We start from the raw sequence: 113,448 nt of genomic DNA, 5'->3' as shown, positions 1-113,448 counted from the left end.
CTGGTCTCAAGCATACTCTGGGGAGCTGTGTGTGTGTGTGTGTGTGTCTGTGTGTGTGTGTGTGTGTGTGTGTATGTGTGTGTGCGCATGCGCATATGTGTGTGTGCGTGTGTGCATGTGGGTTTGTATTTCTGCGTGCACACACCTATTTGTGTGTGTGTGTCTGTCAAAGGCATTTTTTTCTCCGTCTCATAAACTATGGTTCGTCTATGGAATAGAATAGAATAGAATAGAATAGAATAGAATAGAATAGAATAGAATAGAATTTGCATGAGATGTGAGTTCTTGTGGTTCCAGAAGAATCATTGCACGTGGATTTATTCATTGGGAGAAAAGTTTTTCTTCAGAAGATCCTATAGATCACTGTGGAACATCAGATCCAGACCAGGGTTTTTACCCGATTCCACACTGAAATCCCAGCTTTGAGTCACGATGTGCAGAAAAAAGAGGACGGCAAATAAAGCCAGTATTTAAAGGTGTGAATGTGAGATGGTCTCTCGTGAGCCTCAACAGGTAGGTTTCCTCAGGTGTTGTGGGCATGCCCCGGACGACCAATCAGCGAACCCAAACATAAAACCGACAGTTTGGACTCTGCTACATAACCATATAATTGAAATACATTTACAAACCTGTGAGTGCCGTTGTGTTGCAAGTCAAAGAGGGGGATTGACAGAATCTTATTAAATGTCATTAAGCGAATCCAATATCTTCTCCTGTGCCGTGCACGTCCACCACAGCTTCAATGTACATTGAGTTTCACCCAGGCGGGGGTTTTCACTTCGGTCCCTTCCAGCAGACTCTGTTTTAATAGCCTCCAGTCTGTCGGACCATTTTTTCCATCCTCGGTTCTGTGAGGGGAACTCAAGAAGCACCGCAGATGAGGTCAGACCCCTGCAGCTCCAGAAAGTACAGGCCTTTCTTTGGCCCGCTGCTGTTTTTGTTTATTTGTTCGTTCATATATTTTCTTTTAATGATATTAACTGGTGGATGAGCTCAAGGGGCATCAGAGGTTAAACCTGAATTTATTGGGTCATTTCCTGCCGACAATGATTGTCCCCCACAGGCGGGAGATTAATTATTCTGTTTGTAGTCATGCAATTATAATATTTTTATTTTGTTATTATCATTAATATTATCATCCAATTGTTGTTGCCATATTATAATTATTGCTATTATTATCATTTTTATCACTATTTACACATATCATCATCTAATTTTTTTTATTTGTCTTGATTCATTTCAAAATTCAATTTTTCAGATATATTTACTTTGCTTCTTTTGATGCCAGGACTGCATAAATGAAGATTCTTTAAACTGTCTCTATTGCCTACATTTGCTTCAGTATTTAATTGTTTTCTCTACTTTTAGATTACTCATTTCCTCTTAGGGATGAGTTTTTCTCCTCAAACAAAAAAATTTAAAAAAAAACATCTCCCGTACTCCTATCCTTCCTTGGCCCACCGCGCCCTCTGTGCTCCTCGCCCGTCCAGATACCTTCGCCGCCCCTCGGCCAATCAGGGTACCGGTCCTTCTGCCCGCAAACAGGAAGCGAGGTCGAGCTCCCGGCGACACTGGGAGGACGGCCGTTCTGCTTTCACCCCGAACCTCGAGGAGGCAGGAACTGAATGAGGAAGCATAACCCTGAGAGGATGCAATAACATGGTTATTACCTGAACATGCAGGTTATTGAGAAGCACGTGAATCCAGGGGGATGGCGGTCGTGTCCACAAAGTGCTTGATTCGAATTCTCACCAGAGGACCGTCTGCCATGATGGTTTTTTGGTTCATTTTTCTCTCCCGCACGAATAATTCCAAACATTTACTTTCAAAATGGCCTCCAGATCGTAGCGGGATATTTCTAGCTGAGGTCAAATGTATCACATGATGCAAAAATGGAGAAAGGGGGCCAAGAGTCCTACAGCTCCCACGTTATTTTATTGGGAATAAATTTGAAAAGGGGCATGGATAAAGATGTTCCTCCTTCTTTGAATTCAAACCGAGCCAGAAGCCGCTGTTTGTGAGTAAACAAGGCGCCTCCTCTGTCCAGGAAGTTCGTCCGTCTGCAGGCAGGAATGCAAACGCTCTGCATCTCCTCGCTTCTTTTTTTTTCTCCTTTTTTTTTTTACAATTTCAGCAGGTCAAGCCGGGCCTCCCTCCTCCTGACCGCTCCCTCCAGCGTGGAGGAAAAAAAAAACAGCTTCGAAAAGAAAATCTCAAACTCTGGCTCGGAGAGGGGCGACAGAGCGGAGCGATCCCTCGCTCTAACTGCCTTCGAGACACGGTCGGATTTATCCCGATGGCTATCGGCGTCGTGACCTTCGACATCCGTTTAGCGGAGTGTGACCGTTCCTAGAGCCGAGCGTCCCAGACATTCATCGTTTATTCCTTCCTGCTTAATTTCTCTTGAATTTCTTGAAATCTACTTTCTAAACCCTACGAGTTTATTTTAGCGTGTCTTAATTCACTATGTAATCTATCCCAATTGTTCTTCAGAATGACCGCTGATGCTGTCATCGCCTGCTTTGGCGCGTTCCCGTTGGTCGACCACTTCTCCGAAACGAGCGCAACGTCTTCCGAGATCTTCTGCATCGGGGGGGTCCGGAACGTGGAACCGCAACCGCTCTTCTGGCCTCCATCTGTTGGGTTCTTTAACGCTGGTTCTGCTGGTTCTTTCCCAGGAGATCATCAGGACGTCATTCCTGTTGTTGAACGTGCTCAAAAAACGGTTTAAACTGAGATAACAAGACGAAGAAAGGATGATTTTGTCCTCAGAGATAAAGATTCCTTAAAGCTGAGATACTTTTTTGCATTTGCTCCTAAATTAATTAACCCTCATATTATGTTAAGGGTCAATTTGACCCTTTGGGTCAATGGGTGAAATGGGTGAAATGGGTCAAATTGACCCTTAACATAATATGAGGGTTAGGCGGGATTATGGGATTCAACTCCGAAGCAACTTCAGTGATAATTTCAGCTCCGTGAATTCATCCTTTTAAAAACGTGTTTTCTCCAGAAGGCGGTCAATTGACCAGTGATGAACACGTGACAGTAGCAAACAACAGAACGACCCCCAGCTTCAGATGTGAAAGTGAGGTGAGCCGGATAAGACAGAGTTCCATCAAACACCTGAGCGCGGGGATTGTAATTTCGGGCAGGATCCGGATTGGAAGCAGCAGAGGAGAGGAGCGGGAATGTATGACGATGAGAAAAAGACAACAGTCCAAGATGATATAGGCTCTCCTGGCTCCCCTGAAGCCCCCTCCCACAATTAAACTGCCACTGTGTGTGTGTGTGTGTGTGTGTGTGTGTGTGTGTGTGTGTGTGTGTGTGCGTGCCCGCACACTCTCTCCTCTGCTCTTGTAAAGATGTTTGTAGGAAAGAAAGGCCGTTCCGCCGAGTTGGTCACATGACTAGTAAGGTCAGGGGCCAGTGTATTTCTTCCTCCCCTCCTTCTGCGCGCACACACACACACACACATACACACACACACACACACATGCACACACTCCTCCCTGCTCTTAGATGTTCACATATAACCGAAAGGAGGCATTTAAAACTTATTTTAAACTTCAGCCGCTAAATTCCAAATGCACTCAAATCTTAAGAAAAAAATCAAGAATTAGATTAAATTTAAAAAATGTAATACAAATAATGATAATAACAATAATAAAAAAGAGTAAAAAATTCCAGTTGAAACTACAAGTTGCAGATGAAGGTTAATCTTGTGATTAATTGATGAAGATGAAATCCCTCCGCGTGTGAGAGTACAGATAACACCTTTGCATCGCGGGATTTTAATCCCAATTCCGAGACAGGGATTATATAACCGAAGAGGCCCCCAGGGAGCGGAATTAGACATAGATCAGGTGTGTGTGTGCGTGTGTGTGTTGTGTCGGCACACAGGCAGCGGATGTAGACACAGATCAGGTGGGTGTTTCTGTTGGAACAGATTTTATTGGTCATGCTGTGACGCGCGTCACGTTTTTTTTCTTCCCGGTATTAATAATGACCGACTACAAGGAACTTTTTTTTACTTTTTGGTTGACACATGCTTAACTCTGTGGGATTATTGCGATACCCCAGGGGGTGAGTCTTGATCCAAATATGAATCCACAGTCTCATGAACACTTGGAATGGACGTGGGGTGAAAGTGTCCGTCCCTCCGGTAAATACCGTCCGACATGTGGAACATCAAGCTTCTGCGTGATCCGGTAACGCGTGGAAAATAAAGAAGAGTTCATGGAAAACTTCAGATGGATTAAAAAAAAGGGGGGAGGGGGAGGTGATCGATACTAGGATTACGGGTTTATAAGGTTTGTTATACGAGCGCGTCCACGGCCACGAACACCGCGGACGCGCGTGAGAAGAGGAGACAGGAAGCAAACAGGAAGTAGCGCTATTTACAGGAAGCCGCTTCATTAACGGCATTTGAGATTGATTGATTATTTGGTTGTTTTATTTTTTTAATCGCGTAATCTGAATCGAGTCCGTTTGATTTCTCATCGATGGGATAATTATTATTATTATTATTATTTGGCTTCTTCTATTTATTTTTCTTTTTTTTGTTTTTTGTTTTTCTTTTTGGAGTGGCGGCTGTCGCCTACGGTGCGCTGTTCTTCACCTTGGCCACGAACTTCTTCTCCTTCACCCTACGGTTCTGGAACCAGATGGTGATCTGCCTCTCCGACAGGTTGGTGGCGGCCGAAATCTTCCTCCTCTTGTCCTTGGTGATGAACTTGTTGGCGGCGTACTCCTTCTCCAGCTCCTTCAGCTGCACCTTGGTGTACGGGATGCGCTTCTTCCGGCCGCGGCGGAACGGCGAACCGTCGTGCTGGTGCGCCACCACGTCTGCGTCAGAGGAGGGGGGGGGGGGTGTAATTTTAATCCCTTACAATTTAATCTGAGAGCTCATTTGAAGCAATACTCTAGTCGTAGAGGGAAAGCGCTAATTTAGCAAGAAAAAGCTAAAATAGTTGCATCCGGGTACCGGATTACATCATTACAATCCATTGGAATATAATCCGAGTGCTAATTAAAACAGTACTGTATTAGTTAGGAAAGTGCTACACTATTAACGAAAATGTAATAAATTATATCCAGGTACTGGATTACGTCATTATAATCCACTGTAATATAATCCGAGTGCTAATTTAAATCAATACTTTATTAGTCGGGAAAGTGCTACATTATTAACACAAACTGAATTAATTACAGTCGGATACCGGATTACGTCATCATAATCCATCGGAATATAATCCGAGTGCTAATATAAATCAATAGTTTATTAGGAAAGTGCTACATTATTAACAAAAATTAAATCAATTACATCTGGGCTCCGGTTGGCGCCATTCTAATCTAATGGAATATAATCTGAGTGCTAGTTTGAATCAATACTTTATTAGTTGGGAAAGTGCTACATTATTAACAAAAAATAAACCGATTACATCCAGGCATCGGGTGGCGCCATTATAATCCCGTGGAATATAATGTGGATGCTGATTTAAATCAATACTTTATTAGTTGGGAAAGTACTACTTTATTAACAAAGATTAAATCGATTACATCTGGGCGCCGGTTGGCGTCATTCTAATCCAGTGGAATATAATCTGACCATTTACTCAAAGCAAGACTTTATTAGAAGAGAAGGCGCTAAATTAACAAGAAGATACATTAGCTACATGGTGGCACCGGTTTACATAATTAAAATCCATGTGAATATAATACGAACACTAATTTATAGCGATACTTTATTAGTTGGGAAAGTACTTAATAATGAACTGAAATTTCTATTACTTACACTCGGGTGTGGATCATGTATTGATAATCCCTTGGAAAATGGAATATGAGTGCAAATTTAAATCAATACTTTATCAGATGGGGGAAAGTGCTCAATCATAAACTTTTTTTGCTATATCTGGTTTAACTGTTGACAGCAAAATAAGAATTTCATTGTACAGCGTAACAAGTTTCCAAACTGTACATATGACAATAAACACTTTGACACTATTTTAAAACTGTTTATGGGTAGGAGAAAACACTCAATTGGTAAGAAAAAGCCAAATTAGGTTATGCGAAGCAAATTCATTAATAATTATATAAATTCGATAATGTGTGCTTAGTTTAAATGCATAATTTATCATCTATATAAATTGTATGTATTAGATGCTTATTTAATTACAGTACATTTCATCTACACATGTTGCATCCTTTTGGCTGTAAGTGAAAAGAGGCTATAAGTCATTTTAACGTCTAAGTAAAAATGACATATAAGTAACCGCGCTGGTCGTCCGAAGGGGGACGTTTGTTAGAGAAGTAACAAAGCGACCCCGGCGTTTACACACCCGGTGTGTGTTCGTCTGTCGTGCAGACCGGACCCTCAACTACTGACTGGTCACGTGTTCACAGACAATGCTAAGATTATCACAAATTTACCCTCTGATTGAAGAGAATCTGCTGATACTCCGGAATTCTCTCAAAATAATTGATTCACTTTATTTTATTTTATTTTTTTATTTTATTTTTATTCTATTCTATTTTCCTATTTTATTTTGTTTTATTTTTTACGGAGGCGCACGTCCGCCATTATTTATCTACTAGGACTGATCGATAGGGGCATCTCGGTTTGTGTTAATCCCGTGGATCGAACGGCCGGATTATAGGACGTGACCCCCCTACAACCCTCAACACCACAAACTAAAAAAAGTGGGGTGAACTAAGGGAGAGATTGAAAGAGTAGATTCAAAATAGTCTCACCGGCGAGCGCGGACTTCCAGAGGTGTCCCGGCTGCCCCTGGTCCTTGGAGCAGTACATCTGGCCGCCCCAGCCGTTGGTGAGCGCCCAGGGCTGGTAGCCGTCCACAGGCAGCAGGGTGTCGTGGCGCGGCTCGCCGGCACCGAGCGTCTGCACCACGGACACGTCCAGGTAGCTGGCCATGGACTGGTAGGGGCTCGGGTAGCCGTGGTAGAAGGCGAACTCCTTGGCGCGGTGGTTGGAGTAGTCGTCGGAGCTCACCGTGGTGTCCATGTACTGCGAGCCGAGCGCGGCACCGGCCGCCTGCGTGCACGACTTGAGCGCGCCGCGGCCCATCCTGCACGGGTAGTACCCGTTACCGAAGTAGCCGTACGGTAAGGCGGTGGCGGCCGACGAGCTCTGGTGCGGGACGGCGGCCGCGGAGCACGGCCCGGCGGCGGCGGCGGCCGCTGCGCACTGCTTGGCCGAGGACACGGCGGTCTCGCCGGAGCCGGAGGGCGACACGTCCACGGCGGAATAGCCGGCGGAGGAGTGCATGAGGCCGGGCGGGTGTCCGCCCAGGGCCGCCGCAGCCGCCGCCGAGTGCGCCATGATGTTGCGGCACTGGCTCGCCGCCGCCGCCGTGGCGAAGTTCCCGCCGCCCACCAGCCCCTCCATGTTCTTGTTGAGCTCGTCCAGGTTGTTGTCGTACACGAACATCACCGTGTCCGCTGGCCAGCGTGGGTTGATGACCAGCGAGGCGGTCATAGGCGCTCCTCTCCGCGGTCAGACTCTGCTCCGGTTCGGGCGCGTCACGCAGCTACATCGGTCGAGCAGGAATCGGACCGGCGCGCATTCGATTAGTTTCCGATCGAGGGCCTCCCCGGCGCGCGTACACGCACACACACTGACACACACGCACGCACACACACACTCACACACACGGACAGGCACATGCACGCACACGCTTTTAGACAGGCGCCGGCATGGCACGCCGCGCGTCCAGGTGTCAGCGGTGGGTGGGAAGAGACTGCCGGTAACCGGGCCGGATCCCCGGTTTAACATCTCCGCTGCAGCCTTGACGCAAACAGCCCCCGGTGCGAGAGAGGGCGGGGAGGGCGCACGGCTATTGGACGAGTCCGGGCGGTCACGTGACTGGCGAGGGGGGGTGGGGGTTGGAGGGAGGCGGCTGTCAATCAAAGCGCAAGCAAGCTTTTTACGAGGCTGTAGCGGCGGCGCGAAGCGGAAGCACCGGCTCCGTGAGGCGGATCCGCGGGACCGGCGGGGACCGGGAGTGCCGGGGTCCCCGACGGGACCCGGAAACGGACCGTCATAAACACAACGGTGATTTTACGTCGTGTTACTGGAGCACCGTATGTTTTGGCGTAAAACGCACGGATGACGCGCAACTCAGCCACCGTCCGAGTTATGTCATCCAGTGGAGACGGATGAAAATATAAAGTTATTGAAGTATGAAAACTATAATCGCTAAAAACCTGTCAAAAGTCCCGTTAATTAATGTGTCATTACCTACAATTCCCTGATTTTTGGTGCTAAATTCTAGATATGACATAGATTTATGGACACGTTTTAAAGACATATTACCGGCTCTGCCAAACACGTTAAAAAAGTTTAACGTTGCCATAAAATTATCTTTTAAAAATATATATCATATCGCGTCAGGAATACTTCCGGCCGAGAGGGAGAAGTAACTGTATACACCTTGGAGGGAATTTATTTGTGAATTTAGATTTTAAGGAAAAGTCTTAACCGGGCTTTACGGGAGGGATAGTGGTGTGTGTGTGTGTGTGTGTGTGTGTGTGTGTGTGTGTGTGTGTGTGTGTGTGGAGGGGGGGGGCTGTTTTTAGAGTCACGTGTTCCCGAGAATTTCCACGGTTTCCACGGTGCGTTTGACCCGCGGGATGCGCGTAAAACATTTCACTACCCGATCACACTTTTATATTTATGATAAAGTCGGAAGGCCTAGAGATTGAGATTTGTAAGTAAAAAAAATCATACATCCTATGCTACTCACTTTTGAATGCGAACTGTGCGATTTAAGGTTTTTCTGTATTTATATTTCTGTATTCTATATTAAGAATTAAGTTTCCACTTCCGGGTTCACCCTCTTCCATGAAGGCTCGAATTGATCCTTTTGATAAAAGTGTCCCTAAACTCCCTGGAAGAATTACTTTTAAAGAGAAAAGAGAGCGCAGATTTCCAAGTACTTCTAGTACACAGCAGTACTTCTGAATAATTACAGAGTACTTTTCCATGACTTGTAGCATCTGGAAAATTCGATCCAATAATATGCATAATTTATAGGTTTTAAAAACCCTTACCATGAGTTCAATTATTATATTCCTTCAATGCAATTTATTGCCATGTTATGTAATCCAACTTTTTTATTTTATTTTCATTTATTTCATTTAACAATCACTAATGTATTTAAGGTGGTAGGTACCCTGTTCTGTCCCACACAAGGATGAGGACTTGAAATGGCCGCATGAGACGTTCACTTGAGACGTTTTAGTATTTGATTTTTGTCAAGATTAAAAAAAAAAAGAGCTGCGCGGTTGACTGGAGGGACGACACACACGCACCCATACACACACACCAACACATACACACACATTACTCCCAGCGATGCGGGAGGGATGGGGGGGTCAGATAGGTCTTAGGGGGTCAAGGTCAAGTTTAAAGATGGCGGGGTGTGGGGTGCGGGGTGGGGAGCGTCCAGAACAAGGAGACAGACAGATGCCTGGAGCTCAAGTTCAAGACCACCACACACCTCGAACACGTGTGTGTGTGTGTGTGTGTGTGTGTGTGTGTGTGTGTGTGTGTGTGTGTGTGTGTGTGTGCATGCGGAGACGCCATGGTGTCTCGGTAATGTACATGGCCATCTTATAGAGCCGGTTAAAGGATAAGCACAGGGACTTTTAACGGATCAAAAAACAAAATGAAACCGGGATTATTTTCCGATGAAAGGTGAGGGGGTGTCAGGTGACCCACTTTCTTGCCGTTTAATCCCGCACGGTGATAATCGTCGCAGTGAAAACAATTTTTGGATAGAAAAAAAAGAAAACAATATTGGTGCACATGAAACCCAATTATTCAGTAATCAGACTTATTATTATTCAGACTTAATCCGAATTATTACATTTTCTCACCCTTGAAAAGAGATTAAGATTCTATTTTAGATAGGAGTGAGAAATTGTGGATCTCCTCATCCCGTTACCAATTTACATTTTTCGCCCTTTCATTTCTTAGAATATTGTATTTACATATTAAATTATCTGCCGCAAAGGCGCGTTGCATAAAAATATCCCCTAAATTGTCATGTAAACACAATGATGCTTTATAGTCATGATTGTGGTGAGATTGTACACATTATTAGTTTTCAGTTCGTTATTTTTAAAACGAGGTACATATGATGGCGTTATTACACTACCAAATGATGCGTTATTATCTTGTTATCGTTTCAATCTGTGATAACGAGAAGATTTCGGTTTCGCAAAATTTTAAAGTACACAATCATCCAATTTCCAATAAGACCAAATTCGTTTGTGACTCAAGGGGGGAAAAACGCGCCTCGGCGTTGCAACGCAGGATTTCTCACCTGTGTGTTTTTCCACTGGAGAAGGAAACCCGGCGCGGCGGCATTTGGCGTCCACGCACACGGAGCCGATGGAGCCGTCAGTTTTTGAGGGTTGTTGGAGGGAGACATTTGCATCGATTCTCCGCCGATGAGCCTCAAAAATCACGCGGATATTAGTTTACGATATCCCTTCATGGATATAGACTGAATGGGCGCGCACACACGCGTATAAGGGCCTCCTGTGCATCTGAAACTTGGTAAAAATCTGCTCAGCCACCGCTCCCACATACCGCTGTGAAGGCATTTGTGTTTTTTTTTATATTTATCAATTTGAATAAATCTGTATGTACGTATAGGACTGCAGAGAAACGTCCCGTAAAGTAATAAAACCTTAAAAATGCGACGAAATTAACGTTTTAAATCCAGATTTCGGCCCTCTATTTTACAAAATCCCACAATTATTTGCTCCTGTGAAAACATAGTAAAACAAAAAGGCACTCAAACAAACTTCAGTGTATCATTAGATGATGAGCAAACTGACAAATGAAAGCATTTCTGTGATTTTGACGACCAAATACCCAATAGGAGAAATTTATTATAAGGCATGGCAGGATTATAAAGACTAGTTTGTTATCTTTTGAATTAAGATCATTTTCATTACATTGTGCTTCTTCTTTTTATTATTATTATATCATAATACTATTATCGTTGTTGTAATAATAATTGTTTTTATTACTAATATTATAATCGTTATAAGTTATATCATTATTATTTGTTTCGCATAAACAGAGCGTGGTGTTTTTCAGAGGATATTTTGTCGGCCTCATCCTGAGTTGCACGTGACACCCGCTACAATTTTAAAATTCAGAAGGATGGGGTGTAAGATGTGCGTCTTTCCTTAAAACAAAGCGGTTTAAGTTTGTGAACGTCTTCTGTCACAGTCTAAAGATACCTCCAACGCATTGTGTTCATCAACAACCTCATCACCCATTACTTGACTGGACCTCTCGGGTCGATCATGTCGCCACGTGGGCCTCGAAATCCTTCTCCTTTTCTGTAAGCCTAGAGAACGGATGCCGTTTAATAAGAGGGGCCAATAAGAATCCGGATTCTAGAATCCCGCCCGCGAAGGCCCCATAAGACAAGAAGCGTCTGTCAATATTTCAACTCCGGCTAATATTTTCAATTAATCCCCTTTTTTAAAATCCCTGCAAAAGGAGCTTGAAAGGGGATGTGGATGTGTGGCTGGGTTTGGAATCAAACCCGGAGCCAGAGGGCCCTCCGGAGAAAAAAAATCTAAAAAGGAGTTTGAAAAATGTGGGGAGGGGAACTTTATTAGAATGTGGCTACATCACAAATAAAAATACCAACATGTGGTTTCCATCAAGGAAGCGGCACACACTGCTTCGGAGGCCCAGTAGGGGGCGCTGAGATTGTGGTACAGTTACTTTAAAACCTAACACAGGAGTAAATGTAACTACAAAGTTGCTGCTACGTTTTTGTACTTTCGATATTTTCACGAGGCAACAGGAGCCGCAAACACCGGAGCGAACGTCCATGTAGCATGATGATGGGCGTTGCCATGGAAACGCCTGTTGCGCTCATGTCATGTGCTTGCAGTCACGTCTGCGTGAGCTATTAAATCAACATGGCCGGTTATTGGACTCAACGTATTTAATTTAATCCATGTGTTTAGTCAAAATATAACTTTTTTGGGAGTTCTTTTTTTCAAAATTCTTTTCCAAATCAGTGATTTTTTCCGCCGTATGAGCTTCACCCCAATATTATGTCAGTATAATTAGAAAACAAAAGGCACGAAAATACTTCAAACTTTCTGAACGTTCCAATGAAATCCCTGGTAAATGTATATTAAACTTGAAACAACGATATTATTGATAGAAACGTTTGATCAGTTTAAACTCGGAATTCCTCTGCAAACATCCTGAAAGACGAGGCGAGGCTTCCACAACATGCCACCCCATCATGGAGCTGCGCCTCCAACGGCTGCCACGGGCCGCCATGCAGCAGCTCCGCACTCATTAGCCTATAAGTCATTAAAACGGTTTCAGCAGGTCTGAGCTGTATCTGACACCTTTATAAAAACCAGGCCATGAAACTGTGGAAATTTAAGCTTTGCCTCCAAGGCTCAGCGTCGGTACCGACTGATTGAACCCACTTTCACCTCCCGCCAACCCCCTTCCTCTGCCTTTGTGGAAAACATGAAGGCCCAGACTTCGATGCAAACGTGAATTGTTTCCTACGGAAAGTAAACGAAGGCACTTCCAGTTTTAGCAGACGAAACCTTTCTGATATAATGTACAGCCATGTCAATCTGATGTTTATACTTAAGAAATAATACAATCTCAAATTAAGACTTAACCCTTATCCCAGCCTTTAGCACTCTTGTCTCAAATTAAGGAGGTGCAGAATGTATGTTCAGGGAACCTGGGACGCCTCGGCCTCTCCACTGGTGGAGCTGCGAGGAGCCACAGGTGGATTTTTAAAAAAAAATTGATTTTATTTACACAGAAAGCATTAAAAACACACACACACACACACACACACACACACACACACACACACACACACACACACACACACACACACACAACAAACCTAAAGCAGTGAGGTTCTGCACGGGGCCTGTAAAAGAGGCCCAATAACTGAAGTCTAGGCTGAAAAATAAACTGAACAAACCAGCTGGCCTTACAAAAGTCAACTAACCCTGACGACCACAAAACAGGGGGATGCGTTCTCGCTGATCGGCCTCGTTTACACATTAAAAGGAAAGAAAACACTGATATACAGACTCGGAGACGAAACAAGCCAAACAGGACGGCAATAAAAGGCGTAATTGAGATAAACATTCCATGAATCAAAGGGAAACGATTGGAGCAGCGCCGTCCCTGATGTGGTCAGACTTGGTGCTGTGACAGGAGGCTGGAGGGAAACAGGCCGGTTCTGAGAGTTAAACACTGTTTCTCATTAAAAAAAAAAGGGGTAACATACGCTGGAAACAATGCAGGCTGGGTAAAATATGTCGGCCTTTATCCGTGAAATGCTGCGGCACCCTGGGAATAAACAACCTCGCATCCAGCTGCAAACACCCATCATTGCTGCTTTTAAAGATGCCGTACGTTGCTGAGGGTTTTTCTTCACTTTTTCCTTCCGGAGAGATCTGTCCGATCACGATGTTGGTACTAATCTAACCGCGTACCTTTAAAACGACGTGACGAGATTGGAGTTTGGGAAAAAGTCATGTGATATCGAGAAGTATTTCTGTGTCTGAATGGCAATCTAATATTTCGTGTTTCTCGATGTTCCTGTCCATGCTTTCCGACCTCCACCTCCTGCAGGAGAAGATGGGGGGGGGGGGGGGGGGGGTGAAAGGAGCTGATGAGGCATCCAGGACTAGGGGGTGAAAAAGCTTCATTTTCAGCCAAAAACACAGCGGGCGTTTGATTTTTTTAGCAAAGTGGAGTTGAGGCATGAGGTGCACGGACAAAGGATGGGCAAGAGGGCGTGCACGGGCCTGAGGCTGGGGCACCGTGAACACGGTTTGCTCGCAAACACCCAAAGGTGGAAAAGGCAAAGATTGAAGATCTCTACGGCAGCGGGCTGAAAGCAAAAATAAAGAACGAGACTTATAATCAACCCCTTTCTTGACACCAGGCTCCGGGGGTCGGTCTAGAAGTGACCTGCAGGGGGCAGCAGTGAGCCTTTGTTGCCTTGTTTCTGCTGCAAATTCAGCAGAAGAAACGTCAAACACTCAGGTCTTAGTCTGTATCTTATATCACATTAAATGAATCGTAACATGGAAATATTTCCTTTTTCCTTAATTCTACTTGTTAATTTTTACTCTGTTCTGTCACTTTGATTGTTAATGTTCAGTATATCAATAGGCCTATGACACTTGACTAAGAAAATAAGACAGTTACAGAAACAATTCAAACACGCACACGAACACACACACACACACACACACGCCACATGGAGTATTGTTAGTTTGATATTAGTTCTCAAAATGTGTTTTCTACATTGTGATAATAGAAAGAGACAGAGAAACATGACTCAAATTATTGTTATTATTATAGGGCAAAACACAGAAGGTGGTGGATCTCGTGCGAAAGAGCAGTCTCAGACTAGATGTTGCAACTGATAGCTTAGCCCTCTTCCAGCGTGGCAGATAAAAAAGTACAAGAACACGGAACCTACAGGTTGATTCCTTCCTCTAAATAATTAGCAGAACAACATTTTCAACAAAACTATGACGTTCAACAAACCTATTGGTCAGGAAAGGGATGCTTCACTTATCAGTGATTGGTTTTGACCCCCAGCATCACAGATCATGAGACTGATGAGCTCTTACCAGATCAAGGAGTAAAAGCTGTTTGCAGCTGAAAGCATGAAAACTGAGGGAGTTCAAAAACTTCACTTCCTGTTGGCTTCACGTGGATCCCAGTTCATTCCTGTGCATCAAATTATATGTGAAAACACAATGTTAAAGAACATTGCGTAAATTAATTATCACATTTTTTTGATTTATAACTGAGGGCCTACTTAGCCTGATGAAGATGTACTTGCAGTATTTTAATGCTGTCTAATATATAAAAAGAAAAAAAAATATTAACAAGGACTGAAAGGAAATTGATGCTTGATGGGACTCTGCCAAGAGTGACGGCTGCAGCTTGGAGTAAATCTCCATGGTAATTGCTGTAGTCTTGTATCCTTGAAACCAGCTCTTTTCAGGATAAATCAGGATAAAGTCCAAAGTCAGGATAAATCTTGGAAATCCTGGATTTAGCTGCTGCCTTAGTTTAATAGAAAAAATACTTCTGTACTGGACAGTGAAGGCAAACCATACCTTGAGAACCAATTATGCGGTAAGGCAGCAAAACACACACACACTGACACGTGTGCACATACACTCATAGAGTGTCATATTAAATGTATAACAATAAAACACAGGTCACCGCTGCGAACATGCTCATTTTTAATAATATTACAGACTCCATATCTGAAGTTCGCTCTGATGACCAAAATGTTGCAGAGATATTTGGATGCCGTGTGTTTGTACAGGCTGTACACAGAGCTCATTGTGTCCTGCGCCCTTGAACTTGACCTTGTCGAGCAGTTAAGTATTTAACAAGGAGAGCAGCTGCGGGCTCCTTTGTGAATGAGAACCGTTAAAAGCAAGAGGACCCGCGTCTAACGGTAGAGATTATAAGTTACAGCACCCAAACAAACCATAGCTATTCTCCGGAAATGAAAACATTTACATACGTTATGGCTGTCAAACTTAACATGTTAGCCGATTTTAATCGGGCTTTACAAAGATGTGCATGTGGCGGGTTTTAAATAAGTAAAAGCATAAGTAAAGGTAAAAGTATAAGTTGAGAAATTGAGAGTTGTTTGCCGCTAACTTACAGTAGACTTCCCCGCCTTATGAGAGATTATGTGTGTGTGTGTGTGTGTGTGTACACACACACACACACACACACACACATATATATGCACACAAGTGCGTGTGTGTATGTGTATATATATATGCATACACATGTGTGTGTATATAAATGTATGTTTGTGTATATCATATATATATATATATATATGTTTTACACACACACACATATCCATACATATATCTATCTACACACACACATGCATATACATGTATACACACAGTACATATGTATGTGTGATATATGTGTGTGTATACACATTGTGTATCATACATACAGTACATATATGTGTGTATGTATAAACACTGCCAGTGTATATACATACTCACATATATGTACTATGTGTATGCATGTGTGTGTGTGTAAATATATATGTGTATGTATGTGCGTGAAAATTATATATAATATTAGTAAAACAGACAGATATATATACATACTTATACATGTACACATATATAAACTGTATACGGTGTATCTGTAATGAAGAGCCTTAAATTTGCATAAGATCCACCTCTAGCTCCGCCTGCAGAAGATGATGCAAAACAGTGTTTATCCTTTCATTCCCTGTGTTTGGCATATTGAGGTCAGGGGTCATGAATTTTAAGCCGCAGTTCCGTAAACGCAGTGTGACTAAGTTGGGCGACGCAGTAAAGATGGCAGCCACCTCCTCCTGCAAAATGCCCGAGACCTTTGTAGATGGACACACACCCTGGGAGAGACGCATTGGCTCCCTGGGATGATCAGTTACTGCAGCCACGAGATTTATGGCCCGCGCAGCTCTGGGCTCCGAGTTACGAGCCGCTACTGTGGACTCCTGACAGCTGTGCTCTGAGGCATGGAGGATGCTCTGACATCCCCAGCAGCCCTGTGGCTGCCACAGTTAAGAAGATGGCTGAATTAGATATGATTATTCCAGGAAGTGGACAACACCGTGCAGGGTTCAGGGCCCGCTATGTTCAGTTTCCGTATGTGGAGTCACCGTATCCCCCCTGTGCCTTCTCTGGCCTCCTCCAAAAAACATTGAGTAGTGGGTGCACGTGATAGGGAATGCTCTGAAGTTACGATAGTTGAACGTGCGATTGATTGACAGTCAGCCTATGTTAAAACCCACCTCTTAAAAGTTCACCATAACTGGCATTTTACCCATGACATTCAAACACTCTTTATTTCTTCATTTGTTTATTTATAAGTTGCTTCAGTTGAATTCTCCTCATCACAAGTATTTAAGCTGATGGTGTTTGAACATTGATATGACCACATTAAAGATGAAGCGGGTTGTTATTATGTAATAGTAATAATTCTACCCGCCACGGCCCATTTAGCGCCGTTGAGCCCCTAATGATTTATTTCCAGACCCGTGAACATCAAACAGCAGAGAACGATGAGGGTCCGACCGCTCCTCCGCCTCCCTTCTTTTAATACTCCACAACACAAGTACAAAGGCCCGGCAGCGAGACCAAAGGCTTCGTCCCCAAATGCCGCTAACACCTCTGTGGGCCGCGGCGCCGCACAGGGCCCACGCCTACACCTGAACCTGTCTGAACAAACCAGAGCAGGGGGGGCAGACGCAATGTTGGAGAAGGTGAAAGAAGAGGCGGAGGAAGGACAGAGGCACCCCACTGGCATCCTGGCTGACAAAACACAACTGCATGAACTGGGACGGACGGCCACTGGGCGACCCTGTTGTTGTGTGACCAGACGGAGAACTGGATTTGAAATCCTACCACTCAGACAAGAAGGAACCCCCATGTGTAAGTAGCCTGAAGGGACACAGAAACAGAAAGGAAAGAACAAATAGCTGAGATTGTACCGGAGACACTCACATTTTCGAATTAACTTTCATTTTCTTTCATTTTTTTTCATTTTATGCAAATAGGAAACATTTTAAGATGCAGCATCATCTTTGAAATAGCAGCACTTTCATCAGAAAGAATTAGTAAATGGGATATACAGCAATATTTACCAACACCTCATTGGTTTAATGTCCTATATGATGCTACTTTAAAGACAACTACCTCAATAGCAATGTTTTCAAAATATTTTAAAGATGTAATAAATATATAAACCACCCTCAGCAACAGCAAGACTAGTTTCATCATAATAAAATGTCAGAAAGTTTATAGTTTTAGACCTGTTTTAATAATGCTCAATCATTCACAATATTAATAATAATAGGGAAAGAACATGAGTACCGATAACAATTGTAACAGCTATATTTTCTAAACAAATTAAGATACAGAGATCTTGAAATGTCCAAAGTCCAGACAAAACACCCAGCTAATCTGCTCTCCGACACTGGACTCAAATTGAGGGAAAGAGCCGTGATATCAGAACCAGTAGTCATGTTCTACAGCTGGTCCTCTGACCTCTGAGCAGAATCAACCCTGTGATTATTCGTCTGTCAGGGACTCACACTCAGGCAGGTGTATGAAGGTGATGAGGAAGATGCTGATGATGATGATAATTATTATTACTATATAATTGTTGTTGTTGTGCAGTCTGGTTACTTTAACACTATGTTAACATGTTCTTTTAAGTGGCAGGAGGTGGACAAACGCCGGAGGCGGACGCAGGCGAACAAAAGCAGCCAGTTGTGTGCGCCCGTGGCGCCGCGAACGAACAGAACCGGCGGCACCGGACGGCGTTCACCCGCGAGCAGCTGTCGAGACTGGAGGAGGAGTACGGTAGAGAGAGCTACCTGTCCAGACCGAGGAGGTGCGAGGTGGCCGCCGCTCTAGGTCTCCCGGAGACCACCGTCAAGGTGAGCTGTCTATCAAACCCACGTGACCCACGCCACGGGTGTCAAGGTGTGGATGTTGTGATTGGTTCATAGTTTGGATCAACTGCAGGTTGAGGAACTTTTACCAGAGGTATCACTTTGTGCGCTCGATAAAAAGTAAACCCTAGAGGTTCCACCAGCTGCGGTCGCTGACGACACAGATGAAATGACGTCCGACCTCCCTGCATTGCATCTTTATGGCAAATCAGATGTGTTGTGATGTCTCCGCCCTTCTGGGGTTTCATCCTGCTGCTTTTATTTTGCGATAATGTTTTGGCGGAGGAGATTCCAGGTGTAAACGCATATTGATGTGGTTTATTATTTATTATTGGTGATCAGAAGGAACACAGCTCATTGTCCAACGAGGGCTGGGCAGCTAATGGTGGTCAAGATGCAACGGTGCAGTCGATCCTTCGAACCACGTGGAACCAAACAGTACGTAGATAGACGGCGTAATTCTCTGGTCCTGAGAGATAATCCTGGGCAGAACATAGGTTGACAAGTCCAGGATGTCGTGAGGGAACCAGGTCCCGCCTTCCCATCCAGAGCCTTATGAAAAAGCAGGAATGCGAAGCCAAGCCCTTGTAAACACTGCCCCCTGACGCTTCAGAAGCATGGCTCTCCGGGAGATTGTGCAAGCCATAGACATACAGGAGGATTAGAATTAACCTGGCTAGGCTTTGAAATTTTGAAAAGAAAGGTGTGTAAACACTGCACGATGGAAAGAAAGATGTATTTCTGTGAACATACCTCTTACTGCAACCGCTAAAATAGAAAATGCAGAAAAAAAACTGAACCTTAACTGTCATGCCCTTCTCATTTCCTTTAATTCCCATCTTTCTTCCTTGTTTCCTTCTTCTTCCGTCCCTCCCTCCTTCCTTCCCTGTCTCCAGGTGTGGTTCCAGAACAGGAGGATGAAGGACAAACGCCACCGACACCCAGTCCCTTGGCTTCATCCTCTAATGGACCCCCTCGGGTCATTCGTAATGAGCCGAACCTCCTCACCCTCCACTCTGCCGTACCCCTTCGCCCCAACCCACCTTCCCCTCCATCACTACTCCCCCTTGGCTCTCCCCCTGCCCGGGTCGTCCGCTCACTCCCAACACAGGGCATTCTCGCAGTATCACCCCACGCTGGGGGTACCCCCAACCACGGGGGGGTTTTACCCCTCTCTCCGGATCCTGCGCCACCTGGCCTCGTGCCCCTGCCCCTTCTGCCTGCGCTGGCCTCCGGAGCAGCTCCTCGAAGCCCCGGAGGAGACGCCTGGGCCGAGACGGCCGCTCAGCCCGGAGAGCGACCCCCGTCCCACCTGACTGGAGGTCAGACGGTGCCGAGACAGCTGGACTGTTTAAAAAAGAAACAACAGTGATATAGTCCAAGGAAAGGAGGGAAAATATTTTTAGCTAAAGTGATACTTTCAGACGTCTCTCCTGATTGTTTTGAAATATCGCTACCTTGATTTTTCTACAATTTGAAATTACTGTGTTAACAAATTGCCAGTTTGCTTTCATTTCTACAGGGAACACTAGTTCTCGTGCACTATTTTCACCTCGGCGTATCTTTGCCCCCCGGGGAGGGGGGGCACTTCACTTTCAGGCTTCACAACCGTCTGTCCCACCTCCCATCGGCTCTGATTTTTGCAAGTCTCAACCAGTCTCCGGGGTTTATTGTAAAGACAAGATGGCCGCCCCCGCTGAATCACCACATGCGACACAAACGTGCAGGGTTCTCTGCGAGGAAAGATCCGTCAGGGGTAAATAAACCAAGTTAAACCTGTCAAGAACTGTAAATGTTAATGTTGTTGTTGGGTTCTATAAAGAGGAGAGGTTATGCATATCTTGGCAAGCGTCTGTTCCATAAACATTAATTTTATTTATTACTTTCCAGTGACATTGAATACAAATATTTATAACCAACTGGGTTTGCTTTTAAGGAGGCGGGGTTGTCACCATACCATAATTTAGAAATTCAATACAATGCTAGCACTAATAAAATGATACTGCTTTCGGTACTGCAGCAGAGAGGGGGAAAGGACATTACATTACAAAGAGGATTTCCTGTATTTTTAATTCAGTCACTGTAAAACAAATGGAAATCACTGTGGATCTGAAAAAATGCGAAAAACCCAGTAAAACAAAGTGGAGGAAGTTCGGAGTAAATACAGCACCCTTCTGCTTTTTGTCTTTGATGGGAAACAGCGATAAAAGACGTTTGACAAAAGAGCAGGTTCAAATCAACACCTTCGAAAATTATACAGAAATTATTTCACATGAAAGCACTAATTTTCAACAAGCAGCAAATAAAGAACACAAAACTTGATATAGTGAGATAATTGTTTGGATTTTATTTTCAATTTTTAATCATCAGCGCCAGACTAGTGAACCAGAAACCCTAACCACTTACTTGTCTTTAAATGTAATCATCTTTATTTAATCAAGGAACTTTACATTAGAATATATGAAATGTGAAGCATAAACGCTGCAACATATTGGCTTATTACCAAAGACATGTCAACAGTATATAAACATATTTTTTAACATATGACATGTTTATGTTTGTGAGCCTCTAATTTCTTAATTTAAACAATTGAAAAGATGATCAGCGACTGTGGCCTTCTCTCCACCCAGGACTGTCCAACCTAAAATTAGTATTAGATTTACCTGTAAACTGAAATATACATTTTAAACCCAAAATCGTGGTTATGGTAATTATAGAAATGAAGCAACTCGTAATTAAAACAACAACCGAGGGTTTCTAAGTGTGTGTGTGTGTGTGTGTGTGTGTGTGTGTGTGTGTTTCTGTTTTTTTTCAAGAGCAAGACAAGCCGAGAGAGAAGATAAAGAATGTCATTAAAATGCACAAAATAATCCCATGTGAAGAAACTTGCTCACACACACACACACACACACACACACACACACGCACACACACACACGCACACACACACACGCACACACGCACACACACACACACACACATAGAACAAACAGAGAAAGATAAAGACACACAAACGCCTCTTAAACATGGCACACTGTAATGCATGTGAGAAGGTACTGCATATATGGGCCTAATAAATCATATTTTATTGTGTTTGAAGGCCTGAGCATTGCCACGCATGTGCATGTGTGTTTGTAACCGACAAATGTATGCATATGAGTGAGCAAGAGGGAGAAATAGACAGGACATTGATTTCTACAGAAAATGAAAATGTTACTATTTTTATTTTGAGTTACACACGCTCCCTAAAAGCGGCGCTGGTCTTTATATTCTTCCACGTGGGGAGAAAAAGTAAAAAGGAACTGCCGGAGTTCATGACACTTATTTAACATGGAAAAATAATCAAAATATGTAAACAACAAAAGACTCAAATGGTTCAGGGGGGTTCCAATCTCTGCTCTCTCTGCCTCACCCTCCACTGGGTGGGGGAACATCATCATCCTTGAGTGGGGGCTAAATATTTGCACAGCTGTGGGTCTCTGTTAATTTCATAATGCTGGCCTGCAGCGCCAGCCAAAGATCTTTACAGGAAAAAAAAGTGACATTTGTTTGACTCGTTCCAGAAGTGTTGCTCTCTGAAAGTTGGATGAAAAGCTGTCCATCCATCTTCTATTTGGTGGTTCTCTTGAGCATTCGTCTGCATCAGCAGCAAGGCTCTGCCTACGCCCCGTGTGATTGACATTCCTCTATAAGGACAGAGATAGAATTTTTCTCCTTATAATTCCAGATTTACTTTATACACGCATGCCTTCGGGCTTTTCATCTCATGGATGTGTTCACAACTACCTTCAAATTAGGAAATGGTTTAAGATCACGGGATGGCAATCCTTGAAAAAAATATCACATCTAAAATGCACCAAGTAAACAACTTCCCTGCAGCCTAAACCATACTATTAAACTGATAATAGCAATGTACTACTGTCCGTCTACGTACTGTGTTCTTTCTTTACTTGGTATATATCATCAAGAAGTGCAGATTTTAAGGCATGCAAAGCTAGATAAACACTTCTCTGGTGTGAACTAGAAAAACAGTGAAGTAATATACAAGCAAAGAAGGAAAGAAGGTAATTTGGAAGGGGGTTAAGACCATAGGGGCTGAGAGGAGGATAGAACTAGAAAATGACTCCATGCAACGCCTGATCTAAAATGGTGAGAAAAACCATTGAAAATGTAAATTTTCAAAATGACAAGAAACTGATTTTTATAATACTTAGACAGGGAGAGAGAAAATGTTTCATCTAAATTGAGTCGAGTCTTTCAGAGAAGAAAATGGGTTTATTATGGCATGTCTATTTTCATAATTTACTTTTTGTTTTTAAATATTTGCACACTCCGTAGTCAGCTAGGCGTTTTCTGCTTGTCTTAATACTATCAGAATCACTGATATATAATTGAATTTTCTTTTTTCTATTCATATGTATTAAATTAGTCCCATGTCTCTTCCGTTTATTTCACGGCTTTTCTCTTCGACGCACTGCTTCCAGCGGTGTGTGTTCGTGTTAGAGTTTTTATCCAATCAGAGTTCAGCCATCATGTGTTACCAGGGTAAAAGGCGCTTGACTCGAGGCTTTCAGTTTAAAATGAATCACAATGAAACCATTGCTTAAACAAATCAGAATTGGCGGTACTGTGTCCATCTAACGTCGGCTATTTCACGTCTTTTGATTGGTTGGCCAAAGAGCGGTCTAGCCAAGGCCAGTTAACTGTATCTGAATCCACCATCCCTCACTATAATGTTTTTGTATAGTTTTAGTGCCGTTTCTAAGCCCACAATAGCAGGAGAAGTAGAAGAACTTGATATGGCCGCATATATACTAACAAAACCGTTTGAAAGATGGTCATTTCAAGAAACGGTGGAAAATTGTGAGGAAAGACTAGCGAAGCCCGAAGCTAGCGAGTCCGTCAGCCGGGAAAGGGGTTTGTCCGCCATTTTCCGTTCACTAACTATGGACGGCCTTGGCTCACAGCCTCAGTAATTGAACTCTTCTTGAGGTAAGAGATGATGGATGTCGTTTTCAAATAATTAAGTTTCAATGAATACGGTGGGTTTTATTGACATTTCTGTGTATAGTTTTGCCGTTTTATTGGGTTAATGTAGACGCCTCTGCTGATTCGATGCATGTATCATAGCTGGTTTTAGTGAGAGGAGTCTCGATTGACAGTCGGATTTCTTGCTAAAGCTATGACATACATTCTTGCTACATGAGATACCCATTTGTGATGCAATGCTTTGTTTAATTGGGATATTGTATAATATTTATGGTTTCAATAAATGGAGGATCATGGTTTTGGTATTAGGTGGTTCTCGATCCGAGGTGGTCACCACTGATGGCTGAATTGTTAAATGCCACTGCATGGAATAAATTATTAGATCTGCAACAGTGAGCGATGCTAAGCAGTTATCTGGAGGGTGACTCACTTTGGGGCCCACTACCCTCCAAGATTAATACCTCAGCCTTTCATCATCAACTTCGAAGTTGTGATTTATGTGTCGTGGCATATTTAAAATGGATGTAGCTTTGCAAATTAATTTTATATTTCCAACAATGCATCCTACAAATGCTGCACGAGAAAATTAATTCATATTTCTGAGACAAATCGCTTTATGGCAGTAAAAGTTGACGCATAAAGAAAGTGCAAGGGCTTTACAATGCGAAATATGTTTCATTGACAAATCAATAAGAGTTTTATAGAATCCAGACAGAGCAATAACCCAACCTGATGTCTTGTGGGGTCATTGATTCATTCAGGGGAACAAGTTTCAGAACCCTCTGAGACTCAGAAACATCAGCGTGAGAACATGGTGGCTATAACTGTTCAGGTGTGTGCATGTGAGAGCGACAGACACAGCAGTCCTGACTCCAGACCTGCAGGTGTGGCTTTTAAAGCTCAGACAACCTTCGCTGGTCTCGAACTCACCTGGACAGGTGCTGGCCGAGGCAGACCCTAGGCTTTGGTGTGTGTAATAATCCAGGGGGGGAAAACAAAAGGGGTTAATTACACAGAGCATCGGATCATAACGTGGTATCATTATCTCAGACCAGAAGACAAGGCAACCTTCCTCCAACCGGTGGTCAGGGCGAGAATAAAACCACGCATTGTGTTTTTGTGTGTGCAGACCTGTAACCATGTGGAGGTCCCTGAGAGCAACACGCTGCCTCCACCCTAAACTATCAGCAGTGCTCAAAGGAAGATTAAACCTTCCTCTGCCTTGCCTGTTGATACCGTACTCACTAAAATGATCAAGAACAAAAATAGTTGCCCCTCATTATGTTCACAGGATTTTACTTTGAAATACCGATTTCCAACTCCGATGGAAAATATTGAAAAATCTTTATTGTTTGGTGTTTTCCGGCTCTCTAAGTTTCCATCTGCGGTGCCAAAACATGCAGCCGTGTATTACAATCCACCAAGCAGTGTGCATGTTTTTATAGATCCAATTTTCTTACGTGCTGTGCAAATCCCTTTGACCTTCCCTATCAGACCGGGAATAGGACAGCAGTGATTCACGGGTTTTATAAGGTCTTATTTTGTGACCGTTCAGCCCAAAACATCAATGAGTGTTCACATTATTTACCATGAGTGTTAATTTTTCTACCAATTTCAACCAATGTAATGTTTTAAATTCAGATATGTGGTAAAATGAATAAATGACAGTGAGTCAGCTTAATTAAGCATCATAATTTTCTTCCTGTTTTGGCAACTCCTAACACCTTGATCAATCATATCTGCTTTGCTACATTGATTAATAGCAACTAGTAGTATCTGAAACAGCTTGCACTTTGACGCTCCTCAGCTACCGCTGTTTGTTACATTTTCATCACTAGATGATGAAGGCGTGACCTGATGCTATTTACTGTTAGTTGTGCTGACTTGTCGCCCTGCCATCCACTCTGCCATTTCTTACCTCTTTTAGCCAAAACCACAAGGAAAACCAAGTTTCCAAAAAAGCTTCTGTCCTGGAGATTAAATGTTATTATCTGGGTAGAGTATGATGCAATGTGAATACAGTCACACACTGGGATCTGCCTTGAGTCAGAGACCCTGACTACAATTAAACTAATGTCTCCATCTCCACGCCCTCCTCCTCCCTCCACCCCCCCATACAGCCTCCTCATAAAGTGAACTGAGAAGAACTCAATACCATACCAATCAGCCCGTATCATTCACATGGCGCTTAGACCAGCCTCTGTGTGTGTGTGTGTGTGTGTGTGTGTGTGTGTGTGTGTGTGTGTGTGTGTGTGTGTGTGTGTGTGTGTGTGTGTGTGTGTGTGTTTGTGTGTGTGTGTGTGTGTGTGTGTGTGTGTGTGTCCTGTCCTGGTTCCATTGTGGTAAGGTAGTAAAAATGGGAGTGCACCACACAAAGTAGTAATGAGATTGCTTGTAAAGTCTTCCATTGCCAAAACGCACACACACATACACAATCACGCACACACTGTGTAAAATGAACACATGTACGCACACACACGCTAGAATATTGGAAATATCTGCCAAAATGAAAATGTCTGCAGAGCCTGTAATGACCAACACTCCTTGCGGGTAGAGGGAAGGTGTGTGTGTGTGTGTGTGTGTGTGTGTGTGTGTGTGTGTGTGTGTGTGTGTGTGTGTGTGTGTGTGAGAGAGAGAGATCATGAAAAAAGATTATGAAGAGTATATTTTGTTTTGTTTTTTTTTGTCAAAATTGTTCTCTGTCCGCCACGTTGTTTTGTTTTTGTGGCCCTTGATGTTATTTTTGCTGAATTCTCATTGACTGCAGTGAACTTTCAACCAACATCGATGAAAGGTAATATAAGTGTGGTTGTATGAATAGATTGTGTTTAGATTATTGCTGGTTGGTTTATTTTCTTTTGAAAAAAGCATCAAAACCAGCCATCTAAATAGAATAATTATATTACCAAACACACCGATAATTAGCCTCTAACATTTTGTTGTACAACTGAAATCAAGGTTTCCCGGCTATTATTTTTCTATCTTTGTACTTAGAAATTCACTGTCAGTGTAGAGATTCAGAGACTAGTTTCAACCATGCTGGAGGAGGTGTGCTACTAGGGACTCACAGCTCCAACAGGACCCTCGGAAGGAGCGAGAGGAGAGCCATGAGCAACAGAAGGCAGCAAAGGCCGCGTCAAAGCGGCTGTGTTTCACAGCAGGTGACAGCTGGGAGGACGAGAAAGCTGCCTTGTCACCGTCAGGTGAGACAGTCCAGGACTCCATTGATGACGTGCAAAGCTTTGTGCACAAGTATTACAGGAAAGATAATGATTCTTGTCCTTAAACACTTTTAAAAGTAGCCAGTAATGTAATAGAACATTAAAGAAATAATTTGAAGATTGTGATCTAATGATCTAAAAATCATTCAAATATTTAAAGTGAAATTTTAGAAATTCTTCACTGAGCCGCTTATATAATTATGCAAGTGAAATTTATAACAGGACGGTCCTACACTCTGGGGCATGTTTACAGGCCTCCAGAGGCCGGTGTACTCCCGTCCTTCCCCTAAGGCTTAAGTGTCTCGCAGGGACACAGACTCACAGGCTTTTATAACTAATGCCACTCACTGAAGGTTAGACAAGCGTGTTTACATTTGTAGGCCTGTCTGCAGTACAGCCATGTGTTTGGATTATATTTAGAAATGGGGACATCCCGGATGGAATCATCAGTAAAACACAGCCCTGTGTCACACAGTTACCTGTTAAAAGTTTCTTTGAAATCTGAGAAAAAAGATGGAAAACAGGACGGTATTTTGAGGTATGAAGTCACCCTTCAAAATGAAAAATCTTATAATAACAGCAACAGAGATTTGAAAGCTTTAGGGTTTTCAAACAACTGGAATGATCAGAAAAGTAACAACAAATTAGTGAAATGCATTTATTTAAAAACAATCTGAAAACCAGCAACAGATTAATAAACAGTTGGGTAAAAAAAACACCCAAATTAAGAAATTGAAATTTAGGGATAAAACATCATTTAAAACAAAATGGTGAGAAGTTTTGTGGATGAATGGGAAAATGGACAATGTCTGTGAAAAGGCTGTTGAATAACAATTTAAACTTAAACTTGGCAAATATTTCAGGGCATCCATATTTAGGAGTGAGTGTGACGATCTGGATGAGAGAGTTCATAGACTTCACGTCTGGCTTCTGTTAATGAATTAGTCAATTTTCTGACTTTACAAATCACTGAAAATAATCACAAAACAACTTGTTAGAAGTTTGTGAGAAAGATGTTGCGTTGATTGGGCTGGATCGTGTGTCAACAATCAGAATAATATACTTTAAAGTATAAATAGAACTAACAGTTGATTTTTTTTTCTGTTTGACTGGCTACTTCAGGAGTCTTTTTCTTTTTGGTCTTTGAGGTTTTCTGCTGTTCTGTTTTTTCGAACATGTAAGTAACACATTTTCTCATCAAACAGATGCAAGAATAAATCAGACTATATTTCCCTCCTTTAGCTGCTGGACTCTTAATACTTCGCTCTTAAATGCCGAACACCTGAATGTTCAGTATTTAAACAGCAATATTTTGAGTGTAACTGTTGCCAGTAATTAGAGCTTCCTTCAAATTTCACGAGTATCGTGTGTTTATATCGTATTTTGTTCTTTACAACTCTTCATTGGCAGTAATGTATTTATGTAGGAATTTGTTATCAAATATATTGAGAATGGCATTGCAAAAAACTCCTGTAGCAGTGATCAAGTGTATTTTATCAATTTAATTTGAAAGTACTATTGAACAATGTTGTTATCGTTACATTTTATACCATGTTCTGTAAGCATATCGGGCCGACATTTTAAATCTGCTAAGTGGCTGCAACAGTTTTATATTCGATCTGTTCACAGTCGACACTGTTGTCAAGGTGCGAGGGAGACACCTAGTGGCCAACTGGAGTTGTACTTGGCTGCAACAGAGGATGGAAAGGGGGCGTTTAGACTCGATCACGAGTGAACATGACGTCAAACCATTTATCAAACCATTCAATATCCCTCCACAACTTGCCTCTTTATCCTCCTGTTCTGAAATAATCCTGGCCTTCAGGTGAATTTGCTGAAACTGTATTTCCTGATGTCTGCAGACAGTCAGCTAGCCCTGCAGACGCTTTAAACCCCGAGAAAACTGATCCTGCATCGCTCAGCTAGCCCTCAAACATGCACTATCTGCTAATAAGATCACATAATGGGATGGTTATTCAAACAAGGTTTGCTTTCTCACAAACATAAAAAAAAAACATTTCTTTTCAAATGAAAAAAGCTGTATCTACAACGACATAAATAATGCCTGTGCAGCTCAGTGATGCTGAATTAAGATTTATTAATTTTTCGTGGACAATAAATTGAAGAAATTAAGCCAACCGGATGCTGACGTATCAAAATATTGGCATAATAAATAAGAATGAATATCTGCGAGTGTATTCAACATCATCTATCAAAAACAAAGTGCTTGAGCAAAGTGCCTGGGACATCCAGGAGAGGGATATGATGGTAAGATCAATAAGTAGACTGCTGTAAATCTGCACTCAGTGCAGACAAGTAATTGCTGTGACCATCATTGATCTTCTTTTAAAACCTGGAGGCAAGAAATCTCATGGCAGTGCTTCACAAACGCTATCCTATGTTTTCCTGTGACATTTACATCAAGCGGCTGTGGTCCAAGTCAGCACCCTGTTATTCGATCAACTTTGTGGTATTTTGCTTTATCAGCTGTAGATTTGAGCCCTTGGCCTTGAAACATGGACTTCCTGAACACAAAGGCAAATGCAAAGAAAGGAGGATTCCTTTTAATGACCAAGCTTTCTAGACACTGCCTGTTGTCTCATCAAACAGAAAAAGTATCAATATCAGTATCTAGTTTTTGGTCATCTAGCTGATTTTGGCTAACAACCTGTGCAGTTTGTACTGACAGTACCAATGAGCTATTAAGCTATAAGTCGACCATGTTTTTTTTTCATCACAAACCCAATAAATATTCATACAGAATAAGCCCACATTTTTAATTGATAGCTTAAAGCTTTGACTAGAAGTTGAATTGAAAATGTTTAAATATCTAAATATCCAGCCGTCATGGTAGAGTCTTATTCCCACACAGAATATGTTGAATATTTATGAGCTGAATCCAGTCAGCAGACAGCTTAACTGTTAATTGGGGGCAATAAATGGCAGTTAATTACTTGCATTTACAATGTTCACATGAGGGACGGGTCAGAGATCCCAATGCATTCATTATTGAAGATGTCAAACTCCTGATCTTTACATTTGATGTAAACAAGCAATAAAAGTAAAAATAAAAAATCTATACTCAACTTCTATTCCTGTGTTAGACCTTTCTTGAAGATTGATACTGCCATAATTAGGTTTAATAAACAATGACATTGACCTTTATGATGTAATATAACCATCACATTCATAATATTAAAAAAAATATATAGTGTCCTATAATATGCATTTATTTTTTTAGACTAATTTAGAATACAGACTTGTATATGAGTGAAGTTTTTCATGATTTTCATTTCATTACAAATAAAAGGGGTCATTAACTTTTTTAAGGCCAACAAGTTAGATATCAAATACGTCAAACAAAATTCATAAATTTTTGGTTGTTAGGCATACAATTAACTATTTTTCTCTCACTTTGTTCACGTGTTTCATTCGTTTTTTACGGGATAAATTTAAGTGTTCCTCTATTTCATTTTACATATTAACTAACCTCTTGAGGCTAGTGCATTACAACCTGCATTATAAAAACATTATTTTTCCCTTGGTTCCACTTTATTTGGGTGACAGTAATGCCACAATGCACGAGCATATAGCAGTAAAACTCGATTACTTAGGGAGTTATTTACACATAAAATCATAATTTAACTGGCTCGAGGTAAAAGACAAAAACAACTGAAGGGGAGGGCGTGTACTACCTAAAATTTCAAATACGAGAATTCAGAATTTTTCAAAACTGAGGAGTTTAGAGTAAAACAACAAAGATGTTTGTTGAGGAATCCAACTTGTGAATGTGATGTTTGTCCAAAAAGGCACCTCAGCTTTTTTTAAGTCGCCAACCTGTGCTGTCACATTAAACTATACAATAGTTTCTTCCCATTAAGGCGGGACTTCCTACAGATAAGCCAATAGTAGCAGAGGACACTGGATGTGCTTTGAAAGGTCGCCCCTCGTAAATTCGGTGTTCCCGGCAATACTAACCAATAAAATTAATGAAAGTTCCCTTAGTCCCACCTTTTAAAACGAGTAGCCTGTAGAAATATTTGTAGTTCAAGAACGATGTATATGATTGGTTAATTTCACGTACGAACCCGGAAAACGTACCAAGCCACCGAGAGAGTGGGGGCTGACTATGACCAATGAGCGTTTAGGACGTAGATGGTGAGCTTATAAATGACAAGGTGACAGAACAGCGATTCCTACATTCATTGACTACCGCCGTGTGCGAGAGCAACTAACCTCGGACCCTCGGGACGAACAAACTGGTAAAACTACCAATTTGTAGTGCACACACTTCGTTCATCTTGACATTGTGTTTTAATGTACTCGTTTTCGACCGTGAAACCGATTTGTACGAGCTAATAGGAAGATCGTCTCCCTGCTAGCTTACATGCTAGGTCGGCCATTCAGTGACTTAGTGCCGCAGAAGGACTTCGTTTCTAATCGGCCCAGGACATGCAGTCTCCTTGTGTGAAACCGATGTATCGCGATCCGGAACATTGGCTGTCTCCCTCCCGGTGTCACCGGGTTAATCCTGTGCACGGTGCGGTCAAGCTACGTTGACAGATAGACGAATCCAAAATGTCTGACGGTCTGGGCCTACATGCCGTACACTGATTCATTTTACAGCTGCAAGGACACCCCTGTTCGGGGCAATCGCACAGCCATTTTGTCCATTCCCTGTGCTCTACTTTAGGTTTTATGCGTAATTTAACCGTAAATACATCATGCCGAATTTCTCGGCCTCGGATGACCGTTCAGAATTCGATTTTGACCTTCAAGTCTAAGGGCTTGTTAGCATGTTTATCGTTAGCCTAGCGATAGATCCAAAGTGTCCTTTTATGTCAGGACGGCCAAGCAAACCTGAGACACAATCATCCGACCAGACGTCTGCCGTGGAATCGGGGTGACAACTCTGACACAGACCTGTCCTCCAGGTTGTAGCTAATGGCGTCAGGAAATGGGATTAGCATCCTCGACTGCGCCGTGTGTGGACAGAAAGCGGCTAATCTCGACTTGATCGTTGCAGCCAGAGATCCGGGGGGCTGCTTTCCTCTGAGCCGCTCTCGACCTCCGCCTTATCGCGGTTATCCTGCAGGGACCAGCTACATGTTACCTGTCTGGGAAGTGACTTTGTGTTGGTTGTACTTCACTGCACATTCAGGCATGCCAGAATACTGTGATCGTTAGCTGGATAAGCAAAGGGACCAAGACTGTCTGCTAGCAAATAGAGATTTTTAAACTGGTCTCATGTGTTTTTTTTTTTGTTTTTTTTTTTTTGGCACCGCCTCATTCTTCCATGCAACATGTGGCAATGAGAAATGGATATTTAGGGCAAAGTGGCTGAATGTAACAAATGTTTTCTCTCTGTCTCTCTCTCCCATAGGTTTCAACCATGTATGCCTGTGCTAAGTTTGTCACTTCTCCTGCTGTGGTACGTGGACTGCTCCTGTGAGAGTGTAATTTCTGGGGGGAAAATGTGATTGTTTTTGGGGGTGATCGGCATGACCAAATGTGTGTGAAAGTTCAAGGTTGCACTTCCGTGTATCCTCACCAGTGTTCAAGGACAATTGTATCTGTTGCTGCAGTTAGTAGTATTTGTATGTCAGCCCTGCAGTATGTTGGGCATCTCAGTCATGAAGGTACTGTAGAGGGCGAAGTGCTGTATTCATGTCAAGACAATTAGGGATCAGAAGTACTATTTGTTTACATTTAACAGTAAAACAGTACTAAAATGTTATTGTAGCTGATGTAGATTTAAATGAATTGCCAGTATTTATCATTCCTCTACCATTTAGTTGGACTTTACATTGTGACATCTCTAAGTAGCAGTCCCTGAAAGGGATTTAACAATGGGTTTAACAATGTCCCAAGGTAAGGACAAGGTGATGCATGGTCAGGCTCAGGGCCCAAGGCCTGAAGCATGTAGTCTCCTTACTGCCCGTCTCTGTCATTATCATTGCTTTAGCTGTTGATTCCTTGCATCCATTCCCCCTGGATGATTGTCCTCCATTGTTGTGATTGTTTCTCACTGAAGGGGGATCCAAAACATGAAAGCTTTTTAATTGCAGTTATTTAGACAGTAAGAATTGCAATGAGAGCAGCATAATTAATTTGATGATTTGAAAGTAATTCCTCTGAGTCGTCTTTAATGCAGGAAATGTTTAAGGAGGACCTGCTTGCACTGGGAGGTTTTCTGATGCCTGTAATTCTTGATTTTTGGTTAACATGGGAAAAGGATTTCATGCTGTGGTAATCTTAAATTTCATTCTATCTTTTTAAAAGTCTCCTGTGCACCCTATCTGCCTTGTCCTCCACTCACATCTTCCTCGCTGTCCCCAGTTTTTCTGAATGATACTTTGACCATTTCAAGTTGTAATATTCCACATTCTTCATTGGCATACTTGTTGTGTTTAGCTTTATTTAATTTTCACAAACTTTTTTTTTTTTTTTTTTTCCAATTGCAAAGCCTTGCTCAAATTAGGTGTGTCTGCCATGCTCTTTCACCCCGCGGCTATTAAACTTTCATATTTTTTTTTAAGTTTTTTGGCACGCTCCTTGTCATTTTGAAATGAAGCAAATCAAGTTTTTTTTTTTCCCCGCTTGTTACTTGTACATCCAACCTGTAGACTCAGTGGCAGAGCTGCTTTACTTTCAGAAAGCACAAAGATACATGGACATTAGAGATTACGTAGGTTGTTAATGCCTGACGACCTCTCAATGAATACTGTCGTGCCCTGCTTATCTGCTGAGCCATTTCTACGTAAAAGTGTGCATCTGTCATTTGAAATCCCATGGTTCAGCGTGCAGGCTGTTTGCTTCACACTCAACAGGTAGTGTTTCTACCTTCTCTCAAGATTAGCAATAGTTTTTCCTGGCTTTTAGGCAGCAAAATGTCCACCTTTGCTTTGCCGACCCCACTTAAATGCCCTGAGCGTGTCGCTGGCCTCTCCAGGAACATTCATTGTAACTTAATTTTGTTTGACATTGACAAACACACAACTACTACTACCCCCCACCCCACCCTCACCCCCCGTCAGCAGCTCCTTCCATCAATACGGAGGTGCATCTGTTCTACCACAACCTCACTACCTCGCCCTCACTCTTGTCTTATATTTATCCTTGTTTGTCACTCTATGTTGTTTTTTAGTTTTGGTTGTCTATTTTCATCCTTAGTGCCATCCTCCCTCCCCCCAATTCTGTTGATTCTTATCCTTGATGTTGTTGCTGTTCTCTCTGTTTATTTATTTGTGGATGTCTTTTGCTTTTTCTAATTGCTTGTCTATTAATATCCATATTTATTGAGACTTATAACTGTTACACTGCTGTGACAAAAGAATTTTACCCTATTGGGATCAATTAAGTTTATCTTTGTCATAAAATCAACTGAAAAGACATTTTGGGGTTGAGGTTCTTGGACAGTCATGACCGTAATGCCTGTAAAAATGTTTATTTTACTGAATGCAGTTGAATGAATCTTATGATGCTCTAGGATTAGACCAATGGGATTTACTGCCCTGTGGATGAAATAGGCCCCTGAACATTTAGATGTGTATTCACTATCCCTGGGACTGAAGGTGCCGCTGTTAATCTTTGCCCGCAACTGAACTATAGCAAAGTCTAATTTCTTAGTTGAGTTTTCCTTCATGTTTTGTGGTTTGAGACAGAAATGAATGACTCTGCATATTTGTTTACCGTGAATTTATTCTAGTATTACAATACAGCTATCCCGATACCCACAGAAGAGTAATATTTAGTCCTACATTTAACAGACATGTGAATGTCTGTTCACATAGCTGTAAAACTCACTGCAGTCAGTGAACAGAAAGGTATGTATGAGAGCTAACTAGAACATCTCACCGATCCAAGAGACCTACATTACAGGTGGTCCTCACTTCACGACGTGCTCTGTTAATGACGACTTAGTTACGACGGACTTTGCAATTAATATTCAGCGGAGTTTTATCTATTGTACATGCTTACCTGCGATTATAATTGGCCTATAATCATGCAAATATAAACATTTAAAGGGGAAAAAAATGTAAAATTTGCACGGTAAAAATGGCAGATATGTATCTAAATACTGTATGGTAGAGATGGCGTTTCGCTTAACGTCAGACCCCTCGGAATGTAACCTCGTCGTTTAGGGAAGTACATCTTATACTGTCACATCACCTTTGCATGGTATTAATTTTGGGTTAAATTGAATTATGATGACAATGTGAATTTTGTTCTGTTCTTTTTCATGAAGTAGCGCCGAAACGCCATCTGTGACTCAGGGAAGAATCTTTTAATGTTTGAATCTGTTTCCGCAGCTGCGAGGAGGGTCCAGAGTCCTCGCCCGGCCAGTCTCAGTCTCCCTCTTCAACAGACCTGAAGCCTCAGTGGAGCAGCAGGTGTGTCCTCTTCATCACTCTTGGCTGACCAATAACTGAACTCAGCAGTTTTGCTTTCCACTGGATCATATCTATGGGAAACTCCGCACAGTTTGGCCTTTTTAAAAGCCACACGTTCTGTGTCGGGACTTGGTTGTAAATAACCTTCCGACTGCGTGTAGTAACGTTTCTTTCGCTTTCCATCTTCTACCCAGGCCCTGTTGCCGGTCAGCCAGTCTGCGCTACTGACCCGCTCCTTCCAGACTAGCGCCGTCTCCCGGGACATTGACACCGCAGCCAAGTTCATCGGTGCCGGTGCTGCCACGGTGGGCGTGGCCGGCTCAGGGGCTGGAATTGGAACAGTTTTCGGCAGCCTCATTATTGGCTATGCCAGGTAACGTTGGGTGGTCACATTCGGTCTGTCAGGTGTGCAGATTTGTTTTTTTTTTTCTTCTAACTGAACAGGGTGAAAAGTCTTCCTTTACATTAACATCCTAAGAATGTAACTGCTATATAAGCCGCTCTGCCTCCCCACAGGAACCCCTCCCTGAAGCAGCAGCTGTTCTCCTACGCCATCCTGGGCTTTGCTCTGTCTGAGGCCATGGGTCTGTTCTGTCTGATGGTGGCATTCCTCATCCTGTTCGCCATGTAAACTCCCTGGAAACACGCCCACGTTGTCTTCCCCTCCACTTCCGTACCGTTCTCCTCCCCTCCTTCCATTTCATCTGCAGGGGGGAGGGTTCCGAAACGGGAACTGTGAAGGAGCGGACGGGCCATTCCAACGAATGGAAGAAAATACTAAAATATTTTACTTCTGAGGTTAGCAAACACCAGAATGGCATTTTTATGTTCCTACACCTGTTTTTCTGGAGATTTATGTAAAGTTACACATGGTTCGAAATCTGTCCAAAATAAATGGTTGAGATAACTAAACTGCCTAGTTTCTTTTTTTTTTTTTAAATCACATCACATGGTACACATTACACCTTCAGTCATTCAGTACTGTGAACACCTCTAAAGAATAGGTGTTTTATGCTACAACCTTGTAGCATAAAATTAAGGGATCCCATCGTCTACAAAGGTAAGTCAAGTATTTATTGTGAATGAAGTGCTTTAGTTGAGGTCCCTGAACAGATGAAAACTGAATTAAGTCACGGAAGTTGATCTCACATCTGCCGGAGAAACCACTTTCGCCTCAGCTTGAACCCTTCTTTCCTCAGTGACCAGGCTGTTCTGGAAGACAAAATTGCGTTGCCAAAAATGATTTATAGAATTTAAAGAAGATAACTAAAACAATGTGGACTGACATTGTTTGTGCGTGCATGTGTGTGTGAGCGCATGTGCGCACTACTGCATAGGAAATCAGTTCCTCACCTGTTGATCCTGTTATCTCCCATCTTTTCTTTTTGTTACTTTTGCTGTATAGCTCAGGAGGGGAATTTTGATGAACAACCACCTTTCGCTGCTCCTGCCACAGCTCTGAACCCTTGTCTTTTCTCTCCGATGCCCAAGCCTGGTAGCTCCTACCATCCAGTGAAACTAAACCCGCTGACGAGCTTCACTGATGGGGTTTTTGAGCATCTCAAACACATGGTGCCAGAGCCCTGTCTGCCTCTTTATCTGGGGCGAGTTTTCTCAAGCCTGCCTGTTTCGGCCGAGGCTGCATAATGCCAACCAGGAGCGTTCAACACCCCAGACAACATATGCCGGTGGATCTCCTCGGGGGGAAGTCGGTGATGTGCAGCTCCATGGAAGCCAAAAGAGAATCCTCAAATAAGGTACAGTTGTCTTTCATTGCAATCTGGAATATCATTTCCGGAGTCTCGAACTTCCTCAGGAGGTCATCGATAACTGAGGTGTAAACATGTTTCACCTGCCCCGTCTGTATGGAGATCTCAAGGATGGGGGGGTCTCTCTTCGCCCTGTTTTCCACATTTTCAATAATTGTCACTAAATCTGTAAAATCCATGGAGATCTTTTTGTCCTGGGGGAGGACGGAGAACAGTGTTATGATCAGAGCAGAGATGAAGATGCTGAACTGACAGTTGACGGGGTTGTTTTCTTTCTGATGCCGCAGACCGATGGCTGTCTGGGAATCGATCGGGGGCTGCCGTCTGATGTGATTGGGCGGGTCCCTTTTCGTAACCGGGGGACTTTTTGGATATTTTAACTGTGGTTGCTTATCTTGAGGTGACCTGCTGGTCGGTGGATCTGTCGTTTCTTTGTCGCCCCATTGGCTGGTCTTTGTTAAACCGGGGGGCCAGTTAAACACCAGCAGCGGCGGACCGTGCGGATACTTTGCAATATATCGAAATATTTCTTTAGATAATCCATTCGTCTTAGGGATGACCGTACCTGTACCCCACCTGGGCTCTTGCAGGGTGTGCACGTTGGGTCTGGGGTTGGGGGGTTCCAAAAGGTATTTAAAACGATACGTCATGGGATCACTGGTGTCCCCACTTCAGTATGCTACTGCGGTAAACGCTGCACACTAGGTGGGGGACTGATCCTCTGAGGTCTCCACGGCCCTCAATTCCACTTACAAACTCCCACACTCGCTTGACCTGAATGAGGAAGCTGTGATGTTACGGGGAGCGTGCGCTATCTGTGATGTCCCTGTGAACATGACAGAACACCTCGGTAATTTTCTCCACCTAAACCGCAGATGTGAGCTATGATGTCACAAACAGGAAGCGCATTATACCATCCACTCTACCATTAGACGTCCCCTTATTAAAGCTCGCTTGATTTCCAAGAGTTTGGTCCAAAGATGGTGTGACCTGCACAACCTGCTTTTACAAGCCTGCTTATTTTTCCTGCAAACACATCAATGAGGTGTAAATCTTAAACTCTGTGTGATGTGTCTAATACTGTTACTTCGTATGAAATAAATGTAGGTTTAATTTTGTAACCTTGAGCCTGTTACAGTCCAGGTGGAGCAGATTTTTATGCATTTCTTCAACTGTGCGTACTATTACTATGCATGTACTACCATATTCAAATCTTGCATGTGTCTTTAAATCATGCCACTTCTGAGCTCATACGCCTCTCAAATCCCTTTTTCTTTTTCAGTTTTTAATTGTTTACGTGCAAAGCACTTCATCTGTGACTCCTGGGTTGCAGGCATTTCTGCTTCATGCTGGGAGCTGCTCCTCTTCCCAGGAGTCATTTGTGCGTTAACTGGCTGATAACCGCCCCCTCCCAGTGACATCACAGTGTTTTCTCCCCTTACTGTTACAACGCATTGGTTTTCATGACCTTCAGTTCTTTTCTGTGACATCACAACCTGCCCTACGACAGCGCCGGCAGCCCGGGCAGACACACAGCCTATCGAGGTGTCTGGTCAGTATCCCACCAAAACCGAGGCGCCTCCAACTTTCATTTTATCCATTTGACCAGTTCTTAATTTTTTTTAGAAAAAACAAGCAGGTATGTGACCCCTAAAATCAGATGCTTTTGCTGAGAAATTATGAAAAGCTATGTCATTTCTTTTCAGGCCTTTCATTCCTTCCAGTCTTTTGTCTTCTGAGTGCTGGAAACTAGAAATTCATATGGAAATATTGTTAGATTTGATTGTTGTGGCATGCAGAAATACTTCTCATAGCAAAGTAACAGGCTTTGGAGAGCTGTTATCAAACGCCGACTGTGTGCCAAAATGTCCCCTGCTGTGATCTGATAGTATGATTTGATAGATTCACGCAGTGATGAACAATCGGAGGTTGTAAATGTTACTTCATTTTGAAACCAACAGGGAGTCTCAGCGGCTTGTGGAACCCCGAGCCCTGCATCACCAAATGAACCCAGAACTGGCCAAACTAAGGGCTTTGAAGATGACTTTTTATATATCCAGGCTTTCGCTCGACGACTTCATGAAGCTTTCTTTCAGCGAGCTCATGGGACACACCACCCCCAGGCCCGACACGAACACCCCGGTGGGGCTGAAAGAGACCGTAGAGGACTACTTACCAGGGTGGAGTGGCTACCTGCTGCACGGAAACAACAGCAACTCAGAGACTGAAACTGCTATGGATTGCACGTCTTCCAGAAGGAGCCATCTCAGAAGAGTGCAGTTCTGTAATCAGAGCCTCCCGGAAACGCAGCGTCCTGCAGCGGGCCGGGGGGAACCGGCCCCGGTGTCTCAGAGGCTATCGTGGCAAACGCTTCCTCTAAAGGGAAGCACCCTGTGCGGCTCCGTGCACAGGACATTCCCTGAAACCTACAATCCGAAGGGAAGAGTTCTGCCTAGTTAGTGTGCAGCATCTGGCCCCGGCCCCCCCCCCCCCGTGCCATCACAGCTGATGACCTCGTCTGTATGTCATGTCTTTCTGCCGGATCAGAAGACTGAAAAAGATTTGGAAAAGACTCGTGGAAAACTCATCTCACATGTGCGGTTTTAAGTCTCCACCTAGAGTCAGACAGATTTTACAAAGACCCTGAATCTCACAAGGTCACTAATTACAAGACAGCAACTAGATTATTTCAGCAATTTTTCCCACCATGCAATGTTTTCAACGGGTACTTGCAGAGCCTCTGCTATTTCAGTCCGTCGCTTTTCCTTCTCCAGTGGGTCATGATACGTTGAAGAGTTGACATCGTACGAGCTGGGCTGTTCTGCTCACAGCTCCACCATCCGCTCCTCTTTCTGGACCGTCCAGAAAGATCGGGGTCGTCCTTCGCCGTTCTTGTTCGTCCATACCGCCAACAAACCATCTCTGGCAACTATTTGTCTCCCAGGTTTCCCTTTTCTGGTTTTGTTGGAGCTCATCTATTGGTTGTTGATTGTGTTATGTCACTGTAAAGACTGAAAGACTTGTAATATCAAACAAAAAAAACAAATTTTGGGCTTGGAAAGAGCCCAAGACTTGGAAAAAGACTGATCAGATTGCCATCTTATATTCAAAGACCGAGATGATTGCAACTCCAGCAAAACTAAAATTTCCTTCCGACTTTCAGTTTTTATTCTTTGTCCGTGAAAATAATTTTGTATAAGCCCAGGATTGGTTACAGCACAGCTGCCGGTGTCCTGAGTTTGAAAACTAGCACTGCCTGAGAGCCCTTTCAGGACTGGAGTAGCTAGAGATCCTGCGTTTCACACCGGTGGGCTGGCCTGCGGTGACCAACCCGTTTCAATAGGCCCCGATCGCCAGTGACGTCAACATGACAGCTGAGTGCAAACGTTCATTTTCAACCTGTGTCCTCGTGTCACCGGGAACAGGAAAACATTTTGGAACAGCAATTTTCATGCCTTACATTAAAGTTGCACTTGAACATTATTTTGACTGAGCTGGATTTATAGGGTTTGAAAGAGAGACCAAAGTTGTGTCACTAGCCAATAAGCTGCTTTCTGTCCACTTCCTGGTTTCCTGCTGTGTTTACAAATACAAATATGTAGATTGTAGAATACAAAAACAGTGTCTTGAGATGGCATCAGATCTGTCTGCGGGGAAAAATTGCATTTTCAACAATGAATTGGCTGAAAATACCTTGATTCAAATATTCTGCAATATATGTGAATAATGGACACACTGACACACACAGATCTGACTAGATTCACAGTAGGACGAGTCTTCCGTGCATCCTGGAAGCCACCTGGCTGTGTGACATCGCGCCCCATTCCCCACCCCACCCCATGTTAACCCATCTCTTGTGACACAAACATTGTAAAAGAGCAACCCCATTGCTCTGCCCAACACCTACATTCTGCACGCCATCATCATCTGTTTGATTCCACCACAGCCACTGCTTGCTGTAACATCACATCTCTGCACAGCCTGGGCTCTGCCTCTGACCCGGGTTTAAAATGTGATAAATACATATAATAATCCACTCAGATTCCATCCAATGCATCTTTTAGGGGCTGGACTCAAATCGCAGGAACCCTGAAGAACTCAGACTGAGGAATGGCAGAACGAAGCCCACGAAAGGTAAACGAACCCAACCTAGTCCTTGTCCCTTGAACAGACACTGCACTAGGGTTTCCTTCAAGGTTTCCTTATGCTTACAGTTTAATTCTGCAGAAAGTTCATTTTTCTCCTGTAATTTTTCAGGTGTTTTGACTAAACTTCCCTTTCAGCGATAGATCCCGATGCCATATTGTAATATTTGGCTTTTCTGGGGGGGCTGTTATCAGACCTCACTCTGGGCCGGCGCTGTTATCAGCGTGTATAACCTGGTTTATACGGGCAACACAGCACAGTAGGAGTTTATAAAAGGATTGGACTTCATTATTGAGCACACACAGGTTCCAAAATAATCTCCGGAGTGTGGACGTACACGCACACACACAAAAGGTTTGTGTTCACACAAAACGAGTAAACCTAAGAGTGAAACATGCCTCACAGCATATCAAGGCTCCCTTTGGAGGACTTTCTGAAGCTCACCTTTGAGGAGGTAATGGGACAGCCAGGCAGAAGGCCCAATATACACACACCGCAGGGGCTCAAGCAAACCGTTGAGGAGTATTTACCGGGATGGAGCGGCTACCTTTTGCCAAAGATCAGCGGCTTCTGCGACGTAGAGGTGGCCGTGCTCGACATACCCAGAGTATGTAAGCCCTCAAGCAGGGCTGAGCACCACAGCCCCAGATCCCCAGAGCCCCTGCTGACCATCCCTCGCTGGGCAGAGACCCTCCAGACACCGACCCCCCAGGGAGAGCCCCCACAGGGAGAGACGCCCCAGGGAGAGACCACCCAGGAAGAGACCCCCAAGCCAGAGACCCTGCCGGACACCGAGGAGGCAGAAAAACCCCCTGAGGTGATTCCCAAAAGTCCATCTCCAAAGAAACGTCCTCCCCAACTGCTGTACAACAGCCAGGTCAACAACCAGATCTGCATGCTGATGACAGATCTGATCAACATGCTGATCCGAAGACTCCCGCGCTCAAGCAGGAGGGCGGTGGATTCAAGAGACATCATAAACATCATTGACCGCGTGAGCATACGGGCGATGGAAAAATTGAAGTTACCTGATGTTTCCCTGTTGAACTGCATTGGGAAATATGTCTTCAAGGCGGTGGTAAAGGACCTCCTGAGGAAGTTTGACACGCCAGGGAAGCTGGTCAGGGCTGCGAACAACAGCGACGATTTTTTGTTTGAAGATTCTCTTTTAGCATCCCTGAAACTGCACATCACAGACTCGCCTCCGAAAAGATCCAAAATCTGCGGTTTCTTTTCGGATAGGGATTCCTAGCGGTGTGGGGGAAATTCGAGATTTAAAAGTCTACTTGGAAATTATAGTTTCTAAAATCTGTCATTATTACAGCTCCCCCATATGTGCTTTTACATGTATGTCAAAAACGTATGTCAGTGAGAGTATCCAGAAAAAAAAAGCTCACCTCGGTCGTTTCTCCGATGATGCCAAAGCCCCGTGAACAGAGCTCTGCTCCAAGTCCACGCAGCTGAGCACATTCACATTTGGACTGTTGGAGAGGATGTTGATTAAACAGCCATCGGAGGTCAGGCTTGTTAAAATACACATTTTAAACAGGCCCACAAACACTTTCTAGGACTTTTTAGAACCAGCCTATCTTGAATTTAGTGAATATAGCATTTTCACTTTATCACTTTCTTTTTGGAAACTTAGATTCTGGACATTTTGAGTAAAAGAACAAAAGGAACGGTGTCCTTTGAATCTTGTCCATAACTTGATTCACAGGAGGAGGCTGTTGGAAAGGACCAGTGAGCTGATACACGTCGGCACTGGTTCACCCAATAAGGATCTGGTACTGTTCACACACACACACACACACACATACACTTGGACAGTTGTAGGCAGTGTGTATCATTGTATCACACTGCGAGCCATGCAGCCTACAGATGCAGCTTGGAGTTACAATCAGGAGATGAGCCCTAACTTTCTCTGCGTTCAAGCAGAACCTGTGAAACTTGTTCAGTTGCTCGGCTGCAGTCCCCGCTGTCGCCAGTAGGTGGCGCCAGAATGCCTCATGGGCAGATTTGTTATACAGGATAAGAACACAGAGGGAGTGATGGTGGTAGATTTTGCAAAAAGGATGGAAATGGCTGTAGTGAACACTTTTCCAGAAAAGACAGGAACATAGGGTAATTTAGAGCGGCGGTAGGAGCACGCAGGTAGACTACATCTTGTATAGATGTGGGAACCTGAAAGACATCGGTGACTGCAAAGTAGTTGTAGGTGAGAGAAGCCAGACAGCATAGGATTGTGGTTTGTAGGAAGACTTGTGACAAGGAAGATCCAAGAGGACAAAGTGGTGGAAGCTGAAAAGGGAGGAGTGTTGTATGGATTTCAGGGAGGGGTTGAGAAAGGCTCTGGGTGGTCAGGGTGAGCTTCCAGATGATGGACAACTACAGCTAGTGTTATCAGGGAGACAGGTAGGAGAGTACTTGGTGTGTCATCTGGAAGGAAAGTAGATAAGGAGACTTGGTGGTGGAATGAGAAAGTGCAGAAAGGCCCTTCCAACAAAGAGCATTCGATCACCTGTATGCTCGGTTGGCCAGTAAGGTGGGAGAGAATGATATATACAGGCTGGCGAAACAGAAAAAGATGGAAAGGATATACAACAGTTCCAGGTGATTGAGGATAGAGAGGGAAATGCATTGACAGATGCTAGAAGAGTGATGGAAAGAGTATTTTGAAGAGCTGATGAATGTGGAAAATGAAAGAGAGGCAAGGGTAGAAGAGGGGACTGTAGTTGGCTACAAAGTAGCACAGATTAGTAAAAGTGAAGTGAGGGAGGCATTGAAGAGGATGAAGAGTGGCAGTGGGTCCTGATGATATACTTGTGGAATTGTGGAAGTGTCTAAGAGAGGCAGCGGTAGAGTTTCTAACCAGATTATTCAACAGGATCTTAGAGAGTGAGAAGATGCCTGAAGAATGGAGACAAAGTGTGATGGTGCCTGTTTTTAAGAATAAAGGGAATGTGCAGAATTGTGGCAACTATAGAGGGATAAAGTTGATGAGCCATACAATGAAGTTATGGGAAAGAATAGTGGAAAGTAGACTGAGAGCAGAAGTCAGCATGTGTAAACAGCAGTATGGCTTCATGCCTAGAAAGAGTACTACAGATGCAGTATTTTCTTTGAGAATGCTGATATAGAAGTAAAGAGAAGGCCAGAGGGAGCTGCATTGTGTTTTTGTAGACCTAGAAAAAGCATATGATTGGGTGCCAAGAGAGGAGCTCTGGTATTGTATGAGGAAATCTTGAGTGGCAGAGAAGTATGTTAGACTGGTGCAGGACATGTATGCTAGCTGTGAGACAGTGGTGCGGTGAGCTGTAGGGGTAACAGTGAAGTTCAAGGTGGAGGTGGGACTCCATCAGGGATTAGCTCTGAGCCCCTTCTTGTTTACAATGGTGATGGACAGGCTGACAGATGAGGTCAATTGGGGTCAACAGTCCAGAGCGTAGGAGAGTGTGGAAAAGAGGGGAAGAGACGGGTCCAAGCAGGTTGGAATGGGTGGAGAAAAGTGTCAGGGGTACTATGTGATAGAATACTATCAGCCAGAATGAAAGGAAAGGTGTGCAAGAAAGTGGTGAGACCAGCGACACTGTATGGACTGGAAACAGTTACGATGATGGAAAGACAGGAGGCAGAGCTAGAGGTCGCAGAGATGAAGATGCTAAGGTTCTCTTTGGGAGTGACCAGGATGGATAGGATCAGGAATGAGTCTATCAAGGAACAGTTCATGTTAGATGTTTTGGAGAGAAGGTCAGAGAAGCCAGACTGAGATGGTTGGGTCATGTACAGAGGAGGGAGAGTGACAATACTGGTAGACGGATGCTGGAATTGGAGCTGCTGAGCAGGAAGTCTTGAGGAAGACCAAAGAAGATTTATGGACGTAGTAAGAGAGGATATGAAGGTAGTTGGTGTGAGAGAGGAGGATACAGAGAATAGGGTTAGATGGAGAAAGTTGATTCGCTGTGGCGACCCTTGAAGGGAAAAGCCAGAAGAAGAAGAAGAAGAAGAGACAGTTTTCAACACCATATTTGAAAGAAATCCTGTTTTGGTATTGCTGGTGCTTATTTTCAGATTTTCCATGACTTTTGTGATCAAAGGTTGCAAAGAAGAGCGGTGGGAGGTGTATGTTAATGAGGGCAACATTGGCTCTACATTTCTCAGCAAATATGTTCAAAACAGCACCTTGTGTGGCTGCAATGGGCATAATACATATTGAAAGAAAAGAAAAAAAAAAATCACAGTGTGGGGAAGAGTCACAAATCAAACGCAAATCAGAAAACATCACCTTTTCCTTCTGCGGGTGCTTCTATTCCGTACATCTCAGACAGGAGGAGAGTTTGAAGTAACGGCGGTGCATGGAGGCCAAAGACGGAGATTGCATCTCGGTCAGACCGGTCCTTCCACATATCAGCTGACACGGCGCGATAAGGTCGTCCAGTTCTGCTAAAGCTCTCTTTAGGCAGTAGATCCTGACCGCCGCTGCCTGCGATGTATCTGCTGCGCTCCCTCTGCCTCGCCTGGACTCTGCTTTCCACAGGTAACCCCTGCACCCTCATGACCACATCACTCAGCAGTCCTCCGACAAAGTCCAGAAAGGTCTTGAATTTCTTGCGGTTTTGACTGTCACGGATATTTTGTTCACTTGTCGTGTACTTGCTTCAAAATCTGGAAAAGTTGAATAACCGCAATAGGAGGTGTACAGTCAGAGTTTATGTAAATTATATCAAATGTTTTGTCAGCATATGTTCTCATTGGAAATGAATTAGACATTTTGACACTGGAAAACCTAAGTGTGGAAATGTTCACACTTAAACACACTTTACACAAACACAATATTTTATCGAAGCCCTGAGTGGGCTTTAGCATCACCTGCCTCATGGTTATTTTAGCAGATGCTAACACATTACTCAGTAATACTAAACACTGATTCAGTGGGTTATATATTGTGCACAGTTTGAAGTTCAGGTATTTCTCCAGATGCTTTTTTTTCCATAAAATTATGTATTTTGTCCTCTTAACCCTCATATTATGTTAAGGGTCAATTTCACCCATTGACCCAATGGGTCAAATTGACCCTTAACATAATATGAGGGTTAAGATCTCTAAAAACCAGACACTGGAAAATGATGAAAGTTGAAATACCATTTTGCAGCTGTCATTTAGTGGCTACGTGCTGCTGCCAGCTCCTTATAGAAATGATAGAAGAGAATCCTGACAAATGATTTCAAACTTCACCAATCTGTATTTGACTCCTTACTTCAAGTGTTGCGGCTCGATTGGGAATCGATAGAATTATCTTTATTCATCAGTACTTGAGCTATTTGTTTTTGGTTTTTTTTTCCAACGTTTTTTCGCACATCTTTCACATCCTCTAAAATTGACACTAAGTTTTTTGCATACTAAAACCTCTTTTTACCAGGTTTTGGAATATTTTCATTTTCATTGTCATTATTAGAGCAGCAATGATGTCAAGGGCATGTGATTAACATTTGTAATGGTGTTTGAGCTCAAAAAACCGGTCCGATTTTTGAGTCTAGTGGGCCTGGAGGCTTCTCCTCAGGGGAAGGTTAGCTTTCTCCACCATTCTTTGGTTTCTATAAATATCACAAAGAGCGGGTTGTGGACCTGCTCCTTCAGGAAATGTCTTTCATTCTTTTGAATCATTTGAATGAAAATGTGCATTCATGTTGTACAACGGCGATGACACATCCATCTATTCTCTGTGGAAAAAGTTGAATCTCTGTCTGTGATGACCTTAACGTTTAGGTCCAGCGAAGAGCCGTCCTTCCATATGGATATGATTGATATGTCCACGAGAGAGCGGCAGAAAAACGCAGAAGCGGATGTTACCGAATGTTTTATTATTGTCGTTTGCTCTCCAGCCGACTCGCTGCTGTGTCATGGGTGCGCCAGTGAATCCTGTTTCAACACAACCTCCGTGGAATGTTCTGCCCTTGGTTCTCGATGCATGACCATCACGTCAGGTTGGTGTGAGCCGTTACTTGCAGAAAAGTAACCAAATCAGGCGATTTTATATCGTCAGTGTTTGCAAATGTCATGTTAAGGGATTTCTCTCCCCTGCGGCCAGCGATCGGGACCGAAATCGGCAGCATCGCGACAGTGACGAAGACTTGTTCGTCCCTGCTGACTTGTGTCACTCCTCTGAACATCGTGACCGAATGGGCCGTGAACAAAGGCTTCTCCAGGCAGGCCCACACCCAGCTCTGCTGCGACAGCGACCACTGCAACTTCCAGAGCCTGGCCGGTAAGAAGCGTCGCTTTTAGCAGCGGCACCAGTCATGTGTGAAGAGAGAGACCGAACATGATCGGGTCAGTTTAACATCAAGACCTCCATCTTTCTTTGTGTCCATACAGATATCTGTGAGTATGCACGGTATAATCTGTCTCCCTCGTCATTGTTTCTTCTCTTTTCTAATGAAAGACATCGCATCCCAGCAGATGAGTCTGTCCTCTCACCCTACACTTCTGTCTCCAGTTCCCAATTTGTCTGTCAATGGGATGAAGTGTCCCTCCTGTGCCAGTTTGGAGGACAGCCTGGCCGGGACCTGCAACGCCACTGTGTCCTGCGCAGGAGCAGAGGACAGCTGTTTCAATGGCACCTGTGAGTTCCTGGAATGAGGTTTTTGTTCCTATTTTTCCCTTTTTTTTGTTTAGAATTTCACGCTTTTGTGTTTAGAAACATGCCCTTTTATCACCGATCCTGCACGCTTGTTTCCCGTGCGTTGCATACGCATGGCGTGGGCGCTGTCGAATGGCTACCACGACCTGCTCGGTTGAAGAGTTCCAACTTCCACATGTTGAAAAGCAACCCCTGATGTTATTAAAACAAGATCGTCTCTTCCAAGCCTCACCGGACAAATTGAAATGTGTATCATATGAACTGTGTTTGTTTGTTTGTCGATTTCCTCTTTTTCCAGCTACATTTAACTCGACCCAGGCGCTGCAGATGGGCTGTATGACCAGGAACCTGTGCAGCAATCCCATCGTGCATGCCGTCCTGTTCGGCACCGACGCCCGGATTTCCTGTCGATCCCCATTGAGCGTCGGCGTCAGCTTGGTGCTGCTACCTCTGGCGCTCACAGCCAGCCGGATCCTCGTCTAGCCACAAAAGGTTAATACTGAATAGATATGAAAAATAACACTCACACACACACACATTCAAGGGATGCCATATAGATGTAATCACAGAAACTCAGACATGCAAGAAGATGTAGCCGTGAGATTTCTTCCAGTTCACCAATCACACACCGGCAATAACGTCGCTTTGCATCGACATTTGGTTATCTGTCACAGAGAGAGCGAGATAAACACCCTGTGCCGTGGGAGAAGAAAATGGCAATGACCTGTCAACACCATCTCACGTGTCGCTGGCCAGACGTCTGCGGTGTAATCATGAGAGATAACAAGGGAGGCATGCTGTAGGGGAATAATTGCGAGGCACAGAGGGCTTTTATTAAGGTGGGAGAGCGGTCTGATAAAGTGAAAAAAGTGTCTTAATATTATTCCAAGGGCGGGTTTTTAGCAACACATCAGTAACCAGTTCAAAGTTGGCTCAAGTTGCAGATGATCCAGTGACCTTCAGTAGTGATGTGACCGGGTGGAGCACACAAGTATCTCTGACACCTCTGCTTGATGTTTGTTCAGTCAGATCAGTATCAAAAAGAAAATTTAAAATGCAAGAATATAAAAACGTTAATCACAAGCCATTGACTTGATTCAGACCTGGTTTAGGCTGAAATGGGGGCAGGGTTTTTTTTTTTCCGCTCGTAGTAATAAGTTATACACCGAATGACCGTGCTAAATGCTAAAGATCTGAACTAATAATGCAAAGTGCACTTTCTGATTGGCTGCCAACTCTGGGCCAGAAAAAGAGCTCAGTGTTTTGGATGACAGATTTTTGGATGTTGTGTTTATTACATAATAATAAAGGCTCACTGTATAGAAACATATTTATGGTAATATGATATTTTAGTCACTCCCATATAAAATGTCACAAAATAAAAGAAAAGAATAGTTTATAATCTTGAAAATGGATGAACACCTGTTTCACACATAAGCACTTGTTTATTTTTTTCTATATACTACAAACAAATAAACCATAAATATTTATGCTGTTCCATCATAACTTTGACTAACACTAAAATAAAGTATAATAACAATAATCACATTTGTATTTTCTGTCTTAAAATTATGCATGTTCCCAAAATAGTATAAATGTGATTGAATAGATCACTAATATATTTTGTTCAACCAATGAAACATCAGTAAATAAATGTAAACAAATATTTTTTTCAAGTATAAAAGTCCTGGAGTTGAAAGGATATTACATGATGTTACCAGGTGAAGTTGGTTCAAAATTTCATTTTAAAAGATTTAATAATAAGATATGGAAGAATGGCAGCCTTTAAAACACTTCTTCTGGCTGTGCATCATAGTAATTCATTATCTATAAAGCGGAAGCTTAACGAAATTATTGTTTTATTGCCACCCCCCCACCTTAGCTGTAACTATGGCAACATCTTCTGTTCCCAGGGTGTCCTTTTACTGCAAAAGTATATATGTTTATATATTAATTAAAATCTTTTTCAAAGAAAGCATTGCAAAATATAAGCCAATATCCATAGAGCATGTCATTTTTCTTCATGTGCACATTTAGTATCTGCACACTTTAACTTGTTTATATATTCTTCACACATTCATCCATTCCCGATGCCACTCTCCCTGCACACATGGGTCGAGAAGAGGCTTAACTTGTGCATTGTATGATGTGTGTGTGTGTGTGTGTGTGTGTGTGTGTGTGTATGTGTGTGTGTGTGTGTGTGTGTGTGTGTGTGTGTGTGTGTGTGTTTGTGTGTTTGTGTGTTTGTGTGTTTGTGTGTGTGTGTGTGTGTGTGTGTGTGTGTGTGTGTGTTTGTGTGTGTGTGTGTGTGTGTGTGGTGTATATATATATTCACATAAGTATTTTATATACATATGGATCAGGAATATGTATATATATATATATATACAGACAGACAGTGAGAGAGTGTATTTTTTTAGATATATAGACACACATATTTTACATGTACTTCCATATAAGATTGTGTTTTAATTGTGGTAAAACGCTTTTAATTTACTGCAGTACATGTTCCTTGGGCTTTTTGGGTAAGTGTATTGTGTGTGTTTGTATGTGTGTGTTTGTTTGCGTGTGTGTGTACAGAATATTGGACAAAAGTACCTTTTTAAATGATGATAAGCTGTTATGTGTTGATTAGATAATAGGGTACAGATATCAGCCCCCCCCCACACACACACACACACGCAAACGCAAACACACACACACACACACACACACACACACACACACACACACCTCCAAGTACTGCATGACTTTGGAGTACAATTGATACAGTGTTCCAGAGTACAACCTTGTATTGCAGTATCTTCAAAATCTCCCTCTGGGCCTTTTCTCTTACCCTTCCCTTCTCTCGTGGCGTGGGGAGGGGGATGCGCGTGAGCACACACACAAACAGACACACACACACGCACACACACGCACGCACGCACTCACGCACACGCATCCAGTGCTGATGTCAGACTCCAGTCATGTCGACCCTCCTCAGCACCATCATCTTCCAGGCTCGTCTTCACGCACGTAAGTAACCACCCGACCGCGCCGCCCTGCGTGTCAGCACGGTTTATGTTCTTTGCTCCCCTCCACGCTCCGTGGAATCCTGCGTGGAACCCGGCGGGAAGAAAAAGCCCCGGTGTCGCTGCGGCTCCGCTGCTGCGGGCCGGGCTCGGAGGTTTCGGTTGCGCAGCTGCGGACGCGGCGGCCGGAGAGATCCAGCGGTGACGCTCCGGAGACCGGAGACCGGAGACCGGAGACCGCGGATCTCAGGACGGTTGAAACCGGGTCCCGATGTGGATCTCAATGCGATCCATTCCCACCGATCAGAAAGATCCCGCGAATAGTGCCAAATCAGCATAACAACAGTGGGATAAACACCGTTCTGAGAATATGTGCGCTACTTCAACATGCAAATGATTCATATTCGCACAACAATATTACATTTCTAAACAGCGCATTGTTCGACATTTGAAGGCAAGAGTAGGATTTTTTTTCCTCTGGTTTTGCAACAGACGCTGTAATTACATCGTCTCTTTGCAGAGGGCACGTCTCTCAGTAATTACTCGTGTGTGTGTGTGTGTGTGTGTGTGTCTCAATGCTTCAACATCGCATCTGGGTCAGGGGACTGACACATTTACGTCATTCCCTGAGGAACACACGGGATCTGATTGCACTCGTGTGATTTGCATCCATGAATTGTTGTGATCCAAGAGCGGAATGAGAGGAAAATCCTTGTATTTCATTGCAGGTAGTTTCTATTCTGCCTGAAACCAAACTGACAGTCAGTATATTCTCATCAGATTATAACTCTCAGATCGATAGATCTGCTTTTCCTCCGGTGCAATGCACGTTCATGTCAATTATATTTATCCAGCTTTATCAAAAGGACAAACGCAGGCCGACGATTCGGCCCAAACATATTAAACTGTTTAAAACAGGGGAGACAACGTTTGTTTACATTTTCACAAACTTTGGGAGGATCTTGATGTTTTATTCGTGTTGTTATTCCATCTCTACTGACTATGATAGTCAGGGTTTTTGAAAATGTTTATACGTGTGTCTTTGCAGCGACGGATAAAATCAAAAATCTCAACAAAAACGCACAAAGAAGCTACAATTGCATAATCGGAGGAGCGGTTGCGTTATACGATGAACATTTAGTATCTGCTCCACTGAGGCGCTCGATGCGAGTCAGCCGGCGACAGAAAATGAGAAAAAATAAATAATTGAACTTTCTCACGCACCAATCTGCACACCAGAGTGCAGAAACTGTGGAGTACACATTACAAAACCGTTAGAAATACTTTATATTTATTATATGGTGAATATTCATTATATACACTGCCAGAATGAATCAGGTTTTAGTTTGAGCAGCAGCATCGCCATGGACTCAGCCTGTCCCCCATCTGTCCCCCCATCTGCCCTATCGTCCACGTTCAGCCTGACTGGATGGAGCTCATGTGGCCTCCACGCCGCTGACAACTCCCGAGTCGTACGTAACTCGCTTTTCATCCCTTCAACCCGCTTCCATTTCACCTCTTTGTGCTGGGAAATAAATTGGGAAAAAAAAAAGGATGTTCTCGGAGCAGCTGGATGGAGTCCAACAGGGCAAAGAGTGGAGGAACACTTTGTTCGGCGGAGTGTGTATAGGTGTAGGAGGAGAGCCGGGACCTCCTCCTCACTTTTTATTCCTGTTCTCCCTTCATCTGCCTCGGCTTCGCCGCGTCCACCTGTCCTCCCCGCCTTGTCTCCATTGCACCCTATTTGAAGCCTCTCTCCTCAGAGATGCTCCCGAGCGCTGACTCAAACACACGCGCTTCAGACCTACTTCTCGTTGCGTTTAAGCTGTATAATCCAAAAAATTCAAAACAATAAAAACTATGAATATCCCAAATATCTGGCAGGGATCATGCAGTCAGACCGCGATTTAGATTTTTTTTTTTTTATGTATTAAATTAAATGACATAAAAAATATTAGCAAGGAGAGTAAGGGTGATAATTGTGCACAGTGGGTTTTGCGGTGTCCTTTCTCTGCAGGAAATCATTCCCTGGGATTGCTCCACTCCAGCCATGATTTATTATCCTGACTGATGTAAGAGCTGTAATTCTCCTCGGGCTTTTCTTCAAATATCAGCATGCTTTGAGCGGTCAGGACAGGTGGAGGGAAGCTCAGGCAGCAGCCTGGATGCTCGAGGACAGAGACGGTGCCTGGACACAACTGGGACTAGCAGTCTGAGCGCCAGCTGGGCAGGTTAAAGTGACAGGGCTTAGTGTTCCAGGAACGAGCTGGTTGGGGGATTGTTGCAGGGGCTTGCTAGCTGAGGGCTAGCTGTCTGGTGCTAGCTTGCTGAGGGCTAGCTGGCTGGAGCTAGCATGCTAAGGGCTATCAGGTTGAGGGCTAGCTGGCTGGAGCTAGCATGCTAAGGGCTATCAGGCTGAGGGCTACCTGGCTGGGGCCAGCTGGGTGAGTTCAGCTGACAGAGGTTGGCATCAGAACTAGCTGACTTGAGGATAGCTGCTGGGGCTAGCTGGCTGGAGCTAGCTTGCTAAAGGCTAGCTGGCAGGGGCCAGCTGGGTGAGCATCGGAACTAGCTGGCTTTGGGATAGCTGCTGGGGCTTGCTGGCTGGGGCTAGCTTGCTAAAGGCTAGTACGCTGAGGGGTTGCTTGCTGAGGGCTAGCAGCCTGGGGCCAGCTGGGTGAGTCCAGCTGACACAAGCTCGCACACTACAAACTTCTTGGCTTGGAGATAGCTGCTGGGGCTTGTCAGTTGGAGCTAGCTGGCTGGGTCTGGCTACCTGAGGGCTAGCTTGCTGAGGGCTAGCTTGCTGAGGGCTAGCATGCTGAGGCTAGCATGCCGAGGACGAGCTGGCTGAGGGCTAGCTAATTGGGTCTAGCTCACGTGGTGCTAGCTGGCCAGTAGGTTATTATTTGTATGAGTCATTCTCTGTGCCAGAATTCATAACCCACTCTCTATATTATCAACTAAACTAAACACCAAATTGGAAACAGACCTAGAAGTCAGACAGCACATAATCTTCTTTTTTTCTTTGTTTTCAACATTCACTTGTATTCAAGAAGTTTCCCGCTCAGAATCTTCATCTGCTCAGCCTCCAGCATATCCTGTCCTCCTCCTCCTGTAAGCCTGATTTTCTGCTTTTTTTCCCATCATGCCCTTTTTCTCCGGAAACAAGAGCCGTCTCCTTGACATCCGGCTGTTTCTGACAAGATGAATTGAGGATGAAGAATCGCAAAAACCTTGAAAGTTGCAGTGAAGGCCAGTCAGGGACAGTCAGACCATACACAAATGGACGTAACATTCGCGGAGCCTGTTCCTATTGTGCCCCTTTCCCCACGTCACCACATTCAGGAAAGGCCCAGGGCTCTGGGCGATGCTGGGATGCCGGGCGAGAAGCATGTGACCTCTCTTTCTTTGCAGAGTTACTTTAGCAAGATTTCAGGGCTGCTGGGAAATAAATGTCTCATCCAATTTGGAAACAGTCATCAGACGCCATTAATGCAGCTAAAGGCTCAGCAAGATGATTCGCTATCTACTATTAAAACCTATTTAGTTGAATCGCCCTCCCAATGTCTCTGTCCCTGCAGCAGCTCAGCGCTCGGCCTCTGGACGAGCAGCCGACGCCTCACTCAGACCAGATTTATCTGACGGCAAATAGAGTCATTCGACAAAGCTGTGGATTGGTCAGATAGACTTTTACCCAAGGTTTTACCCAAGGCGGCAGGAAATATTTTTTAATTGAGGTTGACTTGTAGTTTATAGTTGAAACAGGGTGGGATTTTGTATTTGGTCATCTTAAGTGATACCTACTTGTTTTACACATTTCTGAAGATGAGAGGTGAAATGGATTCAGTGTCTGCACCGTTCCTGGCTGGAGCCCAGTATTTCTTCACGTCCTAGACAACTACACTCTTTGACTCCATACATTTCAATACACTAAGTGATGCAGGCTCAGACAGTGAACGTTTCATTAGCATAACTTGTACCGACTGTGAGTCTTTAGATTTCAAAATAATAAGGGTCAAGGTTTTACACAGACCTAAAAAGAGGACAACTGTTCAAAATAATTGGAGTTGGAATAAGACTGTATATATTTCCATATCTCAAGTGGTACAGACTTGCAGTTGATGCATGGAGAAAATAATGAAGAATTTGGCCTGGAATTGAGACCTTTCAAATAAGAGTGTTATGTTGCAAACAGTGGCAGCCAGGTCATGAAGAAATGAAACCATTTAGCTTTAGTTATTCGGTAACATCACCACGATATGATGTCAGGGTCTCGTGTGTTGTTGTCTCAGAGTCGTGGATGTTTTCTGCATTCAGACGCGGCAACGGCATGTGCCGCCAGAAGCCGGCTCGCATAGGATGGCATTTAGCAGTGCTGCTAGGCTGCCCGTCGGCCCGCGGGGGATCGCTGGCATACAGGATTAGTCCATTAATTAATAAAGCAACCATGTGACGAGGACATATGGCCTTGCTTGTGGCTCGATCTATGTGTGTGTGTGTGCATGTGTGTATATGTCTATACGAGTTGAAAACCGAGGTTAAGTTACAGAGAAAAAGGCAACAGATCCCTGTGTGTGTGTGTGTGTGTGTGTGTGTGTGTGTGTGTGTGTGTGTGTGTGTGCGTGCTTGGTGGGTATGGGGGGGCTTGTTGGTATGGTGTGTGGCTTGGTTTGTGTGTGGGTGGTTGTGTGTGGGCTTAGTGTGTGTGTGTGTGTGTGTGTGTGTGTGTGTGTGTGTGTGTGTGTATGTGTGTGTGGCCTTGGTATGTATGTGTGTGTGAGTGTGTGGGCTGTGTGAGTGGGAGCTATCTGTGAGCTCTCCATCTTTGTGACTGCAGCTGTGTTGGGCTGCTTCCTCTTGCTGGATTCACACAGAACATCCTGCTTCACCGTGCTCTGCTGTGGTCATGTGAGCGGCTCTGACTGACCAGGACTGGACCAGAACCTGATCATGTGTCCACAGCAACATCATAAAGTACCTCTGATCTGATCCTTAAATATATTTTGTTTTGACAAAAACTAGGTCATTTATTTTTTTACTTTTTCCTTTCAATTGCTCCCCCAGCCACAGCAAATCAGCCCCCTCCATTCCGCTCTATTCTCTTCCCTATCAAATATCTTGAAAGGTTGACAGTCCTTTTAAATTTAATTTTTTTGGGGGAAAAAATCTGTCTAAGTTCAACCAAAACTAATTGAGCAGGGAATTAAAACTTAAATTCTTAAAGCTATTTTCTTCTATTGATTTAAAATCATTTTGGCCTTGCAGATCTGTATTAATTCTGTTTCTTCAAAAGAGAGACAGGTAATGTGTGCTGATACAACTTGACATTTTTTGCATTGTCAGAGGAGACACAAAGTAGTAGGCACAGTGCATAAAACAACCCAAAGAGCAGTCAAAGGAAAAGTTGGCTGCCAACACTGTGCATGGAGTCCGTTCTTTCAGAGCAGCTGAACAGTCCCATGACTGTTCACACCCCGTGGGGTTTTCAGCTCTCGCTTAAAGCCTGGCAGGAAACAGCGCGCACAAATAACGTCCAGTTAATTGGGACGTCGAGACTACTTTTGAAATAAAACAATGTGTTTTGTGTCCCGGTGCAAGTAACTGCATCTTCCTCTCCCCCCCCCCCCCCCCCCCCCCCCCGTCCAACAGCTAACTGATGATGGATCTGTTCGGCAGCGGAGAGCTCGGCTTGCTGGGAGGCAGGGAGAGGCTGAGGGACGACATGGACATATCCGGGATCTGCTGGTCGGCCACTCAGCTGCCGGACGACATGTACCCGGCGTCCGGGTTGGCCCTGGCCGCCGCGTACCACGACATCAAAACCCGGCTGGCCAGCCTAGAGAGGGAGAACAGCAGCATCAAGAGGAAGCTGAAAAAATATGAGTTCAAGGTGGAGCATCCACACACACACACACACACACTTACAAATGATTCTTGAATGCATTCATTTATCCTAATGTAATTACTCTTCTCCTGTCCTCTTCTCCAGTTCCCCATGATCAATAAATTTGGAGAGAAGTCCCTGTGCTGCTCCTGTGAGCCCATCATGAAGGACAGCAGCCTCATCCAATCAGAAACGACCAACCTACAACAGCGGGTCAACTGCCTCACGCAGGAGGTCAGTATCGTAGCCTTATCGTAGTAGAACCACCGTTCCAGATGTCTACACTACCTTAGTTGGCCAATCCAACTCATGAAGTATCTCTTTGGAAACAACTGCACCTGATCTGTGCTGACAGCTGTCGTATCGTTTGAAATCACCAGGTTCTCGTTGCCGTTTTCCCATGAAAAAGAGACTCTTTGACAGACTTTTTTATCTTTTACATTACATTACATTACATTGCATTTGGCAGACGCTTTTATCCAAAGCGACTTACAATAGAGGACATAGGGACTGCAAATACACCTGCAAATACACGATGCACAGGAAATATACAGAACAGTAAGCTTGGGTTAGTGAGGGTTTTTTTTTTTTTGTTTGTTTTTTTGGACATAGACACACAAGCATACACACACACACACACACTGCATAGCCTAACTTGCTGCCAACCTGATCTGGGGCATCAGCGCAGTAAAAAGTCCTGAAAGAGAACAGTTTTTACCTTTTACCTTTTATCTTCAGCTTCAGAAGAGTAAGGAGAGAGAGGAGCAGTTGGAGGAGGTCATCCAGGCCTACGAGAAGATTCATCTGGAGAAGAGCAACATCCAGAGGGATCTGGACAAGATGGTTAACACACACACACACACACACACACACACCTCTATTTATGCCTCAGCTGGAAATTCAGACGTCGGCTCATGCCTGTATGTGTGTGTGTTTTTTGTGTGTGCGCGTGTGTGTCAGACCACGCTGGCCGAGCAGCACGTGGAGCAGATCTGCAGCCTGGAATCGGCTCTCAGACAGAGAGAAACTTCCCTCAAGAAACTCAGCGCTCAGCTCTGCAGCAAAGATGCATACCAGCCTCAAGCCCACGCCAGCCTGCACGTGCCCAGAGGTCAGTTCTGTCACCGCGTCGACGTGGCTCAAACGATCCGTCTTATCTCACTATTTTTTTTACGGAGCCATTTGAATCAGACACAATGTGCATCCCGGCTCGAGGCGGTGACACACAATATGCACAATATCAGTGCGAGCGGTGTAGTGAACCATGAGTGGCGACTGGAAAGTAGATGATAATGAAGCTCTATTGTCACAGTTTTCAGGTTCCTGCAGTACTGCAGAACGCTGTTTGTTACTGATTTCTCGTCCTCATTTATGTTGTCCTGGCAACCGGACCGTTCCACAGAGCTCCAGGTTTTATTGTTCTCCGCCGATCCATCTGGCCTCCTTTGAACAGCCATGCCAGTCAAAATAACTGGACTAGGTTTGCAGCGAGGATTAGCCCGTAGCCTCCGAGGACCGGCAGTCCTTGGCGCCGCCGAGGCTGAGCCTTTGTCTTCATCACGGGTTCCGATTCTCCGATTGGTCGTAAGACAGGTCTGGAGGGTGTGGGCGGTCACCGCTGTGAAAATATGGAATTATCTAAAGGGGGATTCAGATGCTTCGGGTGATCTGGAGAAGTTTGTAGCTGACAGGGAAACTTCACGGGACAATTTGAGGCGAGCGGGGAAGCAGAGGCGTGTATGTGACGCTCAGGCGATCCGTGTGCTCCCGCCAGAGGGCCGAGGCCCCACGCTGCAAAGCTCCCGCAGTCTGGACGCCCTGTCGGATCTGAAGCTCCAGCGGCTGGAGGCCGAGCTGGAGGGGGCGCGGCACCAGGCCGAGGGGGCTTGTCAGAGGGAGAAGGAGCTGAAGGTGGAGCTCCAGAGGCTGCAGCAGGAGGTGGCTCAGCTCCAGGACGCTCAGAGACAGGTAGGACCGCTCTCTGCGGAGCCCTTCGCTTTGTGTCAGGAACTGACATCCGGCTAAATCACGAACAGAAAAGAACCCGTTTCTGCTTCTTTCACTGGCCCTTCAAAGCACCGTGACACACACATCCTTTCATTCATACACACCCTCAGCTTCTCCTGCTCGTCTCCTGCTCAGCCCTCTGGTTCCTTGACAGTTAATCTTAGAACGAAGCCACGCTGCCCTGGTGGAAGGAGACAAGTAAATAGTGGTAAAATTCATCATATTAGTGGCAGAAATTTTTAGTAGCTTACCAATAACTGGTAAGGACCTTTTGGATGATAACAATAATAACAGTAAAAATAAATATTATTAATATCTATCATATAGTATTAATATATATTATATATAATGTATTGTTAATTATTATTGATAATAAATTATTATTATTATTAGTAGTAGTAGTAGTATCATTAGTAGTTTTTAGTATCATTATTGTTAAATGACAACAATAATGATAATAATAGTGGAAAAAATAGTCATTGAATACATTATTATTATTATTAGAAGTAGTAGTAGTATCATTTTTTTTAGTATTATTACTATTTAATGACAATAATAATAATAATAATAATGACTGAAATTGGTTTATTGCAGACCCGAGTTGCCCAGACACGTGAATGGTTGAATGTCTCTATATGTGTGTTGTAATCAACTGGCAACCGGTTCAGTGTAGGGATACTGAATGAATAAATGAATGAATGAACGAACTACTGTAGGATTTTCCAAAAGTAATTACAAACAATCATTCTTTTACCAGCAAACTGTTGTATTTTACCAGATTAAAAACAATAGTGATGTTGGGATTATTCACCATCATCCCACGTATCCAAGTCCCAAACGTCTGCCTTGAAGGTCGCGGAAAATGAGGAAGCAGACCTTTAAATCTCAAAGAGATATCAGCTGACAGCAGGTTTGGGGGTTGATAATGGGAGTCATCTGCAATGAGTATTATTGAGATTTATATCCGTCCAGTGTTATAAGAGCGTGTTCGGGTTTGGGTTTAGGTTCGGGTTTGGATTAGGCTTTGGGCAATCCAGCAAATTCCAAAATTATCTTATGTAATAAGACTTTATGAAACTCAAAGGCTTAGACTTTGACGCCATCTTGTAAAGGATCCTCCTGATGCCTGGTCAATATGACAGACAGCTGGTTTCTGCCGCTATGATATCTTCATTCACCAGCATTGTTTCCCGGTTGGGTTCACTCTCTCCCGCCCAATCCCTCGCTCCGGAGCAACCCATGCTTGCGCTTGGATTCTCTCCGCTCGCACTCCGAGTGGTTGCTTGCGCTCGGAATCTCAACACTCGCAAACATTTCTGCCGCCTCATTGAGGGGTCATTTGCTTAGCTTCCCTGAGCAGACAGGCATTGGTTGGTCTTCCATTGCTTTCTTTACGACTTATACGTAAATTTAAAAAAAACAAGAACGCACTATTTCTACAGAGCAGAATTGATATTCCTAAATATATTAACCACGTGATAGCAGCTGTCTAGAGCACCAATGGGATGCAGTTGTGCAGCATTGCCGCCGTCGCGAGCGGAGTCCGGAGGATCACTGGCCAAAATGAACTTCTGTCAAAATCAAGAGCCTCAAGTAAGTTTTTCCAACTCCAACAGAACATAGAGGTTCTTTGTTTTACAAGATTTCTTTCACCGGCAAGGATATTGTCAATCAACCAGGTTGGCTGATGTGTAGTTAACACTCATGCTTGGCAGATAAGGCTCATGTCTGAGGCCTGCTGGCATATAGTCGATCACAGGGCCACATATAGAAATGTACAACTATTCGCTCGGTGCAATTTAGGCTCCAATGAACCTCTTGCATGTTCTGGGCAGAGGGTGGAAACCACAGAACCAGCGAGAAACCCAAGCAGACACGGGGGGGGCATGAAAACTCCACACAGAAAGGCCCCCTGCAGGAATCCAACCAGCTGTGAAGTGGAAGCCCTGAACCACTGTCACCAACATTTCATTCGGTCTGATTAAAACAGATCATTCATTCGAGCAGAGCCTATACTTACCTTCAGTCACGCAAATAGGAACAAAGGGAGCATACAGAAGCGAGAATATTCCCAGAAGCCAAGAGAGAGGACTGACAGGATGCGACGGTTACAGAAGGATGGAGGGCTTTGACGTGGACCAAATGGATGTGTGAAATCAGTATTTTTAGACAACATGAGGATGAAGGACTCCTACCTCTGATGACTCCTCAGGCAGGAGGAGGGTGTCATCAGAAAAATGAGCTCTCAAGTCTTTTTTTGTTTTTAAACCCCACCGGCTAGCAGAGCGTTCTGACGGCGGTGCACATACGGCGTGGTTTCATTCTAAAAATGGGGGTGAAAGAAAAGGAATCACAAGGCCGGGCAGAAATATGAGCACGAGCAGAGAGAATCCAAGACGTGAATTTGAACGGACAATCTCAGAACAGGCTGTTAGTCTCCGTCATCCATGGCACCAACGTTTCTCGACCCTCTCTGAGGCCGTCTTACTAACCAGAGTTAACATGCTAACCAGCTGACGCGGAAATAAATCCAATCTAAACCGGACGACCAAGACGGTCGACCGCTCACTTCTCCTATCGTCCGTTGGCAGTAGGCGTCCGATCTGCTGCTCCAACCTTCATTCAAACCGTGACCCTGGAAACGGTGCTGATCATTACGCTCATCCGACTGATCAATAAACTAGCGGTTTATTTGCTGTATAAGATTAATAGCTTGTAACTGCTCTGGGTTAAGAAATGTGGAGACTTCCTTTTCAGGGGGCCATAATATTACTTGTCTGACATTCACTGGAAGACTATTAAAATGATTACCGGGCTGCTTGTTTCTGATCGGGTGACACGAAGGCATGTTTTCTTTTTTATCCATTTTTGACCATTCATCTTCCATTAGGTGGCAATGGCAGGTATGATAAAGTTTATTTTTTAGCAGCTTTTTTCAAAATTGAATATAAGGAATGGAAGCTGGACGCTGCGGATATTCCCCTTCCCGGCCCCTCACACCTTGTGCTCTCAGTGTGTGTGAAATATTTCCGGCCTTACCTCCCTTCTCCATCCATCCCAGGATTTACCCCCGCACTGCGAGAACTGTGACGTGGAGTGGATAAAGAAAGCTGGAGACGAACAGTAAGTCTGCAGTCCAGAGGAGGCCACCCTCATCAAACCCTGAATCCGTCTGTTATCAGTTTATGTCCACGCCTCTCTGCATTTTTAGGGTGAATCTCGCATTAGCCTACACCGAGCTAACAGAGGAGCTGGGCCGCATTCGCAGTCTGACCGCCAAACAGAGCGAACTCCTGCAACAGGCATCGCGGGAGCCGGGTAGGTCGCCTGCAGAAAAGCAAGAGATCAATTTGGGAGCGTTTGATATCTGTGCAATTACAACTTGTCTGCAAATTTCATAATAGAGGCCTATCAATGCATATTTTCAGCTGGAAAGGAGCTTAAAAAAGCTGTCATTGATTCTTTATTTGTGATTCCCTTCCTCCTTGTTTCTCCCTGTCCAGTCACGCTGCCAAACCTGGCTCCGCAGCGTTTCTCACCCAACTCCCCTCAGTGCACCTCCCTGGCCCCGGAGAGACTTCTCCCCGAACCCTCTCCTCCTCTGTCGCCGAGCAACGGACCCGCCTCCTACTCCCATCAACCAACCAGCAGCCTCCTTCGAGCAAAGTTCCAGGGTCGGCGTAGTTACTCCGAGGTAACGACGGTACATTACATTACATTACATTGCATTTGGCAGACGCTTTTATCCAAAGCGACTTACAATAGAGGACATAGGGACTGCAAATACACTTGCAAATACACGATGCACAGGGAATGTACGGAACAGTAAGCTTGGGTTAGTGAGGGTTTTTTTTTTTTTTTTTTTTTTTTTTTTTTTGACAGAGACACACAAACGTACACACACATACTGCATAGCCTAACTTGCTGCCAACCTGATCTGGGGCATCAGCGCAGTAAAAAGTCCTGAAAGAGAAACATTTTTACTTGTTTCTTGAAGGTTGAGAGAGATGATGCTAGTCTTGTTGCTTCTGGGAGTTTGTTCCGCCACTGAGGTAGTAGAACTGAGAACAGTTTTGCCTGAGATCGCTTAGAGCGAGCAAAAGGTACTGCTAGTAGGTTTGTATTAGAGGAACGCAGCTCTCTGCCGGGAACATAAGGTCTTATCACTTCGGTCAGATATGCTGGACCTGTTCCTGAGGTGCTCAAACGAACTGCCGCCTCGCTCTGCATCTTTTGACCTTCGGCCTTTGCGCGTTTCCTGTATTCCCAGGTGTCGGACCCCTCTGCCATCCAGAGACCCCCGGCCCGAATGATGAGAGATCCCATATCCACGCTCCCCAAACCCAAGCCCCTCCTGGGGGAGACTTATGGCAAAGCGAACTCCTCGCTCCGTGCAAACCTGGTGGGCATGGTCCGGCCGGCGTCGGCTCACGGAGCGGGAGGAGAGCGAGGAGGAAACGTGGGAGAGAGGGGGGGAGGCAGCAGTCTGAGCAGCAGCCCTCGGCACCGCGCTCTGGACCTGGGCTTTCCTCTGGCCTCTGAGGTGCGGCGGAGAACTTTTTATCACATGTGATGCGACGAATAATCTTCCTGGCTTAATCACACCCATCCGTCTAATCCAGGTGCATCATTTCTGTCGCCTTGACGACGGCCCCGAGCCCGCCCCACTGGTGACCCCTCCGCAGTCGTCCGACGACGAAGAGGTGAGGACATCCACGGTCCCATACGTGTTTGCTCACTTGCCCGCGACGGTGTGTTTTCCATTCCATGAGTGTGTGTGTGTGTTTGTGTGTGTGTGGCAGGACGTGTGTGCGTATCTGTCGCCGGCCGCCAGCCCTCCACGGACGCTGGGTGCCGCTGGAATCGGTTCGGCGTCGCTGCGAGAGCAAGTCCTGCACCCCGCCTTCTCATCTCCGAGGAAAGTGTCCCACCCCCCCTCCTTCTCGGCCCCCGAGGGCCCCTCGGCCGTCTCCTGCCATCTGCCTCCCTACATGAACACTGAGCACGCTCAGTCATGGCCCTCCATCAACGTGAGTTGCAGCCAGGGTGGAGTGTGACACACAAACACACACACACACACACACTCCTGACAGGCTGGGGAACTGCAAGATAGCCGTCTTTTTGCTGTTGCTTAGTTTCATCCACACTGGAATGGCTTCCCGGCAGGGTTCCATTCTTCTTACACCCATCTCTGTCTGTCTGCAGTTATGGATGGAGTCGGAGGAGAGCGCGGCGCGCAGCTGTCCTCTATGTCAGCTGACTTTCCCCACCGGTTACCCTGACGACGCCCTCATTAAACACATCGACTCCCACTTGGAAAACAGCAAGATCTGACGTCTTCATCCGGCTCTTTGAAGCCGTTCCAAGGAAATGTTGCCCCCCCACCCCCCCACCACCCCACCACCACCAACACCACCACGCCCCGACTAGATTTTCAGGTGTATTTGGTTATTTATCTCTGGTGTGGGTGTCTGTCGACACACGCGGCCTCCTGGTTGCTTTTCTCCTAGCTCTAACATCCACGGTTGCCACCCCTTTTTTCTCACCGGGATTGGGCTAGGGGTATTTCTTTCTGTCCTCCAGGGTGTTTTAATCCCATCTGGTTGTACAGTCAATGTAATATAAAGGAAATGCATGACTTGGATAAAGTGACAAAGGATGCGCTGAGGTGCCAGAGACTTTTTAACCCCTGCGGTGCTGAAACGGCCCGCGTCCTCTCATCGCCGTCCGTCCGATCACCTCCGAGCTGTCGTCTTTCCGCGGAGGACAACGTCGCTTATCTACAAAACAGCTCGGTGTGAGCTGTTTGAAATCTTATTTCGAACCTAAGAACAGGGAGGGAGAGTGTTGACGGTTCATTAGCATGTGGAGTTCCAAGGCAAAGTTCACGTAACTCAATACCTGCATCAGGATTAAATGTAGAAATCTGATGAAAAAAAAAATCTAAAAAATAACTCCAGCTGCCATCTTCTGTGTGCTGATGAAAGTGCCTTGGTGAAACCAAAACCTCCTGTGAAAGCCACTTTTTGCCACTTGAAAAAAATAAAAGTAAATGACAGCATGTATTAAGCCCCCCCTTTTTTATGCCCCCCCACTCAAAGCATTTTTTTAAGCCCATCACATTCACCTATTCACACACGCATTGATTGACAAGTAACAGAGAAAGCTGTCCAAGCTGCCAGATCTTTTATTGACACGCTCATTCACGGTCTGTGGGTGAGACGTGAGACGAGATGCAGCTGAAGGACAGCGGATCAGGAGACAGCCCCCACTGCTACCCCCACCCTCTGAGCTACGCATACACGAAATTATGTGAAATTAAAGCTCAAAATAGAGTCAGCGTCCTAAAATGATGATCAGATGTCTCTGAATATAATCATACCCTTGACAAAGCTATTAGAATAAAGGTATTTGAAACAAGGAACTGAGAACAGTTGAAATTAAACTTCATGTAAAATTTGAATTATACAATAATACTTGTAGTATTATACACTGCTCAAAAAAATAAAGGGAGCACTTAAAAAACACATCCTAGATCTAAATGAATGAAATATTCTGATGAAATACTTTGCTCTTTACACAGTTGAATGTGCTGACAACAAAATCACACAAAAATGATCAATGGAAATCAATTGTATCAACCATGGAGGTCTGGATTAGGAATCACACTCAAAATTAAAGTGTAAAAACAAACTCCAGGCTGATCCAACTTTGATGTAATGTCTTTAAAACAAGTCAAAATGAATCTGTGTTGCTTCCTGAGTGGACACTTTGATTTCACAGAAGTGTGATTGACTTGGAGTTACATTGTGTTATTCAAGTGTTCCCTTTATTTTTTTGAGCAGTATATAAGTGTTATATGATACATACAAGTGTTATATGATATAATGTATTAATACACTCAAATGATTTTAGTCCTATCAAAAGTAACCACACATGCTTTTAATGTATAAAGAAATGAGGTTGGTGTGTTTAAAAAGGGGCTTGAGAGTTGGGAGACCCGGTGTCATTTTTCAGTTTTCACTCTTGAATCATTCACTCGAGGTTTGCATGGTTGTTCCAGTCTGACACAACGGCGGTGTTTGGGTTGAAGACGCTGTGTGATTCTTGGCTTTTAGCATCTTGTCATTCATCCATTAACTTTGACAGCCTCTGGTATGTAGAAAACACCATTTTATGCTTCTGGCTCTCATTAAGAAAACTGCTGTGTAAAGACGAACTGCCGATGCGCTCTCAGCGAACTCCCATTTATCCTACAACAGACAAACTGCATCACCTTTGACCCCCAGGGGACGTTTCATTGCAGATGGACATGTCGACGATGCAGACATTGTTTTAACGTCACTCCTGCAATGAACAACCTTGTCTATGCTCAGGAGGCAAGTTGTCTTTGTTTTGACAGAGTCCCCTCTGTCCGGCAAAGTTTTCGGCCCAGTTTGTTGAATGTCTGTGGATAGTGTGTGTCTGTATGTGTGTGTTTGTGTGTGTCCTGTGCACCCTGGGTTCGTGGTTGTAGACCCAGAGGGCTGACAGTGATGAAGATCACACACCTGACGGGAGGTGAGGCTGCCATGTTCTCTTTGCAAGTTAATATTTGAATTCCATCAGGAACATCTTTTTGTCTCGACTGAGAACTTATTTACAGTTGTCTCTTATGCTCAGTTTTTTTTTTCCTAAACTACATTTATTTACTCAGATTATACTCTTAACTTTTAATAAAAGATTGCAATAGGTCCAGCAGAGGGCGCACTCCGCCTGTCTGACTACCTCACTGTTAGCAGCAGAGCAGTGAACACTTTCAATAAACACATCAGTAGTCTGGCAACAGTGTGTGATGGTCATTCTAAAACACAGCGGGTAAACTGTCACTCACATACATGCATTCAAACTAAAAAATTGTCAGCCAGGTGTACTATTTGGAGAATAGTCAATTCAGTTGAAATCTACAGACTCTGGTTATGATGTGCAAGATTCTTCTTACAGTGGAAACTTCAGTTTTTGAAAGAAATAAATAACAGCAAAGTTTCTCATATCACAAGCAGTGGTATTCAAGGAAAATGCTCCATCACTCTGGTTTAAGTGTTGAAAATCAAGTGAAGAAGACAGGATAGTATTAATTAGTCTTTTATTCAAAATAAAACTTAAGAAAACACATATTTGTTTTCTCATTAAAAATCAACTGGGCGAACATTAATAAAAAATAATTAATGGCATCAACTGAAAGCAACAATTTCAAAGAGGCAATTGTCTTCTGTGGAGTGATTATGGACAAATACATGCAGAGGAGAGGACAGCAGCTAGGCTAACCATGAGTGCTAGGTTTATCCAGGACATGTGAATCACAGGTTTTCCCAAATCCACCCATAACACTCACTGACAACCAAAAAAAAAAAAAAAAAAAAAAAAAAAATAGTAGGACCCAAATGGGAAAGAGACCAGGTCGGCACCAGTTCACCTATAAAACAACCCACAATCACCCATCAAGCTTCAGTGAGGCTACCTTGTTCTGAGGTCATCTGCGGCGAGCCAGCCCTTTGGCATGTTTTTTCCATACAAAGCTATTATATTAAATAAGGCACATTTTTAGTCCCACAAATTAAAAGTCACATTCAGCCTGTTAAAAGAAGATATATGACAAAGCCTCCTAGCTGGTGAAAATCTCCAGGTTCTTTTTTTCCCCCCCACATAGAATTTTCTCAGAGCTCTGCTAAGGCTTTTAAAAATGGTCGTGATTGACTCGGCAGTGAGGAGGACCGTTCAGTAGTCGGAGGTGGGCGACGGGTCCGAAGACATCCGGCCACCTCCGTCTTCATTTGCTCTGTCTTGGCACCTCACCTCAAAAGTAGCAATTAAAAATCACGGCGAGGTTCATTTGTGCTTCCAGGTCCCTGGAGCCTCTGCATCCTGGCATCGGCGGCAGCAGGAGAGTCATCATCAATGCTTGATGCTAAAAGACGTATACCTTGTTCATAATGTGAGGGGACAGCGGCAAACATTCCTCTGACGTGTCCGTTCCCCCCCCGGGCTGATGTCTCGAGGCAACATCATGAAGACGGACCAGGCATTCTACCACAAGTCCAGGTTTTCAGTTTTGGCAAAGCCTGGCTCTTTGCGGGTATTCCAGTAGTTTCCTTTGTACAACCAAACCTCTCCTCCGGCCTCATCCAGAGATTTCCTGTGAACACACATGCAAGTTTCTCACATTGACTTTTAGCGAAAAACACTGTGTTGAATTAAAGCTAAACAGTGACACTTGTTTTTGCGAAAAAGGGGTCCCCACCTGAAGAACCTGGGAACGTGCTCCTCCCCTCGCTTCGCCATCTCCTTCCTTCTCTCCCTCTGCTTCTCCTCCACTTCATCCTTCTTTTTGTTGGCCTCGGCTACCTTCCCCTCCTCCAGGATTCTGAAAGGACAGGAGTGACAGCGTTTAAACTCGTCGCTCAGCGTTTTGTCACATTAGCCTCGGCGGTCGTGTGGCACCTCTGGTCGGGTCTGAAACGGGTGTCGGTGGGTGGCAGGACGTCCCTCAACTCGGCCGTCAGTTCATTGAGTTCTCTGGCGTAACGCGAGAAGCCATAGAACTGGAAGTGGTCATCCGGCTGCACATCTGGACAGGGCAGTCGGTCAGGGCGATCTTACAGAGACTTGTGTTGGTGTCGGTAATCCGCAGTACTCACTTGGCTTCCAGATGCACTTGGGGTTGGGAAACGTGTCGCAGACGATACCCTCGTGCCACAGCCCTCCAAAACGATGGACCACCTCCCCCTTCTGGTCCAGCACCACACCCTGGATCTCATTCTTACTGTTATCGGAGCTCCAGTACCGAGACTGGAATACAACAAGAATCCACACACGTTAGCACCCCAGCGCGGCTCCTGTTTAGAGCGGTGTGTGTTTTCCCATTGAGTCCGAACCTTCACAAAAGTGATCTTGCAGGTGCAGACGTCGCTCGCTTTGTTTTTGATCACCACCTCGCCGTAGTGCTCCAACCAGCGCTGCTGACTCAGCACGTTGTGGATACACGTCACCGCCTTGTTCCACTCGTAGTGATCGCCGTACCTGCAGGATGTTCGAGAAAAGACACTTCGTGACTGCAGAGCGTTCGCAGACCCCCCTGATTTTACACTCCATATTGTGGGGGAATATTATCAGAGCCACGTTGAAGCATCCTCAAATAGAATATCCTTTTGTTGCTCCTGACGATATGAGCTGCATGTGAACATGTATGAAAGCGTGAATTGAGGAGAACTTTTCTAATGCGCTGACAAATTAATTTACTGATGTTGAAAATGTGATACCAAACATGCTTTGCCATCATGTAGATGATGTTATAGTGCTTTGTAATTTTCTTCCTTTGCAGGAAGTGAAGAGCAGAGGTGGGAAGTGTTGTGTGTTTACATAGAGACATGAGGATCAGCGCAGGACCAAAAGGCCAGACATTCAGAGGCGTCAATCGGGAAGTACCGCAGAATGTTGTTTCTCTTAAAGATGCGGTCACTGAGTCACAGCATAACTATGCAGGCAGATCAATGATTAAGCATCCAGGAATATCTTAAACCTCCACTGCATTTTTTCGCACAGAGTCTGCTGATGTGAAGTAGCCATGGTGAAGGTGTGTCTCTCACTAGAACGGGTGTCAAACTCATTTTCTCTGAGGGCCACATCAACATAATAGTTGCCCTCAAAGGGACGTGACAGTATCAGTACAAATGTAACTAAAGGTATTCAAATTTAATGGAGAATAACTCTAACTACTCCTTCATGTTAAATAACTAAATGCATTACGCATTCAAATCCAAAATGTTACATATGCATTTCCATCTTTCTTAAAACAGCCTTCCATCTACATCAACTTTCCTCTTCCTGGATATTTAAGGATCATTTGTATTTTTCAATTCAACTTGTTGAAAATTGCATTAATATGGATATACTGCAATCTAATGGCAGTATGCAGTCACTTTGTGGGTAACATGATCAGCATGAATTGTGGGAAATGCAGTTTATGGTCAATGGACGCATTTGACTTGTTTATTTATTTGAAGAAAATCAGACCTTTTAAGATGTTCTCACGGGCCACATAAAATGACATGGCGGGCCACATTTGGCCAGCGGGCCTCGAGCTTGACACACGTGCACTAGAAGGTCTTAGTTGTGATTATTTGACATGTTTGTGATAATGTGTCCATTAAATAGTAGAAAAGGGTTTGTGGACTGTGTTTAGATGGTAAATAATCTAAGTTGTATCTAGACTGGGATGACTGGATACCGAGCCTGACCCTCTGTTCCCCTCTTCTAGGTTACCACCAGAAAATGGATGCAGGTGCAATTGCTATTTAACAAAGTGGGGGGATAAAACAGCATCTTCATTGGCAGATGGCCCGAGTTATTAAAGCCACGGTCGAGATTTTTTAGACCATGGAGTTGAAACGTTATCAGCTAGTGAATTCATTAATAACTAAATTGCAAGTTTGATTGAAATTTTAAGCTAGCAGTTTTTATATCCTTTGGACTCCAAACTCACTTTGGCAAGGTTACATTGACCGGTCCACTAGAGAGGATCTCCACTGACTTTCCCCAAAATTTGTTCTTCCATCTCTGATCTGAAGGACAACAGACAGAAACCACCATGTTGGATCGATCGGATTAATAGATCGCTTGAACGGTCATCACACTGAGATCCTACCTTGCCAGAAGGTGAAGTTTTCAGACTCTGCATGGCAGGCAGATATGGGTGGGTGATGACTAACCTGAGAAAACAGCACCGCATTAACTTTTGTCTCAGATTTATAGACCCTCACCTGCGAAGTCCCGGGTATCACCTGCTCGCTGACGAAACGGAAGCCTCGGTCTTCTCTGTGGTTCTCGTAAGTCTCTCCCAGAACCGGATTGAACGGTTTGTAGCGATACCTCCAAGATGCCCACGCATAACCGGAAATGGAGAACGCTGCAACGTAAACCTAAAAAAACCGAAACGTTTATTCAGTTTATACGGCAAAAAAAATTGCAGAAGATGATTCGACTAATTTCCCTACAACTGCCTTTCCATGTTCACCACCTCAAACTTAAGAAAAAAAGACCCGCCACCATCGGAGAGCAAACAGGATTACCAAGCTTGTGCAAAACTGATGAATGAATTAGATCTTCTTGCAACTCGGAAACTGCAAAATTGCACCCAAACTCACCATTCTCTCGTAGGGGTCGTCAGTGCGGTTAGCGATGTCCAGCAGTTCAGAATACTCCAGCTCCTCGCTCAGCCTCTGCAGCAGTGACACCGGCTCGTTGAGCTCCACCGGCATGGACACTCGAGACAGGTCCTTGCCGATGTTGTTGTACAGGATGGTCATGATGCCGATGTGGCTATTGTCTGTTCCCGGGGCCGGAAGGACGGTGCGACGACCTGGACCGCAGTGACCAGAGGTATTTCAGCACTTGACCACAGGTGACGGACCCTCTACTAGTGGCCTTGGTTTAGAAAGCGCACACTAAGTCAGTGTCATTCTGTCAAAAGCAGCAGCTTGTGCAAATAAGTAGTGGTCAGACTTTGCACTAATGTGCTTTCCAATCACAAGGGGGCAGCTTTGAGTGGGTGTGTCCACCCACATGCTTCCCAGCATAGATTTTAAATTGGATCATTCATCCCCATCTAAGTAGTTCTGTTTATAAAGACCAATGTTGGTAACCAGCTTAGTTACCTGCAGCAATTCGTATGTGTAAAATGGACATTCTTATCGGAATGGGTTTTATATTGCTATTTTAAGCACATAAAACTAGTATTTTCTTTCTGCTTGCCATCAGATGCAATCAGTGGATTATGGGTCGTTTAAAGATGCTCAGGGAGCATTTCGACACACACACACACACACTTTACCGGTGTCAGCTGGTACAGGTCTGGGTTTGTCAGCAGAGCTGCTCAGACTGGCGCGGTATTTGAGGGTGGCGCTGGCTGAGAAGGAGAAAGACCAAGGTCCGTCAGTATTTCTTTCATCTTGACGTTTTTCCACTATTGTGGATCAGCAGCACAGCAAACAGTAAATCAAGGTGTGTGTTTTCTCGTTTATTTTCAATTGAAATTAAATGAACATGCGATGAAAGACCCTTGAATCAGTCAATTCTGCAAATGCAAACATTAAACTTTTTTCCTTTTATTCTAGTCAGAGAATGTTGAAGCTCAATGGCATATTGACACCAACCGTGTCCCTCCTCAGGCTCCGAGGTGCTGGTGGTGGTGATGTCGCTCAGTCCGGACTCATCGGAAGCCTCGGCCTCTGAGGAGCTCTCGCACACAATCACCTCACTGGCGTCAAAATACTCCGCCATGGAGTCTGCGACCGAGGGCGCACGGTGACTGTGGCGATTCAAAGATGGCGTCCTCTGTGCCGGAGAGGAGAAAGTGGCGACGGCGGGCGAAGGGTTTTCAGGTTAGTGGTTCAAGCTTTCACAAAAAACCTTAACAAACTCAGGATAGTCAAACCACTGTGCACACTCAACTTTGGGAAAGAAAAAAATGTTAAAACTATAAAAACGCACCACGCTGCATCAGACACCACCACCATGATGGAAATAAGAGAAGAAGCATCCATGGACGAGACATAAACACACTGATCTTGACTCTCTTGCTAACTTCTGCCACCTATTTCAACAAGCAAATGCCTCAATGATCTGATGGCACGTTTCTTTTTGGAGTCTGCGTCAAATCATTTGTCAATTTATAAACTTGTACATTTTCAAATGTTAATGAATTTAAGAGAATCAAGACACTTGTGCGTGTTTGCGTGCGCGATCAACAGGTAGAAATGAGTCTTTAAAGAGACCACAGCAGAGACTACACACCTGGTCCGCTCGGACAGTGCAGAAGGATTCTTCGGTAGAGTCAGTGGACAGGGAGAGCGAGTGGATTTTGGTCAGGTGAGACTGCATGTCAAGCTAAAGACATATGCACAGAAACACACACCAGTCAGAAAAGGCGAAATGCAGACCACGCTCCAAGGGAGGGACAATGAGGGAGCAATGCAGAGGACAGGGCGTCAGTGAAGCTTGCACAGGTACCCAAACAATTTTATGCTGGAATAGTAAAATTTGCTGCATTATGCCTGTCCTGTCTCATACACATCAGGTATTTCACAAGTAGCACACAGCTAAGACTAGAAACCTAACATCAAGATCAGGAGTTAGAAGCTATGTCCCAGGGTTTGGGCTCAGTGCTGGGTGAATCACAACCGGGAGAGGTCTACAGAGACCTACTATTCCTTGTTATTTCTTCTTGTTTATGAGTACAACAAGAAAATCAGGGGCCACACAGCTCTCCAAAAATAACAAATACTACTTAGCCATTAGCAGTTCCACTACTGAAAACGCATCTTTTGACATTTTCCTCCTTTTCCAAATGACAGGTGATTTAAGTGTAGGGCCGTCATTCAATGAAGAAACGGCAGCGCAGACTTTTTCTGCTGAATGACGTCCGTTAAGAAAAAAAAAAAGGTTCAGGTTTTATAATTTGGGATTGAGCTAATATAATGCAGCACCCCTAATCCAGACTGTTAGCTCTGCTGCATCCACTTGTGTTAGCTGCTGATTCTGTGGATTACCCCCCATCACTACCTGCCAGGCAACCATGGAGCTGCACTTTACAGGCATGGTTTCATGCAAATTGCTTGGCACATATTTCTATCTTTCATCTGCCCCAGCTCCTCTTCTCGCAAGGCTTGTGAAAAATGCACATCCATGTTCCAAGCACAAACCTAACACAAAAGGCAAACCAACTATTGAAAACATTACATTGCTGAGGACTGATTTTTGGACGCAGCCAAAGTGGTGAGGCTGGGACGATCAGGTTATGCTCTGTCAACACAGGTCTTAACATTTACACGTATGATAAATGTTACAGCATTTTTGAGGATTAAGGAGGAAGTGATTCAGGTGTTGCTGGAATGATTGAAAAGTCAAAATTAAGAGCAAAGTAGATGGAACATGCTGACCTTTACATGCTTAGATGTGGCAGCTCCAAAAAGACTACACCTCCAAAAATCATTATTGCTCTTTATTAAACTAATTAGCTGATGTTGGGGTTTTTGCTGCCCTCCCCCCTTCTCAAAGCCTCAGAGACATAACACGCAATTGTTCTCACGATCAGAGCAGGACTTCTCAGAGAAAATTAAGAGAACTTTGAGAGCTGGGGGTTCACACACCATCTTATTTCAAAGGAATTTGGAAATTAATGATTTATCACACTGAACAAATTGGAAACTGTCTGTTAAAACAGATGTAATGTACACAGAAGTAAGACGTGAATATTTTCTTGAATCCTCGATAGTAGAAAGGAGGACAAGTAGTAATAAATGCTCCTTTCGTGGGTGGTTTTCAGGCATTTTCTGCAAGCCGCAAAGGATATAGTTTCAATTGCGTAGATGCAACTCTTTTATTTGAATTAATTATTTTTAAATTTGCTCCCAGCAGGAAATCCCAGGGAAAACACACAAGTTATCACGAGGGAAAAAAATAAAAAACAGAAAAGCCAAGCGTCAAACAGAGTTAATGTACAGTGTAGGATCGTAATTAGACTTGACATGTTGGGGTGTGGAAGGATGGAACCTGCACAGTGACTCAGCAGGAAAAACATCATGAAACTTCCAACTGGCTTCCTTGTGCCTCAAGTGATTTTAGGAGCGTCTAGAATCAGAATACAATGAAGTTGCAATGGACTTTACATTCTGCTGGTGGAAGCAGGAGCAGGTGTTCAGGAAGCGAGCATGCAGGAACAGACAACTACTAATGCTTAGAACAGACATTTAAATTCAGCACAGGTAGGTGAACAGACCCAAGAAAAAACAGCGGGCAAGAAAGGAATCGGCTGAACGGCTCGGTCTCGCGGTCTGAGGTTGTTTGCGTGATACAAGGAACAGAGGAACATGCTGAGACAATGCGAGTCTGTCCTTTCCAATAAAAAACAGCCCAAACCTGCTAGACTGTTTCAAGCAGCGTTTCGCCGAGATACCAGGGCTTGGTCTCTATTTTCTTTTTTTTCTTTTTTTTTTTGCGGGGCGTATCTTGTATTTTGTACTAATAATCAGTGTATTAACCCATGAAGAGAGTAAAGGACAGAGAGCGACATGGCCAGACAGGGTCAGTGTGGATGACCAGAGGTTAAATTTTTGCAGTTGCCTCACGTGGCCCATCTCGAGCAGCTGTAAGGGGACCAGTACCTCTGACAGTGTGCTGCACAGAGTAGCCAGCTGGTGGGAGGTGTTCTGCCTCAGGTCAGGGCTGGTCCAGGCCTGCCTCAGGCGCTCTCTCTCCAAGGTCAAAACCTCATGGACGGATTTGAGGGAGGCGTAAACTGCAATTCAGCGCAGAGACATAATGTGATAAAAATACGTCCTGAAGGAGTTCGGTTTCTAATCAATTTGTGTCCCTATTTCTCATATATTCAGATCTGTACCTAAAAATGCTAACTGTCAGCTCCTGGCAAAAAAAAAAACAAACATGATGCTATCTAGGGGGCCAGTAGTTAAAACAGATTATTCAAGCTTTAATCTCAAAACAAAGTTGATGTATCAAAAATAAATCCATTGGATATAACTTTATTTCAACCCTCCATTTTAAGATTTTAAATCTATTTTATGATATTCAAGGTCATTCTCTTTCAGTTGTAGATTTTACCCTTTTCCATTAAGTTTTGAGTACAGCTTGTCTGAATATAGCACCTGACAAATGATGAATGAAATATTTTTGGTGCGAGAGCCGTACCTTTCTGAGAAACCATGCAGATGTCCTGCTGGAGCTTCTTGGCCTCAGGTGAGGTGACCTGAGGGTTGGACAGCTGCGAGTACACGTGGTCGGGGATAGACTGAACAGAGCTGAAGTTGGAACTCAGGTGGCTGGAAGTGAACTGGTGAGAAACAGAGAGTAAACTCCTCAACGATTTCAGTCTCTGCGATAAGAATGAGACTCACGCAGAGCACAGACATTCAAAAGCTGTTCTCGCAGGAGGTGCGGTTAAAAAACTGGCAAACAGCTACTGAGGAATGGAAACACGACAACATGTCGTGCACTTCTAAAGACAATTATGTAAACATGAGATGCCTGCCGCTGCTGAAATGGACTGTTTGACAAGGGCTTCTTGTTTATCTTTCAAGCTGAACATTTCAATCTTTTATGAAGAGTAAATCTATTTGCTGGATTTTTGACAGCATTCCTTTATTCTAATTGGTCACAGGTCTAGACACTTGCCTTAACAGTGGAAAATCTAAAATACCAGACAAAAAATGTGGTCTACAGGCGCAGCAATAGGGAACTCGTTCTGCAAAGTTTGTCCACCCACAGAGAAGTATTACAGTTAGTCATACCACAGTTCCCATGGCTTCGACACGCGACATGGTCCTGGCGTGACCAACTCCTTTCACCGTCTTCTTCTTGGGTTTTTCCAAGGAAAGGTTCTTAAAAACAAGACCGGATCAAAAGTTAAAGCTTATGAAAAAGTGCTGTGGCAATTTGAGGTTTAATGGGAGTATTCTGACACTTCACACTTGTTCCCTGTCAGGAACATACTCACCTGCATGCTGATACGCATCTCAAGGTCTGAGTCTGTGACCGGTAGGCCTCCCTCCAGCCAGTGGAGGCGCTGGATGAGCTGAGCCAGCTCTGCCAGCTCGCCCTGACAGCGAGCGAGGTCTGCCGGATAAATCCCTGTTACCTCCCTGCTTCTACCGTCTCATTCCAACTTGATCTTGTTGCGTTTCAGCTGACACTCACCATTGGAGGTTACGTCGATGTCGTGGGTCTGCTCCAGCCAGGCCGACACCTTGCTGGTTACACCTGGATGAGCCCTGGCGGCCGGGGCGGGGCTTCCCATTTCTGGGTGCAACATGGACATTGTGCTGCTATAGTGAGGGAGCTGAAGCGGTGAAAGTGAAAGATTTCAGGACTCGAGCATGAAGCATTCCAAAAAACAGATCTGACACATCGCCTGTACTGACTCATCACGGGAATGGAATGAAGAACTCATCACAATTTGTTCTCAGGTGAGAAGAGATTTCAATGACCAGAATTAAACTTCAAGATGGACACCTTGCAATTCATAGGTCAAAATCAAAACAATGAAGGGACATTAGTGGTTACTATAAATAGAAACTGCCCGACTGTGTGCAGAACATTTCTGTCAACCGCAGTTGTCCACGCCATATATTCATCATCAGCTTGATCTCCTTTATCTTTTATAATAAGGTTATAAAACCATATTGCAAACCTATTTTTCTCTTATTTGGTACAAAACACACAATTTGTTGGCTAATGCCATGTATTTCAAATGAAAAGATTTTTTTCTCTTAAAGCCACCATCATCATGATGTATTGTACATAGAAATTAAGCTCATGTTTAAAGAGCTGATGTTTAACTGACAGTTCCAAACTTCTTGATGCTGCTGCGTCTTTATCATTGATGCAAACGTAGCACAGATTCACATTTTACATTTCAAGGATGGAAATCTCTGAAAGAATGAAGGAAACTGTGGTCGTTTCATTCCTTCAGATATCTGAAATTCTAATGATCTATGTTGAATGTCTGCACTGACTGTAGTTCTGTGTTTCTGGGCAAGACTCGTCATGGTCGGCAAGCTGGTCTGGCCGAAAGAGAGCGCTTGAAGGACGCTTTGATGGACACTCATCGCCTCGTTCTTCCGGAACACACGATGTGCGCACAGCTTGGTCAACCAGATATAGAAGATATCGTGGCTTTTAGCCTTGCAGAGGGATGGGAGACAAACAGAACCAGACAGGTAATTAGAATTTTAGAGGATGAGAATTGGGTCTTTTGAGTAGCAAAGAGTCGCTGTGCCGGCTACCATGAGGTGGTAGAGGTTGTCTCCTGCGTCCAGGTCTATACGTTTAGACTTCTTATTGATGGACACAACAGCCATGCTGATGTCCAAGGAGCCATGAAGCTTCCCCTTTTGAATCTAAAACACAAAAATTCAAAAGTGGGTTTTTGATCCTTTGTGTCTCAGTGTGAAAACAAAAAGCCTCCATGACTTACATCCTGCTGTGTCTTTGAATACTTCAGGATTCCCTTCTCCAACACAAAGTACCTCTGAAAAGAACAAACCGTGTTCAAGCTTGAGAAACAAAACGTATCAATGTGAAAAACTAATATGGCCATCGTAATCTGTATCTACATGTGGAACATCTACAACTAATTTGTTGTCACACCTTGTGCCAGCCTTTCAGCGGGTATTTCCTCCTCTTCATCAAATAGCCCTCGCAGATACCCGGGATGGTCAAGTCCAGAGACGAACCAGGCATCGAGGACTGGTCCATCTGGTGAGAGTCATCCATCACCTCCCAGTTACGAGACTGAAAGGAAAACATTTGTAAGTCTCTGCAAACTTCTTCTATTGTTTTTGCTGGTATTACAGAAACACGGTGTAAAAAGCTTCAGTAATCAGGAAGTTATTCGCCCAGAAGTTTCCATGATTTTCCAGTGCTCTGTTTTTTTTCTTATTTCTCTCGTGCTGGCCGGGCTGTTTTTTAATACGGAGATGTTTTGTGTGTCAGCAGTTTGCAACTGCTTACATGCCAACATTTCACTAGCTGAACGTGATGCATCCCGTTTTGTGATAAACCCATGACAGGGGCGAATCAAGATTTGAGAGCCTGGCAGGCACAATGCCGACAGTGAAGCAGACCAAATTAATAAACAACTTGTTCATAAAAATTGAATTTAATAGTCGCTCAAAATGGCAGACTAGGACCATTGATTACATACAAACTTAAGACTGATATTATTAGGCAACTGATTGTAATTGCAATAATTAAGGACAAGACTTGGTCCAGCCTACAGGATCTTGGAGAACTCTGTTTTGTCCAGAGAGAGAACAACGGGTGTTGTAAGAAATCTCATAATATCCTGGTGAAGGGCTCATTGGATAGAATTGTGTCAGCACACAATCTCAAGTTAAATATAAAATAATCTGAAAAGTCAAAAATAACTGACATAACCAATAACCTCAGGACACCGAGAAAAAAACAATCACACGTACACCGTAGCCTGATGTGACTACCAGCATCCCATAAAGGCCATCAACAACAGCTTTCCTTTCAAGTGAAAACAGAATTTATCTTGGGGTTTTCAGTGCCTTCGAACCACAGTTTGAATAAAAAAAAATAAGAAACTCGACTTACCTGCTTAGACTGTTTGGAGGAGCCAGTGCTGTTACTCCGTGAGTGGCTCGGTTTGAAACCGCTGCTTGGGGATTTGTCCAGGATGGATATTAACGACTGGCTGCTGTTAAGCGGGGGTGGGCACACCTGGGGGTCCATTAATTCAGTTGGTTGAGAGAAGTATCGCATGGAGTTCCAGGACCGTCAAAGTTGGTCATGTGTCATCGCACAGTAAACAGCACTGCAGAGGACAGCATCATGTTAGAGCAAAGATGGACATTTAGAAGTACTTCACAATAAAGACAGAAAGACAAGTAACTTTGCACACCTTATAGGAAAGTTTGTACACGGTTAAAGCATTCACTTTAAAACACTACAATATTCATTGGGTGCACTTGTAGACTTGGCGTGGGCGAGTCTGAGTCAAAATAAACTTCTAGTGTCACGCCACTGGAGAAAGAGCACGACAACAGGCGGTGTTCAGAGGTTAAATACTTATTTTAGAAAACTACTTCATTCAGTCCTCATTTAACAGTCCGAAAGCACGGATACACTTTTCAAACATCATTGGATTAATCCCTCATCCATTAATCTGTCCGCATGTCTAATTCTGATTGGTTCTGTGGAAATAATACCCCCCATACTGTTTCTAAATATTTTCTCTTCTGCCCCGGTGACTGAAGGGAATGTTCGGCAAACAAACAGCTATGAAAGAAATGGATGAGTCGTTTATTGATGGAGTCACAGCCTGTGCACAAGCAGATCACAATCACTGAAAAAAAAAAAGACTTGCAGCAGCAGGAACTCTTTTGGACTGATAGATTAACTTCATTGCATCTATTATTGTGAAATTCAACTCAATTGTTAGAGTGAAAGATAAAACCAGGTGTTTGGAAGACTAACTCAAACCAAGAGTTCACAATAGTTGTTATGGCTACATCTTAGCAGAAAAAATACGACTTAATTATATATGCTCAAATGTTGTAATCTATTTATCTATGGTTTAAATGTCTATAAATAGAAAAGGATCACGCATGGGGAGTTATTCAAATTCAAACCCATGTTATAACTGAAAATGCTCACGAATTTATCAAATTCTGCAGCTCTAGGTGTAACACACACACACACACACACACACACACACACACACACACACACACACACACACACACACACACACACACACACACACACACACACACACACACACACACACACACACACACACACACACACACACACACACACACACACACACACACACACACACACACACACACACACACCTGTGTGAGCCCGCTGTCTTCACGCTGTCCAAAAGGTGTTTATATGTCCATGGAGTAATTTAGTCAAAAAAAAAAATCTATTCCCAGTATGAAAATGCTCTTTCCTATCAAGATATCCCTCAGCGCCCACTCAAACTGCAGGAAACGCTCTGCTGTTACACCTAGAGTGACACCACACCTGATAGAGCGCCTGCTCGTCTGACAGGGCATATGAAAGAGAAGCAGTATCTGGGTGGGGCTGAAAGTGTACCAACACTCTTGACCTGACCCAACAGGCCTGCCAGCTCTGTCACTGTGATGGAGCAAAGCACCAAGGGAAGATTACAAACCCTGCTCTGTATGAATCCTGGTCAAGTAAACAGAAGTATAACATTTTACACACTGACACCGGTGTCTGCATTTGTTTACACAGCTCTCATTTTGGTTGCTCAACTGCAGACAGAGTGAACGTGCTGATTTATTGATCATGTGTTAAAACACCTTTTGTTATTGAAAGAAGTCTTTATTGGTCAGTAAATGCTGATTACCATTCAGGCAGCCCACATGGTAAGAAAATACAATTCCTATGTTTCTATGTATTCTTAGTAAAATGCTATACATTTGACGGAAAAACCATGAATACTGTTTTATTGCTCCAGAATTAAGCACGATATTCATATTTCGATTGTTCAGTTGATATCATTCCAAGAAAATTGCTGATATTAAATTTCAATGTCTATATAATTATTCATCATTTTTCCAGTGACACTGATCATCCAGTAAAGTAGTAAGGCCCTTGAAGGACTGCCCCTGCTTGCTGGAACCAAAGACACACCTGCTGTACAGAACGACTCCTACCATACTTTGCATGCTTTGTTTACATAAATCAAAACAACAAACACACATTGCACTGTTGACAAGCACTCTCAGCTTCACATAACATCCATACCAGCAGGGTTTATGAATGACTCACAAATTTTCTTGCTGGCCTGACAGTTTCAACTTGTTCTAACTTTCAAGATAGACAGAATCAGTGCTCAATCTCCACTCATGTATTCTCTTTACCACTTATTAGCCACAGGACTAATTCCACCTGACACTGGTAAGGCACTCGGGGTTCAACCTGGACAGGTCACTTGTCAATCACAGGGTCACATTAAGAGACATCCAAACATTCACTCTGTCATTCACACTTACAGACAATTTGACCTACTTGTCAAACAATCTGACTGTTTTTGGACTGTGGACGTAAGACAGAGAACCTGGAGACAACAAAGGAAGAACCCAGATGGAATAAAACCGGGAACCCTCTTGCTGTGAGGTGAAGGAATCGACCACAGCACCACTCACAAACCAAATACTTGAACACCAGCTAGAACTGACAGGATTCTTCTGACAACACCAACTTCACTTCTTTGCTCTAGTGCCCTTTTTAACGTTCCAGTGGGTCACAAATGACCAGATAACATCGGTCACTAACAAGTCAAACTCACAGTGCTTGTCATATGCAACTGACAGCAGGTTTTAGTGTACAATGAAGGCCATACTTTACCAACCACTCTGGATGCCTTTGCACAGTATGGAAATATGTGTAGCACAACAATGGAGATATTCAGAATGCAAAGACACCTAAGAATAGATATTTCACAATACAAAACTAGAAAAATGAAATTACCGTGGCAAACAAAAGACTACGTTGCAAACCAATTCCCAAACACATGCCACATTTAGAAATTAGGATTGTGTGTTGACACTGTATTCCTTCTTTTCCATGCCGTGCAAGTTCAGCTCTCATACCTTGCTTTCATAGGAAGAAACTCTTCAAACTTGTGGAATGACAGCCTGACACCTCACAGCATATCATTGGATGGAAAATATAGGAAAACAAATGGATAATAGGTAAGGATGAAAAGCTGCTATGTACAGTGAATTTTATAATACTACAGGAGAATTTCAATGAAAAAATTAGGCTTGCAATTTAAAACGGATTAGACAAATTATTTCATGCTTTTAAAAAGTGATTCAAGTTTCATAGTTTCTCACATGTGTTCTTCTCAACAATACCTTTTGTCCATATTTATTTTCTTATAGGATTTGTCATTTTTAGCACACCATTTTGACCACAGAGGGAAACTTGGTTCATCAGCAGAGCAGTCTCTGATTATCCAGGAGAGTACAAGCCATCTCAAAATCACTTCTCAGGAATGAGAAACACATATCTGAGGCAAAACAAACAAAATGGAGGTGCACATTCTGAACAGCAACTCTTAGCATGTGGTCCGACAGGTGCGGGGCCAGATACCACGGGTTACTGAAACGTCTCACTTGTAGGTTTGTCTGGATCAGATCTCACTTAAGTGTTCAAGGTGCTTTCATTGCAACATCCTCAGCCCCAACATCCTACAGTGTGTGACTCTGCCGAACACTCACAGCAGAGATATGAAAATTATTTGATAATCCTTTCTTTTTCCTATTTACGTTGAAACTGAATCCAGCTTTACAGAAATTGAACATAGGGCTTAATTTATTTGACATTCAAATCAGGAGCTTAAATACCTGCCTCAAAAAGTAAGTGAAAATACACTTAAGTGAGTATAAAACTGTTAGATTTGGCTTCTGTACAGATTAGAATTTCAGATTCAACATTAATATATCAGTGACATTAATCTCTTGCCTGTTAATCTCCAAAACCATAAATGGGAACAATCTGAAGGCTCACATCCGCATTTATGTGGCGTCACATCTAATGGGGATGCTACCTCGTCCGACCGGTTCGTCATCTATTTTTCTACCCGCTATCTTTCCCTCCCTCCAGGAATGTGACGGAGCAACATGCAGAGGTTTCACCACGATTTACTCATCTGAATTATCTCCAGGTGCAAAGTAGTGTTTAACAGGTATGTAACGGCACACTTGGATCAGGCAACTGCTGTCCCAACTTCCACCAACACCCCACAACACAAAAAAATTTTAAAAAATGTAGACACTGTAGTCTACTGTTGAAGAGCCCAGTGTGTGTGTTACGAGGAAAACTTGTAATATTTTGAAGAATCCTTTGTATAACCCCCTGCCTGTGCACCAAACGTCATAGACAACACATTTTAAAATAGAAAAGACAAAAAAAACTAACAAAAAAAAAAGAAAAATAGCCACTGATCTTGATTGACAGAAAATGAACACAACCCCAAGTTGCTTTAAAAAAAAAAAGATAAAAAGGCCAAAAATGAATTTTAATTGAACATGAGAAACAAATGTAAAATGGGGTCATTTGTGCCTGGAAATATAAAACTAGTCCTGCTTGGCAGCCCAGCATTAAAAATGCTAGTGACTGAGCAGCAAGACATTGAAAGCAACTGGTGACAGAAACAAAAGGCTAAATATTCTGTCTTTTTATTACAGAATTAATTCACAAACGAACTCTAGGTGTGGAAAAGAAACCGACATCCGGGTCATCGAGGAAACACGACTTTTTTTCTAAAAGTAGTGAGGCGGACCGGAAACGCCAACAAGTGATATTTATTGAAGCAGTACATTAAAAAAACACCACCAACTTTTGAAAATAAGTGCCGAATAAAAAATTACGTGTAAAAGAGAGAAGAATTATTTTGATATATATCTAAAAATTTAACACGTTTAACCGACAATCAGCCATGAAAACTCACCTGTGGTCTTGCGCACACCGGATGCAGCTGCTGCTACACGCGCTGCTTTCTAATTGCACGTGCGATGCGGCCGGAAGTTGTGCATCATGGGAGTCCACCTATTCTTTATCCGATTTTGTTCTTATTTTTATTATTATTTCTTAGCATAATAGTCCGTTAAAACAAAAAATAAAGAATACATTATCACGCCACAGTCATTTAATAATCAAATAAATAAGTAATATCATTCAAAAACAAAGATAAAACTTACATATATTGGAACCTGTGCTTGCTGTCTAATTTCATTATTGCAAATGGTTTTCAAACAGAAAAAAAGAGTTATTGTTTTTTTGTTTTTTTTTGATCAGCATTATATTACTGTGTCTTTTATATGTTTTCTCAAACAATTAAAAAATATCATACATACATGATCACTTTATTTTTCCAGTCTGTGAATACTTCCAAAACAACTGCTGGCAACTGACTATCAAATGGGAACAATATTCATTTTGAATTACATAGGATTATTTCTACCAAATCATTATCTTTTCTTTTTTCCTCATGGAGAAACAGAAAACATAAGAATCCTAGCTTTGGCTTGGAATCGGGAATCATTGTTTACACAAAAACAGGGAAATCTGCTACCTCTCATCTCCAGCTACATGGGAACTACCTGGGGTTTGTTCAGCCCTAACGAAACAAAACAAAACAAAATATGTATCCAAATAGAAACCTGATGCTCTCTGAGTTACCTTTATGGAGAAGGAGCAGCTTTGCAGGCCACCAAGGCCGTTGTTTTAATCCTCTAAAATCAAATGCTGTTTCCATCCAGAACAGCAGTATTTTATCAAACACAGGACGCTGAAAACTGTGAGTCCAAGCTGTCACAGGCAAACACCTCACACACTTCTAAATTAGATTATTTTAATGCATAGATACCCAGATACACCGATGCTTTTGTAATCAACAACAACATCAATGGCACATTTAAAATATGTACAGACACCCACTTTGCATGTTCAGCTAGTTGCTATGCTTACTTCCTCCTGCCTCCCTCCTGTAATTTTACGTTGATATTTCAGCGATGCAGGATTTCCCAACGCGGGAGATTCATGTCAAGTGGTCAGTAAGGAAGCCTGAAAGGTGGATGTGAAAGGTAAGAGAATCATTCCTGCAGGTCACCACTTTTGCAATCAGAAGTTTGTTTCATAACTTAGTTGGATAAATAAATACCACAGATGCATTGTTGGATTAGGGTTTTAAAATGCTGAGACATGACAGCAGCGTTATGTAAGTGAGATGAGTGTAACTGAATGGAATGGGGACTGTTAAAGTGTGTGATGAGTGTATTCTGTGTGACGTTTATGACAGCATTCTTTATTTATAGTGTTTAAAACTGCCAAGCTTATTGTGGTATGTACATTTGTGTGTGTGTGTGAGAGAGAGAGAGAAAGAGAGAGAGAGAGAGCAAGAACCTTGAGAACCTTTTTGGTTATTCTCCTGTCAATATTTCAATATATAGTGTGGAAGTTTCCCGGTGGATCAATACACCAACGATGAATGTTCCAGAATATTATACGTTGCTGTCCCCCTTAGCAAATGAATGTTGCGTTACAGTGACTCAGCAAGATTTATTGTTAACATTTTGAAATGTGAATTAATACGTCGGGAATATTATGAAGGGAAATGTTTTCCTGCTACAAACAGTAAGAGTTATAGCACCCGGCAAAAAGCCATAACTGTTCCCGAGGCGCTTCTTGTCGAATTCTGTTTTCTCCTCGATGTTTCCCCAGCTGATAGATTTAAGTTTCCACTTTTTTTTTTCAGATTATGTTAGTGTGTGGCTATGGTTGCATTGAGTAAAGATGTTCTAACTGGTTTGGGGTAAAGTTGGGGTCAGCTTAGCTCTATATAAGAGTATTGCATCTGTAAATGCAGCAAATCTGTAAGATTTATTGTTTGCCCATTGGAATATGTTACATTTTTTCATTCCTATCAAATAAATGAGCAAAAACCCGAACTTGATTGGTGGGAAACAGACTGACGTAATATTATGGTTGAGGAAACGCATTCCAATGAGGAAATGATGCTGAACCACACAGAACCACACAGTTGAATTCTAGGTTTGAACGTTTGTGGCTGCAAACTCGCTGTGTGTGAACATGGAATTGGTCCGGACTAACACACTATTGCATTGTCTGTGGTTCGTGCTGGAGAGCAGCTTATTTTGGGTTAGGGTTACAGCACAATGTGAAAAATATGCTGCATGAGGAGCCGGATGTTTTCACCAGGAATGATAATAACACAGGGTGTGTTCCAAGCCCCCAAACAAACATAACTCTGAAAGATAACATACCAGTGAAGCGATCCTATTCAGTAGTCCCCGAGCCCCTGTACAATGAAGTCAAAGAGAATATCCCAGAATTATTGGGCAGGAAGTGGATTGTAAAACCTAAGTCTCCGTAAGTGGTGCCCTGTGGTTTTTGTTCGTAAAAAGGAAAAAAAAACAACTCGAGACCCTGTATCGATTAAATGACCTTGAAGTAAATGGCAGTCCCAGACGGACATCCCCTGCCTGGTATTAAACATCTCATTGACACACTTGGTAGATACAGCTGGGTCTCAGCTTTGGAAAGTCCATCCATTATTGCTGAGGGTCAGTGACATGTGACAGCGCTCATAACTCACGGGGCTGGTATGAATGGCTGCACATCCCATTTGGGATTTTAAATACACCAGTCACCTCTCAGAGGATCATGGACATAATGCTCAAGTCCTTGAGGGAGTAGTGAAGCTTATACTTAAACAATGTTTTCTGCTATGCAAATACATTTTGAGTAGTGTGTCTAAATACTGAGGTGTGTCCCGAAAGCCCTCCAAGGCTGCGGTGTAAAGCCGGAGCCAAGAAAATGTGAGCGTTTCAGAATAGAATTATGTTATATAGGAAGGCTGGTTTTTGATGAAGGACTTCGGACTGACCCAAAAGATCTGGAGTCGGTCACTTAGATTCCTCAGCTCATTGGGCATACATAGGGGGCGTTTACAGAATTGTCAGTCTGCCGTATGAGCCCTTGCATGAGAAAAATGCCGCAGTTGTTGTTCCCAAGTCCTGTCAGGAAAAAGAAAATCTTGCATCCATTGTATATTGTATGTTGAAGTGTGTACAGAGGACCTGTATAGAGACAGACACAACTGCTGCATCTACAAAGGTAGCAGAGGTGGTTAGCAACCAAAGGTTACTAAAGAACAACTTTTCTCACAGTGGTAGCTACTTCCACCTGTAAGCGCATGAATCCTGTAAAATTGACAAAAACAAGGAATAAGCAGTGATATGACAAATGGAGTTTGAGGCTTTACCTGGAAAAATCTGAATGAGACTTAATTTTAAAGCTTGCTGGACCATTATTGCCCTGTGGCCCTCAAACGCCTCCGTAATAACAGTTGTCACTTGGGGGCTGAATGAGTTCTGGGCCTTGTTCCACATTTGCCATTTAATAAAAAAGGGAAATTGAGGTAGTGTTGTTTCATCATGCAGAAGACACCTGTTTAAAAAATGACTGCTATTATCACCTACACACTCGAAGTTGTGTTTTTTGGTTACCTTCATACAAACGCAAGCAGGGGGGCTTAAAATGGACCCCAGTTTTTGAGGGCTAATTTATGTGCTTCTAGAAACAAATCTGAAAAACTGCCGCAGAGAAATTCTTTGATGAGTTCATTCTAAGGTTTGGCTTCTTTGCAGAATATAGAGGTTGCAACAAGGAGGCTCTGGGGATGGAGGAGCAAATGACGCGGAGGTGCTATCAGCAGGTGGCAGCATGTGATTAAAAAGAGAGATTTCTTTATTGACTTCCTGAGCTCGAGTGGTCGATTTCACGCTGACTCTTTGGGGAGGTCCTGGTAAACCCAAACACCTAGTGAAAGTAGAAAAAAAAAAAGCTGTACATCTGAAAGGTCTTTACACATCCAGAGGAATTTTTGAGGTAATCTAGAAGCTCATCAGTGGTTCTGGGTGAGATGCATCCTGAGATGTGCTTGACATTGTAGAGTTTATATGGAAATTACTGGCAGTGTAAATGGTGTAGTAACTGTTCGTTCCCTTCAGTTTTTTTTTAGGGGAGGGTTTGGAATATCTGTTCATCGTATATGTTTTGATGGTGATTGAAGTTTCTATTTAAAGAAATAAACTCATGTTGTCTTAAATTGACAACACTGAAATTATAAACCTAATAAAATAAATATACCATTTAATGCACACCTTTGCTTCCATCTAGTGGGCAAACAGTGAAACTCCTCCACTGAACCTATCTCTGAGAAGTGGACCTTTAAGTTCAGCACAAGTTCTGCACTTGCACCCACAGAAAAATTGACAGTGAAAAGATTCTGGACTGAACACCAATTTATTCTGAGCTTTTCCATTACTTCTGTACAATACCAACAGTTTCAAGACCTGGAAATGATCACGTGATACAGCCACAGACGGAACCCTGCTTGAAGCACAACACAAAACGACAGGGATACAATCTCTTCATTTCTACTTCAGGTATGTGCTGCAATCTGTGTTTTGGCAATCATATGTATCCTGATATAGAAGCAGCTTTTCAAAACCGTTCTATTACATGACAAGAGAAAAAAAATAAAAAGGAAAAGCCCTGGAGCAGGATTCCCAGCGTAATTGTCAAGTCTGACCTGAGCGCTGAACGCTGGCAGTAAAAACTGCTCTTTTTAACACTAAAGGCAGACACTGGAGGATGGTCAAGGCAGAAAGGACAAAACAAGCACAAGCAACCAACAGACTCAATCAGTTTGTTTTGCTCTGGTAAAAAAAAATTAAATAAACATCCAGAAAGTTAATATTCCTGGTCCATTTTTGGTCTTTAAAGAGTTATACAAGACTTCCATGTTTACAACGGGAGTGAATTTTCAAATGCGTGATTGTCAGAAATTGATTAGTTGTGTTGCCATCAGTCCAAAAATGTCATGAAACTTCTTGCTTAGAATGAGTCCTGGACATCTAAGTAACAGTGACATTATTTGTAGTAGTATTATTATAACTACTTTTCCAATGTGATTGAAAAAAATTGGCCAGCCAATTACTTTCCCTGGGGGGAGCAGCAAAGGTCTTCTCCAAGCATGGATGCTGCTTTGTTGTGAAAAAGTCAAAACTCTAAAATTGAATGAACTGATGTGACTTACCTTACTGGCTTGGAAAAAACAGAATCAAGCCAGGAGCTATAATCACACAAAAGAGAACTTTGTCTTGAAACCAAACTAAGTTGGCTGTTTGAATAAGACCAAGAAATGGGAATTTCATAAGAAAAAAACTTCCAAATGGGATTCAGGGCATCTTTTGCATGAAAGAAGGTCAGTGCACAAGACAGTGTGATGGGACTTTTTTTTAAAGCAGTAAATTATACTGTAACATATAGGATTTCAGAGGTTTAATTAAGGGCTGTGAATTTCTCACTGAAATACACTTGTTCAAGAGGAAATTAACACTGAAAATCAACCAGGGGTCCTCTGGAAGTGTTTGCTTCCATAAAATGATTCCGGATTGAATAGCAGCATGGCAGCTAGACCTTGTTTTGAAAATGCTCAAAGAGCTTTGGGTCCTAACCTCAAAACTCATTCATCAGCATCGGCACATAAACCTCCATCTGATCTTTCCTCCCTTTGTTTGCTCAGGCCTGTGTGTCCAATAAAAGCACTGGATGGTTTCATTCATCTTAACAGGTTCTTACTCAATAATAGAAAGCTCTTCTCAGCATAGCATATAATTAAACTGCAGAACTAAAGAGTCTCCATCAATCCTTTTTTTCCCACCCAATTATGTAGTGTCTCCAAAATGATCACCAGAATATGGTACATGTAGTGTGTTCATGTTAAATGGAGCTAAAAGCACAACCTCGATTAGCCTCTCTAGCTCACTTAGATGATACAAAGTGTAGCCGGGCAATTGACCCGACGTGTCGATGGCTAACATTCACACGCTCTAACTGCTTCTTGCTTATGCGAATCAATACGGTTAAGACTTTTTCGAACGCGTGCAATCCTGAAACCTCATAAGTTTTCATCCAATGTTAAGTCACATGCCTCCTTCGTAACTGATCCACATCAGGTTCTTGAAGCAAACCCAGGTGGATGATAGACAGACAGGACAGGAAAAAGAACGAGCAGCTTACCCCTAAAACGATGCCGTATCCAAAGATTAAAAACATTCCAGCTTCAGAGAGGATGTCACTGACAAAGATTTTAACATTAGGTCCAGCTCAGCAAACGCATACAGCTTCGTAACACTTTCCATGGGGATAGATTCTGCACTCATTATGTCTGGATTTTTATTATTATAGATTTAATATTTGTAAATTATTTTGCTGATATTCAGGTCACTTATTTCAATCTGAGGATTTGCCAATGAAGTTTGGGGGTAAAAAAAAAAAGTTTGGGGCTACTAGAGGATAATCTGGTGGAGATCATTGTATAAGGATTTTGATTGCAATGAATGCCCATCAGCAGAAGAAATAACCAAGTACATCAATTGTTTACAAGTGATGTCAAGGGGTCACAGCAAACAAGCATACACAGATCCATTAGTATTTGGACAATGACAACTTTAGAAGCTACGCTTCAGACGAGACGCGGACTGGAAACACCTAAAAAGTCCTCTCCAGTTACAGGACAAGACTGCTTGACAGATATAACCAAGGATATCTTGCACCAGGGTGATGGGGAGAGCAAATTACAAAGCGGGAAAGGAATGGCTTATGATCCAAAGAGTATTACATCATGAATGAAACATGGCAAAGTGTAATACATGGTCCTGTATGGCTGCAGAGGGAACTGGGTCACCGTTGTTTCATGATGATGCGACTGCTGACAGAAGCAGCAGGGTGCATTCTGGGCTTTACGGATCTCGGCTCTGTATAGATCAGCACCCCCGTGTGAAAAGGGATAATCACCCAAAACCTATTGTGAAAGCAACTCAAGAGGCTCTTGAGGTAAAGCAATGGGATGAATTCTTCAAAGGTCATTCACCAGATCTCAACCGGACAGAACATGTTTGTCTGTTAGTGAAGACCAAACCAAGGGAACTAGAAACCTGAAACAGTAACCCAAACCCTCAACACTAAGGGTCTGGCGAAGTGTCTCAGTGGAGAAGACCCAGAGTTTAGTGTTGACCATGAGTATAGAAGGAGATTTATCAAAGTATAAAAAACAATCTTCATATTTACAACTAGTTTCTGTTTTCCAGTTACTTTTGAGCTGCTGAAAATGATCAGCTATGTATAGAGATGGCCCATTTTGTTTAACTCTTTGAATTAGGGGTTGAACTGTACATTGGAACATTCATTGGTGGGTGTGCAGATGAGAAACAATGAAAAAAAATGTAGCACTGGCCAAATACTTATGGACCTGGTGGAAGTTACCTTTCTGTGCAAAAATGGGGAAACGCAATAGTTAGGAGAACGGCGCACACAGCACCTACTACTCCCACATTCAAGACAAAGATAACGTATGGCTTGAGATGGCTGGGACATCAAGAATATGCTAAGGTGGCTGACACCCACATGCTAACAGCTAGCCACCAGTGTTAGAGTCAACCCTGTAATTTATTTAGTTTTCCGTAGCAAACGTCAGCGTAGGAGACAATCTGTCTCGTTTAGTGCGTGGGCTAGGAACCGCTTTAGAAGAAAAGTTCTTTTGTTTTTGGATAAAAATGCAAAGCAGGCGTCCTGAAGATTTGTACCGGACCTGGTGTGCATAGTCGCCCTGCTAATATCCACTCATTGCGGGCACTGCATTTTCACATTGCATCTTCAGCTCATTTGCATGGCTTTTAAGAGGGTAGGCAGATATGACTTGTTACCATTTACATTGTTACTGCTAAATTTACCATGAGATATCATGATACGCTTTGAAACTTTTAACTAACCCCCTTGAGAGGACATTTAACAGTAATAGCTTTTGGGGTGGGGGGCGTCTATCATTCAACATAGCAGACTTTGGCAGGGGAGCAGTTTTGCTGTACGTCAAACGTTCGAAATGTTAGTGTGTACACAAATCAATGTGACATTAACTAACTGTCTATTCCGGTTATCTCGCACACCAGCTCTTGGGGGCCTGGAGCCAATCTCAGCTGTCACTGGTCGAGGGGGCAGGCTTCACCCTGGATTGGTCACCAGCCCATCACAGGGTGGGTACACATGTTGTTTTCACAAAAGAAGTGGGTTGTATGAATGATGTTTTTTTTTTTTTTTTGTCAAAAAGGCTCCTCTTGCAACAGACTTACTGAAGCAGGATTTCTTTAGTTATAAACAGGAATTCGAGTATTTAGAGGTGCTGATGGTTTTATCAGGCCCCGGGTGCGGGTGCAGCTGAGGTCAAGGCAGACAGAACAGGATCACCCGGCGGGGGCAGCAGTGACCAGTCGCAAGATTTGCAAGTCTTCTTCAAAACCGCAAAGCACCAATTGCCTCCAATTTGAAAAGGTTGCTGTGGTTAACAGGTGCACATGGATTCTCTGTTTCTCAGTCACTTGGAAGAAGACTACTTTGGAAAGGCGCACCAGACACCAACTGGTCTATTCAAGGCTTTCCCAACTCTGCGGCTACCTTGTCCTTGCATCTGGCCCCAACTAGCATTGACTCAATGCCTGTAAAATACTCCGCCAGTTCTTCATTGAGGAGTGAGTATCAAGCATTTTTGAGCCTTTAAGAGGACATTTTTGTTTAGACTTGTGGGTTGAACTGGAGCAACTACTTTAAAAGGTTGGCAGTGTCTGTCCATTGCCATTTCGATGCATTTGATGATGCAAATTGACCTTTTTTGTCCACAAGCAGCATGACAGCTTAATCACTAATTCTTAGTCCCCGTCAATTTGAAAATAGAACAGGAATGCAAAGTTATAGCTGGTTAGCAAAAAGAAAACTCAGCTATACCCTCAACCAAGCGTGGTCGCTGTCAAGAGACCAACTTTCTCTGCACAACCCATGTAATAGAGGCTTGGATCCAGACCTTAAACCCTGAAACATACTGTTTCTGAACTGTAAGCAAACAAAAAAAGGGTTCTTTGTCTCTAGTTCTTGGCCCTGGTTTTGGGGAGTCAGGGTTGCGAGCTGCCCTGGCTGTCAGGGTCCGTCTCTGATGAGCTGGTGTCTGAGTCAGAGGCGTCATTGTTGTGGTCGTCTTCTGCCTGTCTTTTTTCTCTGACTCGCCTGTGAGTGCTTCGGAGGCGAGCCAACAAACCCTGGTAGTCGAAGCAGCCACGCTTCTCCCCAAATGGGTCCTGAGAAGACATGGAGAGGTGAGCTAAGTTTGACATGAGCGGCACATTTCTCACAAGCACCACTGCAACTGCATGCATTTCCAGAGAACCCTTAATGTGTTCAAAATACCACAAAGTGAGGCATTACAAGGTTTTTGAGAAGTATAAATTCTAAGACATTATAATGATTTCCTAATGAGTTTCGAGCGGATTCTTTTAATTCGGTTTCTTAAATTCACCAAAGAAGTGAGCTCTCTTGTCATGGCTAATCCAAGCTCAGATAGTGTGGAGCAAAATTCTGGTTTTGTTATCCCAAGTAAAACATACATGTTTTATTTTAACTTAACTTGAACCTAATGTAACTGAACATGGCATTCCCTTCATAAAACTGCATTACATAAAATATGCAATATATGCTCAAGGGACAAAGGGAGCAAATGCAGTTCTTTTCGCAAAATTTCCCCCATGAATTACTTAAAAAAAAAAGGGAAGGAAGCTGTGAACACTTCTCCCACTGCTTTCTCATAAATATCGCAGTCACCAAAACAGACCACTTAACAGCTATGCTGCTCTTCATTTGAAACTGATTTCTCATTCAAAATACACTGTGAGGCCCAAACGGCTGCATGGACTCCTTTCTTCTCAGATTCAAGATGCAAGATGAGTTGAGGAAAGTAATTTAGGAAGAACAAACAGTAAGTAAGGTATGCCTTCATTATCTGTCAAATCGTCGCAGATTTTCCTCACTGAACCGACGCAGAGAAGAACAGACCATTAGTATTTCTGAGCGATGGTTTAAAACAAGCTACGTGTGAATAGTCACCTGCATGTTCTGTCCCTGGAGATGCAGCCTTTCTTTGCAAACGCCCTCGTAGAAATCGTAGTATTCCAGGAACGACTTTTCCATCACACTCCTAGAAACACACACACGGGTGGGGAAGAGATGTGAAAAGCAGTGTTTGCACGCAAACTTTCTGTCTTACATATTCAATTTGCATGCTTTATGCTCCTCACACTGGACAATACAGGAAAGGCATCTATTTGAGGCAAAAATCTATCTATTGTTTATAATGCTCTTTCCGTTTTCCTGGCAGGTCTTCCATTGTTCGAGCTTGCTTTGAGGAGAGGTGAAGTATGACCTGCAATCCTGCTGAATTCTTACTAATCAGGTATTTTTGCATTTAATCCAAATTGTTCTCAGCTCAGATGAACTACATCCTCGTGGTGGGTATGAAAAGGAAATCAGGTCATTCTTACCACAGAGCTTCAGGACAAGGAATGTTGCCCTCCAGCATGTCACACACAGCCACCCTCAGGGTTTCATGGCGGATACACTCATTGTAGTTCTTACTGTCCCCCGGATGCCTCTCCTGCCAAACAAGCATGAAACCAATAAAAAACATATTCAGTGACAGACTTGAGCAACTTATTCACAAAGTAGTCAATAGAAACTTCAAATGACAAATGCATTCTAATCACATCTCAAATGTTACTTTTCTGGAACAGTCAGTTCGTGAGGTGATGGTTGAAATCCACAACAGGATGTTTTACACTGGGACCTGCACAGTCTTACATCAACCTAACTGATAAATATGTATACCTGCAGAAATATATTTGTTTGATAAATAACCAGGAGTAAAGTTCTTTATCTATCCGAGCCTTTGCCTGGTTTTATCCTATGCATTGAAATCTGAAACCTATTGTGAGAGACAACTTTCAAAGTTCTGATGTTTCAGGCTGGAAGATGCATGTACTATGCATGTTTTCTGTGCCCCTTGATGACTCTGCAAAAAGATTAGACTGTAAAAGGGGAGCAGCAGAAGGGAAGCTGTGTTGCTCAAGAGGCTGTTGCAGATTTAAAGCTTTTTGCCTTTTCTGCTTCTTATTATGTTATCTTATTATTATGTTTGGATGCATTATCTAATTTGTGTAAACCGATATCCCAAGTGCATTTTTTAAAACATTTACCTCTCCAGAGCTGCTATAATATTTTTTATTTGAACAGGCGTTTTCTTTTCTAAAGTATATGTGACAGTTTCACATAGTTTATTCAGAGACTCTCTCCCTGCAAAGAAGCTTTCCTGGCAAAATATAAATTTGCTGTTGTCGATCACATGAAAATGTATGTCATGTAAGCAGAGAGAGGCCACAAATATGCAGAGGCGAGCAAATCTCTTTGTTGCGTGGAGCTCTTGGGGTTTTTATGGCAGCCTCTTCCCATTCAAACCACATAGAAAGCCACAAGCAGGAAATACAGACACACAGCCCCATTTGTTAACTTGCTAATTAAATCTCCACTATTTAGCTTGAAATGGTTGCTGATGCTTTCACTGACAAAAAAAAATTATAACTTTTTGTCAGAGAAGTCGATTTTTGATAACAGTATTGGATGTTACATGGGCTGAGAAACAAAAAAACAGGTACCTGCTCAAAGCCAGGTTCATTGTGATAGGGTTTCTCTGTCATCAGAGACTGGATGGAAATTAGGACCGAAGAGATACTCTGGGCTGGACTCCATGACGGGCCCGTCCATGTCCTACACACAACATACACACAGCTGTAGTCTGATGATGATGTAAGCCTTAGGGGCGATTTCATATGCTAGTAGTCAAAACTTCATGACAATATGGCTTTGAAATGTCTTTGTGGAAGAAGAAAAAAGCCAAGAGTAAAGTCAGCCAAAGCTATGACATTTGTGTAGCTTAACAACTGTCAATGTGCTGTAAAATTTCAAACTAATTGGCCGGACAATTCGCCTCAGTCTCTGAAGTCAAAGCAACCTACATTGGGGAGACTGGGCTTGTCTGGCCATTATTTCTTTCTGCCATTAAAAGACAGCGACTTTATGTTTTATTTTATATGTGTATTCCAATAATGGAGGGGACGATAGGGGGAACTCATAATTCCAGCATCACGCAACTTTTTCTGGTAGACATATTTATGGTTATGGTTTCAATACACAACTGTATATTTATTATATCACATTTTATTAATCTAAAACAAAAGTTTCACCAAAATTTGGCCAGGATAAAATATTAATTTTGATGTGTAAGTCAAAAAAATAAACGTGGATGTAATACGACTGATATAAAAATGTTCACTTAAATAGTACTTATTCAGTGGTCTCTTGAAGTGCATCTGGTGCATTTTGACATTCAAATGTGTAAAGGCCAGTTTTATGTTTTATGAAGTTATATTAAATAATATTGAAACGGTCTCACATGAGCATTAAACACATGAGAATTGCTACTACAGCCACAATGGCACGTTCCAAGACTGAACTTGTAACAAGATTTAACTTCCCTTATTTATACCAACTTTGATTAACAAAGAGTCACTTAAAAGAACCTGTCATTGCTGACAAACTTGGAAGAATAAACTCTCTCTCACCCCAGGATGCTAAGGCAGACCTTGCCATTACGATAGAAGTTGGGGTTGAAGCGGACAGTGTTGTGTCCAGTGGTGATGAGCTTCACCCGTGGGGGATGGATGGGGTAGTCGGGGGGGCAGCGAAACAGGAAGAGGAAGAATCCACCCTCATACGGTGTGTCAAAAGGCCCTGTGATCAAAGCATGGATCTGAAGTGGGAGAGTGAAAGAAGCAAAAGTATGTCAGATGGGAAGGACAATATGTGGATGGGGATGGGGGGGGTTCATGACCCAGAACACACTGGGTCAGGACATCCACATTCAGAACTTGTTTGTGGAAGAAAAAGAGCATAGCTGATTTCCCTGATGGCTTCAGTGTAAACACTGACTGAAAGGGATAAGTAAAATAACATTTGAATTTCAATCTAAAAGACGTGTACATATAACGCAATGTCACATCTTCGTCTGAGTTATGTCTGTAAATCCATTTTTTAAATATTTTGCCACTCTATGTCGAAAGATAAAACAGGTTTAACAGACACGATTTATGCTGTTTCACTTTTCTCTGATTTTTCCATTCAACATACATAAGTTATCCAAGGTGTAAATCCTGTTCTCAATTGCAATTCAGAGGACAAACAGCACGTGGCAATAGTTTGGTCTGGAATTAAAGCAAAGACAGACCAATCAAATGACATTAAATATTTAACAAGGCCATTACACAGTCTGACAGTAGATTTTGTGTGTCCAGAATATCAGAGACGTGCATAATTTCAATGCTACATTTATAAATTTGGTCCCCAGCATTTTACCTTGGTCATGTCTTGAGGATCTGGGACAACAAACATGCCTGGCGGTGGCTCCTTGTAGATGGCCATGATGTCCCTTCAGGACAAATTAAAAAGAGCAGGATTATTTTTTTCAATGTTACATTTTCACAAGAAAAAGAATATGATCTTGTTGAAGGGGCAAGCACAGAATAACAAAAAGACAACCCATGGACTCAAGTATGTCTGTTTTAAAACCCAACAATGCCGTAATTTATCTGGACAAGGCTGACAATATCAAAGCATTTGCAAGAAGTGCTTCAATATGGTCAAAATGATATCTAAATTTGCAGCCAAAACAGACTGTCTGCTACACAGAGCGCAGTCCAACCGTCTCCGTGGTGTTTTCAATCGAAAGTGATAGCAACTTCGTGAGAACTTTCACTTTCGGTTCCCACTTTTCCTCTTAAATGTCAAAAGTGAAATGAAATTGAGCACCGTTTTATCCTCAGGATGCACTGCTGGGAAGGCCTCTCGTTGTCCCAGTCCGTGCTGAGACTCGGGTCCCAGGAGGTGGTGTGGATCTGGGTCAGGAGGCCCGCTGCCGCCAAGCCGCCGAACGCGAGGGCGACACCCTGGAGGTGCGAGGAGGGGTGCACGGTGGGAGGGATGGTCACTACCAGCGGCGTGCCGGGGGAAAAGGTGTTCTCAAAGCCGCCTGGAGTGGTGCTGACAGTGGAACCCGGGGCCGTTTGCCCGCCGTGCGCGTCCGCCGCGGGTGGAGGGGAGGCCGGGTTGGAGTTGGAGTGAGTGCCGCTGGTCGCCGATTGTCCGCCCGGCAGAGAGATGGCCAAAGTCGGCAAAATCGAGGCTCCGCTTCCCTGTCCGGTAACGCCTAATCCAAGGGCACTGCCGTTAGTCTCCTTTCCGATGCTGTCCGCCATAGCTCGCCGGCTAGCAAGTTCAGAGATACAACGTTGGGGCTGACCGAGGTTCTAACGGTACCTGTTAGCTACATGGAGAGGCGGACGTGAAGGCAAAGTTCCCCCGGCTTGTTTACTTATTCAGTGGGCTCGGAGGGCGGAAGACGTGGAGACATGACAAGGCATATCCTCCCGCGACACTGGCTAACGTTAGCTTCTCGTTGTCCAACTCCGGGCCTTTAAAAAGTGTCAGTTAGATAGCGAAAAAAACCCGTTAGAGTCGCCGCGTCTTCTGAGCGAGCCAAACCGTGCGATTGTCGTGGCTTCTAACGAATATCGAGTCAAAATATTATGTTTCGCGAACCTACTTTACGGCTGTCAGTCAGTTGTCATCACGGAACTTCGGTGCTCTGGCTCTTCTTCTGCGGGGCCTTGCGCCGGTTGGTGCCGCTAATAACGGACTAGCGCCCCCTTCCGGCCACGCCCGCTCACCGCGTCCTCCCCGAGGGTCCAGTCTGACCCATTATCACCTGAAGGCCCAGTGAATTGTTTCCAAAAATAAGACACCAATAATTTATCTCCCTGATAGGTCACACAACTTCTCATTTGACTGGTGCATGACCTTCAGATAATGATAATTTATCCTAATTTAAAGGAAAATGTATCCCCGTGGGGAAAATCATTCTCTGCAGTGAACCCTTCATGGATGACCCATGAGCAGTAGGCTGTTGTCCACCAGCGCTACGGGGGGAGTAAGGGGCCGAGTGTCTTGCTCGACTACACTTGGACACACTAGGAGGAGCCGTGAATTGAACCAGGAATGTCCAGTTCCAAAGACAAAAGTCAGGTTCCACCGAGATTTGAACTCGGATCGCTGGATTCAGAGTCCAGAGTGCTAACCATTACACCATGGAACCACAAAATATTGGCTGTACGCTGGCTTTCTATCGAAAAAAAGAAGTGAACGCTCTCTTGTACATTTTCATGTCAGTATTTCATGAGCCAACTGATGGTTTTTGTTCAACAACATCATTTTTAGATATTTATTGAACATAATTTCAACATATTTAGACAATATAAAACAACTGAAACCATTGGATAATTTCCTGTTCTAAAATTGTCCAACAATCAGCCATCATTATATTGCCACACTGTGCATCAAATGGAATAATCAATGCTAATTTGTCATACTAGTTGATAAAAACAGTGTCTAGAAGACAAAGTTGTTTCTCTTATTAACAGTTGAGAAACAGAAAATACAGGATTTTCACCTGAATAATCAAATTTTTTAATCTGAAAGCAACACCTAAGCAAGGTGGCAACTTGGTATATGGGGTTTGACACAGCATGACATACATTTTTAAGGTGACATCATTGTCTCGATCATCTTGTTGGTGTTTTATTTTCATTTTCTCTTTTTACACCTTACAGAACTGACACATTTGTCAGTATAGTCATTGTCATATCGTCGCCTTCTTAAAATGATTGCCTAAGTTATTTTTTCTGGTTTTCATAAAACACAAAAGACTGAGCCATATGTTGAATAAGGAATTGATTTAGGCAAAAATTTAATTTTTGGCATAAACTGACCAAGGAAACAATTTTAAGAAGCTCAAGGATCAAGATTTTTAATTGTCTTTGTGCAAGTACAGCGAAATTTAGCAATGACAGCTCCTGGCTCGGAGTATGAACAGGATAAAAATAAAAAGACAGACAAGTTATATACATAGTGCGCAGATATATACATAGTGCAGATGGCATGAAGAAAAAAATGATGATATATAAAGGGAATTCTTATGTTCAATTAAATTATATTATGGTGTGTGGCCTAGAAACAGTTACAATGACGAAAAGACAAGAGGTAGAGCTGGAGGTCGCAGAGATGAAGACACTAAGGTTCTCTTTGGGAGTGACCAGGATGGATAGGATTAGGAATGACTCTATCAGGGGAACAGCACATCGTAGATGTTCTGGAGAGAAGGTCAGAGAAGCCAAACTGAGAGGGTTCGGTCATGTTCAGAGGAGGGATAGTGAATATATTGGATGCTGGAATTGGAGCTGCCAGACAGGAGGTCTCGAGGAAGACCAAAGATAAGCTTTATGGACGTAGTGAGAGAGGATATGAAGGTAGCTGGTGTGAGAGAGGAGGATACAGAGAATAGGGTTAGATGGATTCGCTGTGGTGACCCCTGAATGGAAAAGCCAAAAGGAGAAGAAGAGGCAGAATTAAATTATATTATAATATCTTGGCTCAATTGTTGAGAGTATATGATCAAATTATATAATGAACCTATTGCCATCCAGGAACACACCTAATCAAATAGACAAGGGCAGCAGGTCACTCAGTTCTCTGTTTATACAATTTCCTACTATTGTTTATTATTGTAATGTTTTACTTGAAACTCTGGCACAACAATTTCCTTCGGGAGAAATAAAGTTGTTCTTATTCTTGTTCTTATTGCCTGTGTAGAGCCCCAGTCAGTACCTCCTCCGGGCCAGTAGATGGCGCTATAGCGCCAATGAACTAGCTGGACTGCGACCCGAAGAAGAATCTGAATGAACTCTGTTAGCTAACCTCGGCGAACAGGCAACAAATTCAACATCAAAGTTGTGTTTGACGTAAAGAATACCGACTTCGGTGAAACCCAAACAGCACGCCACAGTGTGTGTCTGTAACCATCCGGTGTTCCCGTCGTTTGTTAATGTTTTCAGTCGACGGAAAGGGCACGCCATGCTGTGACAGATTCAGCTCTTGAGCTACAATGTTGCCCTCGGCGCACGCCGCTCTTGCGGCCGCTGCCAGGCTGCTGCCGCGGCGCACCTTCGGTCCTGGTGAGTTCTCCCGGTGCTTCCAACTAATCCTCCTGTTACAGCCCATTCGCTTTTATTGTCGTTAGGAATGAATGAACTTTCCCTCCAGGATGCCTTCATTGCCCGCACCGAAACATTTCCGTCAAGCCCGGGGGGCTGAAGCCCAAGGCGGTTCCATCTCGATACCTGGGTCAGCCCAGCCCTTTCACCCACCCACACCTCCTCAAACACGGTGAGTCCGCCACTTGAACGTTTTAACCTCTTTTTTAACACAGTCATCAGTCACATCATTCATACATTTTCAGAATTGAGATGTCCCACAGAGGATTAAATTAATCTATTTCTAATTGGAATGTACTGTAGAGCCAGTGGTCTATAGTTGTACCCTAATACAATGGTTACCCCTGTATAATTTTATTATTTAATCATCATTTATGACTCAATGAGTTTCTCTCAAAAAAATTGTTTTTCACTAATGGCCAAAACATCCCACGGAAAGACAGTCGAGCTGTATATCAGTGTTTCCTCCCAATGAATCCAGTGTTTTCAGGATTGACTGTCCTCGTTACAAACGCACTCCAGTTTGGTAATCCTGGTGACAGGGTTACCGTTGGTCATCAAAAAGCATTAAAAGCCATTGAATACATTTTGCAAAAGTTAATGCATTATAAAGCATTAAATTCAGTATTTAAAGGCATTAAAGATTTAAATACACTGGATAGGGAAAAACCGTGTTAAAATTATTGCTTACGACCGGTGTTTCTACTGTGCATGAAGTTACAACACCAAAAAAGTGGAAAAAAATAAGAAACAACACTTGAAATTATACACAACGTTTAATCCATCCATCCATCTTCTGCCGCTTATCCTGCACTTATGGTCGCAGGGGATGCAGGTGTCTATCCACTCTGTCTCCGGATGAGAGGCAGGGTACAGCCTGGACTGGTCGCCACATACAATAACAGTATTGGGGCAATTTTCCCTTTTTTTTTTTTTTTCAATCAACCTGCTGCATGTTTTTGAATGTGGGAGGAAACCAGACCAGAGGAAATCCACACACGAGGAGAACATGCAAACTCCACACAGAATGTTAGAACCAGGGTCCTTAATGCTGTGAGGCTGAAGCACTAATCACCGTGCCACCCTAGATTAACCCATGTGATTCTTTATTTTATATGTACATATCTGCGACTGTGAGAAATTTATTCCAGATGTAAATGAATGACACTATTATAAATAGACGTATCTGCAGTGGGACATGAGCATTAAATTTGTTTATAGCAGCATTAACAGTGTCATTAAAGAAAAATGAATTAGATTAGCTGATACCTGCACAAACCCTGTGGTAATTCAGTGCAGCATCACAGCATGGGCTCAGCAGTCAGAACCTAATTTATACAGCCGTTAGTGCTAATATGTTGGGTGCTTCGATGCGAAATGTAATGAAAACCTGGGGGTGGCTCACATGAATTGCCCTGAAAAGACACAAAAACAAAAATTTCTCATTTTTTATTTTCATTCCAGTAATTTCATTGTGTTTCCTGTGCTGTCCTCAGTCTGGTGTGTAGCCAGACTGAGCACCATTGACCCTTGATAACAACTGTGACCTCTGCCCACAGGTGAGGTGACACCAGGCTTGAGCCAGACAGAGTTCGAGCTTCGAAGACAAAGACTGGCGTCGCTCATTGAGGCTCAGTGCGACAGGCTGGGACCCTCTGCCTCCTCCTCCACCCACGTGGTCATTATTTTGTCCCATCCGACGCTCTACATGACCAATGACATACCCTACCCTTTTCACCAGAACCAGGTGTGTAGTGATTTTTTAAGAAGTTCTCTGGTTAAAAGAAGGAACACTTGTATATGTTGTTATTTGCTTGAGATAAGCCTAGAAAGGAACTGCTCAAGTGTGCTGTTTTTTTCTCTTAACAGAAAACCAAACATTTAATGTTTTGTGAGTAGAGATTTCCTGGATTCTGTTATTTGTCACAAAGTGCACCGGACTGACATTGGAGATGTGCATTTTTGTTGCGTGTGGATTCTTTTTTCCCCCCGTTCGGGCCAAATATTTAAGATCTACAGGTCACTGACCAGCATGATGCACAATCTGCTGGCATGGTCAGCTCCCGTCACACAGGCCAACTTGGTCCGCTCCATTCGGAAATGCTGCAGATAAACTGATTCGCTCCTGCATCTTTTGCCAGGACTTCCTCTACCTCAGTGGCTTCTTGGAGCCTGACAGTGCCTTGGTTCTGTATGGGAAGGGGAGGCCGGACCGAGCCATCTTATTCGTCCCCTGCAGAGATCCAGGCAGAGAGCTGTGGGACGGGCCGCGGTCAGGGAAGGACGGAGCAGCTGCTCTGACCGGCATAGAGAGAGTTCATAGCACAGAAGAGCTCGGCTTTGTACTGAAGAGCCTGAAAGGTGGGTGTGATGGCCCATGTCACGACTGTTACCCTTTTTGTTTTTATCTGTCCAGTCATGATGGAAAATATCCAATCGGTTTCTGTGAAAGCAGGATACAGGACATGACTGTGGCTCACCCTGTTTTAGAGACGTTTAATCTGATGGTTCCTCTTTCAGGCACTATGTTTTGGTACGATGGGTCGAAGCCGGCGCACCCTCGTCTCCACCAGTCGTATGTGGGTCCCACGCTGGAGGCAGGGCCAATGCCACACTCTCTTAAGCCACTCATTCACTCCCTCAGAGCCCTCAAGAGCCCAGCAGAGGTGGCACTCATGCAAGAGGCAGGTCGGATTACTGCGCAGGTTGGTATTACTTAAAGTGTTGGTGCAGTAATAACATACAATTAGTGCACTCTCATCACCAACACATTTCCTATATAGTAATTTATTCCTTTATTGTAAAATTCCTGTTCCACTTGTTTCAGTTATTGCAAAAAAAGTACATTTGTCTCTCTTAATTAGTGATATTTTATATAGATTTAAGGATGTCCATGACTAATGAAAATGTTGGAAAATTAGACTTAGACTTCTATTTAGTAGTCTAATTACTAAAATTAGAAAAATAGAAATTAGAAAATTAGACTACTCCCTCAGAAGTGCTTGCCTGCATGGAATCAAAGCCTTGATAAAAAAACTAAACGAAAATACAATTTCCTTTTCCAATACAGTGCGCATCTGTAGAAATGCCCTTTAGCAGCAGTGTATTTACTTTGTCGTAGTATTTAGTTTATTTCTCCCTCTTTAACTCTGAGTTTACCTTTCTTGAGAGATGAGCCACAGAGCCCCTTGAAGGTCAGCCATGAGCAGCTCAGCTTATCTTTCAGGCTTACAGAAGCACAATGGCAGTGTCTCATGGTGGGATCGATGAAGCTGTGCTCTTTGCAAAGGTAATCTACCGTATATTTAGTGCTCTCGGCTGCATGCTTCTTAGGTGTGTGTTATAGACCTCTGGTTCTACTCTGACAGCAGAAGTCATAGACTCAGTATTATCCATTGGTAACATTAATTTAGACAATGCTCTTCAAATTTTTTGGGGGGCACAGTGGCGCTGTGGCTAGTGCTTCTGCCTCACACCAACCATATCCCTGGTTCAATTCCGACCAGAGGCCTTTCTGTGTAGAGTTTGCATGTACTCCCTGTTTCTGCATGGGTTTCCTCCGGGTTCTTTGCTTGCTTCCCACAGTTCAAAAACATGCAAGAGGTTCATTGGAGACCCTAAATTGCTTGGCCGTGTGACTGAAAGGGTGAATGGTTGTATGTCTCTGTATGTGTCCCCGTAATCCTCTGCCAACTGGTCCTAAAGGTTTCTCTTCGGCTCACACTCATTGAAATTTCATCCAGATTCCTAAGCTCTATTATTGACATGATATATAGTATACATTTTTATTTATGTATTTTCATTCATAAAATCCTGCTCCAGTTCGATTTTGAGAGTCGGATACACGGTGCCAATTTCCTGGCTTATCCACCGGTGGTCGCTGGAGGGAATCGAGCCAACACCCTCCACTACATAAATAACAATCAGATTATCAAGGTAAGTTGCCGTTCAAACTTTACGCTGGGGAGTCCGCCATCTCTAGGAGACAAAGTCCATCTAGTACAAATGTTTTGCACAACCCCACATCATGTTTGAGGACGTCTTTCTCTTTATCCCCTCCATCAGGACGGTGAGATGGTGCTGCTGGACGGTGGCTGCGAATACTTTGGTTATGTCAGTGACATCACTCGGACGTGGCCCGTTAACGGCAAGTAGGTTTGAAAAATGATCCTTCAAGTTTTGCTGTGAAGGGCTCAAGAAAAATTCAATAGTTGAGGAAGAAAATTCCCATATATGACACACATTGTGTCACATGGTATTGTAACAACCCAATAATGAGGTGCTGTGAGCTCCTGACACCAAGGAAGATTTAGGCGACTCTTAAGATTTCTGTCTTGACTCGAAGTATATGATCAAGCCTTAGTGTCAAGAAAAAATCTGACGGACTTCCTTTTGGTGGGAAGATGGCTAAATAGTTTTTATTCATCTACACCTTTGGCAAGTTGCTAACCTAGTCGTCTGAGGATCCATTACTTGCCAGAAAAGCAAATATTAGAAACCTATTCTTCCCTCTTGTGTTCTGGCTCTTACACATTTGTTTTGGCACTGCAATTAATTTTTTAGATTCACAATGTCTGTTTATAAATAATTTATCATAGTGGAGTTCAGAGATCTGTTATCAAATCATTACCAGTCATATACTTTGCAATATTGATGCAGGCTCCTCAGTATATAGCCACACAAAATGTATTTTCAACAATGAAACTCAGTTCATCCCCGAAGAAATCGTCACGTGAGGAGTTTTGTCTTTCTGTTTCATTCATGTGTCCTCACATAAACAACCGGTCCTGACCCGTGCCCTCTCGCCAGATACAGCCCCGCCCAGGCCGAGCTCTACGAGGCCATCCTGGAGGTCCAGCTGGCCTGTCTGTCTCTGTGCTCCCCCGGCATCAGTCTGGATCACATCTACAGCACCATGCTAGCGCTGCTGGGTCGACAGCTCAGGAGGCTGGGTATAGTGAAGGCCAGCACCAGTGATGCTGATGTCACAAAGGTATTAACCTGAAAAGAATGCTCACTTTTAATTGAAGTATAGATGTTATCGTGAAAAGTGCTACCTCCTAAGTTTTTCATAGGCAGCCACAGAGTTTTACATTTCATTGTAGGGGAAATTGGCTTCAATGTTGGGTTTGCAAAGAGCTTAATTAGAGTATTAGCATATTTTTTGACAAAGGTTGATGTACAATAATCAGATCATACTATGTGTGAAGCTATGTTGTAAATATTGTTATCCAGTCTATGTGCAGAGTGCGGCGGGTAACAGATATCACAATTCATTCATCCAAAGCTTGCTCAGCTTGTTTTCAGCTCAAGCTGAATAATTACCATGCTGCTAGAGCCATTCAGTCTTCTCCTAACGTTCCAAGGCAGTAAATAACCAAACTTCCCAAGTCGTTTTATCAAGCATCTCAAGATTTTGTAGAAAAAGCAGGAAGGAACACTGCAGTCCTCACTCTTGTCACGCAGGATACACGCCGAGCAGACCAAGCCCAATTGATATTGCGATCGTCCTCAGCGATGTCTCTCCGCCACAGCGCTCTTTGCCCCACATGAGAAATCAGAATCAGAAGAAACCTTATTTATCCCCAAGGGGCAATTGGGGGGAGGGCACGGGGTAGCAGCATCAAATTATGAACATCAAAAAGTATAATAATTCACTGTACAGAAATTACGTAAATTGTGTCATTGGTAGGAGACTGCGATGTAAGCTGCGTTCTGCATTCATATAATAAATATATCATAAGCGACATAACACTCGGCGGGATGGGGGCTGGTATGGCGATGAGGGGTTTGCAGGGTTGCTTGGAATTCGGAGTTGCACGGCTTTGGGGACAAAGGTTGCCCCTCTCCTCTAGGTTTTGCAGGCGGGGCAGTGGAGACTGCAACCTGAGGGGATCCACTCGAAGTCTGGGTCTAAGATGTGGTACTGATCTGTAAGGTTCTTTTTGGCTGTTTTTAAAATGTGACTATCATGGAAGCGGGAGAGAGGTCTGAGGGCCAATTATTTTGGAGCAAACCAAGTAGACCAAGGCGGTGGGCTCAGGGCAAGTCCTGTTGTGTTGGGTGATGGAATGGAACCAGCAGGTGAAGGAGAAGGTCATTCCGTTCTCAATGAAGGCGTAATAGAACGTGGTTAGGATTGTGCTGCTAACCTCAAATGACTTCCGCTTCCTGAGCAGGTACTGCCATTGGCAAAGTTCAGTCTCTGGAGCACCATCCTACTATACAAACAACAAGCACGGAAATCATAACAGATTTTCTGATCTTCCCCAGGCAGCGAGGCGGTACTGCCCTCATCACGCTGGTCATTACCTGGGCATGGACGTCCATGACACACCCGAGCTGTCCCGCTCCCAGCCTCTACAGCCCGGGATGAGTATCACCATAGAGCCAGGTAAACGGCAACAAAGAAACAATATATGCCCTTCTTGTGTTTGCCCTCCAAATAACAGGTAATCCTTGAGAGCCATCAGAAGCGGCCTCATTTTTCTCTGGATGACACTTTTTGATACTCAAAATCAAGAATTGATTCGTTATTGTAGAGGCACAGTGAAATTTTGTGATGATCTGATGATGATGCAAAATCTCTATAGAAGTAAACTTGTTCATACTAAAGTCCCTGGCTGGGGCCGTTCAGTTCTCCCCTCTCAAGGAAGAGACTGACAGACAGTTAATTTGGACACATCAATGTAAGTGTTTGTTCCTGGTACATTTTGCATTTTGGCATGTGGACTGATGACCACCTGGGGCAGAGCTCAAATCCACCCTCAGAATCAGGTGACTTAAGTCTGTTGACAGAGGTGAGTATTTCAGGGATTTCTGATCTACTGGGATTTTCGCACAACCCTCGAGGGTTTACAGGGAATGCTCTGAAAAAGAAATTATACACTGAGATATATATAAATATATCCAATTTGTGGATGCCATAGATAGGAGTGAAGGACTTGACTGGTTTGAGACATTACAAATTTAACAGTGAATCAAATGACATAACAACCAGGCTACACTTCTTCTGAAGGCTACTCCCAAGAAGGATAGCGCACCATGTTGCACAGCTCAAGTAATGTCAAACCGGTTTATTGAACATGACAGCGAGGTCACTGTACTCCAAATGGCTGCCACGGTCACCAGATCTCAATGGAACGGCAGAATCACATCATGGATATTGCAGCTGATGAAGCTGCAGCTGTGACGCTGAAGTGACAATAAGGACCAGAATCTATTCGAGAATTTTAGAGTGCATTGTTTCAATGATGCGATCATAAAAAAAGATGATGTTGCAAGGAGTTCCGAATGGAGTGGGCAGTGAGTGTGTGTGTTTATGCAAAAAAAAAACAAAAAAAACAAATATACATTGATATATGATCATGATATTTGCTTCCCACCAGGTTTTTAATCAAGACATGTGGTCACACGTACAGACACTTGGACATATTTTGCATAAAGTGTATTCTTATTCTAAACTTCATTCAGAAAGCAGACGGAGTACCTGTATTGATCACTCAAATATATGAAATCTCTGCTCCCTCTGTGTGTGGCTGAAATCATTTCAGCAATCCTCACATCATCAGGATTCCCATGAGTCGTGGACTGTTAATTTGGTTTTGGCCCCAAAATGAAAAAAATAATTGAGAGTAAAATGAACAAGGTGTGGATCCTCACGTGCTGGTGCGATGAACTAAAGTCAAGCACTAAAATTCAGTGTTAGCAACATGAAATATCAGTGCTCTTCTAGCTACAGCAGAGTAACTGGCTCTCTTAGTAAGTATATTCTATGTGTGTTGTTAATCTGAGTGATTGAACCATTGGGAAGCATGACCACTTTTCACTTCATGTTTTCCTGCTGTGTTTTGTGACATAGCATGCAATAGCTGTGCTCTCGTTACCAAATGGACACAACCTGACCTGTTTTCATGTCCTGTCGCAGGGCTATACATTGGCGAGGACAACGATGAGGCCCCGAAGCATTTCCGTGGCCTGGGTGTGAGGATCGAGGATGACGTGGTGATCCAGAGCAAGGGGGGCCCACTTATTCTATCCGCTGACATCCCAAAGACTATTGTTGACGTAGAGCTGGCCTGTGTCCAGAGATAGGAGTGGGACGGACAAGACTTACACAGAAAAAGAATCTTGATACACGAGTGTAACTCCACCCAATCATGATGAGCAACCTGTCCCAGACACAGACCTGCGCTGGCTGTGTCTAAGTTCTCACATCAATGTTGCTTTATTACCATCCTCCACACAGCCTCCCACCCTGTCAGAGAGTATTCACGAGTGAAGTGTCGTACCCAGCCCGATTATTTCTAATGTCGGTGTCTCAATCATGGGTTAGAAGTCTTGATTTTATTGACCTGTAAATTTTTATACGCGAAACTGTGGATTTTATTGTGGTTTTTATGAACTTCTAATTGTTAATTCACAAAGCCCCCTGAATGATGGTGGCTTGAGCTGAGGCAAGCCTTTACTGTATTGCTGTACAGTATAGTTTTTTGTTTTCGTTTTTTTTTTTTTTTTTTTTTTTCCCCAAATGAACCAAATATTATCCTATAATTTGCATCCGAACCGACTTGGTTTTCCCCCTCCACCTGCTGTAAGGAGCATCATAACCAGTCCCGGCCCTGTCCAGTGGAGGCCCTCCGATCTAGTTGTGTTGAGTATAGTTTGCTGTCAGCCGTGCCCCTACATGCTATGCCTACTGCATGCCGTTGCACCACATTGAGAATAAGGCCATTCTGTTGCGATGGTTATCAGAGCACAAACACTACACTGTAAATCACAACCTAAAAACGACCGTTCACCGTAAATGTCAGCGTCTCCAGACCTGTTTGAGACCCAGCGTTGGGATGCATCCCAAGTGATCGGCAGTGACAGAAGTGGGTCGATGGCAAAACCCACAACAGTGATGCAAAATGTAACAAAATGCTGCCTCTGAGAATAGGTGTTCTCAGTGAATCAGATAAAATCAATTAGTTCACTGGTCCATCGTTGGGGCTCTACACCACCTCTAAATGTGAACTCATCTGCACAACGCAGTGTTCCCCGTGTGACTGGATCCCTCTGGAATCATATCAATACCAAGTGTCAAAGGTTTCTGTCCCTCTGCTGCATGTTTTTCATCTTCGCAAAAATCATGGCTCAACTAGATGTATATGTTTTTGTTTTGTCCCCCAAGTTTTGTGTGTGTGTGTGCGTGTCTGAACTGCTTGAGGCAAGTGGCCCTTACAAAACTGAAAGGGATAGCACTTTGTTTGGAGTTTGAATGTGTTTGATTATTTAAATTTATTGTATTTTTTGCAGCAGGAGAGAAAAATACTTCCTAATAAAGAAAGTCTTTATTCTTTTGACAATCAGTTTGGTTCAAGTTGATAAATGATGAAAACTGCAGCTGCAGATTCGGAGTGAACACATCAGTGTTTTTCTCCAAGGGCAAACAAACAAAAGGATAGAAGTTTCATGCAGTCCAGACTTTTAAGTTTATTTTGTTAAGAAAACCAAGGACTTTATTGCAGCTGAGACCTAATAGCCTGCCAGTTCAGCACTGAGAGCCACGGACCGTCCATCGGGCTTATGATTGCCAAATCAGATTTCATCCCAGTCACATGTTAAGACATGCACAATTAAATAAAATCATGAGCAAGAATCTAAACTGTTTCCAAGCAAAAATGTGTAAAGCTATAATGAAGCACTCAAAGGCCAGGGATCCAGCCCTGCCAAGAAGTGCTTGTCAAAAAAGAGCTCTGGTCCAACACAAGACATGGAAGCACTGTTGGTGTCAGACATGGCTGGGCAGAGGCAAGGCCTCCATCAGGGCCGATGGCTGAGTAACACCTCATCTCCACTGAATATATTTGAAATGACTCAATCGGAATGTGACAAAATGAAGATAAACCTGATTTTGTCTCTTGCCAGATACAAAACAGGCCAACTTGAGTCTTGCGGACCAACACAATTAAAGTGGATCTGAACCAGCTAAGCTCAGCAGCACTCCAAGGGTGGGCCTATGGCAGAGTTGAGCTCGCTGGAGCTCCTCTGTCCATCAGCAGGAGGGGTCGATGTAACACGGATACCGACAGATAAGACACGTGTGTGAGAATCAGCACCCCCTGCATCCCGCTTTGACAGCGGTAGGATGCAGCCAGCGCGGCAGGTAGGACCTTTCACAGGTAGCATGATGAATAGAACATTCAGAAAAATCAACATTGATCTCCTTGTTCTGTGAATTGGATGACTCCAGAGCACAAAAAATCAAAATGCACTTAAAAACAGATATCACACCATCAAAATAGTTTCAGTTTTGTCGAAGGCGCTTAACTGAGATTTCTCATTACAGTCAAATCAACTTGACAATTAGCAGACATGGAGAATGCATTCTTCATTTTTAATTTAGCTCCTGCTCACAGCAAAGGGAGGCAAAACAACGTCTGCCGACCAGTCATTTGTTTCACAACCTCTGAAAATACTCGTTTCTGTGCAGTTTTTAACTGGTGTCAGCACATTTCAGATCTCTGATTAGATTTTTTTGAGTTTTACGGCTCCCGCTCAGGACCGATCCCCCACCCCCCTGTCCTCTCATAGCGGAGACACAAGGATGTATTCAAAGAATCCACTTCTGTGAAGCCATGACCTCGATCAGCCGGGGCTCCATCGTAGTAGATTCAAACACCCACGATATTATTGCTTTCAACAAAGAAAAATTTCCCCTTAAAACTTCTGCAGATAATAAGAAATGCAAAATTTTTTTTCAAAGGGAGACATCTTTTCCTGCAGAACAAGCACTTTTGCATTTTGATACTATTTTTAGCATTCCACAATTGCACTTTTAATCTCAATTAAATTGTAATAAAGCCTTTTATATTATCGGATTGGTACTTTAACACTTGATAGTATTGCTACTTTTGTGTCTCATTCCCCAGGACTTTGGAGTATTTCAGCCACATACTTAGCTGAGAATGACAAATTAAATAAAATCATTCTGAAAATATCATAAAATGAAGATAAAACTGAACATATTTGATGCATATGCTCAGAAAAATGTAACATTTGAGAAGAAATGCAGTATAAACACAAATGAGGGAGGGTAAACCAAGGGGGCTGCTTCCCTGAGAGCTGTAGAAAATGTGTCTCAAAGACTCAGTGTAATTGAATAAGTCTGCACCATTGAATTTCTTTCAGCTGTTTCTAGAATCCTGCCATAAATCAGCAGCAGATGATGACAGTCTTCTAAGAGACCTTAGTGAGCATTGATGGTAGTCTAGCTCCGCCCTGCCCATTAATGCCTCTGCATGTTAGGTGGAAGATCTTAAAATCAACTCCCAACATTACAGGAAACTGTTGCTGAGCATTTAGAACTGGAGTAATGTCCTGTCTTATCTTGCTGATGGTTAATAGCCAGCTAGCCAACTAACGCTTCTACCCGCCATGGTGACTCAATAGTTCACCGTCTGCTTTATCTGCTTGGTCTTCATAAATCATTCCCATTTATGTACCAGGGGAAATTGATTCAGTTGGAAAATAAGCTCCGTGAGCTGCCGCCTTACCGTGGTGAAAGGGTTTGAGCGTCCTGGTGATCCTGGGAGCTTTGCTGTTGGGGGCTTTACGCTCCTGGAAGGGTCACCCGAGGCAAACAAGTCCCAGGTGAGGGACCAGACAAAGTGTGGCTCAGAAGACTCTCATGTAGAAGACAAATATTGGACCTAGATTTTCCCTTCCCCGGACACAGGGAGTATGGGGTACCGAACCCCGTCATACGGGCTGTTCGGTCCCTGTATGATCGTTGTCGGAGCTTGGTCCGCATTGCCGGTTGTAAGTCAGACCCGTTTCCGGTGCGATTTGGACTCTGCCAGAGCTGCTCTTTGTCACCGATTCTGTTCATAACTTTTATGGACAGAATTTCTTGGAGCAGCCAGGGCGTCGAGAGGATCCAGTTTGGTGGCCGCGGGATCAAGTCTCTGGTTTTTGCTGATGATGTGGTTCTGTTGGCTTCATCAGACCATGATCTCCAGCTCTCAACGGAGCGGTTTGCAGCCGAGTGTGAAGCAGCCAGGATGAGGGTCAGCACCTCCAAATCTTGGACCGTGGTGCTCAACCGGAAATGGGTGGAATGCCCACTCCGGGTCGGGGAAGAGGTCCTGCCCCGAGTGGAGGAGTTCAAGTATCTTGGGGTCTTGTTCACGAGTGAGGGAAGGATGGAGCGGGAGATCGATAGGTGGATTGGTGCAGCCTCCGCAGCGATGCTGACTCTGTCATGGTGAAAAGGGAGCTGAGCCAAAAGGCGAAACTCTCAAATTGACAATCAGTCTACATTCCCACCCTCACCTATGGTCGTGAGCTGTGGATAGTGGCCTTAAGAACAAGATCATGGATACAAGTAGCTGAAATGAGTTTCCTGCGCTGGGTGGCCGGACTCTCCCGAAGAAATAACGTGACAAGTTTGGTCATCTGGGAGGAGCTCGGAGTAGAGCCGCTGCTCCTCCGCATAGAGAGAAGTCAGATGAGGTGGCTCGGCCATCTGGTCAGGATGCCCCCTGGACGCCTCCAGGGCGAGGTATTCCGGGGCATGTCCATCTGG

The 113,448-nt window shown here is 43.5% G+C and overlaps 8 protein-coding genes and 1 non-coding gene across 11 annotated transcripts; 5 read left to right on the top strand and 4 right to left on the bottom strand.

Moving 5' to 3' along the window:
- Window positions 1–3,945: 3,945 nt before the first annotated feature.
- On the bottom strand, window positions 3,946–7,807 carry hoxb13a (homeobox B13a). The gene is made up of 2 exons (XM_086170486.1): window positions 6,754–7,807; window positions 3,946–4,848 (listed from the first exon to the last, which is right to left on the bottom strand). The coding sequence occupies exons 1-2, from the start codon at window positions 7,496–7,498 to the stop codon at window positions 4,601–4,603; spliced, it is 993 nt and encodes a 330-aa protein (XP_086026612.1). The 5' UTR covers window positions 7,499–7,807; the 3' UTR covers window positions 3,946–4,600.
- Window positions 7,808–17,360: 9,553 nt separating this feature from the next.
- eve1 (even-skipped-like1) lies at window positions 17,361–19,882 on the top strand. The gene is made up of 3 exons (XM_086170113.1): window positions 17,361–17,372; window positions 18,414–18,551; window positions 19,463–19,882. The coding sequence occupies exons 1-3, from the start codon at window positions 17,361–17,363 to the stop codon at window positions 19,880–19,882; spliced, it is 570 nt and encodes a 189-aa protein (XP_086026239.1).
- Window positions 19,883–30,927: 11,045 nt separating this feature from the next.
- atp5mc1 (ATP synthase membrane subunit c locus 1) lies at window positions 30,928–36,076 on the top strand. Its single transcript, XM_086170199.1, has 5 exons — window positions 30,928–31,038; window positions 32,160–32,207; window positions 35,089–35,169; window positions 35,364–35,542; window positions 35,686–36,076. The coding sequence occupies exons 2-5, from the start codon at window positions 32,169–32,171 to the stop codon at window positions 35,798–35,800; spliced, it is 414 nt and encodes a 137-aa protein (XP_086026325.1). The 5' UTR covers window positions 30,928–31,038; window positions 32,160–32,168; the 3' UTR covers window positions 35,801–36,076.
- Window positions 36,077–45,531: 9,455 nt separating this feature from the next.
- On the top strand, window positions 45,532–49,509 carry LOC147220900 (uncharacterized). Its single transcript, XM_086170773.1, has 6 exons — window positions 45,532–45,618; window positions 46,964–47,065; window positions 47,170–47,346; window positions 47,578–47,703; window positions 48,020–48,213; window positions 48,396–49,509. Exons 1-5 carry the CDS (start codon window positions 45,570–45,572, stop codon window positions 48,202–48,204), a joined length of 639 nt encoding a protein of 212 aa, XP_086026899.1. The 5' UTR covers window positions 45,532–45,569; the 3' UTR covers window positions 48,205–48,213; window positions 48,396–49,509.
- Window positions 49,510–50,635: 1,126 nt separating this feature from the next.
- On the top strand, window positions 50,636–66,776 carry LOC147220899 (TANK-binding kinase 1-binding protein 1-like). 2 transcript variants are annotated; one of them, XM_086170575.1, is made up of 13 exons: window positions 50,636–50,736; window positions 56,385–56,625; window positions 56,725–56,853; window positions 57,358–57,462; window positions 57,580–57,730; window positions 58,394–58,587; window positions 61,688–61,749; window positions 61,838–61,944; window positions 62,130–62,320; window positions 62,897–63,169; window positions 63,249–63,329; window positions 63,429–63,656; window positions 63,832–66,776. In XM_086170575.1, the coding sequence occupies exons 2-13, from the start codon at window positions 56,392–56,394 to the stop codon at window positions 63,958–63,960; spliced, it is 1,884 nt and encodes a 627-aa protein (XP_086026701.1). In that variant the 5' UTR covers window positions 50,636–50,736; window positions 56,385–56,391; the 3' UTR covers window positions 63,961–66,776. The 2 variants fall into 2 exon arrangements, with proteins under 2 accessions (XP_086026701.1, XP_086026700.1); XM_086170574.1 differs by having other exon boundaries at window positions 57,358–57,730.
- Window positions 66,735–80,253, bottom strand: LOC147220898 (oxysterol-binding protein-related protein 7-like). 2 transcript variants are annotated; one of them, XM_086170571.1, is made up of 23 exons: window positions 80,064–80,253; window positions 78,799–79,018; window positions 77,827–77,970; window positions 77,654–77,707; window positions 77,463–77,576; window positions 77,193–77,360; window positions 76,375–76,516; window positions 76,175–76,293; window positions 75,969–76,058; window positions 75,370–75,511; window positions 74,826–74,959; window positions 72,457–72,549; window positions 71,817–71,997; window positions 71,495–71,569; window positions 70,809–71,023; window positions 70,446–70,583; window positions 70,310–70,373; window positions 70,148–70,226; window positions 68,541–68,685; window positions 68,304–68,454; window positions 68,107–68,233; window positions 67,907–68,029; window positions 66,735–67,801 (listed from the first exon to the last, which is right to left on the bottom strand). In XM_086170571.1, exons 2-23 carry the CDS (start codon window positions 78,964–78,966, stop codon window positions 67,693–67,695), a joined length of 2,775 nt encoding a protein of 924 aa, XP_086026697.1. In that variant the 5' UTR covers window positions 78,967–79,018; window positions 80,064–80,253; the 3' UTR covers window positions 66,735–67,692. The 2 variants fall into 2 exon arrangements, with proteins under 2 accessions (XP_086026697.1, XP_086026699.1); XM_086170573.1 differs by lacking the exon at window positions 72,457–72,549.
- An 11,673-nt stretch (window positions 80,254–91,926) lies between these two features.
- On the bottom strand, window positions 91,927–98,432 carry ube2z (ubiquitin-conjugating enzyme E2Z). The gene is made up of 7 exons (XM_086170696.1): window positions 97,582–98,432; window positions 97,129–97,201; window positions 96,339–96,526; window positions 95,373–95,484; window positions 94,206–94,318; window positions 93,772–93,862; window positions 91,927–92,969 (listed from the first exon to the last, which is right to left on the bottom strand). Exons 1-7 carry the CDS (start codon window positions 98,025–98,027, stop codon window positions 92,787–92,789), a joined length of 1,206 nt encoding a protein of 401 aa, XP_086026822.1. The 5' UTR covers window positions 98,028–98,432; the 3' UTR covers window positions 91,927–92,786.
- A 419-nt stretch (window positions 98,433–98,851) lies between these two features.
- trnaq-cug (transfer RNA glutamine (anticodon CUG)) lies at window positions 98,852–98,923 on the bottom strand. The gene has a single exon. It is a non-coding gene; the product is annotated as a tRNA-Gln (tRNA).
- Window positions 98,924–100,591: 1,668 nt separating this feature from the next.
- On the top strand, window positions 100,592–109,137 carry xpnpep3 (X-prolyl aminopeptidase 3, mitochondrial). Its single transcript, XM_086170401.1, has 11 exons — window positions 100,592–100,838; window positions 100,927–101,049; window positions 102,437–102,624; window positions 103,019–103,238; window positions 103,398–103,582; window positions 104,104–104,166; window positions 104,700–104,813; window positions 104,943–105,028; window positions 105,687–105,870; window positions 107,151–107,271; window positions 108,805–109,137. The coding sequence occupies exons 1-11, from the start codon at window positions 100,769–100,771 to the stop codon at window positions 108,969–108,971; spliced, it is 1,521 nt and encodes a 506-aa protein (XP_086026527.1). The 5' UTR covers window positions 100,592–100,768; the 3' UTR covers window positions 108,972–109,137.
- Window positions 109,138–113,448: the final 4,311 nt, after the last annotated feature.

Source organism: Fistularia commersonii, chromosome 23, assembly GCF_037954325.1.
Source record: "Fistularia commersonii isolate RoL2024-O1a breed Wild chromosome 23, RoL_Fcom_v1.0, whole genome shotgun sequence".
NCBI classification, from domain to species: Eukaryota; Metazoa; Chordata; class Actinopteri; order Syngnathiformes; family Fistulariidae; genus Fistularia; species Fistularia commersonii.
The sequence above is the reverse complement of the archived record's forward strand: the minus strand, read 5'-3'. Positions and strand labels throughout refer to the sequence as shown.

Excerpts from the sequence above, each read along its gene's own strand:
- eve1 (XM_086170113.1), top strand. Across the intron at positions 18,552-19,462 it reads TCCCGGAGACCACCGTCAAG|GTGTGGTTCCAGAACAGGAG; the intron begins GTGAGCTGTCTA and ends CCCTGTCTCCAG.
- atp5mc1 (XM_086170199.1), top strand. The coding sequence starts at position 32,169 with ATGTATGCCTGTGCTAAGTTTGTCACTTCTCCTGCTGTG. Across the intron at positions 35,170-35,363 it reads AAGCCTCAGTGGAGCAGCAG|GCCCTGTTGCCGGTCAGCCA; the intron begins GTGTGTCCTCTT and ends TCTTCTACCCAG. Across the intron at positions 35,543-35,685 it reads CTCATTATTGGCTATGCCAG|GAACCCCTCCCTGAAGCAGC; the intron begins GTAACGTTGGGT and ends GCCTCCCCACAG.
- LOC147220900 (XM_086170773.1), top strand. The coding sequence starts at position 45,570 with ATGTATCTGCTGCGCTCCCTCTGCCTCGCCTGGACTCTGCTTTCCACA. Across the intron at positions 45,619-46,963 it reads CTGGACTCTGCTTTCCACAG|CCGACTCGCTGCTGTGTCAT; the intron begins GTAACCCCTGCA and ends TTTGCTCTCCAG. Across the intron at positions 47,347-47,577 it reads CAACTTCCAGAGCCTGGCCG|TTCCCAATTTGTCTGTCAAT; the intron begins GTAAGAAGCGTC and ends TTCTGTCTCCAG.
- xpnpep3 (XM_086170401.1), top strand. The coding sequence starts at position 100,769 with ATGTTGCCCTCGGCGCACGCCGCTCTTGCGGCCGCTGCCAGGCTGCTG. Across the intron at positions 103,239-103,397 it reads TGTACTGAAGAGCCTGAAAG|GCACTATGTTTTGGTACGAT; the intron begins GTGGGTGTGATG and ends TTCCTCTTTCAG. Across the intron at positions 105,029-105,686 it reads ACGTGGCCCGTTAACGGCAA|ATACAGCCCCGCCCAGGCCG; the intron begins GTAGGTTTGAAA and ends CCCTCTCGCCAG.
- ube2z (XM_086170696.1), bottom strand. The coding sequence starts at position 98,027 with ATGGCGGACAGCATCGGAAAGGAGACTAACGGCAGTGCCCTTGGATTA. Across the intron at positions 95,485-96,338 it reads GTCTGCCTTAGCATCCTGGG|GACATGGACGGGCCCGTCAT; the intron begins GTGAGAGAGAGT and ends TGTTGTGTGTAG. Across the intron at positions 94,319-95,372 it reads ATGAACCTGGCTTTGAGCAG|GAGAGGCATCCGGGGGACAG; the intron begins GTACCTGTTTTT and ends CTTGTTTGGCAG.
- LOC147220899 (XM_086170574.1), top strand. The coding sequence starts at position 56,392 with ATGATGGATCTGTTCGGCAGCGGAGAGCTCGGCTTGCTGGGAGGCAGG. Across the intron at positions 58,588-61,687 it reads TCCAGGACGCTCAGAGACAG|GATTTACCCCCGCACTGCGA; the intron begins GTAGGACCGCTC and ends CATCCATCCCAG. Across the intron at positions 63,170-63,248 it reads GCTTTCCTCTGGCCTCTGAG|GTGCATCATTTCTGTCGCCT; the intron begins GTGCGGCGGAGA and ends CGTCTAATCCAG.
- LOC147220898 (XM_086170571.1), bottom strand. The coding sequence starts at position 78,966 with ATGCGATACTTCTCTCAACCAACTGAATTAATGGACCCCCAGGTGTGC. Across the intron at positions 77,361-77,462 it reads ACAACCTCTACCACCTCATG|GCTAAAAGCCACGATATCTT; the intron begins GTAGCCGGCACA and ends TCCCTCTGCAAG. Across the intron at positions 70,227-70,309 it reads AAACTTCACCTTCTGGCAAG|ATCAGAGATGGAAGAACAAA; the intron begins GTAGGATCTCAG and ends GTTGTCCTTCAG.
- hoxb13a (XM_086170486.1), bottom strand. The coding sequence starts at position 7,498 with ATGACCGCCTCGCTGGTCATCAACCCACGCTGGCCAGCGGACACGGTG. Across the intron at positions 4,849-6,753 it reads CTGGAAGTCCGCGCTCGCCG|ACGTGGTGGCGCACCAGCAC; the intron begins GTGAGACTATTT and ends CCTCTGACGCAG.